Source organism: Spermophilus citellus (genome assembly GCF_964194105.1).
Source record: "Spermophilus citellus genome assembly, chromosome: 4".
In the NCBI taxonomy this organism is placed as follows: domain Eukaryota; kingdom Metazoa; phylum Chordata; class Mammalia; order Rodentia; family Sciuridae; genus Spermophilus; species Spermophilus citellus.
The window spans coordinates 164080145-164224323 of NC_138185.1; the positions used below are offsets into that span (position 1 = coordinate 164080145).

The 144179-nt window shown below is 39.7% G+C and overlaps 1 protein-coding gene across 3 annotated transcripts; it reads right to left on the reverse strand.

Moving 5' to 3' along the window:
• Positions 1-19148: 19148 nt before the first annotated feature.
• Positions 19149-119098, reverse strand: DCAF5 (DDB1 and CUL4 associated factor 5). 3 transcript variants are annotated; one of them, XM_081290711.1, is made up of 10 exons: positions 118886-119098; positions 118707-118818; positions 88180-88323; positions 85494-85530; positions 84471-84610; positions 82283-82412; positions 61839-62052; positions 43389-43455; positions 30868-30995; positions 19149-23803 (listed from the first exon to the last, which is right to left on the reverse strand). In XM_081290711.1, exons 3-10 carry the CDS (start codon positions 88289-88291, stop codon positions 22052-22054), a joined length of 2580 nt encoding a protein of 859 aa, XP_081146837.1. In that variant the 5' UTR covers positions 88292-88323; positions 118707-118818; positions 118886-119098; the 3' UTR covers positions 19149-22051. The 3 variants fall into 3 exon arrangements, with proteins under 3 accessions (XP_081146837.1, XP_081146838.1, XP_081146839.1); XM_081290712.1 differs by having other exon boundaries at positions 118707-119060; XM_081290713.1 differs by lacking the exon at positions 118707-118818 and having other exon boundaries at positions 118886-119024.
• Between the last annotated feature and the right edge of the window lie 25081 nt (positions 119099-144179).

The window sequence follows — 144179 nt, forward strand, 5'->3', positions numbered from 1 at the left end:
TACACATCCAATCAGTTGTTTTGTTTTTAAAGTGACAGAGCAATTAATAGAGAATGTTTTCCAGACATAGTGCTAGTTTTCATATGAAAATTAGGAATTGCAACCCTTACCTCCTACCTTACACCAAAATTAACTCAAGATGAATTTATATACCTAAAGGTAAGAGCGTAAATGCGAAACTTTTAGAATAAAATGTAGGAAAAATTTTTGTGATATTATGTTTTATAGATTTCTTAGATGGAACTCAAAACTGCAGAGCAACCCCGGGCGCAGTGGCACCCACCTATAATCCCAGCAGCTTGGGAGGTTGAGGCAGGAGGATTGTGAGTTCTAAGCTAGCCTCAGCAACTTAGTGAGGTACTGAGCAACTCACTGAGACCTGTCTCTAGAAAAAAAAATATTTAAAAGGGTTGGGAATATGGCTCAGTGGCTAAGCACCCCTGGGTTCAATCCCTGGTAACAAAAACAAACCAACACTCCCCTGCAGATCATAAATGAAAAAGTGATAGACCTCATCAGAATTTAAACATTTTATTCTTTGAAAAAGATTGTGAAGAAAATGAGAAGACAAATTACAGTCTGGGAGGAAATATCCAAAAGATAAAAAATATCCAAAAGATAAAAAGAATTCTTACACCTCAACACTAAGAAGGCAAATAACTTACTTTTTTAAATGGGTAAAGACAATTTATTATTTTTTTAAAGAGAGAGAGAGAATTTAAAATATATATATATTTTAGTTTTCAGTGGACACAACATCTTTGTTTGTATGTGGTGCTGAGGATCGAACCCGGGCCGCATGCATGCCAGGCGAGCGCACTACCGCTTGAACCACATCCCCAGCCCCAAGGGTAAAGACAATTTAAAAATAATTTTTAAAAAGGACTAAGGATGTATCCGTGGTAGAACATCCCTGGAATTAATCTCCAGTATAAATTAAAATTAAAATTAAAAAATGGTGCAACCACGTTGGTGGTAGAGTGAATATATCTGCCCTGAAAATTGACCCAACGCACATATGTGAAAGGAAACAACATTTAAGAACATGTACTATAATATATGCCAAATTTTCTCATATATTATTTCAATCATACTATAAGGTAGGTGTTATTTCTTTCATGATGAAAAATCTAAGGGTTAAGGTTAAGGGACTCTCAGAGAGGCCGCTCAAGAGTGAAGTTTCTAGGGCTGGGGTTGTGGCTCAACGGTAGAACGCTGGCCTAGCATGTGTAAAGTCCTGGGTTCGATAAATAAATAAAGGCATTGTGTCCATCTACAACTAAAAAAAAAAAAAATTTAAAAAAAAGGGTGAAGGTTCTAGCTGGGTGCAGGGGCGCATGCTTGTAATCCAGCAGTTTGGGAGCCTGAGGCAGGAGAATCATGAGTTCAAAGCCAGCCTTAGCAGAAGTGAGGCACTAAGCAACTCAGTGAGGTCCTGTCTCTAAATAAAATACAAAATAGGGCTGGGGATGTGGCTCAGTGGCCGAGTGCTTGTCTCGAATGTGTGGAGGTACTGGGTTCAATCCTCAGAACCACATAAAAATAAATAAACAAAATAAAGACATTGTGTCCATGTATAACTAAAATAAAATAAAATAAAAATTCAAAATAGGGCTGGGGATGTGGCTCAGTAGTCTAGTGCCCCTGAGTTCAATACCCAGTACCATCTCCCCACAAAATGTGTGAAGTTTCTCGAATCATAATTCTTGGTTCAAATTCCAGTTCTGTCACTTGCTTTATAACTTTGGCATTTTTTAAACTCTCAGTGCCTCAGTTTCTTCATCTGTACAACTGAACAATAACAGTATCTATGAGGAATTTCACTAAGTAAAGGAGAGCATGCTTGTATAATTCTCAGGACTTTACCAGGCACACGATGATCCCTTGATAAATGACAGCTGTAATTAGACTGGTGGAGAGGCTATATCAAAGCCTTCCAGGGGTTCCCATCAGACTCCAGTTTTCTGCCTTGAAAAATAAGCAGAAAGGCCATTATAGAAGGGCCATGGTAGCCTGCTTAGGTTGACTGTGCCTTTGGGCTCATACCTATTTGGAGTTTGGAAGTCTCCTATGGTAATAGCAGCGACTCCTTATTCTTTCATGGCACTTGATGGTTTGTAAAGCACTGTCCTATACTCTCTCTTGTGAGGGAGACATCATTAGCATGCCATTTTACAGATGAAGAAGATGAGGGATCAAGGGAGGTTATACAATTAGTGGAGAATGATCAAAATCCAGGGTGTTAGACTCCTGTTCCACATGACTTTGTACCTTCCTGGCAGAAGTGAGGGTTGTCTGCCTGTCACATCACTCTCCTCCTGAGCGTCTGTGGTCAGTGGTCAGTGAGTACAAGAGGGGGCTGGTAGGCCAGGCTCAAGGTCAGGGCATGGTGTCCATCTGATCAAGAACAGACAGTGGGGACAGCCCTGGTCTCAATGGGTTGTGTACTTGGCAAGCCAGCTGTCGGCACAGCTGGCTGGTCTTCCTGGGGTCACCCAGCATGGAGGTGTGGGAAAGTCAGAGCCAAATCTCCCAGGAGGCTTTACATTCACGTTATGAAGTTAGGGAACAGGCAAAATCAATCCATGGAGACAGGAAGCAGAAGAGTAGCTTCCTGGCAGAGTAGGAGTGGAGGTGGAGGAGGCTGGGGCAGGAAAGGACATAGGGGGGGCCCTGGGTGGCAGGAATACCCAGCATCTTGATCTGGGGTATAGCTATACAGGTGCGTGAAAATTATAGGACTTTTTTTTTTTTGGTACTGGGGACTGAACTCAGGGGCGCTCAACCACTGAACCATACCCCCAGTTCTATTTTGTATTTTATTTAGCGACAGGGTCTCACTGAGTGACTTAGTGCCTCCCTTTGCAGAGGTTGGCTTTGAATTCGTGATTCTCCTGCCTCAGCCTCTTAAGCTGCTGGGATTACAGGTGTGTGCCACATGTAAAGGGACTTTTGATTGGAATTTATTATTAAAGATGAGTATGCCTTGCTGTTTAAAAGTTATACCTCCAATTTAAAAAAAAAAAGCCTTCAAAATGCCAAAAGATTTGAAATTCCAAAAAAGTTTAAAATATATATATTTAAAAATAAAGGAAGAAGGAAAAGAGGAAGGTAGGCAGGTAGAGACCAGCCTTTCCAAAGAGCATGTCCCTTATCCTTACCTAAAGAAAAGAAGCTGATTGAGCTTGGGGGTCTGGCTCAGTTGTACGGCACCTATCTAGTGAGCATGAGGCCCTTGGTTGCATCTTCAATACCTCTGTCTCACACACACACACAAAATTAAGACTAATGTTGAGGAATTAAGTCTAAAGAGGGCAACTGAGCTGTGGTTCTAGAAGCCTGCCTTGTGTATGAGCCTCTAACCTCTCTCCTGTCCTGCAGACTTAGTGTCTCTAAGAATCACCTGTGTTGGGAGAGCTCTGTGGGTCCTGAAATCTTCATGGAGCCTTCCCAGGTGACCCTAGCTTCCTCTGACACAGTTTACCATCATTCATTGTGGAACCCAGATGCAGGGTTTTGGAATTCAACTCTTTCCAGCATAGGCTCAAATAACAGTTTCATTCTCCACCCTCATTTTCACGGGCTGGTAATTTTGAGACCATTACCATTCGGGCTGTGTTGTTCCCATCCCAGATGTAAATAGGAAGGGGACTTTCATAAGTAGCTCTGAGAACTGAATGGTTCTCTCTCTGGACCTATTTTTAACCAAAGTGCTCAATAAATGCTAGCCTGCAAGCAGCCATAAACCTGTGTGCACCAAATAGAAGTTAATTATAGACAGCAAAGACTGTTACAAACGCAAGCAGAAGTTTATAAAAAATGAAAGTGTTTTAGTTTTCCTCTTATAATTAACAGAACTACCATTAAAGAAAAGAATTATAATGGGTTTGAATGATGCAATTAATTTTTCATTGCATCCACTAAATAGAATATATTTTTCCCTGTGATCATGAGGCATTTTCCATAAGTCAGTACTTTGGAATTTACTTCAAAATAATGGGAGGGGTGTTAGAGAAACAAGGCTGACCATGAATGGATGATCGTGGAACCCCAATGATGGGGATGTGAAGCTTCATGGCAATATTTTCTCCTTTTGTGCATGGTAGAACTATTCTAATATAAAAGGTTTTAAAATGAAAAAAAAAAAGAAAATGAATAAAGAGAAAACCTTCATAAAAACTTAAAAGCTGAGATTTAATGGGCCATATTCTCTGATCATAATCCAATAAAATTAGACACAAATATGATTCCAATATCCCTTTTTTTCTCCTTCAGTGCTGGGGATTGAACCCAGAGGCATTCTATTATTGAACTACAACTAACGTTCTTTTTCTTTTTATTTACTCACTTATTTGATTTCGTGGTGCTGGAGATTTAACCCAGGGTACTCTTCCACTGAGATATACCTCCAGCCCTTTTTAAAATTATGATTTTTATTTTGAGACAAGGTCTCCTTAAGTTTCTGAAGCTGGTCTCAAACTTGCAATTTTCCTGCCTTGGCTTCCTGAATTGCTGGGATTACAAGCAGCCCACCTCATCCAGCCTGATTCTCAAAAAGTCTAGTTATAGTTGTCCCTCAGTATCCTCAGGGGACTAGTTCTACTACTTCTTCAGATACCAACATTCGCAGGTGCTCAAAAAAGTCCTTATATAAAGTGGTGTGGTATGTGCACATATCTGTGAACATTCTCCTATGTAGTTTATTTTTAAATCTTTATTTATTTATTTTTTCAGTACTGGGGATTGAACCCAGGGAATCTGCCATTGGGTTACATCCCCGGTCCTTTTTTCCATCTCCTCCTCCTCCTCCTCCTCCTCCTCCTCCTCCTCCTCCTCCCCCCACCCTCCTCCTCCTCCTCCTCCTCCTCTTCTTCTTCTTCTTCTTTTAATTTGAGACAAGTTTCCTTAAATTGCTGAGGCTGACCTTGAACTTGGGATCCTCTGCCTCAACGTGGGTTTAGAGGCATGCATCACCATTATATAGTATAAGTAATCTGTAGATTACTTACAATACCTAATACAATGTAAATGCTATATAAATAGTTGTTGTATTGTTTAGGGAATAATGATAAGAAAAAATGTTTGCTATGTGTTTTGTATGAAAGCAATTTTTTTTAAAAAATATTTTTTATCCGCCATTGGTTGACTCAGAGGATGCAGAACCCTTGGATACAGAAATTAAGACACATGCCTAATCATTAGATAGGAGAGGAAATCAAAACTAAAATTAACAATTATCTAGGAAAACAATGAAAAATAATCTTCATTCACTCATTGACACATCTATCCATCCATTCATTCATTCAACGTGCCTGTATCGAGTGCTCATGGTGTACTTGGGACCATAAGAGGTGCAAGGCCCTGTCCATGTGGATCTCACATTCTCATGACATGGGGAGACCAAAACAAAGAAATTGGGGAACCTATGAAATACCACGTAGTAGTATGTGCTCAACAGACCAAGCAGTCTAAGCTAAGGCCGTCAGGATGGGGTCAATGAGGTGTGGTCATGTGTGGGGCTGGCTAATTCAGTGAGATGGGCAGGGAAGTCCTCCTGGAGACATGACATTGGGACAGATTTGAATGAGGCAGGGCAGCAAGTATAGGAGAGCCAGGCTTGGAGCTCTTGGGGAGGGGGTGTCAATGTCCTTTCCACACTAGTGCCCAGGGCCACTGGTCTGAACCTGTGCTCAGAATGGGGCAGCAGGGGCTGGGCCCAGGCCTGTTCCTCAGAAGCAGCCTGAGAGAAGGGACTTCTCCAGGGAGGGGGATAATTCAGCTGTACCTTGGGGCACCCCAGTTGATTCCAGCAGTGGGCTGGCTGCCTGGGGAGGTGGGTGCCTACTGTCTGGTGGAGTGGCACCAGGGAATCACTGGTCACTTCTCTAGGGTGGCAGTCATACCAGCACCTTAGCTCAGTGTCCAGTAGCCTCTTTCATAGCTGGGACAGAGCATGTGTGGCTACATGTCACTTCACACATTCATTCATTCACTGTGTGCTGAGAACATGAGCTGCTTGGGGACAGGGATCCTCAAGGAGCAAGCAGGTGGTTCCAGTTTGCATGTGGTGAGCTAACTGGCAACCCGTACCCCACTGCCCTGTGCCACGATGAGCACCCTGGGATTCCCAGGAAGGAGGTCCAGGGGGAGCTGATGACAACCAGGCCCCGATGTGGTCCAGACTCTGGAAAAACACTGGAACCAGGGATGAGTCATGATTCGTACCTCAAACTGAGACTAGCCAGGTATGAGTGGCACTCACCTAGAATCCCAGTGACTTGGGAGGCTGAGTCAGGAGGAGCGCAAGTTTGAGGCCAGCCTTAGCAAGTTAGCAAGACTGTGTCAAAACAAAAAATAAAAAGCCTGGGGGTGTAGCACAGTGAGAGAGTGCCCTGAGTGCCATTTCTTGTATGTGTGGAGGTATGTGTGGGAGGGTAGAGTTTCAGTTAAGTATTCTTAACTTTTAAGTAATTTTTAAAAGTTGAAGTGTTTTTGTGTTTTTGTTTTTGTTGTTGTTGTTGTTGTTGTTTTGTTTTTTTGTTTTTAATCTTCTCCTTTTGTGATGCTAGGAATTGAACCCACAGCCTGGAGCATGCTAGGCAAGCTCTCTACCACTGAGCTATACCCCAGCCTTAAGTAATTCTTAATTGCCCTGTAAGGTAGATTATATTATCCCCACTTTCCAGATGGGGAAGCCTCAGCTCAGGGTTTAGGTAACATGACTAATAGAGGGCAGAGTTGCTTCTCTCCAGGAGCCTCTGACTCTCTTTCTGCCCTTCGCCCTTCCAGGAGGTGGGGCAGGATGAGCTTCAGGAGCCTTTGTAGCTACTGGTGGTCGTTGCTACAATGGGGCAGGATGGTGGAGAAGAGTGGCTATGGACACTGGGAGTCCTTGGGTAGGAGAGGACACTGGGGTAGTGTCTTGCCCTAGAACATGGCTACTCTTGAGCACCATTCAAAAGCTGGCTGCAGTCCTCCTGCCCAAAGGCACATCCATTCAAATACAGGGAGAATCCTGTAAAAGGGGACCATCAGCCAAGGGAAACAGTCCCAGGCCCAGAGCACCTGTGATAGCATACCTAGTGTATCCCTGGATATTAAGATACCTAGCATGGAGTGTGGCACATAGGAGGTGCTCAATCATTGGTTACCATTTTTATCATGAGGACTTAACTTGCTTATGCAGAAATTGAATTGGAAACTGAATTTCCTTCTAGGCTGAGAACAGGAAAGCTCTCTAGGGCCATGGTTGCGGGAACCAGATGAAATCTATTTCTAATGGGGGTTCTGTGGAAGCTCAGCCAGCAGTTCTATCAAATTAGCAGGTCCAACAGACACAAGGGAACAGATTTCTTCCTGAGCCTGGACCCTACCATCCTTTATCCCTTGGAAATCAGATTATGGGGAGGGCAGGGCCAGGGAGGAAACTGAACTAACACAATTACCAACTCCTGCTTGTCCATCTCAGCCTGGGAGCAGGGCAGGGAGGAGAGAGCAGAGGGGAAGCCAGAGTCTGTCTCAGGAAATGACGAATCCAAGAAAGTGGACAGGACAAGCCCACCCCTGCCTCAATTTGGGCCCATCCTGGGATTAGTGGGTTCATCTCCACTGTGACCCATGGAGTTCCACGTTAGGGGCCCCGGTCCTGGATACCAATGTGGGCCTTCCTTTTATGGCCATGATGCCATCGCCTGCCTCAGGCTCCCCAGGGATGGGGTGTTGGCTTCCATCAAGGCCTTCTATGTCATTATTGATTCAAAGGCAGCCAACTGACCTGCAGCCAAGACTGCTGATAGCTGGTCTTTGATTTGCCATAAACTAGATTTTGGACGTTGGGAGATCCTTAGGCCCCGTCTCCTTACCTGTAAATGAGGTTTATGATCCTATGGTGCCTGTTGAGCTCCTGTTCTCGGTGTCTATCCATCTTCCCCCATTGTGAGGCAGGTTGTGACCTCCCAGGTGGGCTCTGATGGATCCAAGCCACCAGCGCAGCACCACGCCTCCTGTCTCCGTGGCTACAGGAGCTGTAGGCCTTGTCTGGCTTCAGACTTTCCTTTAGGGACTGCAGGAAGTTTTTCTTGTCTTATACCCAAATGGGAACAAGGCAGCCTGTTGCCCTGAGTGATGGTGACAACCACAACACCTGGCAGGAAGCCAGACCTGAGATAAAGCAGACACACTTGGACAGCAGAGCCTAGAGAACTGCACAGAGAGAGACAGAGCCACCATAAATCTCGTGGCCACCTCATCAAGGCACTCTTCAGTTCTATTGGCAGCCAATCAGTCGCTGTGGCTGTTTCATGCAGTTTGAGTTGTATTTTCTATCTCCTTACGGACTGAGACTTTTTTCGGGCTTTGAAGTGCTGGGGCTCCTGATGGAAAATTGTCTTCTGTCATTTCCATGCGCTGACTGCATGTGTGGCTCACTGTGGACATTCTGATTCCACAGGAAGGAAGACAGGGGATTGGTTTGGACAGTCCTCTCATTTCCTGCTGATGTCAGTAAGCCAGGGACCATGGGAACTTTCCTAGGTTACACAGCAAAAGCCCATCCACAGAGAACAGTGTAAATGACGAGAAGAGCAAGTTCCCACTGAACTCAGCTAGTGAGCCGCTGCATCCCCTGTCGACTGCTACTAGTTTAAATTGGGATTCTGTTTAAATTCTCAACCCAAGAGAGCTGACTAATAAAATCACTTTATTCATGTTTCCCAGCACCCAACACTATCTGGCATGTAGCAGAATTTCAATCAGAATTATGACTTTACTTCTCACAATCTGAACCTTTTTACTAACCTCCCAAACTCATGACTGTATTAGCATTTTTTGGCTCACTGGAGAAACAGTATTTTGGGATTCAGCAAAACTCCACCAGGTACTACCTATTTAGGTATGGTGCTAGGAGTTTTCATATATATAGTTTTTCATTTATTATCCAAAACTGCCCAAGTTAATTTTTTTTTATGCACTTCCTAGAGAGAGAAACAAGCTTAGAGAGACTGGGTAGCATTTTAAAGTTGCATAGCTAACATGACAAAGTTAGGAAGGACACACGTCTTCTAGTCACATCATTGATAATAAACCTCTGGTCAGGTAACAGAACCCCAAAGAGCCTACACGTCTCTCCCAACTTCCACTGTGAGAAAAGTCTCAGTCACAATCTGGTGGTGACTATCCTTGGACAGTGGGGACAGCAATCTGGAGACTGGCAGCAGGAGCATCCTGTCGGTTCTCCTGTGGAATCAGCTCTGAGTCAGTTCCAGGGAACCCTTGGCCAGTGCTTGGTTTTCAAACCTGAAGGGCCAGAGGCCCGTATGTGCCATTTGAGGGCAATGGGCCACAGGCAGGGTCAAGGTAGGGGAATCTCACCTAGTTCCTGTTTGAAACCAGAAGCATAAAGAGGAAGCACCCAAGAGAACCCATGTGAACATTCCCTCCACTCCTTTTCTTTATTGAGATATAGTTTGTGTACCATAAAATCCGGGTGGATCATCTAACGGATACCATTCAATGGTCTTTGGTTTATTTCCTCAGTTGTATAACTATGGCTACAATCCAAGTTTAGAGCATTTTCATCATCCCCCAAACAGATCTCACATTCAGTAGTACTCACTCTCCATTCTTCCCCCCAAATTCCTTTTCCACCCTACCTTCTGTCTCATAGATTTGCCTATTCTGGACAGTTCATATAAATGGAATCATATACTAAATAGTCTTTTGTGACTGGCTTCTTTCAGTTAGTGTAATGTTTTCAAAGCCATCCGCTTTGGAGTAGGAATCAGTACTTCATTCCTTTTTATGGCTAAATAATATCCAGTTGTATGGATAGACCACATTGATTAACCATTCAGTAGTTGATGAACATTTGGGGCTATTTTCCGTTTTCTGGGTATTCTGAATAATTCTGCTAGGAACATTCATATGCAAGTTTTTGTGTGGCCCCCTCTTCTCTGATTTATGTGTTCACCCCGTCTTTCTCATATAGGTGATAGCTCTGGTTAAGTAGCAATACACACCTTTTGTGTTTACGAAAAATGTGTATTCTTCTTTTGTGTGTCTTCATTTTTCGAGTACATGCATAATACTCTGTTTGAGTTCTTCTTCTCTATTTCTGCCCTCTCTCAGCACTGTGTTTTTAGGATCCATCCATGGAATACCTCTGATCGTGACTTCCAATAGCTATGTGGCCCCAGGGATGGGTCACCGCCACATTTTGTATTATGTTTCCATGGGGATTTCCAGATCTTGGCTACCACTCACAGACCCACAGTGGACATCCTAGTACATGTCCACTGCAGGACCCTGGTGGCAAAGCCTAGAACGAGTGCCCAGGAGTGGCTTCTTGCTCGTTCATAGAATGTGCACACTTCCTCTGAGGAGTGTTGGCACCAGGACACTCTTTGCCCTGCTGGCAGGCGACAAGACTGCGGACACAGGGAGTAGAAATTGATGTTTTGATCTTTTCCCACACAGAAGTAATAGCTAAAACACACTCTTCATGCAGCTGCAGGACCTCAGTTCAGAGATGGCCACAGCCTGCTGAAAGTAAGACACAAATCTTTCTTTTCATTTCAGGTTTCATAGCATTTGCCAAGCGTCTAGAACGTTGATTTCCTTTAAACATTCTGATCTCATTAAATGAAGTTGTTGTTGTATTGGGAATTGAATTGGAAGGGGGGGCTTTACCACTGACCTACCTCCCTAGTCCTGTTTATTTATTTTGGTGCTGGGGATTGAACCCAGGGCCTCATGTATGCCAGGCAAGCCCTTTACCACTGAGCGACATCCCCAGCTCCTCTCCAGTCCTTTTAATTTTTTTTTTTTTTTTTTTTTGAGACAGGGTAAAGTTGCTGAGACTGGCTTTGAACGTGTGATCCTCCTGCCTCAGCCTCCCAAGCCACTGGGATTATAGGTGTGTGCCACTGCTCCCAGCATCATAATTGGTTTTTCTTAAAGTGAAAGCCATATTCCTACTCAATAGACCAAAGCCGAGAGTGAACTAGGCAGTGTCCGGACAGTGTTGGTACCGTCGCTGGGAGGGCTGGCTGGTGGTGGAGGGGAAGCAGTGACTATGACTGTCTAGTGCTCCCTCCAGCTGCTGCCCCTTTGTTCCTCTCCCCAGCTTCTAGTTTTTAGAGTCTAGCTCTGCAGAGAAGCGTCTGTGGCTAGCTCTACTTAGAAGTATTTAGGTCAAAAAGGGAACCCTGCATTTCACAACTAGCTGTATTTTTATGTATGTTCTCATAAATGCGGAAAGAGGATAGATTAGGAGAAGGAGATGACGTTTTTGGAGAAGTTACCAGGATCCCCTGTCTCTATTTGTCCCCTACATTTTGCTTAATAGCAGTATCATGAACAGTGAAGCCAAAGATCATTGGACCGGAAAGAAGACATGATTATGATGACAATAATAGCAGACTTTCCCTCAGTACTGGGGACTGAGTCCAGGAGTGCTCTACCACTGAGCTCCATACATCCCCAGCCCTTTTTATTTTCAGACAGGGTCTTGCTAAGTTGCTGAGGTTGGCATCACCTTAAACTTGTGATCCTCCTGCCTCAGCCTTCCTCCTCAGCTGGGATTACAGACAGCTGCCACCCCTAGCCTAATAGCTGCTCTTTTTTTTTTTCCTAGTGCCTTCTGCATATGAGTGTGCAAGGTGCTTTATCTGTTTAACTGTTTTCACAAATCTATAAAATAGTATTGAAAAGTAAGTTTCATCTCAACTTTGGTGTGAAGAAATTCAGGTTCAAAAGAGCTAAAGGACTTGACCCATGTCATAAAGCAAAGAGAGTTTACCTAAGACTCTCTGCCTTTATTTTTGCACATTGAATCCAAGGCCTTGCACCTGTTAAACATGTGTTCTATCACTGAACTACACCCCCAGTCCCTCTCTGGCTTTCTTCCTACTACTCCATTCTACTTGGGCCCCTTCTTTCCACCCCTCCAGGCCCTTGTCTCTCTCCCACTCTATTGCTCTTCTGAGGCAGACAGGCTCTGATTCCAAGCATGAGAGAAGGAGGTTTCTTGAAACCAGAAGGGGCTCAGGGATCAGAAAAACAGTTTACAGAGCTGCAATAATCCTATCCTTTTCTCCCTGTGCTGGGACTGAGGAGCAGGAGAAGGTGGAGGTCAATGCCCAGAAATGGGCAGAGAGGATCTGGGGCACAAGGTGCAGAAGCCGCTTCTTTATCTTTTTCTCTGATCTTGTTGCCCCCCAGTGTAGGGCTCACAGTGTTTGCTCAGGGCAGGAAGTTTTTTTTTTAATATTTATTTTTTAGTTGAAGTTGGACACAATACCTTTATTTATTTTTGCATGGTGCTGAGTATTGAACCCAGGGCCTCCTACGTGCTAGGCGAGCGCTCTACTGCCACAACCCCAACCCTCAGGGCAGGAAGTTTGTTGTTGTTGTTGTTGTTTTTAATATTTTTTTATTGTAGATGGACACAATACCTTTATTTTATTTATTTATATGTGGTGCTGAGAATAGAACCCAGTGCCTCACACACGCTAGGCGAGCACTCTACCGCTGAGCCACAACCCCAGCCCAAGGGCAGGAAGTTTTAACAGCAAAAGTGGCTTAAGAAATTGGGCAGCTGAGCTCCTCCTGAGCCCTAAAGTCACATTGAGGACTGAGCGAAAGAAAGTTCCTGAACTGTGGGCCCATCAAGTTTCCTCCCCACCCCAGTCTTACAATAACCTGGGCTCTTGAGCTGGCTGGTCATAGGGCTAGAAGAGAGGAAGCACGGAAGGCTGAGCGAGTGTGCACACTCTGGAAAGAACCTGGGGTGCACTCAGCATGGGCACTGGGGGAGGGGGACAATGGCAGAACCTTGTTCTACAGTGGTTCCCACTCATGCAGCTTGCAGGACTGGGGAAGCAGCAGGGGCAGGTTGCACCTCCCGAAGCTCTAGGAGGACCACAGTGCATAGCAGCCCCTGGGCTTAGGAACTACACAGACTGGAGAAGCACATGGCAGTCTTGCCCTCTGTGCCTGGAGATCATCCTAGAGGCTTCCTGTTATCCTAGATTTTGAAGGTTGGAACACTGGAGCTTGAAAGAAGTGAAGACCTGGCACCAGAAACTCCAAGAACTGAACAGGTTGTCTGTCTCCTGTTGTGAGGTCAGGCCCTCAAGGTAAAGACCAGGCCAGAGATCTCCACCCTGCCTGTCAAGGTGTTGTTTCTGGCCTCAAGACAACCAGGGTAGAGTTCTTGATCTTTCACTGAATTAATAATCACAACAGCCAATTCCAATTAGAATAGAAAGTCTAAATGATCTCATCTGACACATATGAGCTGATCATGTTTTTAAATTTTTTTTAGTTGTAGATGGACACAATACCTTTATTTTATTTATATATATTTTTTGCGATTCTGAGGATTGAACCCAGTGCCTCACACATGCTAGGCAATGAGCTCTACCACTGAGCTGCAGCCCCAGCCCTGAGCTGCTCATCTTAAATGCGGATATACTTGGCTTCTTATGCCTACTGCTCCTGCAATTCCAATTTGTCTCATAAGTTTGACTTCTTTTTGAAGGAGACCCTAGAGGGACACTTTCCACTGGTCCTCTATTTTCCAAGACTCCCATTCCTCCTCCCAGCTCACCCTTCCTCTGTTGTCCAGTGCACCAACATCAAGATCAGCCTCCCCATCTTTTCCTTCCTTCTAAGCGGAACTCAAGAACTCACCTTGTCTTAAATTCTTCATTTCATGTACGGTAGCCTGAATGGTGAAGAGGTGTAAATACAGTGTTCGGCAGGCAGGGGGGCCGAACACTCAGAACTCAGGGATAAAAAGTTATTTGCTGGTCTTAAAAGTGTTCACCTACTGCACCCCAAATCAGGGAGGACAGCAAGGAAGTTGAAAGTTGCTGCTGACTACACTCAAGAGGCCTCCCAAGGAATACAAAGAGTACCCTGATTCAGAGGAGGCCGAGGCCTGGGACATCACCAGGGGTCTCTCCATAGGAGAGCAATCTGGGGGAGTTGTGGGGATATGGATACTGGCCTTTGTGTTGCTCTTACCTCCACAGCCAGATCTGAATGGGTGTTAACCCACCTTCCCACTGAGGCTACACTCCACCAGCTCTTGCCCATGGAATCCCAACCCAGACAACTGCTCAAGGAACAAAGTTCTGTGGTTCCCTGTGAAGCAGGGATGTTTAACACTGGGATAAAGATAAAGGAATATGAACTGCAAACTGCTTATCACAGGAGTTTAGGAAAAAAGATCTTTCTTCTTGACTGCTGTCAAGAAGAAAATGTCGATGGGGTTGGGGTTATAGCTCAGCAGTAAAGCGCTTGTCTTGCACATGTGAGGCACTGGGTTCGATCCTCAGCACCACATAAAAATAAATAAAATAAAGATATTGTGTCCATCTTAAAAAAAAAGGAAGAAAATGTCGATTTGAGCCAGTTTTCTTGGGCCTGCAATTGGGAATATTTTATTTTAAACTTGTCCTTCCTCTTCTTTTTTTTTTTAAACAACTTGAAAGACAATGTTTTATTCTTATGCTCCTGCATACCTAAAACCTAAAGAATTCAGCTCCCATCCTCTGATCCCTTTTATCTTTCTTCCAGTCTCCCAGTGTGTTTATTACTCTTCTCTGAAAGCCATCCAAAGGATTTATTTACGTCTCCCAGATGCTGAAACACCAGGACAGCATTCAGCAACCCACAGTGGTCAGAGCCCACAGAGATACAGGACCTGACCATCGGACTTTGTGTGGTTTTTCTAGGGGAAAGGGTGGTACCAGCTTGGTTGACTCTCTTTTGTTTGCCAAAGGCTCTACTCAGTTGAATTTGCCTCTTCACAGGCCATTTTCAATCTCTTGCTATTGTTGTATGTTGTAATCAAAGCCCCAGCCAGAGTCACACTGGGTGTAGGTGGGAAAATCAGGTATGCACCTTCCTCCACCAGGAACCACATCCAAGAAGCAGCCAGCTGTGAGAAGAGCACTAGCTTTAGAGGCCAGGCCCACCACTAACTGGCCCTGGCCTCTCCATCTCCAAAATGAAGGAGTGGAACAAGATGATGCAGCTAACTGCTCCCCGCCACTCCCCACATATACACACACACCTCCTTCAGGGCAAACCCAAAAAGACTTCTTTAGGCCTTGACTCTATGCCTTCTCAGATTCCCCCGCCACGTGCTGGCTTCTTTTCTGGCAGATGTGTTTTAATTGAAAAGCTTGTTCCTCTAAGTGTAATTCCAGTGCTTCTTTTCCACTAACGAGGCAAAACCCTTCTCTCTCACATTTCTCTACCTGCCCTCTCTAAGTGCCATGCCTGTGTTCCTGGACCTCCAGCTCTGTCCTGAGGATTAGGGGCCAGCACTGAACTTTGGGGCCGGCTTTGGCCTAGTCAGACTTCCCTGTTGGCTTTTTTTGGCTTAGCTTCTTCTAGAATCAGATGTACAGAGTATTTTACACACACACACACACACACACACACCCTGCATGGAAAACTCCAGTCAACATTGTCCTTTGGCATACACAGAACTTTTCCATGGCTTACCCCTTTCCTGGTTCTCTTAGCACTGGATCTGGGCCAGGTCAGAGTGAAGGCCAAAGAAGTTTGCTGTCCAAGCTGCTGAGGTCTGGGTCATCTCCAGAACCACCATATTAAGACTAGAGTTTAGTAAAATCTGTTGCCCCTCACCCCAACCCCTGCAGATTTGCTGTCATAAGCAAGGATTGATGAGGCCTCTGTCAGTCAGGCTTGGCTTTTTTTTTTTTTTTTTAATCTCCCAGCTCTCAGATGGAGTTGGCTCCTCAAGTCAGAGATGGTGCCAAAGGCCCCAAACTCAGCTTTGTCAGGTCCGTTATAATGAAGATAATTTACTTTTTTTTTTTTTTTTTTTGGTACTGGGGATTGAACTTAGGGGCACTCGGCCACTAAGCAACATCCCCAACCCTATTTTGTATTTTATTTAGAGACAGGATCTGAGTTGCTCAGCACCTCACCTTTGCTAAGGCTGGCTTTGAACTTGAGATTCTCCTGCCTCAGCTTCCTGAGCTGCTGGAATCACAGGTGTGTGCCACTGCACTTGGCAATTTACTCTTTTTCAGAAGATTTGCTTAAATATTAAGTTATCTCTCTGAACAGCTTACTTTATTTCCCTTGACAGATCCCATCCAAAAAAGCCTTCTATGTGGGAGGTATATAAGTAGCAACAAGCAACGAGAGTAAAAAAGATGTGCTAATGATAGTAAACCTTTCAGTGCTTTTTATATATCAGGGATTTTTTAAAATTATTTTTTAGAGTACTGGGGATTGAACTCAGGGGCACTCGATCACATTCCCAGCTCTATTTTTTTTTAATATATTTTTTTAGGTTGTAGGTGGACACAATACCTTTGTTTTTATTTTTATGTGGTGCCAGGGATTGAACCCAGTTCCTCACACTTGCAGCACTCTACCACTGAGCCCCAACCCCCACCCTCATCAGGGATTATTTTAAGATATTAAATTATATATAATTTTAAATGTTACATTCAACCTTTTTATTTATTTATTTTTTGAGATGGGATCCCACTATGTTGTCAGGCTATATTCAAAACTCCTGGGCTCAAGTGATTCTCCCACTCTAGCTTCTCAGTAGCTGGGACAACAGGTGTGTGCCACTGCTGATTTGCTTTTATAGTTTATGTCCTCATTCAACCCTCTGAGAATGTGCTCCTGATGTAGGCACTCTCCCCATTTTACAGATAAGTTTGCAACTCTGAGCAGTTGTAATTTGCCAGAAGATCTTAGTTTGCCAACTGATTCTGGTGGGCAGTAAACAGATGTTTCGAAAATAAGCACTCACTGGGCACAGTGGCACACCTATAATCCCAGAGGCTTGGGAGGCTGGGCAGAAGGATGGCAAGTTCAAAGCCAACTTCTGCAATTTAGCAAGGACCTGAGCAACTTAATGAGACCCTATCTCAAAGGAAAAAAATAGAAATGGTTGGGGATGTGGCTCAGTGGTTAAGTGCCCCTGGGTTCAATCTCCTGGTATTCCCCTATCCCAAAAATGAAAATTCATCAGAGTAGGATCTAGAGAACCCTTTGATCACAGGGATTGTAATGGAAGAAGTCAGATTTTAGAATCTGAGGGATCTATTTCAGTTCCCAATAGATTAGGTGACCTGCCCAAGGCCCAGGCAGAGCAATTCATTGAAAAACAGGTCTAGAATTCTTGTTACTTCAGAGCCATTCCTACTCACAAGTCTCTTAGGAAAGAAATTAACCTTAACTACTTAAGGTGGGATCTTAGAAAATACCGTCTCTGAGACATGAAGAAAAAAAAAAGTGAAAAAAAGGAGATTGGGGCAAGCCTCAAATTTTTGCCACTATCAGTCTAGGGATAATCGAGTAGGGAGATGTATGTTACCCTATGAGAGCTTATGCCAATCACCAACCACCACACACGTTTCTGGTGCGTGTTTGTCATGTCTGGGTCATTATACACTCTCCCCCTTCTGCCATGGTATTTATGCACCCTAGGTAAAGAGATCTGTAGATAATTACTTCCAAACCAACACCGCATTTTTTGACCTCCTTTATAAATTAGGGATTATGCTTGGGGATTTTGGTTGGAGAATCTTGATGACCAAGTGTTTTAGACCATGCCAGTCCCAAGGCACACTAAATGATAGTTAATATGAATCCAGGAAGCTCTTGAACCCAGCCAGCTCTTCATTTCTTCCATTGCAGTCTTCTTGATCACCTTCCCCCTGAGTGTCTTCTTTAACTTCCCTACACCACAAGAACTTACTTCATGCCTGAGGACTCTGTGAGAGCACCCAAGGATCTTAGTGTTTTACTCTTTCCCTAGTTTTGGTGGAGTACTGACAGAGGCAGATAAAGGCAGATTTGAAGTTGGCATTCTGTACTTCAGCTAGAGAGTCCATGAGCTCAAGGCTTTGGGCCCATGAAAAAATTCATTTTCAAAATTCAGTAATTTTGAATATTTTCTTATAACATGATACTACCATAGCTCTGCATAAAACTTGTGTAGAGCCCAAGTAGACTCTGTTATGAACTGATCCTCCTGCTTGTCCCTAACCATATTAGTGCAGGGCCGGCTGAAGCTTACCTTGCCTGAACCTCCATCCTGAGAAATATCAAACTACCTTTGTATTAACAGTAAAAGCAATTAGGGTGCATATGGATCAGATTTTTCATTTACAATCTACATAAGAAACACTGATTCTTTTTACAAATTCAAAATTACTTTTATTTGAATTCATGTCTTTTCATTCCAGCATGGGGCTCAAGAACAAATGAGCACTCTGACTGGAATACCCCACCTGAGAACACCACTTGTCTAAAGCCATGATCCTGCTGCTGGGGGCAAGTCTGGGACTCACTGAGCCTCGGCATATCTTGGTGTTTCCACCCTATTGCAAGGCCTTGCTCAGGTCATAAGGGAAGGACAACTGTGCTTTGGAAGTATCTGTTTTCCTGACAAGAGTATTAGTTGGCAAGAACTTTTTTTTTTTTTTCCTTAGCCTCATCCCCAGCCCGGCAAGAACTTTTTGGCTAACCGCAGTAAACCACTTTACAGGCAGGGCATATGAATTTTGCCACTTTTTTTTTTTTAAAGGAAAAAAAGTCTGTGGGCTGGGGATGTAGCTTAGTGGTAAAGCACTTGCATAGCATGTGCAATACTTTGCGTTCAATTTTCAGTACTAAAAAAAGTTCACAATGCATGCCTGAGACAGATCAGGGAAAGCAATTTGATATTTGGAAACATAAGAAACCATAATTGGGGTGAGGTGTTTGTTACGTCACTCTACTGTAATACTCCCTAAGTAAAAAAGTGGAGATGTAGCTCAGAGCACCCCAGGATTCAATCCCCAGTACCAGGGGACAAAAAAAAGTCAGTTTCGGATTTCACCATCCTGAGTTCTGGTTAGCATGGTAAAGGAAATCAAATAGATACCCACCTTCCTATCCTACATTTTCTTATCAGATGTGACCTTGGTCCCAATACTTAGAATTGACAATGACCATTGTCATGGATGTAGAGTTTGTCTTTCAGTCTTTAGCAAGGCATTGGATCAAATTTCCAACTGGGCAAAAATTAAACCAAGAATTAAAGGAAGAGGGGTGTCTAGGCAACCAAGTCTTCCCAGGAAGAGAAGAGGAAGACAAGAGAAGTGAATAACAGGTTTATTTGCATGTACACAAGAGAAGAGTTAACGTTGCTGGGTGAAAAGAGGCAGGGCTGTGAGGAGGTAAGGCTTCAGCAGAGGAAGGCACCTGGACAGACAACAGGAGACTCTCAGCTCATTAAGTCAAGCACAGTTGCAAACTTCATTTGCCCCAAGCCAACAACTCATTTAACCATTTACCTACTGTCCTCAAGAATCATTTACAAAACCAGATGGGAAACAGTGGAGAGACACAGTTTTACATATTTAGACCTGCTACTTAAAACTTTATGTACAAGATGCAGGAAAAAACCCAAGAGGTACTTTCAAATAGTTCTTAATCTAATCAGTGCTATCTGCTCTGCTAGTAAAAATACCATTGTGGAAGAATTTGGGGATTAAATGCACCTCTAAATTTGGGGCCTCAATTCTACAACAGTTTAAGCAAAGAGAACTGAGAAGTAGTTCCTTCCTTGATTTCTAGGACCACAGCCACACATACAAGATCCCTGGAAGCGAGGATGGAGTGGCCACAGAAACATCCATTTCTCAGCCTGCTCCAGTGGCTATGTCATGGGGCCTGTATGTCTCAGCTGAATCTGTAATGCTGGGATGTCTTTCCCAAGGATGGAAGTCATCCTTCTAACAATGATTTTTCTTGGCTTCTAACATTAATCAAAATGAATTTTGACTTCTCTTCTGAGTAATCAAGTGAAATAAAGGCTTTTAATAAGAAAGACCAAGCTCTGCTTTTGGCAACTATAACTACCAATAGCAAGTTCCCAAGGGAATTTAACTTCTTTTTCTCCAGGAGGATATGTGGATTGTCTTTATAGAAGCCAGAAGAGGCTACCTGGTGAGTAGATTAAAATCAAACAAAACATAAGGGCTGGGTGTGCTAAGAAGGGGAAGAGAAACACACAGTGAGTGGTTATATCTTTTTTTGTATATAAAGGATTAAAAATTTTCAATTTAATACATTTTGGAAAAGCAAATGTAAAATGACTTGGGCTTATAAAACCAGAATTTACAATTATCTGTGAATAGTCAAAGACAAATCATAGAACCATTTTGATTACAAATCCAAAGTAATTCTAATGTTGGTTACAGAATCGCTGTCCTGCTCCCCCAGTAAGAGTCCAGTTGTTGAATTGGATGCATCCTCACTCTGCTCCTGCTCCACCTCCCTCGCCTAAAACAGTGCTAGTGTGGACCCCAGTCACATCACACATATATTAGGCACGTCCGACCTTCCGCGAAGTTTAGTGACATGTCATCTCCTCTTGGCTTGCCAACCACTTTCCTTTTCTGAAGAACCATCTCCCCAAGAGCCTGATTTCATCCAAGTCTTCAGGTGGCCTCCCCTTGGTCCTAGTTCCATCAGGACAGGTCCTCGTCTAAGAGGAATGCTGGGTCAGTGAGGCCACAGTAGTCTCCAGTTAGGTCCTTATGATAATCCCAGCTGGCTCCTAGGTGTCTAGCACCTTAGTGCTCAAGAAAGTTAAACTCTTCTCTCTCCCTCATTTCTTGCCAGCATTCTACCCTCCATGTGTGACACATATGCTAACAAGACATTTGGTCATTCCTAGGTCTTCCTGTCTCACACAGCCTACCTTGATAACTGAGTGACGGTAACACCACAAGGCTGAAAATCTCTTGGACTTTTCCTCTCTCAACCATTATCTGCCTCCATGGAACTCAGTCTCTTCCAGAAGCCAGTTGTCAAACCAGTGACTCCTCTGCCCATACCCTCTGCCTCCCGATGGTCCTGCTGAATCTGTCAGCTTGAGATGCCTGCTGCACTGTGACGTTCAGTCAGAACGTCATAGTCTTTGTCAAGGGCAAGCCTGGGGGAAAATGCCAGTCCCACCAATTCTGATGAATAGTTTTGGGTTGAATTAAAAGAACATAGTAGCACATTCTGCTCTTCACTACACTGCTTCATTTACACACCTCTAACATCCACCTTAGTAGTTTGAGCACAAAGCTCTTGAGAGCTGTCTCTTCTCCTTCCTTCAGTATGTCTAAACTCCATCACATGGAGCCAAGGAAGCACCTGCTGGCCTTTTGAGTGCCTTTTAGGAACTAGCACCTAACTGGTTAATGTATTATCCACAACTAGTCATATTTTATGGCCTCCATACAGTACATATTGCAGCATCACTCGATTTGCAAACAGAGAAATTTATCAGGGATCTATAGGCTCTTGAATCAGATTGTAAGTGCTAACCTCCATTAGCATTAAAAATGTTCCACTTTTAGTATGTCCACATTAAATGCTCAATGAAGAAGTGTTACTTAGAGAAAACATGGAATATTTCTTTTTAAGAAAGGAACCATGCTTTCCTTTCCAGCACAGCCCATGGGCTGCAGGCCTGTTTTACTCTCCTCTCCATGCTCTCAGCTCAAGTCTACAACTCACTGGCAGCACAATCTGATTGAACAGGTGCTCCTCGTTGAGACCAGAACACCTATGACACGTGAACAGGGTGAGATGGCAAAAACTATAGACCCCTAGGTCCTTGTTGATGGACAACTAAAAGAAAGGTCTCAGGAGACAATGAGCTCACACACGCCAGTGCACATACACACACAAAATCAAACATCCCAACAAGGATTCACTTTCACAGAACCTTGCACAGGTACACTATGCTCACATCTCACTAGAAAAGGAATAACTTGGATTTTCCCCCTTTTCTTTACACAGCACAAGCCTATGGCCAGTTAGACATTCAGACCCATTGTTGAATGTTGAATAGAAGGGAGCAGCAGCAGAAACGAAATTTCAGGCCCTGGTTTTATGTGCCTTTAATACTTTTTTCCCTTTCCTCTGTGTTCACTAAACAAGATTTTTTTTTTTTTTTTTGTAAGGCTACTTTTTGTAGCTTTTTTTCCCTTTGTATTTATCATGTTTTAAATTTCTTCTCTGAGGAGTAATTCTCTGAATCTGTGTCTTCCAATTCGACTCGGTGCCTTTTGAAGCCACTGTGGCCATGAACAGCCCTGCTGCTGTCTGTGGTGTCAGTGGGCTCCTCTCTTGTTCCAGCACTAGGAGTCTCACAGGTCATTTCAGACCCACAACAATCTTTGTGTAGGAGTGTCCCTGTCAGGGATGAGTTATCATGGTCAGTGTCTGAATGTCCTGGGGAAGAGTAGGCCACCACCTCTAGCTCCCCAAAGTTCTGCCCATTGTTGTGAGGGTGAGGGGGTCGGGGGTGCAAGCGTCCATTGTTGTGATTGGCACAGATGGTTTCAAGGCTCCTTTCCTCACTGTCATCAGACTGGGTCCTCGGACAGTTTCCAGACCCACTGTTGAGAATGGAGCCCGAGGTCTTGGGCATAGGAGGAGAGGGTGGTTCCTCAGCCCGGCTGCTCAGGGCCTTTCCATTGAGCTTCTTGGTTTCAAATGAGTGTTCTACAGAGCCACCATTGTTACTGTCCTGAGAGGTACCCTCTGGTGCCTCGGTCCAAGGTTGGCTGCTGTGCTCATGGCCTGGGCCACTGCTGGGATTTCTAGTGGAAGTCCCTTCTTTAAAAGCATCCTTACTGCAGCCTTCAGGTGGCAGGTCCTGGTTCCTCGGGACCATGGTTGTGTTTAGGCAGATTTCCTTACTGGAAGAAGGTGCTGGGCTGTCTTTGTGGCTGGTTCCCGCTCTCCCTTCATCTGCCTCTCCTGTCACCAGGGAAGTCTCTCCATCTTTGTTATTTGAGTAGGAGATATAGGAGTAGCGCAGCCATTTGTAAGCTTTATAAATTTTTCGCTCAACTGATTCTATGTCAGAAGTTGGTGATGCCCGGCTTGGCTGAATCTCCAGAGTGGAAGTACTCCGCTCAGGGGAGGAGGTAGGGGAAGAGGAAAGGTCATCCACTTTGATCTGGGGGTAATCATAGTTGTCTTCTCCAATGTAGGTGTTGGTGGGCTTGGCTGGGGCACTGGGCCTCTCTTCTCTGGGTATTTTCTGTCGCCTCCGCATGGCATTTCGCTGTCGGGTGGAGGCTCGGCGTTCATTCAGCTCCTCCTCATCCTCTGAGCTGCTGGAACTGCTGGAACTGCTGGATTCCTCTTCAGGGCTAGGTGACCGTGGTCGGGGGAAGAGGTCTGTGTCTAGTTCAACCTCACAGGCATTCTCTTCAGAATCGGACTCATTGGACAGGGCCAGGAGGCGCTTGTCCTGGTAGCGACGCAGAGCAGACAGGCGCTGTTGGCGAGAGGCTGCATCCTCACACGTGGGTGTTGGTGGGGTTGATGTCACTGCATTTGTAGTGGAGACTCGCAGGGGACCCAGATGGAAGGCATTGTCAGCAGACTCATCTATTGTGGGAGGTGGGGAGTGGGGCAGTGAGGCTGAAGACTCAGAGTCAGTATAGCCTGAGCGCTCGCTGACCCCTGCGTGTAGCTGAAGGATGGTACTTTCACTGAGGTCACTGTCTGAATCAGAGCTCCAGCCCTCAATCTCTCGGCGTACCAGAGAGTCAAAGAAAGCCATCATCCGGGGGTCTTCTTGGACCGACTGGTTGGCATAGTCATGCGACAGGCCACTTCCGCTGTTCAGCACAAGGCTAATGTACTCTTCGTGGGTGTAGAGGCAGCGGGAATCGTCCTCAATTCGGCCATCCAGGTCTCCGGTGCATCCTGGCTGCTTGTACGGGCTCCAGATCTACATAGATGAAAAACAAGATATCTTAAAGATTGGCCAAAGTGTTAAAAAACTTTCAGCAGGTTGAAGCCGAGTACAGAGAGACCACTTTTCTAAAGTGAAAATAAAACCAGTAGTCAGAAATTCTGTGACAGTTACTATTTCAGCCTACAATTCCTCTTCTCACCTGCAACATTTCCATTTTATTGAGATGGGGGTCTCATTATGTTGGCTCAGACTGGCCTCACACTCAAAATTCTCCCACATCAGCCTCCCTAGTAGCTGGGACTATAAGTGTGTGACACCATGCCCAGTCTTGAACATTTCTATTTTTTAGCTAATGGGAATTGCTTACTGGTGATTGATAAGAATAGCCAACTCCAACACTATAGCTCCTTCTCGGACATGCAGGCATCAGTTACCCAGGAAACTGGGTTCTCTTAACCAGGGAGCTACTGGCTTTCTCCCCAGTTATTCTGTTAACTGCAAGAATAGAGGTTACTGCAGCCCTATCCCTTAACACTTCCCACTCTGCTGTCAGGGACATGGGCTCATTGTTAAAAGATGGCAGAACTAGGATTCCAACTCAGGGCTGTCTGATTCAAAGGCCCAACTTTACATCCTGGATAAATTATGCAAAAATCAAGTTCAAGGTAATTAAGCTGTCACTGCAAAAGAGAAGGATTAGCTCCACCTGACTCCCAGACTAGTCCACAAAACAGCACAGAGAAGCTCAGTTACATCAGCATGTAGCCATGGCAACTCAATGAAATTCCAGGCAATTTTCTTGCCTGACAGGCTGGTGTCTATCTTCAGATGGCATCCAACCCAGAGAACAGTGGTCTCTCATTCCCCATCTGCTATCAAGACAAAAGTTTTCTTGCCCTAAAGCTATCAGAAGACAAATTCACCTTCTTGTGGGAACTTTATGGGACTAATTCCTGTTGTGCTTTACGGTGTTTCTTTGGAGTATTCTCATTTCAAAGGACACTGAAGAAAACTTCTAGAATAGCTTCTCCCCACCAATTTCCAAATCAGATTAGTTCTTCCTTCAGTTTTATTCACTGTCCACAATTCCTCTTCCCAGGTATCTTCCCCTCTCTGGATTCAATCTCACCAAGAGTTTTAAGGCACTTATTCTTAAACGTGAGTGCCCAAGAATCTCCTGAAGAATAACTACAAGATTGACTCTGAAAGACCCACTCTTGGGAAACATTTAGACATGACATCTAGCATAAGGCTCAAGCTATAGATGACTATCTCTGTAGAAAAGTACTTAAGGGACTAAAAGTTTAGTGGCTTAGAAAGGAAGCAGAGGGGTCCAAAAGGTCAACTTCTTTGGATGTTTTTTGGGTCTTATTTTTTTGTTTTTTGGTACCAGGGACTGAACTCAGGGACACTCAACCACTGAGCCACATCCCCAGTGCTATTTTGTATTTTATTCAAAGGCAGGGTCTCACTGAGTTGCTTAGTGCCTCGTTTTTGCTGAGGCTGGCTTTGAACTTGCCATCCTCCTTCCTCAGCCTCCCAAGGTGAATCTTATTATTAATTTTGAGCTAAGTCTCTCATCTCCACAATTTACAAATGGCAAAATGAGCCATAATAGTACATGCCTGATATCCCTGTGACTCGAAGGCTAAGGCAGGAAGATCGCAAGTTCAATGCCAGCCTCAGCAATTTATTGAAGCCTGAAGCAACTTAGTGAGACCCTGTCTCGAAATAAAAAAATCAAAAGGGTGCCAGGCAGGATGGTACACACCTGTAATCCCAACAGCTTGGGAGGCTGAAGCAGGAGGATCGTGAGTTCAAAGCAAGCCTCAGCAAAAAGAGAGGCCCTAAGCAACTCAGTGAGACCTTGCTTCTAAATAAAGTACAAAATAGGGCCGAGGATGTGGTTCAGTGGTTGAGTGCCCCCTGAAGTTCAATCCCCAGTACCAATAAATAAATAAATAATTTAAATAAATAAAAAAGGGTTGGGAATGTGGTTCAGTGGGTTAAGCACTCCTGGGTTCAAACCCCAATTAAAAAAAAGAAAAGGTAAAATGTTATCAACCATGTTCCCTAATATGAAGAGAAATCTATTTGTCTTTCAAAGAAACTCTGAATTTGTTACCAGTAGTGCAAAATAATAATGGTGAGATGTTGGCCTAACTACTTTGCAAACCTTTTTAAGGTTCCAATCTACCCAGTCTCCCATCCCAATGTTTTCACTTCAGGAATGAAAATCACAACACTGAAAACTGGCTTTTGTTTGGGCCCTGGAATGTATTCAACGGAGGCAGACAGTCCATTCCTGAAGACTGGGGTAATGGAACAAAACAAGATCAAGAGGTAAGAGCCAGCTGGTGATCCTGAGGAAGGCTCAGATCCCTCACCTAACCAGGGAATCAGATGGATTTTCATCTAATCCTGATCCAGAGTAAAACAAAACAGCCAGACTTCAACAAGGAAGTTACAGAGCTACAGGATGAGCAGGAACCTTAGCCCCACCACTTCTCATGACTCTGAGCAAATGACTTCAGTCTTGAAAGCCTCTATTTCTCATCTGTAGAAATAAGAATGATGAAATGCATAACCTATACTCAAGCACCAACAGACATGCTTCTTCTTTCATTTGGTGATTGAATACCACAACCACAAAGATTTAGACCCACCCCCAGAGAGAGTTTTGTACATCAAAAATATTGACTGTCCCTATGATCTTGGTCTTCATCCTTAAAACATCAATTTCAACCATTTGTGAAATTGTTCATTTCTTTATCCTGAAAGTCAATAACTTAGAAATAAGGCAATGAAAAAAACAACTTCCTGTTGTCTATTAAATGTGGCTAGGCGGCTAGGTATGCCTCTTTGTCGGGCAACACTCTGAGAAAAGGAAGAAGAATGACAACTTGTTCTCTAAGCCTTGTGAAGAGTTTATTTCAAGAGCTGCTGAGGAAAAGGATGAAGCTCAATTCTTATTCACATATCATCCAAATGATCAATTAAGTGGCAAGTGAGCTACTGAGTGACCACGACATGGAAGAAGCAACTTAAAGCCCTTTGTTCTCCTTGAGTGGTTACACTGAATTTAGAATTTGTCTACAACCAAGGAAATGTAAAGATAAGGTCCTAAATTGTTATTCAAGGGCTTATCACACTCAATGTGGCTTCCAACACTGTCTGGGCCTGTCCACAGTCTGCCTTCGTGGCCTTATCTCCTAGATCCACCTTCTTCTGGTCCTCTTTACTTTGGCCAAATGCAATAATTTATTCATAAGCACAATGCATAGTAGTTGATAAATAAATATTTGTTGGAAAATAAGTAAGTAAATAAATAAATATCCAAGCCCTTTCTTGGAATGTTCTTCCCATATTGCTTCTCTCTTTCCTTTTGAGGTCTTTAATTTATTCTTCAAAATTAGCTCAAATATTAACCTATACTGAGATTACCCCAGATGAGAAAAATCTCTTCTTTCTCTCACAAAACCTTGTTTATATTGTCCTGTGCACACACTGCATTTCCCATTGTCTTTTTTTGACTTTTCTACTGGGTCATCAATTCCTAGGGAGATCTGTGTTACCATTTTATGTTCCCCACAAGGCCTAGCACAAATGGCACACTGTAGGTACATCACAAATATGGGATGAAAAATGAATATTGAGCTTTGAGGGCGGTGGGAAGAAAGCCAGGATTTGCCTCATTCCTTCACATGTTTAACCATAAAATGAACCTCCTTATTAGGTTTATGTGGGCATTCAGTGGCAGAAGGCCTATTATGGGTGAGAACACACGGGCCCTGATGAGAGAGATTCTTCTCTAGGCTAAAAAGGTAGGAGCAGGGGCTGGAATTGAGGTTCAGTGGTACAGCGCTTGCCTAGCACATGTGAGGCCCTGGGTTCGATTCTCTGCACCACATAAAAATAAATGTATTAAAAAAAAAAGGTAGCAGCAAAGGATAAGGGAAAGGAAAAGGTAGAGTGGAAAGAGAAAACCAAGTCTCAGGCTGGACTAGAACACGGTACGTGAGACCTCTTTGAGCCTTTTGACTCTCTCAGAAGTGGGTCTATTTACGAAATTTCTATTTATTAAAATAGAAATTGTCATGCACAGGTCATTCCCAAGGCACTCCTGGGTGTCTCAAGTCCTCACTTTACAGAGGGAGACTGATCCAAGTGCTGAGACTCACTGGCACTTTTCAGGGTGATGTAGGCATCAGCAAAGGCAGTAGCTGCAGCGCTGTACTAGGTGTCTCATCCTCCTCCTTCTCACCTCCCCTCCTGCAATGCTTTTACCATCACACCATTCCCAACCAGATGGTGAATGGGGAAGATACTTGTGAGAGAGCAAAGCTGAGCACTCCAGAGCTTTCAGCTTTCAGTCTCACTGTGGTCATCTGTGCATACTTAAGGTTTCAAACGGCTAAACAACTCCTGGTTCCTATGGGAACCTGGAAGCAGTGAGCTCCATAGCTCAGTCTGGATAACCTCACAGAGAAAATATTTTCTTCTCTTTCTTGAGAACTTGGCTAGTCTCCAACCTATGACCTTTAGGGTAAGGACTTCAATTGACTAAACAATAACTGGGGAGACTTAGCATAGAAGCAACCCAGAGTACGCGGCCAAACAGGAATTCTCTTCTAAAGGAGATGCCCAAGCATAGAGCTCTCTGAAAGAAAGAATTGACTTCAACAGGCCTAGAGAGGACATTACAGAGCCAACCGATTAGTCATAGGCCAAAGGAGAGGAGAAAGCAATGTAAGGGGCAGGGCCATTTCAATGACAGCCCAAATGAAGGAATATTGAGATGATCAAATCAGGCTGTCTGCTGCCTTCTCCCAGCATGGAGAATGTGGTGGAACAAAGGACAGGGCTCTATCATAGCTTTATTACTAATTATCTGTGTGACCTCAGACAGTTAAATTCATAATTTAAATTTCATCACCTGTAAAAAGAAAAAATTGGGAGAAATGACCTAAAAGACTCACTCTATCTCTCTAGGGAAACAATTGCAGCCAATAAAGTCAGCCCTAATTCCCAGGACTAACAAAGCCTATGTAGAGAAGGTTGGACTAAGAGCTAATAAAAATATTGACCCACACACCAATATAATATTTCTGATAGCTGTCTCTTGCCATCAAGTATAACTTGATTTAATTCCAGATAGTTGGAAATTTACTAAATCACCACAAACCAGTTTTTACTTTTTCTCTGAAACCTTTCTCACATTTCAAAATCATTTTAAGAAAAAAATTAAAAAACTTTAAATTTTGGGAGGAGTATTATCTATCCTATTTTAACTCAAGTTACTTTATAGGGTTCTCAAAAATTTCTCATTTTCCCTGAACCCTCATTTCCTCAGATGTGGAAAAAGGGTCACTAGCAACTGGAATGTGAGTGATGGGCAGTGGGCTATTCTTTTGTGGACATAGGCCAGGCTGGGTTCCTCTGTTGTGGAGATTAAAAATATTCATTTAGCTGATGTGCAATTAATGTGTTTAGTATTTACAAACAAGTAGCCTCAATCACAACCACATATAATTGTGTTTTTTGCTGTATCCAGAGACAACTTATCTTGGTTCTGACAATCACTTAAGGGATAGTGGCTCTCCTAACCGCCCAGGTAAGGTTGGAGAAGCAGAATTCAAAATCAAAGGAAGGCTGAGGTAGGAAAAATCCCAAGTTTGAGACCAGCCTTGGCAACTTAGCCAGACCCTGTTTCAAAAAATAAAAAAGGGCTGGGGATAGAACTTGCTGGCAGAGCACTCCTAGGATCAATCCTCAGTCCCTGTCCTCCAAAAGAAAATATTCAAAGGCCACTGGAAATGCTAACAGCATACAAGGTAGTGTCTAAAAGATACCATTTGTTTCAAAGCCTAGTGACTAGTTTTAAAAATGGTTCTTGAGTCATCCAAGCCACAGGGAAGCTAGGGATCTTTGGATCAGCAGCTCTGGGAAGTCTAGAGATGTTTATGAGGTCATTAATGCCAGGCTGAGAACTATATGGCCTCCTCCAAAAACAGCCATGTTTGAAAAACAGTTAGCTTATATACATGCAAAGAGATATCTAGGGAACATATCTATATGCATATATCTACAATGTAAGTCCATATATATGTAAAATGTAGAAACTTATTCACATACATATGTAGTTCTTCTCACTAGTCTGTGGTCTTTCACCAAAATGAGATAGAAAAGCCATCTTACACTTTTTTTTTGGAATTATATACATGCATAGGCACAGATATTTCTAATAAAAAATAGATGCATATAAACTATATTGGTTTCTTTCTCTCTCTCTCATTTTTTTTTTTTTTTTTTTTTTTTGTACTGGGGATTGAACTCAGGGGCACTCAACCACTGAGCCACATCCCCAGCCCTATTTTATATTTTATTTAGAGACAGGGTCTCACTGACTGGTTTAGTGCCTTGTCATTGCTAAGGCTGGCTTTGAGTTCATGATTCTCTTGTCTTAGCCTCCCAAGCTGCTAGCATTACAGGTGTGTGCCACTGCGCCTGGCCCTATATTGATTTCTTAATACACATATTACAAATAGTTCTGAATGGAGGAGTTTTTTTAAAGGAGGAGTTGCATTTATTTAAAGCTAATCTCAAACTTCTAGCATTTTATTTTAGGTAGTTGTCATCTGAAAAATAACAAAACAAAAGTAAAACTATTTCATTTTCCTACAATAAAGCTGAATATTGAAAAGTTACATAACATTCTAAACAACTTTTTAAAGTCTGGCTTTGTAGATTTAAGTCGCCTGAATATTCAAAACACTCACACCCAAATTTCCATCAAAACACACACACACACACACACACACACACACACACACACACACACACACTCTCTCTCTCTCTCTCTCACAAGGATTTCACAAATAATCAGTCCTAGTGATCACATTCTTAGGATATTGTTGGTCTCTCTAATATCCAAAAGTTTTCATGCCAGGAATGAAACAGCCCAGGTTACTTGTGCATTGTTTAGTACTGAAAGGAGGATTTTTAATATAAACTTTCCAATATTTTATAATATGTCAAATTGAGAATTTTTATAGATCTTTAATTTCTTCAAAAGGACAGAAGGGGAAGGATCTCACCTTGATAATCTTTTCTACACCAGAAGAGCAGATCATGTAGGTGTGGGGATTAAATCGGACCTGGTTAACAATAGAACGATGCCCTTTCAGCACCATGAAGGCTCCATTGACCACCCTGCCAATGCCACCTGGAAAGACAGAAGAAAACAAAAACAAACAATGAAATGGATCAAAGTAAATATGTTCTGGTAATGCCTGACAAACAGCTCTGTACAGGAGCAGAGATTTTTATTGTTGTTGTTAACTATGCCACCAGGAAGATGCTTAAACTTACAGATAAAGTTGCTATGGAAAGAGGGCTAAAGCACCCTCAGCATATGTGCTCTTACCAAGAGCCTTTATTTAGCTTGTAAGCATTGCCTACGCCCACCCACTGCAATTCCATTGTCAATAAAACCAAAGCCAGTTAAAATGTTCCTCAAGTTTTTGATCCCCAAGTTGGAATAAAGTATTACCTTAAAAAAGGCCAACTGAACAAAATGAGAACTGAACTGCTTGTGAATATTTAGGCTGCTGAGGCAGGGACAGGCAGGACTTAATGTACAAATGGCATCTTAGATTAATTTGCCCTTAATATATGGTGAAGACAGGAAAAATGAAAATAAAAAAATAGCCCATGGGAAAATAATGGAGAGCATCCCTATCTCCCTAATAGCAGGGAGAGCTGAAGATAAAGGAGATTTAGATCACTTCCATAATATGCAAGGTCCAAGTATTAAGAAGTGAACTAGAGAGTGGGTCTTAAAAATACTGTGCATGAGCCAGGCATTGTGGTACAGTCCTTTAATTCTAGCTTCTCAGGAGGCTGAGGCAGGAGGATAACAAGTGTGAGACCAGCCTGGGAAATTTATTAAACCCTATCTCAAAATCAAAAAGGTTTGGGGATGTAGCTCAGTGGTAGAGCATTTGCCTAGCGTGAGTGAGGCCCTTGGTTCAATCCCTAGTACTGCAAAAAACAAACGAAAAACAAAAAGCAAAACAAAACAAAACTCCCATCATGTATGGATTAAATTAAATAGGCCACAGATAGAAAGCTGTATTTTAAGGACGATCTTAAAAGCTTTCCTCTTAAGTGAATTACAAAAATACCAGAGGCCAGGAACTTACAGTAGGTTAAAGATATCATCATTATGAAGTTGGGATAATTCAGAGTTCCAACTCCACTGGTAGTGCTATCACATTTATAGAACACAAACACCCAAATTCTGAAAAGTTGCTTCTGCACAATCATCAATAGCACAGCACACACAGGAGGCCAACTACATCCCTGGCCAAGGTATAAAATGTGATGCATCCAGACACATACAAATGAGAGTTCACTTAATCAATGACTACCTTATTAGCCCCTACCAGAGCATGGCACCACAAGGGTATTAGGCACAGTGTCTGCTCCATGTGGCTCCAGCCTACTCCCAGCTCTACTTTGTTCAAACATTAATTCCAGAGAGTTCTTGATGTTTCCATGTCTTAAGGAAAAATGAGTAAAACAATGTCTCTTTCCCTGACATAATGTGGTTGCAGAAGTGTCTTTTGCTTTAGGCTTGCCAATAAGACTTCTATTTTGCCTCAGGGAAGAGATCCCCTTTTATTGCAATAGATCTATCTTTTTTGTGGAACTGGGGAATGGACTCAGGGGCACTCAACCACTGAGCCAAATCCCCAGCCCTGGTTTGTATTTTATTTAGAGACAGGGCGCTTAGTGCCTCACTTTTGCTGAGGCTGGCTTTGAACTCATGATCCTCCTGCCTCAGCCTTCTGAGCTGCTGGGATTACAGGTATGTGCCACCATGTCTGGCGCAATAGACATATCTTTAAAAATAAATAAATAAATATTTGACAGCAAAATTCAGACTGTACTGATTTGCTTCTTGGTGGTGCCAACTTAGCCACTTCTAGGTGCTTACTCAATTTGATGAGTGACAAATTGTCCTTTGACTAAATGTTTTCCCATATTTGGCTACATTAATATTTGAATTATCCAGGATAGAAAATATATTTAAAGTTATTCATGTCTAAGCCCAACTTCATCAGGTTTGCTAATAAACTACAAAGAGGGAAAAAAAGACTGACTAGGACACAGAACTGGAGGGTTTGTTTTTTAAATTGTAGATGGACACAACATCTTTATTTTTATATGTTTATTTTTATGTGGTACTGAGGATCGAACTCAGGGACTCACATGTTCAAGGCAAGCACTCTACCACTGAGCTACCACCCCAGCCCAGAACTGGAGGGTTTTTAACAGAGAAAAAGGATCAAGAAAGGTTTGGCACTGAGAAAGGCTGCTATGGTGGGATCCCCTAATTTGAATGTTTCTAGAGTTTCTTGGATGTAGTTGGGAGGAAGGAAGGTGACTGGGGCCTATCAAAATAAAAATACACTTGAGATAATTAGAGAAGAGGGATCCATGGGAATTAAAAACATTTGTCTAGGGATCTCAGCATCCCAAGGAACTCCTTGGAATAAATTCTTTCAGTTACTTAAATTCCCTTACCTTTCCTAGGTAAGGCTGATCTGACAGGGATCATTCCTGCTTAGAATTCTCTGTATTCTGCATTTCTGATATCCTATTCCTGCCTCTACTGCAACACTGGATGGCAATAGCAAATAAACTTTAGGTTAAACCTAATACCAATCTCGTTTAATCCTACCGCCTTATTAAAAAAAAAAAAAAGGGAATTTAAGTAACTGAAAGAATTTATCCCAAGTCATACAACTAGCAGGATTTAAACCACACTCTGTTTGGCTATAATATCTAATACGTTTTCCTTTCCATAGCAACTGCCTTTAGGAAGTACAGGGTTTGAATAGAACTGGATTTAGAGGCTTATAATAATTTTTAAATCTTCTGGCAGTTATTAAATAGATTGGTTTTCATTTGAAATCCTAAATAAAGGCAGAGGGATTCAGATTCTATTCAATGGTATTCTGAGCTATAGAGTATCACCACAGGACATTTCATCAGGATGTCAATACTAAATACTCCATACAAGTATAGCTGGATCTGTCTTATTTACTCCTGCATATCTAGAACCTTGGGTACAAGCCCTAAAGTAGAACAGGGCCACAGTAAATACTTGTTGAATGCAGAGTGCAATTTTAGAATAAGTAACACCAAAGGAAGATGGATAGAAGGTCTCATGACTGACAAAAATGATCTTTCTGTCAGAGGTTACTTGGAATACAATCATACTAACTTCCAAATCTAAAGAATAATTAAAGGGTATCAATGCCTAAAAATTTAGATCATGGAAAAACTATTTTATGTACTGTGACCTCATCTCATTTTTCTTCTTGGCAGCAATTTTTTTTCCCTTGAAATGTCATCTCATGGTCTTGCCCAGGCTGATATTAAACTCATGGGCTCAAGTGCTTTTCCTGCCTCATCCTTCCACGTAGCTATGACTATAGCTGTACACCTCTGTGTCTGGCTTAAGGAGTAATTTTAATACTGTTTTTTTTTCCTCCTTCCCACATAAACTGGTACCACTGGTACTAAGAAATCTAAAAGAGGATGAAGTCAACAGAGCAAAGGAATTGATGGCTCTATAAAATAGGTACAAAAAGCATTATTGCTGCCATTTGTTTCAGGTAACCAAGGCTCTATACAAAGAATCATAGTAGTGGGCTGGGGATGTGGCTCAAGCGGTAGCGCGCTCGCCTGGCATGCGTGCGGCCTGGGTTCGATCCTCAGCACCACATACAAAGATGTTGTGTCCACCGAAAACTATAAAAAATAAATATTAAAAAAAAAAAGAATCATAGTAGTGAATGGGCTTGAGAGGTTCTCTATAGTATCTTTCTTGGTACTTGTGTTTCAAATGATTGAATTGAGCTTAGATACAATGATCACCAGAGTTTCTGTTTTAATTTGAAATGGCTAAAGTCAAGATGCCAATATCAGTAAGAACCTGAGGTTCTTACTGCTAGACCCTCTGATAAGCAGCAGGGTCAAATTGGAAGGTGTTAAGAATTTTTTTCCCCCATAAAAACTGTTACAATCTACGTAAATTTCTTTCAAGGTCATCTCTTTAACCTCAGTTCATGGTTGTTGAGCCATAACCTAATTACTAATAATGAGCACCTATGAATAAAATATCACATATCCAGGAAAAAAGGACCTCACTTATTCTTCAGTTGTCATTTGTTTATGTAGTTCTGTATAATAGTCATTTTTTAGGGCCATCTACTCTGGCTAGTTTAGTAAAACATGCTGGTACTTTAGGTTTTATTCAAAAGTCAAAGGTGGAGTTCTCATGTAGTCATCTTTCTATGATTTGGAAGGTATGATAGAGAGGCGGGGAAGGCTATAAGTCACCTTATCTATTCTATTTCAAGACCCCAGAGAAGAAAATGAGAGCAGGCCATCTCAGAATTCTAGCTTGAGGAATTCGCTTGCTACCTTAGGGGACCCCAGGATACAAACAACTCCTTGCTCAGAATCCAAACAAAAGGCCTTTCTAAAATGTTTTGGTTACTGGGCACAGTGGTACACACCTGTAACCCCAGTGACTCAGAAGGTTGAGGAAGAAGATTTAGGGCATCCTGGACAACTTAGTAAGACCCTGTTCTCAAAACATAAAAAAGGGCTGGGGATGTAGATCATTAGTAGAGTGCTCTGGGTTCAATCCCCCGTAAAACACACACACACACACACACACACACACACACACACACACAACCTATGCCCAAGCATCTCAGAGAAGACAATGGGGTAAGCATGAAGGTCCTGATTTCTCTCTTCTTCTCTATTTATTCTTTTTTCACCACATTCAGCCAGAGGTTTATCCTCTCAGAACAGCACTCCCATTTCTAGACAATGTCAGTAATCTCTTTCTTATCAATGCCATAGGTTTCATAAAGTCCTCCAAGAAAGATTATACTTTCAATTTAAAAGCTAAAAGCAATGTGGTCAAGATTTTTTTGAGGTCTTGGTTTAATAGCAACATATCAATCATATTGGGAAGTGATCCTCAATGGCACTTGAATTATAGAACAAGACACTTAAGTATTTTGTACTGAAATCAATTCCAAATGTGACCTAGATAAAATAGCACCATTGATTTTCTTATCAGAATCTTTGGATTTTTTTTCCCTTTCCTAGTAACCCATTATTTAATAGATGTCTAAGACAAACACCTTTGTGACAATGGGAAGGAAAAACCATTGAGAAAAAAAAAAAACTTCCCTGAGATCATGGAAGGGAAAGTATGAAGCAGTATTGAGGGAGAGAACCAGATGATTGGAAAGTGCTGATGGAAGACAAAAATCAAAACAGAAGATAAAATTTGTATTTCCAAGGAAGAGCACTGGCCATTGTGAAGAGGAAAATAAACTTTATTTTTTGGGGTACTGGGGATTGAACCCAGGGGTGCTTAACCACTGAGCACATCCCAACCCTTTGTAATATTTTATTTAGAGACAGAGTCTTGCTGAGTTGCTTAGGGCCTTGCTAAATTGCAGAGGCTGGCTTTGAACTCTCAATCTTCCTGCCTCAGCCTCCTGTGCCACTGGGAGGAAAATAACCTTGATCCTGGAAGATTTAGATGCTGACATATCAAGCTAGTAAGAAAAGAGTCAGGCATAAAATAAGATGGACTTGACATGATTGCTAAGTGGAAATTAATGAAGAACAACTGTTAGGAGTGGTATAGAAAAATATACTCAGATAAAAGAGACAGATTATGATGCAGGAAATATTTTCAGTATTTCATGGAAGAATCATATTTGGTAGCTTTACATTGGGGCATCAAGAAAATCCTGCAAAATATATTGATAAGGCAAAACTGTGAGCAAATAAATAAAAGATGGTACAATTTTATAGGAGGAGTTGAAAAATCAGTTAATAATAGTTATTCAAATGATACAATGGACATCAATTCAGTTTTCTAACTCATTTTACCTGACCTATACAAGATTCAACATAGTTGCTTTTTTCATGCATTTCCTAGTACCCTCATTGGTCACCCCTTCTTGATCTTCTTTTTTGCTCTTCTTCTGACTTCTAAATATTGGAACACTTTTAGGGCTCTGTCCTTGATCCCCTTCTCTTGACTACTTACATTCACTTGCTTGAACTCATCCAGTCTTTTTTTTTTTTTTTAATTCACATATTTTTGGGGGGGAGAGGGGAGAGAGAGTGCGGATTGAACTCAGGGGCACTCAACCACTGAGCCACATCCCCAGCCCTATTTTGTACTTTATTTTAGACAGGGTCTCACTGAGCTGCCAAGTACCTCACCATTGCTGAAGCTGACTTTGAACTCACAATTCTCCCATCTCAGCCTCCCAAACTGCTGGAATTACAGGTATGTGCCACCGTGCCTGGCTCATCCAGTCTTTTAATTAAATGACTACCTATAGGGTACCAAAACTTGTATTTTTATTTCCAGTCCAGAATTTTGTTTGTTTGGTACTAGGGATTGAACCCAGGGGTGCTATACCACTGAGCTGACCCTCACCCATTGCACACCTTTCAGGAAATCCTGATGGTTTTAACTCCAAAATATATCTAGACTCTAATCCCTGGTTTGTTGGTGCAAGACACCAACACTCTCCTATGAGACTTAGTGTTCTTCCCATTTCTGTCCTTGGCAGCCCTTCTCCGACCATCTATCCCCAAGAATTGCCAGAGTGATCCTCTTGAAATATGTCAGAACATATTACTTCTCTGGTCAATATTCTCTAATGGTTCCCCATTTAAGTTCCCCCATGTACTCAGTACAAGTAAATGGGGAACTATTAGTAGAGTAAATGGTTGGATACTTATTGCACCATACTTCCCTTGAAGTCCATCTCCTATTACTCACCCTAGCCAACACTCTACTCTGCCTCAACACACCGGTCTCTGTATAATTTATCAAACAGACCAGGTGCACTCTTAATTCAGGACTTTCATGCAGGCTGTCTCTGAAATGCTCTTCCTCTAGACTGCTGCATGGCTCACTATCTTCTCTTTCCCTCTGATGATTCTGCTCAAATGTGACATTCTCAATGAGGCCTATACTGAACATCCTAGCAAAAATTAAATTCCCTTGACCCCCTCCAATACCACTTACTATACTCCTTACTCTGCTTTACTTTTTTCCATCATTCGTCCAACTTTTAAACACATTATTTATTTTGTCTATTTTTAACTGTCTGTTTCCCTAGCTAGACAAGTAAACTCCATGATGGCAGGATTCCTTTGTTTTTACTGTATCCCAAATCTCTAGAACAGTGCCTGGCACATAATAGGTTTTCAATAAATACCCTATGAATTAATGAAAAGATGAAATTTGAGCGTGTAGGAAAAAAACCCCTCTTATTTGTGGTTTTATTACCTAGCATGTGGATTTCCAAATGTGTTTCTCTGTCTCTATCTTCCTGCTGCCAATTTCAGATGTTTCTTTTATGGCACTTTTACTGCAGTATGAGCAGAGAAATAAAGCAGCTGAAACCTTATCTATTATTCAGGGTCCTTTAAAATGTTGATTCTATGAAAACTTTATCAATCATCCCAAAATCTGGCCCCCTTTAATTTTATATTTTTTATGGACTTTGGAATTCACTTTTAAATTGTTTTAATGGAAATCCTTTGAAGGATTATCTATTGATGGCCCACATAACTTGGCATGATGTCTTGTCTAAAAACACTCAGTAAGTGAGCAAATTGAAGAAAATCCTTCACCATTTTCTCTGGAAGAAAGCTTGAGGGAGAATGCTAAAGCTACTACTTGCTAGGTTTTTAAGTAGTCATTGAAATAATCTATTTCATTCCTGATTCCATGGGTAGAATCAAAAGCTTACTGTCATGAGGAGCAAAAGACTATTCCTCTTCTTGGTACATAAGGTGCCCAAACAATCTCTTAGCATTTCCAAAAGGCCTGAGAACAGTTTCAGTGTCTTCAAGTTTCAAACCACAAAGAGAAATACAATCAAGAGTACTGACAACACAGAGCAGTGGCTGCTTCTTGGGACCATGTAACCACTTAAGAGATGAGAAAAGTCAGATGGGGGTAGCCAGTGCTGTCAGGAAAGCTCAAAGAGCTCCATATGAAGCAATGCTTGGCTGTACAAAAACAGCAATTCTACTGAGTTCTTTCATCATATGTACTTCACATGTGTTTGCAACCAACTACTTGTGACCAATCAAAAACACTTGTTATCTAATTACATGGGACAAAAAAAAAAAAAAAAACAGATGCCTAGGCCTAATTCATTTGAGAATGAATACATGTCTAGAAAAAGGAAGAGGGACAAAGCATACACACATATGCCAGCCCACGAATACACATTTACAGCTGTTTCCAGCCTACTTCCTCAGCCTACTGCCAGTGGGGGTGGCTACAGTGACTTGGCAATGAAAATGCATGTTTCTCTCTTCCATTCACGGAAAAATTTGTCAAATAAGGGAACCATTTAAACTAGTGATGAGTCAAACAGCAGTCTTCATGTAAGAACAACTCAACCAGCCATTCACGGGGGCACCAAAGGACAACGTTTTGTTCTCTAAGGAGTGTCAAAAAAGGGAAAAAGATTTCTTAATGAGGAATAGCAATCACTGAGTAGCTACTAAGTACTCTTATAGTAACCCTAAGAAGGTAGTAGTTATTTCTGTTGATGATGTTATTATCTTTATTTTACAGATGAAAAAGCAGAAGTTGGGCAAGATTAGGCAATTTTTTCAAAGTCCACAACTAGAAGATGAATGGATTAGGAATTGAAAATCAGGCCTACCAAATCTTATAACATTAGACTTCTTTCCATAAATAGTAAGGTCTTAGAGTAGTGGCATATCTCAGGGAAAGTCACTCTATCTGTGAAAACATTAAAATTCTTTCTAACAAGAATTAGGGAAAAGTAAAGGGAAATATAAATGTTTTCAAGAGACACCCACCTCCCCCACTCTGCCAACTCCATCATTTCTATACCTAAGTTACTAGGGAGAAAATGTTTTGGAAATCACGGAGATACACCAATCTTACCATTTCTAGCAATAATATGTCTTACATTTGAGTGCATGTCGTTTTTAGAAAGTTTCCAAGACACATAATGTAAGCAAGTGTGGGGGCAATTTACAGAAGAAACTGAGACTCAAGACAACCTACCTATTTCAAAGGTACAAAGCATTCTGATGGTTTTTGTTTTTTTTGCCACAGCAAAAGTTCCAGTTCTATTCCTTCCTCTGATTTTCAAAAGGGCTTTCAGATATGAGTTATTATTTGATATCAACTGAAAAATGGGACCCAAGGTAGCAAGTTTTACAATGGGTATGGGTCTTATATCTAGAAATTATCTCTTTGGCCCTCTAGGGAGTCCCTGTATGAAATACTTAGCCATCTAAGTCAGAACTGTTTATGTAATAAATGAATTCTATCTCTTTGGAGTCTGTGTAGTATTGGGAGAAAAGAAAGAAAAAAGAAAGAAGGACTGATGGACAGTTTTTCTGAACAAGAGAGTAGAGAAGAAAAAGATGTCCTTGCCTTTGGCTCATATTCAGGACTTTCTAAGCATCTGGCCAATGCCATGAAGCACACAGCAGGCATTCAATAAATGCTGACTGCTTGCCTTCTATATTCAAGTACTGATTATATTATTAAGGTATGTAACAACAAGCCAGATTCCCCTTACTGGCCTGCCTTAGTATCTTATATTCAATAAGGAGAGAGACAGCAAGCACATGTGAGCGTACACAGACATGCTTATCCTCATCCATAATTGTTTAAGTCACAGAGGGAGTAGCTTGAATTAAGAGCTTCCTGAAAGATCATCTTCCTCAAAGCATTCAAAACTAGAACTCAAGAGCTACATATAGCTCTCTGTTGTTTTGGTTGGCTTGCAGAACCTTGCTGAATATTTTTGTAAACTATAAAATGATTGCTAACACTTGAAAATAGAGATACCAACATAAAGAAAATGAAAGGTACCAAGTATCCCTGAAGATAGGATGAAGGGGGGGGGGGGCTGAAAACAAGATAAGTTGAAACATGTACAAAAAACAGTGACGCTATAATGTTCTTCCTTGGAGCCCACCTGGTCAGGAAATTATGCTTACCCTACACAAGCAGAGGCCCGGGGGGTTGCTAACTGACATTGACCTAAAAAGGTTTTAAAATTGGGACATGAGCCAGGCATGATGGTGCATGCCTAAAATCCCAGTGATTCAGTAGACTGAGACAGGAGGATCACAAGTTCGAGACCAGCCTTAGCAACTTAGGAAGACTAAACAATTTAGCAAGACCCTGTCTCAAAATCTTAAAAAAGGGCTGGGGATGTTGCTCAATGGTTAGCACCCTGGTTAAATCCCCGGTATCCCCCCCCCAAAAAAAAAAGCAGGGGGGGGGTAGGGGGGGAATACCCTTTAAGTAGGAGAAATTGAAGATTCTCTTTTGGAAAACTGAATGATTTCAATAGTAGAAAACCAAGAAAACATCCAAAATTAAAAATTCAAAAAAATTATGAGCATGTTATGTATGGAGAGAGATTGTTGTGGTGTTTTTAAAGCTTTATAGGCTGGGGATATAGCTCAGTTGGTAGAGTGCTTGCATTGCATGCATAAGGCCCTGGGTTTGATACCCAGCACCACACACAAAAAAACCTCTTTATTATAATATTGATTTTAAAACTACATATCTATACTACCTTGGAAAGAAGTACTTAATTACAATAATAGCAGAAGTGGAAGAAAAAAAGAACAAGAAAGTGTATAGTGCATAGAAAGTGTAAAGATTTGTGAATAAGAAAAGAATGTGGGTGGTTTCTGTTAGAATAGTAGCAGGAAGGCTGAATCCCCATATGAGCTGAGGTTTGCTAAAAATAACTTAAAATGATGCATCTGTTACATGCAGAGCAAGATGACGATAAAAGGAACAGACTTTCTGTGATTGATGATGTAATGTTGAAGAAAGACACAAGAGAAAACAAGCCTTTCAACTACCAGTTAGTGAATCCAACAAGAGGGATAATCATAAGGTTCTGTCCTTGTGTACAGAAAAACCCAAGCACCATGACCAGCCACAGCCTGTGTGGAAACAATGGGCTTCTAGCCAACTCTAAGTATAATTTAAGTAGATCCCAGCTTAAGTGATACTGGGTGTACTTTTTGAAATACCACGTAGCACACTTTAGAAGCAATGAACCAGAGATTTTTCTCTAGTCTAGTCAGATTATATCTACTGAATGTATTCAGTTGATCTTTAACTGAGGTAGGACAAATTCAAAGGAGAGAAATCAATACAGCAGAAGAATATAATTTCTTTGAGGAACTACCAAATAAACGTGAGGGTACTATCACTGAAAAATATCTAGAAGGGGACAAGATAGCTACCTTTTAAGAAAAGGAAGGGACACCAGGGATGCATGTGCCTATAGACAGATGAGGATACTGCAAGAAGGTGGCCATCTGCAAGTCAAGTAGAGGGGCCTCAGGAGAAACCAAACCCGTTGACTCCTTGATCATGAACTTGTAGCCCAGAATTGCAAGAAAATAAATTTCTTATTTCTGAAAATAAATACCTGTCTATGGTATTTTGTTATTATAGCTCTGGCTGACTAGGTGGCCCCCCCCCCAAAGAAGTACAGAAATGACCAGGGAGTGGAAAAAAACCTATTGCTAATTCTTTTTCAGTCTTTCATTATACGAATGTGAAAAAGTCTCCAGAGTGTGGTACCAAAGAAGAAGTGATTTGTCCAATTTCTATTTTAAAAGGCACACTGACTTAATTGAAAGCTTTTCAAGATCAGGTAAAAAATAAAATTAAGCCCAAAGATTACATTTGAGCTAATCAATTGAGGATTTATAAGGGTGGGAGACTTCATCCAGAATGATACTTAGTGCTACCCTTTGTTCAGGTAGATTGCTGCTGTCGCACCTGGAAAAATTCACTCATGTTTTTCATATTCTAGAAGAAGAAAAGCTCTTCTGTAACTTGTTTAGTAGTTAGGACAGAGCAACTCAATAGTTGGCCAAAAGTGGGCCCCAACAGGTTTTGAAAGACAGAGGTTTGGTAACAATATGGTTAATTCAGCAACAGGCAGTCAAAAACTTCCCTTAACTCTGAGCACTAGACATATTTTGTGTCATGAATTTGGCATAGTCCTCTTTTCTGTTTTTAATGGTGCTTTTCAGTCTGATACCATGCATTGCCCAGAGTACAGGGCTGTACTGAGACATCTCAGTGTGAAAAATAAGACATTTTCCTACCAGCAACACTCATTCAGCACATGAGGACACTTTTACCAAAAATGAAGAAAGATGATCCATCCTATTTGAAAACTCAGATGGTTTAGATCCAAATTCTCAGAATATATTAGAGTAAATGTAGAAGTATTTGTTTCATGTCTGGAGTTACCAAAACCCCAGGAAATACACCTGTCTGTCAACAAAGAAAGCCTCCCTTTAGTTAACTTCAATAGGGAGGCCAAAAGAGGGAAAGAGCCTTAACAAATGTTGACATATGTATGTCCTCTCAGGGCACTGTAATGACAAAAGATCAACAGAACCAACCATAGCAGTGGGTTCATACCAGGAACATACTCACCTGCTTCTGGGTCTGCAGGAATTCTCCACATGTACAGGTTGAAGTCATCAGAGCCTGAAAGGATATACTGTTGGGACAAAAAAATATATATTTTAATATATTATTTTATAATTGGATAGATAATATAAAATAATATACACATGTAGATTTATAATATGTAGCTATCTACATAGAAAGAAGCTTTTAAAAAATAAACAAGATAAGCTATCACATAGCAAACATCCTCATTAAAATACCTCAAATTCAAAGGTTTGTGGCTAAAACTTAGCAACAAAGAAACAACCCAATTCAAAAATGGGCAAAGGGCTTGTACAAGAAGTACAAGCTCAAAAGTAAAAGCAAAGATTTTCAATACCACTAACAATCAAATCAAACCCAAAATGAAATACTACTGCATATGTATTAGGATGGCTATTTTGAAAAGAAATAGAAAGTACTGGCTAGGATATGGAGAAAAATGGAACCCTTGTTACTAGTATTGATAGTAGTAATGTAAAAAAAAATTTTTTTTAATATTTATTTTTTTCGTTGTAGGTGGACACAATACCTTTATTTTGTTTTTATGTGGTGCTGAGGATTAAACCCAGTGCCTCATGCGTGCTAGGTGAGCCACAATATTACTGAGCCACAACCCCAGTATGGGAATGTAAAATTTTGAGCCACTGAAGAAAAATGATATGGCAATTCCTCAAAAAGTTATATAGAGCTACAATTTTATTCAGCAATTTCAAAGATATACATTCAAGAATTGAAGCAAGGATTCTAACAAATATCTGTACAAATATCTCCATATGTACAGGCTGAAGTCATCAGAACCTGAAAGGATATACTGTTGCATTCATAGAAGCATTATTTATAATAGCCAAAAGATGAAAGTAACCCAAATGTCCACTGATAATGAATAGAAAAACAAAATGTGATAATACTACATACAATGGGAGGAACTTCTGACATGCTACAATAGGATGAACCATGAGAACATTATAGTAAGTAAAATAAGAGACACGAAGAGATAAATATTAAGTGGTTCCATTTATATGAGGTACTGAAATTAATAAAATTAATAAAAACGGTAAGTAGAATGGTGGTTGACAAGGGTTGGGGAGTTGGTGTTTAACGGGTATAGGATTTCAATTTGGGGTAATAAAAAATTCTGGAGATGGACAGTAGTAATGAGTACACAACAATGTAAATATATTTAGTGCCACTGAGTAAACATTTTCATTATTATTCAATTAATTACCTAGTTTTTGGTGTTAGGGTTTGAGTCCAAGGCCTCATGCATGCTAAGCACACTCTATCACTGAGCTACACCTCCAGCCCCTTCCTTCCTTCCTTCCTTCCTTCCTTCCTTCCTTTCTTTCTTTTTCTTTCTTTCTTTCTTTCTTTCTTTATTTGTTGTAGATGGAATCAACACCTTAGTTTATTTACTTGTTTTAAAAATATTTTTTAGTTATAGATGGATGCAATCTCTTTACTTTATTTATTTTTATGTGATGCTGAGGATGGAACCCAGTGCCTCACATATGCGAGGCAGGCACTCTGCCACTGAGCCATAACCCCAGCCCCTGTTTATTTAGTTTTATGTGGTGCTAAGGATTAAACCCAGTGCATCACACATGCTAGGCAAGTGCTCTACCGCTGAGCCACAGCTCCAGTCCCTGACCTGCACTTTTTCTTTTTCTTTTTTTTTCGGCACCAGGGATTGAACTCAGGGGTACTTGACCACTGAGCTACATCCCCAGCCCTATATTTTATTTTATTAGAGACAGGGTCTCACTAAGTTATGCTAATTTTACCACAATTTGAAAATTTTTTTTTAATTCAGAAAATATGAGGAGTAAAAATTTGTTCCCAGGATGTAGGCTCCCTATTTACCTCTCTTATTGTTTCTCTTGCTGAGAAAAAACTTTTCAGTTTAAGAAAGTCCCATTTGTTGATTCTTGTTATTAACTCTTGTGCTATGGGTGTCCTATTAAGGAATTTTGAGCCCGTCCCCACAATCTGTAGATCGGAGCCGACTTTTTCTTCTATCAGACGGAGAGTCTCTGATTTGATATCTAGCTCCTTGATCAACTTTGAGTTGACTTTTGTGCATGGCGAGAGGAGGGGATTCAGTTTCATTTTGTTGCATATGGATTTCCAGTTTTCCCAACACCATTTGTTGAAGATGCTATCCTTTCTCCATTGCATGTTTTTAGCTCCTTTATCAAATATAAGATAGTTGTAGCTTTGTGGATTAGTCTCTGTGTCCTCTATTCTGTACCATTGGTCCACCCGCCTGTTCTGGTACCAGTACCATGCTGTTTTTATTACTATTGCTCTGTAATATAGCTTGAAATCTGGTATCGCTATACCACCTGATTCATACTTCCTGCTTAGAATTGTTTTTGCTATTCTGGGTCTTTTATTTTTCCATATGAATTTCACGATTGCTTTATCTATTTCTACAAGAAATGCCGTTGGGATTTTGATTGGCATTGCATTAAACCTATATAGAACTTTTGGTAATATCGCCATTTTGATGATGTTAGTTCTGCCTATCCATGAACAAGGTATATTTTTCCATCTTCTAAGATCCTCTTCTATTTCTTTCTTTAGGGTTCTGTAGTTTTCATTGTATAGGTCCTTCACCTCTTTTGTTAGGTTGATTCCCAAGTACTTTATTTTTTTTTGAGGATATTGTGAATGGAGTGTTTTTCCTCATTTCCATTTCAGAAGTTTTGTCGCTGATATACAGAAATGCCTTTGATTTATGTGTGTTGATTTTATATCCTGCCACTTTGCTGAATTCATTTATTAGTTCTAGTAGTTTTTTTGTAGACCCTTTTGGGTCTTCTAGGTATAGAATCATGTCATCCGCAAATAGTGATAATTTAAGTTCTTCTTTTCCTATTTTTATGCCTTTAATTTCTTTCGTCTAATTGCTCTGGCCAGTGTTTCGAGAACTATATTGAATAGAAGTGGTGATAGGGGGCATCCCTGTCTTGTTCCAGATTTTAGAGGGAATGCCTTCAATTTTTCTCCATTCAGAATGATGCTAGCCTGAGGCTTAGCATAGATAGCTTTTACAATGTCGAGGTAAGTTCCTGTTATCCCTAGTTTTTCTAATGTTCAGAAAATAAAGACGTAAGAGCTTCCCAGGGATCTTTCACATAAGGTCAAGCATTCTATACTTCCCTCTTGTCAGGATATCTTTGAGAGGAAGTCATTGTCAACACAGCCACAAATTAGTGCCACAGGCATAAACAGTCTCCTTTTACATGTCAGCTTCAAATTGCATATCTTAAAAATGACACTATTAACCAGGCACATGTCTGTAATCTCAGCAGCTTGGGAGGCTGAGTCAGGAGGATCTCAAGTTCAAAGCCAGCCTCAGCAATAGCGAAATAGCGAGGCACTAAACAACTAAGTGAGACTCTGTCTCTAAATAAAATATAAAACAAAATAGGGCTGAGGATATGGCTCAATGGTTGAGTGCCCCTGAGTTCAATCCCCAATACCAAAAAAAAAAAAAAAAAAAAAAAGACAATATAGGGCTGGGGTTGGGGTTGTGGCTCAGTGGTAGAGTCCTTGCCTAGCATGTGTAAGACACTGGGTTTAATTCTCAGCACCACATGTAAATAAATAAAGTAAAGGTCCATCAACAATTAGTAAAAATTAATAAAAACACTATACCAGGTTTATTATAATTTAGATTCATAAAAGTATTATCTCAACATTGTCTAATAGCAACAAGTGAACAACTCTGGGGAGCTCATTTATTTCCACGCATTAACACATGTTTTACTTTAAGTCGAGGTCAGCATTACTTCCTCTCTTTTGGCCCCAGCTTGCTTACTTCACTAGAAAAAGAAAGGCCTATAATTTTCTAAAAAACAAAATAAACAAACAAACAAAACACTTCTTACTCAATCAAGCTGTGCTTGATGGCACTAGCCTAAAATCTTAGTCATTCCGGAGGCTGAAGCAAAAGGATTGCAACTTTGAGGCCAGCCTCAGCAACTTCACAAGACCCTGTCTGAAAATAAAAAGGGGGCTGAAAATATAGTTCAGTGATAGAGTGCCACTAGGTTCAATCCTCAGCAATCCCCACTGTCAAAACAAAAAACCAAAAACAAAAAAATCTTTTACTCTGAAAAGGTTGTTGGAGACATATCCCCCAACAAATATAAATTTGAGATATATTTAAAACCTCGTGCCTAACATAAATACTTCATTAAGTACTTTGCAATCATTTAAAAATCAACTTGTTAGCCTTCAAAACATTTGTAGGAAAATGAGAAAAGAGGCAAAGGCAGGTAGGTTTAAGATGAAGCAAACACTATCCATCAGGGTTAGTGATTAGGCCAAGACACAGTGGGAAAAGCTCAGATTCCTTACCTGCAAAAGAGAGAACTGAGCTGGTTGTTCTAAGGCACTATGGTGCTTACAAAAGCATGTAAGATAATACCCTAAGGAGCTTAAACAAAGTATAAAATATAAAACATGTTAGGTATTCAACATGTTGAAGTTGCAGAAGTTCAAGCTGAAGGAGAAGTTGCCACTTGCCATTATGAGTAATAATAGAGTCCTGGTGATCCTTAGAAGAGACAAGATGGATTTGAGAACTGAGTCAACTTCAGATAAAGATGTAGTTTAAAAGTAGAAGGGATAGAAGGAGAAAAGATAAAGCAATGGCTCTCATGAAGTCTACAGTTTTAATATAAACAGAAAAAGTGCAGCTCCCTCTTTGACACCCTCTCATATCCCTCAGGACTTATGCTTTGTATACTTGCCCGAACTCTCTGCCTGAGGACATTCTCTACAGCCTGTGAGTCTGTTCTGGGGACTGAACACTCCTGAACACTCCTTTGGAGCAGGCTTCAACCAATGACTGACTGAGACAAGTTGATGTATCAACAGTCCACCTTTCCTGGCCCCAGAGAGAAAAACTCTGGTGTTTGTGTTCTATGCCCTCTCCTCCTCAGGGTCAAACTTTAATTGCACACAGTTGTAGCCACGAAATCTTCCTTCTTTTCCTTGTCTTACTTCTCTAGTTCTCTGCTCTAGGTTTACTGCACTAACAAATAAACCAGTTGCACCTGAAATTTGAACCCAAATAAAGACAAATGGGGTGGGGATTACAGAACACAAAAGAACTGTCCATTAATTATTTGTATATATGATATATAACTTATTTATGATTCAACATCTCATCATTTCATGCTCAGTTTAAGAGAAGCTACAAATTTTATATAGAATTCCTGTTATTTTGCCTCCCTACTCAGACCTTCACAAAACAAATGAACAAAAAATAAATATTAAAAAAGAGCGATTCAAGTCTGGGCTTATGGTATGTTTTACTACTTTTTTGCAAAGGGTCAGAGCTTTCCTATTTGTTCAGCTATTCAGAAGGCAGAGCCCTGAAAAGGTAAAAGGGGGATTTCCAGAGAGAATGCTGACTCAGAAGATTGCCTTAGAAGGAAGAAAACTCTCCCACAGAGTTCAAGTCTGTTGGATTTAATATGACAGATCTTAAAATATGTAGAAAATGCATAGAATGTCCAGGCTTCCTCTCAGGAATAAAGGCAACTCCTGATCTCTCTTCCTGTTAAAACTACTCTTCTACCTACCACAATGGAATGGCTTGGGATGATTTCCAAGGAGGGGGTCTTGACCCTCTGACGTCTAGTCAGACAGTTTAAGTATTCACACACACAAGAATCACAAAATGCCCTGAGGAATTCATTTATGGCATTTGGTGGTTGTCTGCTGGACCCCTGCCAGCATAAAAGTTGGCTGCCTAGGATAATGCTGACTGTGAGAGACTGAAATAAAAGTGAGTTCATTCCTTTATTTACTGAGCAAATATTTATTGAATGTCTACTATGTATTGTGTACTGTACCAGGGAAGGAAATATAGAATTGATTAAAAGAGACCCTGTCCCTGCCCTCATGAAGCTTACTTTCTATGAGTAGAAGATGAAAAAAATAGGTATACACATATAATATGGATAAAGGAAAAAAAGTTCAACAATTACAATAACATAGATAGATAGATAGATAGATAGATAGATAGATAGATAGATAGATGTATTAAAGAGAAAAACTAAACAGCAGGTTAATGCATATTAAGAATTAGGTTCCATTTTATATAGTCTGGTCAGAGAAGGCCTCTCTGATAAAATGGCATTTTTAGCAGAGTCCTGAGGGAAATGAGGGAGCAAATTATGTGCATATCTGGGGGACAAGTACTCCAGAACAGGCGGAGTTCTGGTATATTTAAAAATAATATAAAGTAGCCATTAAGAGCTCTTTGATCTTTTGTGTGTACGTATGTGTGTGTGTGTGTGTGTGTGTGAGAGAGAGAGAGAGAGAGAGAGAGAGAGAGAGAGAGAGAGAGAGGGAGAGAGAGAGAGAGGGGGGGAGAGAGAGAGAGAGAAGATAATTTCAAGTGGACTTGGTGGAGATTTGACATCAGAGTAGGCAGAAAGATTCCTCTCTTTTAGCTGGGCACAGTGGCACATGCCTGTAATACCAGTGATTCAGGAGGCTGAGGCAGGAGAATCCCAAGTTTGAGGCCAGACTTAGCAATTTAGCAAGCCCTAAACAACTTAGAGAGACCCTGCCTCAAAATTTAAAAATTAAAAAAAAGTGGTGGGGATGTGGTTCAGAGGTTAAGTGCCCCTGGGTTTAATCCCCAGTATCAAACAAAAAAGAGAGTCCTTTCTTGAAAAGCTGTGCTGGAACAGCCATTGCTTCCTAGACCTGGGTGGTTACAGCCTCAGACTGAGGCCTGCTAATGGCTAGTGCTCAAGAGGACCAACAGGGCACTGCATGTTTTGGTGGGCTATCTCACAAATATTTGCTATGGGATTCAAGGGAAAATAAGCAAGAAAACAAAATAGCTCCAATGCAAACCACTACCAAAAGAAATTCAAAGTATAAAATTATATTAAAACATAAAACAGGGCTGGGGATGTGGCTCAAGCGGTAGCGCGCTCGCCTGGCATGCGTGTGACCCGGGTTCGATCCTCAGCACCACATACCAACAAAGATATTGTGTCCGCCGAGAACTAAAAAATAAATATCAAAAATTCTCTCTCTCTCTCTCTCTCTCCTCTCTCACTCTCTCTTAAAAAAAAAAACAAACCATAAAACACACCAATTACTCTAATTAACCATGAAGTTAAACTTTACCCCAAGTGGTAAAAATGGAGATAAAGGTTTTTTATTCTCTCTTTTCCTTTTCTTTTCTCTTTCTTTTGTGTGTGTTTGAGGGAGGGGGACTGACAGAGGAGTTGTTATGTTGAACCCATGGCTCTGGTCCATGTAAGGCAAGTGCTCTACCACTGAGTCCCTCTTTTCATGCCTACCCCCTTTTTCCTTTTTATCTTTTTTTTTTTTTATTGTTGGTTGTTCAAAACATTACATAGTTCTTAATATACCATATTTCACAGATTGATTCAAGTGGGTTATGAACTCCCATTTTTACCCCGTATACAGATTGCTGTGTCACATCAGTTACATTTCCATTGATTTACAAATTGCCTTTCTAGTGACTGATGATTCCTTTTTATCTTTATACACACACACACACACACACACACACACACACGTATGTGTGTGTGTATATATATATATGTGTGTGTGTGTATATACATACATATACACACACATACATGTATATATGTAAAATTTCAAACAGTAGGGGCATATTCTTACCAAAGGGAGTCTGATGTTTGGGGCCTGAAGCTCACCCAAAGTAAAGGGCTTCCGGTCTAGATAAGAGAAAAGTTTGGCACAAGATAGCCCTTTATAAATAGACAAACTATAGAAAGATATGAGAAAAAAATGGTTGCCCCGATTTCCTGTTTAATATTTTCATGTCCTTTTGTGATTCAGGACTTCACAATCAATGTTTGCATTTAAAACATCAAAAAGCCTAATGATGGGGGGCTAGGGCTGTGGCTCAGTGGTACTGCACTTGCCCAGCATGTGTAAAGCACTGGGTTTGATTCTCAGCACCGCGTATAAATAAATAAAAATAAAGGTCTATCAACAACTAAAAAAATAAAAATAAAGTTTAAAAAGTCTAATGATGGCTGTTCAGTTTTAGAAAAGACAAAAACTAAATTAAGGTGGTATTAAATTTGTGGCTGAGTGGGACACAAGTATGAAGAATTTGGTTCACTTATCTAAGTTTTTGGTGTACCTCTAAATTCTAAACAGTGTGGGGTAAACTACAAATAAAAAACCCACTTTATGAGTCTTTACCTTGTATCCTGACTGAGAACAACAGTGAGGTCTCTAAAGAAGGAAAAGAAATGTTTTAAAAACTCTGCAATTGAGTCCCCATTTACCAAAAATGTTCTGAGTTGAGGGACGAGGTAGAATTCAGAAGATGATCAGGGAGAAGACATACTTAATTTTAATTTGGGTTTGTGGGCAAGATGGCTGATACCAATGTAAAAATGAGCCTGGGTTGTTATGCGGATCCCTATTAACCATAATCCTTTCCAGCTGGCCATAAAGATTAACGGTTGGCCATTCTTTGACCCACCTCACTCTTCATTCATTCTGTGATCCAAGAGGAAAACCTATTTACTGATCTGAAAGCAGTCTAGCCATTTTAAGTAAAGTTAACTTGAGGCCAAACAATGGAGGGCTTTTAGCTAATCCACTGTCAGTATGGAGATATAACTTGCTCAAGCATAGGGAAAGATAGACAGCAGCTCCTTCTTAATGGATTTCAAGAAACACACCACGACTATACCAACAATAACACTGAAAAAAAGATTACCGCATTAGCACTGTCATTGTCTCATTTGCCCAAATATCTTCTGTTAATCCATTAACCTTTACAGAAAACAGCTACTTGAATAATACTCCCTGCTCTCTGGTACTGTTGTAATGCCCACTGTTATGGTTTAGATATGAGGTGTTCCCCCAAAGCTCATGGGAGACAATGCAAGAATTTTCAGAGGTGAAATGATTAGATTCTGAGAGGCATAGCCTACTCCTTGTATCAATCCACTGATACGGATTAACTGGGTGGTAATTGTAGGCAGGTGGGGTGTCGCTACAGGAAGTAGGTCACTGGGAGGCATGTCTTTGGAGTTTATACTTTTCTGTGGTGAGTGGAGTGCTGGCACACATGCTTGCGCTCTCGCTCGCGCGCTCTCTCTCTCTCTCTCTCCTTCCGGGTTGCCTTATCCTGAGCTGCTTTCCTCCACCATGCCCTTCCACTATGATGTTCTGCCTCACCTAGGGCCCATAGCTATGGAGTCAGCTGAACATAGGCTGAACCTCTAAAACTGTAAGCCAAAATAAAATTTTCCTCTTCTACATTGTTCTCGTCGGGTCTGTTGGTCACAGAAATGAAATGATGACTAAAACACCTTTCTTCATCACTTAAATTATACATGTTCTCTAGAAAGAGCTCTTTCTATTTGCAGGGTGTTTTGCTAGCTAGAATACCCTAAGAAGCTCATAGTCACCCAAGACACAAAAAAAGGTTTAATGACGACACATAGGTTTAAAGAAGGTCAAATGTGGTCTGCCACATTAAATAGAAGCTTCCTCAGGATTAAAAAAAAAAATCAAATTAATTAGCACCCTCAAGCAATGCAACTATTTGGCTCTCCCTAACACCTTTGTTTAAACATTAATGGTTAAACAAACAAACAAACAACAAAAAAAAAAACCCCAAAATTTGGAATATAGATAACTTCCTACTGTTATAAGTTTTGTAGAAATAAGAATATAAACAAAAAATGCCCAGGGGCTGGGGATGTGGCTCAAGCGGTAGCGAGCTCGCCTCGCCTGGCATGCGTGCAGCCCGGGTTCGATCCTCAGCACCACACACCAACAAAGATGTTGTGTCCACCGATAACTAAAAAATAAATATTAAAGTTCTCTCTCTCTCTCACCCTCTCTCACTCTCTCTTTAAAAAAAAAATGCCCAACCCAATCTGAGATAAAAAGAAAATTTCAGAAGGGATAAGCCATCTATCTACCTTATACTACCTTATATGCTCTAAGAATATGACTCAGAACCTTTGGAAACAAAAATTTCTCACTGCTCTCTCAATAGAAAGATGGATAGATGGGTGGACAGACAGATACACACATAAAGGGGTATGTGTGTGGGGGGTCTGCATTTAATACTCTCAAACATCTGCTGAAAGATGTATTTTCCTTTAGTACTGGTCAGCTTACACAGTTCTCTCCAAAGGATCTTTCCATAGTAACTGATTAATTATTCTCCAATAAATGGCATGCCTGTCTGATTAACTATATTGACAAGGACAGAAAAACCAGATGGCTCTGTAACAGACGGATTAGTAACAGAAGAGAGATTGCTATTTAACATTTAAATCAAACACAGTTCTTATTTCCCTTGACCTTTTATCAGGAGGGGGAAAATTTGTTGGAAGAACTTTGTGATGTGTTCTCTAGAAGACCATTTCTGGAAAAAAGGTTAGACAATTGGTATAAAATACACCTTTGATCATATCATAGTATACTAAGAGCCTGCCATAAATATTATCCACAGCAATTTACATATATTTTCTTTGGAAAGGGACAAAGCCTCGGATTTATTTTATTTGTGGTAAGAGAAACAGAATTTCATTGGCTTCCAATAAAAGCACATAAATATGCATACTCATAATATTAATATTATTTTTACACGTGAAGTTACATTGTTCTTGCTTCTTTGGATCACTTGCCATTTCATCTCCATTAGGCTCCTGGAATCCTTTGGTTCATTAAAATAACCAACCTTTATGTATTCTGAGTAGGAAAAATTCTATTAATAAAGAAATATTCCATAGTGGCAGCCAATAATAGTCAAATACTCAGTAGGGAAGAAATTTAAAATGCTCTAAATTACCAACAGCTGCGGTAACAAAGTAGCTACTTAAAGATGAATCCTTATTTAGCAAAACTCATTTTGGAAACCTAGACATGGATTGAGAGGCCATCAATCAAATGGCGTTCAGCACCCTGTCTCCCCTCTGTGAGCCTCCATTTTGGGACTGGGAAGTAGGGAGATTACATAGCTTACTTCAGTCCATCTGTGAGTACTTACAGTCTTTATTCAAGCAAAAGGCTCCAAGTATTTTAAGGAAGGAATATTATTTTACCTTCTTTCTCCAAATATTAAAGACACCAGAAAAAGAAGTGGAGCTACTGAGAATTATGTCTCTAAGATGGCTGGGCAGGTAGAGTAGGAGAGGTTCTATCTGTCCGCTATCATTAATATCAACCAGGTTTACTAGTAGGGCTCATGCTCCTAGGCAGGAGCTAAACATTTAAAAAGAGAACTATTATGTCATGTCACTAGATCACATCAATTTCACTTGTTCCTAAGAAGAAATCAAGGCTGCCTAAATTTCCTTTTCAACCGAACAATTATAAACCACACACACCATCTCTAATAGACTTGTACACATTCCAAAATCTTTAAAATTTTTAAATTTTAATCTGTCAGTAAGTGAACTGAGATGATCTTATCCAAGGGAAAAATCTTAATCAAAACTTGATAATACCTGAGTCTCTTAGGTTCTAGGAGTCCCATAAATCCCTTAATTATTATGTGTAAAACTATGTGGAAATGTGCATTTTTCTGAGATGAATGTTTATAGCTTTTGTTCTTTCAAAAAGTTCCAGGGTAAGAAAGAGTTAAAATGGCTGCCTTAATAAACAAATAATTTTTGTTCTACCTTTTCTCTATAAAACAAAGTTTCTTAAAATATTCACTCCCTAAATAATACATCGAAGGAATTCCTCTTCCACAACCTTCTGTATTTGATTCTTCCCCATTGCCCCAAAGAAGACCACATCACCACCTGATCTCAACACAGGTGGCAGCATGTCTATGAGGAAGAGGGTGCACTCATAAGCAAAATTAATCCTAAACTTAGTTTGGTCCTGCTACTGATTATATCAGCCATTTCAAATTATTCTGGGCCTCAGTCTCACAGGGACATGAAACCTATCCAACTATTCCTAAAGGTCTGCAAGAGGCTTAAATATAATAGTGGAAAAGAAAGTCAAGGAGATGAAAATAAAAATAAGTCTAAAAACCCAATACAAATAAAAGAATGGAACCCAAGTTGAATTTTCCTTTATTAAAAGTATATTTTTAGCAGAAGGCTGGGGCAGGAGGATCACGAATTCAAGGCCAGCCTCAGCAAAAGTGAGGTACTAAGCAACTCAGTGAGACCCTGTCTCTAAATACAATACAAAATAGGGCTGGGGATGTGGCTCAGTGGTTGAGTGTTCCTGGGTTTAATCCCTGGTATCCCCACCCCCCAAAAAAGTGTATTTTTATTTCATATTTACATGGCATACCAGGCCCCCATGGAGGCATCATCAGGGCTGCATGGAGTTATTAAAAAAAAAAAAAAGCAAAGTTATAACTTTATAGGGAGCTTCTCTGGCTTGGAGAGCACTTACTGGTACATTCATGTACCTCTGATCTACCCAGGCACCACCAACAGAGTTTGAATGGTGAAATGTCTAAGGCCAGGCCACATATCAAGGCCATTTTGCTGGATTTACAGAGTACAAGTCGGCTCTTCAGGCAATGGGGCAGGATGGTTTCATTATCATGATTTGGGGCATCCCTGCCATCTGTCAAATTAAAAAGAAAGACCTATGTAGATCTCAATGCTCAGATGCTCTAGTGCTCAATCCTTTCAAGAAAACTTAGTTTTACTATTGTTTCCTTCCTGATCCTTCTTTCAGTAAGACATGGGGACTATCAAGCCTACCATTAGATGAGACTAATGCAAGAGAAATTTTTAAAATGATAAGCCTGTCCACTTTCAGACACACATGCCTCTTGCCTGAAAGACTGACTTCCCAGAAGCCTGAGCTGCTCTGCTGGACTCACAATCTAGGATGAGAGCCATTTAAGGAATTGTGAAAGAAAAGGAATAAAAGCTGAGTGCTGCCTAACAAGTATGTGCCAAAAAGCTAGCAGGTGGAAACACTCTTTTTAAACTCTATTAAGAAACTGACTCACTAAAGGCACAGAGAGGAATGAAACTAGGAAAAAAGAAAGAACATACCCATCTAGGCTTTAGGGAGAAAAAAAAAATCTAAGTATGATGTGAAAGCAAAGAGAACACCTGGGTTCAGGAAATCTCCAGAAGAAATGTTTTAGTATAAGATTCCTCACTATATTACAAGACTAGAAAGTTGCCTGGATTAAAAAAAAAAAAAAAAAGGCAAGGAACTAGGCATGATGTGTACTTGTAGTCACTGCTGCTTAGGAAACTAAGACAGGAAGACCTCTTGAGCCCAGAAGTTAGGGGCTAGCCTGAGCAACATAGTAAGATTAGGTCCCAAAAGTTCAAGTGTTTAACTGGGGTTGTTTCTGTTGATACCCAGCCAATCTGATGTTACTCCTGTCACCTAATTCAATGGTGTAAGTTATTAAACTTGAATAATTAAAATATTAAACTAGAAATAAACCATGTATTTATAGCCACAAGTAAGAAAGACAAATTATATGTAGAACCTTAATAAAGATCCCAAAGAGGGCCTGGAAGGTCATGTGACTGCCTACCCAGCATCTGGCATACAGTAAATGCCCAGTAAAGAACTGCTTTTGGTCTGGGGTTGTGGCTCAGCAGTAGAGTGCTTGCCTCTCATGTATGAGACCCTGGGTTTGATCCTCAAGCACCACATAAACATAAATAAACAAAATAAAGATATTGTGTCCATGTATAACTAAAAAAATATTTTTTTTAAAAAAAGAACTGCTTTCATCTTTAGCTGTGCTGTCAACTTTGGAAAAAGTATCCTAGTTTACCGTGTTGAGTTGGCATTGTACAGAAATTAACAGCCATATTGGTTTAGAAACATTAAACTTAATTTCTTTCCATTTGTACAGGGGTAATGCATTGTATTAAATATGTAAGGTCTTATCTACATGGGTGTGATTATAGAAACCAATAAAGTATTCTCTAAGAAAAAAAAAAGAACTGCTTTCATATTTTAAAAGATGGAGGGTAAGAAAGACACTAAGTTAGGAAACATTCAGCAGGAGTCAGGAAAAAAGAATTTGTCTTCACTCATCTATGAATTCATGACAAATCATAGAGCTAAACATGAGAAAAGGCATCCTATGAAAGAAGCACAGAGGTTTCAAATGGTGGCTCTAAAGCAATACACAGGTTTGTGTTATCCATACAATAAAGTTTGAATTTGTTGCAATAATTAAAAAATGAGACTTCACATAAAAATCTATCTTACCCTTTAAGAAAATCAGACCTCTAGCAACATGGAGGCTCACATGACAACAATGAGCTTAAACTGAGTAGAAGCTATCCCACTTTGATGAAATGTGGGCTGAACAGTTGGCCAGTTTGCACCACTCCTTACTGTGACTCCCAGCCTAATTTATTCATTTTTTTTTCTGTCTGCCTTGCTACTAGTGGCATTAAGTTATGGCCATTTATACAGGGAAAAATAGTCTCTACTGAGAGCTCAAAAATCTGGGTTCTAGTCCTGACTCAGCTACAAAATTGTATATGTGGTTACGTATGTTACCTAATCTTTATGAGTCTCAGTTTTCTCATGCTGAAAGGAAGAGTTTGTACAAAATGCTCTCTAGTGGTTCTATGATTTGAAATCATCTATAATGGGGGCAATGAAAATGAAGACAACACAAAGTAGTTTCAACATATTTCATACTTTATTCTGAGTCAAATTTTTTGAAATTTCAATTTAATTTTGAGGTTAATGAATCCCTAGCAAACCTAGAATAGTCTAAAAAGAAGCACAGGCCCTCTGGAATAATATCTGGATCCATTTGTGTGGCCTGACTAATCTCTTTGTAATTAAAAGCCAGAAGACTATCTCAGATAGATAGGATCATTTATCTACTTTGCTTTTCTCATCCATTTTCATTCCCATTATGGGAATTCTCAAGATTCCTCTCTGGAATGGTTACCTAGCCATTGACTAAATGAAGAGTTTCAGAGCACAGAATCTCAGGCTACAGGCATTCCTAATCTATACATGAATGAGGTGGCACTTTGTAATCCCAGCTACTTGGGAGGCTTAAGCAGCAAAATCATAGTTTCTAGACTAGCTGGAAGGAAATACAGCAAGACCCCATCTCCAAATACATACATACACATCAATATAAGGAAAAGGTAGACTTTGGAATCTAAAGGCAGCAAAAATGATACTGTCTAGACTAGTCAAACACACATTTCAATCTTGCAGATCATACCAAACTGTGGCAGCTGCTGTTTAGCCCAGAGTGCGAAAAGTCAAGAGTCTTTAAATCACCTGTGAGAGACATTTTCCAGGACTGGGACATATTTGGTCTCCTTTGCGGCACTTAAAAACTATAAACTCAATTGATAGCTTCACTGTAAACCTATTATTAATTCATCCTCCCTGAAAGTCCCTGAAAGTTGAACAGGAAATATGATACTTATCTGCATTTAGAATTAGAGGAGCCTTAGGCCCAGAAAGCCAAATACCACACGATGACCTATAGCTAAGTAATTAATAGAAAAGCCAAGTTTAAATCTCTATATTTCCTATTCTCTTAGATGCCTCTAATAATCTATATGGGGGATAAGAAGAGACTTAGTCTGATCCAAAGTCAGAGTCTATGACTGCATTCTCCATCATCCAAGAAAAACCACTACCCCAACCAAAGAGCAGTGCAGTCTATCAGAAAGAATATGATTCCCATAAGCTTTCCCCTTAGAACAAAAGTCATAAATAATGAACTAGTCAAATCTGAATAGAGAAAACTAAAAGTCCCTCAATGTTTTTTTTTTCATTAAATATAAATGCAAGGCAAAACTAACTATAATTTCAATGTACATACCCAGGACCATCACAAAATACCTTGCCTGGCTCTGCCTCTGCAACAGCCCTAATGCTTTCTGAGCAAAATCGGTAAATATAATCTAGATCAGAGGTTTTTAACCAGGGGCAACATTCCCTTCAAGGGACATTTGGTAATACCCAGAAACCTTTTTGGTTGTGTGGAGGACAACAAAGGATGATATTATTGACATCTAGCAAGGAGAGGCCAGGAATGCTATCACCCATCCTACAATGCACAGGACAACCCCACACCACAAAGATTTATTCAGCCGAAACATCAACAGTGCTAAGGTTGAGAAACAATGGTCTAGATGTTGTCTACATTTTGGCCAGAGGAATTTGATCTGGGTCTTTTAAGGACTCCACAAAGATAGGCTTTGGCTGCTAATATACAGTCTGAAGAAAAACACAATATCCATATTTTTTCAACTCTTGTCTTTCTTCTCAGCCAGTGTTCATGGCAATAAAGTCTTAAAAACTATTATTTTCTGCATGCTTTTTATTATTTAATGAAATAAGAATCACATGCATAAGTTGACAGAAGATAGAAGAATCAACAAAAGCAAAGAAGACTGAAGGAATAAACAAAGGTAGTGGTTGCAAGAGTAGGTTGCCATTTCCACAGCCATATTAAGCTAAATCAACTATTTTTCATAGCAGACAATTCTCTGTTCTATTGAGAATCTGATCACCTCTTCTCTAGAAACTGATTCTTCCTACCTAAGAAACAAATTGCCTACAGTACCACATAAGCAAATAAAAACTAAGTCATGTAGGTACTATGGCTTCCTCCAAAGATAACATTTATATAACTGAGGCCATCTAGTGGTTTCCAGTGTGGACTGAAGCTAAGTAGGCCATAGGACTGGAGTACAAATTCTGAATTTGGCTGGGTGTGGTAGCACATACCCTTAATCCCAGCTATTTGGGAGGTTGATTAAGGAGGAATGGAAATTCAAGGTCATTTTAGCAACTTAGTAAGACCCTGTTTCAAGCATGAAAAATTAAGCCAGGCACAGTGGTATACACCTGTAATCCTAGCAACACAGGAAGCTTGACACAGGAGGCTTGTAAATCTGAGGCCACCCTCAGCCACTCAGTGAGACTCTATCTCAAAATTAAAAATAAAAAGGGCTGGGGATATAGCTCAATGGAAAAATGCCCCTGGGTTCAATCCCCAGTACCTACAAAAAAATAAACATTTTTAAAAGGTGGGTGGTGTTAGGATTTAACTCAGTGGTAGAACACTCATGGGTTAATTCCCCAGTTCAGCAAAATAAATATATTATCTACAAAGGGGGAAGTATCTATCTTGGAAAACTTGAATATTCTTATCTACCTACATGCAACTCAATTCAACAAGTTTTTATTCTACTCCTACTACATATACAAATCATTAAACTACTTAGGGAGTCTCTAGCAACTTCAGCCTAGAGAGAAAAATCCTACCCTTTAAAAAGCAGGGTCTTGAAAGGTTCTCAAAGAATTGTTTCTTTTGCCAGGCACAGTGGCATATGCCTGTGATCCCAGCAACTCAGGAGGCTGAGGCAGGAAGATCACGTTTGAGGCCAGCCTGGGCAACTTAGTGAGATCCTGTCTCAAAACAGAAAATAAAACAGGTAGGAAAAAAAAAAAAAAAAAAACAGGTAGGGATATAACTCAGTGGTAGAGCACCCCTGGGTTCAACATATAACTGAAAAAAAATTTTTGTTTAGGCTTCTTATCCAAAAATAACAATAAGAGGTGGGGTATGTTATGTCAAAATGCGGCATTATTGATGAGCCCAAAGATGAAAATACTAAGCACCAGCAAGAAACAAAGGTTTTTTTCTTTTCTTTTTTTAAATCTGAATGTAAAGTAGCAATAAGATTGGTTTTCCTTGAGAAGAAAAAAAATTGTTTATTTGATTTGCCTTTACTGACATCAGTTATTCAGGTCAGTACAACTGGTCACTAACACCCATTTCAGAACTTCTATGGCTAAGACAGACAAGCACCAAGAATGCCATGTATGCTTTTAAACTGCCAGCTTTAAAGCAACATCAGTATCTCTATTCCCAGTGACACTGAGAAAAGGCAGGAAACTCACAGCTTGGGCTCTGCAGACCCAGTTGTGATATGGCAATAGCAACAAACAGAGTCAGCATCTGGCTGCCTCTTAAAACAAACTTGCTCAGCCCATTTCATCCTTCAAAAAGATGCCATCTCAACAAGTCATTCAAGATACATGTCTCCTGTCTGATACTTAAGATGTTTCATTCATCACTGTGTTTTTTGATATAAGAAAACTAAAACTGTCCCTTATCATTAGGTTGATTTTCCATGAACTCCTTCCTTCCTTTGGAAATGGCACATGCTTAGAATTTTAAAATCTGTTCAGAAATGTGGTAGAACTGGGTTACTAAGAACTATGTTGTAGCCAGTCTTAGTTTATGCTGTGTCTCATAATACCCACTGGTAGTGTGCATGAAGAAACTCACTAGGAAACCAGAATGTCTCTAGACTCTCACTGCCCTCAACTGTTTCCAGCTGACCAGGTGCTAAAGAAAAAAGAGACCAGTACACAAAGATGTGGATGTAGGAGATAGAGGGCACTTACCTGGTCACGATCTCCTGCAAAACAGCAGCTTTTCATGGTGCATGAGTTGAAGTAACCCTGATTGTCAAACTGGAACACTGGCAGGCGGGAGTGGATGTCATAAAGTACAGGAGGCAGGCGACGCCGCAGGGCCAGGAGCTGGGTCCCATTGCTATTGAATCGCACACTCATGGCACTTTGGAGAGACAGGTTGCCACCATAGCGCAGGAGAGAACTAGAAAGCAGAAAGCATAGGGATTCGGCATAAGTCAGGCTAGACAAGAGTCTGCAAAACACACTGAATTTATTTCTTCACATGTGCCCAAAACCTCCTTCAGGCTTACAAATCGAAATTTCAGCAAAAGGATATTTCTATAAATCAGTTAGAAAGTAATAATGAGGATAAGAATTGTTCCTTGGTTGCATTAAAACAAATTACTTAAAATGTCAGTTTCCTTCAATCTTCAAAAGGCAAATTTAAGAAAAGGATAAAACACTTTGAAAAAAGAGAAATAGTAAAATCATTAGATATTTTGTTTACCCAAGCTAAGTGCATACTCTAAGAGACACTCATCAAGACCCTGGAAAGGAGTCATGTCCACCTTAATGGCTAAATCATGGATGGTAAAATGACATATTTATCCTTTGTATTAGAGACACAAGAACCATCAGCAAGAACAATAGATACTTTATTCTATTCTGGATATTTTTTCAATAATAATCATAATTAAGCATAACAAGCATGTATTTTTAAATTTTCAGTCTTTTCTCACAATTTTTAATTCCATATGGCATAACCAGGGAGTAAATATTAAAGAAAAAATTTAATTTAGATGCAGAAAAAGTAGTATAACAATTGAAAAAGGAAGATGACTTGTTTCCCTTTATAATTCCCATATTTATATTTAGCTTTGAAAACTGCTTTGGTAAATGCACACAATTTCATTTATCTAGCTTCACTAGGGAGTAGTATGTTTTGGTTAACCTAAAATTCCTTCTATAGTTTCATGATGTTCATAACATTTTTTAAAAAGTTATAGTATGATTCTAAATAATTTCTTCTGCTGATTCATAAGATACTTTCAATATTACAGTGAACTAGGATAGCCATGAACTTTAAAAATTACACAGTACTCATTTTATACAGTATTCGTTTTGACATACACATGTCTGTGTATGTCACATGTCCTCCTAGCAGTGATATAGTAACATAGCGTCCAGATGTTATTACTGAGGGATGACAGCCTGCCAACATGCCATAACCAAGTTCTCTTTTGTATTTTATGTTCACTTCTTGGAGCACTGAATTACTGGGTAGGAAAGAGAGGCTAAGTATATATGTCAGATATACTGGAGAAAGGAGGGCCATGTCAGAGCTAATAACCTGCTCTGCCTCACGTAGACATTGTCATGAAAAGGAAGTAGTTTTAGAGAAAAAAAGGCTTATAAATTCTAGAAATTATTACAGCAATGGAAAGAACACCAAGAATCTAACTAGAGCCTAACAGATTTGAAATTTTTTTGTATGTGTGTGTGGTACTACAGATTGAAATAAAGAGTGCTCTACCACTGGGCTACATTCCCAATCCTTTATATTTTTTGAGACAGGGGTCTCACTAAGTTGCCAAGGTTGGCCTCAAACTTAAGATCACCCTACTTCACCCTCTTGAGTAGCTGGGATTATAGAAGTGCACCATCACACCTTGCAGATTTGAAACATTTTAAAGAAGTTTTAGAAGCATTTAACCAGAGAAAACTTAAACTGCTATTTGTTACTGGAAGAAATAACACATTTTCTTTTTGGCAAGAGAGTGATACCACAGATTAAGGGGACAAGAAAGGAGATATTTTATGGGAACTTTAAAACAAAGCAAGGGGCTGGGGATGTGGCTCAAGCAGTAGCGCGCTCGCCTGGCATGCGTGCGGCCCGGGTTCAATCCTCAGCACCACATACCAACAAAGATGTTGTGTCCACCGAGAACTAAAAAATAAATATTAAAAATTCTCTCTCTCTCTCTCTCTCTCTCTCTCTCTCCTCTCTCTTTAAAAATAAATAAATAAATAAATAAATAAAACAAAGCAAGGTCATAAAAACAGCCTGTACTACCACTACACTCAATCCTGTGTCCCCCATCCTCACAAATCAGTCTTCTCACCAAAGGAGGAATGCTCTGGTGCTATGGCTCTGTAGAAACAGGGTTGGGTAGAACAGCCTGAAATCCTCTTATGAGTGGAATAAAGGGAAGAAAAAAAGAAGAGACAGAAAAATATCCCTAGAACTCCAGACATCAAGGAACAGCCAGGTACCCCTGTAGTCCCCAAGTAATAATCCCTGCAGAGAAATGCTTTTATAATGATCCTAAACACAGACCACACTCACTCACATACACAGAGAACAAATGACAGGGCTGTTAGAATCCAGGCATTTCCTTTACTGGGTGCCTTGGCTGCCACAGGCATGTGGTGTTATCTAAACACTGAGCTCAAAAACAATAAGAGGCTTTCAATCCAAGATCAGCTTGGGGTGTGCAAATAAACCAGAATCCATAGGACTGGGGGAGGGGAGTAGAAACAAGACTCAACAGAAAGAAACTTGGCCTGCCCCACTAGCCATAGCAGCAGGATTTGCATCAGCCCAAGCACCCTGACAGGAAACTGGGGACTCTAGAATACGCTCTTCCTGTCTGTTAACAGGAACTTTCTCTGCCCATTCTAGTCAGGCCTGTATAGAGGAATCTGCCCCAAACAAGCATGTGGGCCCATCTCATCTTGGTCTAAGCTACTTGACCCACCATTTGCAACATGGCCACACTACAGGGGTATGTTTATGGACTTCAGGATAGTTACTAACTTCTCTCTTGCCTACACTTCTAGGCAGGGAACCTGACTCACACAATGAAGGTGCATAGGAATCTTGCTCCTAGAATGTTTAGGGGTGCAATCTACAGAACAGCATTTACCAACATTGAATCTTTCATGTTTGGGTACAAAATTTTGATTCCTTCCAAAGGAATGAATGACACCTGAAATACAGAAAGTGATTAACTATAACTTCTCAGAAGGGCCTCTGAGCTGGTTATTCCTGGTGAAAATAAGGATGCTTTAGTTCACTAGGGAGAAAAGGCTTAAAAGTAGTTTGTCCTCATAGTTAGGATATATAATGTCAAAGATTCCATAGCTCATGGTTTCAAGAGTAATAGGCATAAGAAATCATCTAGAATTTTTTAAAAATGTAGGTTCTTGGCATCCACCCCCAGATATTCTAATTCAGTCTGGGAAGTGGGCCCAGGTATTTCAATTTAACAAGGAACCCTGGTTCATTCTGATGCAGGTGACTCTCTAATGACACTTTGAGAAATGTGATCCCATTTTGGAATTGGAGTAAGGGGGCAAAATGAAAAGATAGAGAAATGATAGATTACCAGAATCTCAATGAAAAGTTAGCCACAATCACACAATATGGCGATTTTTACAGCCAAGTCTATTAGTAATGACTCCAATTCCTTTTAAGGTCAGAGTTACTCTCTACTAACAACCCCCCCACACACACACACACACACCGCCATTTTTTTCTGTCCTCAACATATTCCCTGTTGGAGAAGAAATTTCTCATTTCCTCTGGGAGAACCAAAGGTGCTTCTATGTAACAAGAATGCCTCAATCTTGATTTGCTTTCTGGATGCTGATCCTGATGAGAGAGATGCTTCTGTCTCCACTCCTCTAGAGAAATGGCTGCCATCATAAACCCTGATGATATGAGCAGTATCTTGAAAGAACTAGCCAAGCAAGTTAAAATGACTTCAAATAAAAACATTCCTATAGGAAAAATAAAAGAAATGCATTATTCCCAACCTATCTTCAACCAACTATTTGCTGTAAAATGCAACAGGAATGCAGTAGGAGGTGATCCAAAGGTCAGCATGCAAAAGACCTGGGGGAAAAAAGCAAGAGTACCTCTGAATATCAGGAAAAAGTCCTCACTGCATTTAGTTTATTGTTGCTTATTGAAGTTACAAAAACAACAACAAAAACTCAACTGGACTTCTTGAGAGAGAGAGAGAGAGAGAGAGAGAGAGAGAGAGAGAGAGACAGAAAATTTTTTTAATATTTATTTTTTAGTTTTTGGTGGACACAACATCTTTGTTTGTATGTGGTGCTGAGGATCGAAACCGGGCCGCACGCATGCCAGGCAAACGCGCTACAGCTTGAGCCACATCCCCAGCCCTTCAACTGGACTTCTTAATTGTTCTAGCAGTGTAAAAGTACTTAACCAAGGTTAAAGCCTTGGAATAGAAGAAAACAGGCTGAGGCTGTTTCCAGGAAAAGACAGTGTTATATCAGCACAATAAAGGGAACTGAAAAACCTTCCAAGCCTATAAACCTAGATTACCATAAGTCCATGGTTAAGTAGTTTATCTGATGCTGCCTGATAGTGTCTACAAGATTTTCCAAAGCCCACTGGCATGAATTTCCCCATATTTTCTATGTGAAAGTTCTATAAGACTTGTGCAACATACAGAATCAAGGCAGTACTCCAACTCAGACATCAGAACTGGTTCATACTACATGCAAAGATGCATAAGTGAGGTCTTCCAGGTTGGGGGTAGATAAAAACTTTCATCAGTTTCTACTTCAGGACAGGATGACCTATAAGGGACATGGGATATTCTGTACTTCCTATAACACAACTCTTAGAATACAACAAATCCTAGAAGATATTAGAACTAGGTAAAAGTGAGCAAATTCAGGGAGTCATAGTCCACCACTCATCCAATTCAAGTATGCTTAGGGTCCCAATAATCCTTTAGTCATTTCCTTTATATAAGCTGGAAGGGGGCTAAAGAACCTGGGTATGCATGTGGGTTCTCTCGGCTTTTTGTTTGTTTAGTTGTTGTTGTTTTTGTTTTTGAGATGGGGTCTCTCTATGTTGCTCAGGCTAGACTTGAATTTCTAGGCTCAAGCAATCCTCTTGTCTCAGCCTCCCAAGTAACTGAGAGTATAGGCTTATGCCACCATGCCTAACTTTTTGCTCTTTTTCTAAAACAGTACAATCCTCAGTCTCAAGACTGAAATTTCTTTAAAGGAATTTAAACTGTTGGGCAACTAGTCTAAGAAAAACTCATGGTATTCTGTGACTAAACAAATTTATTGTTCCCTGAATATGATTCACCACTAAGCTTCTCTGGCTTAAAATATATTTATGAGTTCGGTGTACTTGTTGAGTATCCAGAAATTTAAGTTTTACAGAGTTTGGCAGAAGGGTTTGACTCAATTCCTGTTTAGGAGGTCTTTGCATAATTAAATGGCATATATGGCCCATCCATTAAGCAAACATGAATGGCAGGCAATGTGGTATTTCTAATCTTCATCTTCCAGAACCAATCATGCTCAGAGCTAATGCATTCTAGAGGCCAGGTAATTGCTTCTGGCCCAGAGATCCCAAAAGTCACACAGTGTCAAAACAGGCATCTAAATAAATTAAGAGGCAGTACCATAACAGTTATCTTCTAGGATACTTACGACTTTCTCACAGGATTAAGAACTCAATATTTAGTCATTAGAGTTCATCAGATGGCCTGGCTAATTAAAAACAAAAACAAAACCCTTTACCACAAGCTTTGTAAAATAGAGAGGAGTTTGGTAAGCAGCCACTTAATCTTCATCTTACATAGCATCAGCCCTGACCTCACAGTGTATAAAACTGGGGAGGGAGAGTTCAATGAATAGTGGTTGTTAGGAAGAAGAAAAAAGCAAGTAGAAGGAGGTAGATTAGGATGGCAGTTGCTACAGCAACAGTAACAGTGCAGGAGTGGGTGGGAAGATATGCAGATAAATAGGCAGTTCCTAATGGCAGGAGAAGAAACTGGGATGGGTTCACTGAGTGCTAGGTGAGAAGAAACTGGGATGGGTTCACTGAGTGCTAGGTGACAAGGCCACAAAACTAGAGGAATGTTAAAGAGGAAAGAAGCAAAGTCCGGTGGGGGATGGGGGGCCGAGGGAGGAATCCTAAGCAGATGAGGGTCAGAAAACAAAAATTACAATTTAGTACTTTGTAAAATTAACTCTTATACAAAGAGTTGAAAACAAATGAAGAGAGGAAGGGAGCTGGGGTTGTGGCTCAGTGGTAGAGAGCTTGCCTTGCACATGCGAGGCCCTGGATTCAATCCTCAGCACCACGTAAAAACAATTAAAATAAAGGTATTATGTCCAACTACAACTAAAATAAATAAATAAAGAAGGAAGGAAGGAAGGAAGGAAGGAAGGAAGGAAGGAAGGTAGGTAGGTAGGTCAAGGCAAGAACTCTTTCTTCAAACTGCTGATTGGTGAGACAGGATAATACAGGAAAATGGCTTCTTTCCTACAGGAACAACTCACTGAGAATACATCTGAAAACCAAAGTTGGCAATAATATGAATGTTTCAGAACAACGGCTTTTAAATGTTTTCATAGTAATCCTTTGTACTAAATACATTTTACATAGCATCCCAGTACACCCACATTCTTTTAGTATAAATTTGTCAAATGATGCTTACCACCTACTATATGCAATGCACTATCCTTCCTTCCTTCCTTCCTTCCTTCCTTCCTTCCTTCCTTCCTTCCTTCCTTCCTTCCTTCCTCCCTCCCTCCCTTCCTTCCTTCCTTCCTACATATTTGTGGCCACTTAAATTGATTTCATGACCCACTAGCATGAAAGAGCATGCTATCTATTCCTCCTGCTTCCACTCTTCCTGAATCCCATCACATTATTGCTCTGCTGAAAAACCTCTAATGACTTCCCATTTCATCCAAAGTAAAACCCTGATTCTTTACAATTAAGGCCTTAGATAATACCACCTACCCTCATCCCTTATGTCTCTGACCCTAGAACTCTCTTTGTACATTACTCTAACCACATGGTGCCTCTTTTACTGTTCCTACAACATGCCAGACATGCTCCTGCTATAGAGCATTTGCACTCGTAGATTCTATAGCCTGAAATGTTCCTTCCCAAATGAGTTATCTTTTCCGGGTGCATCTGAACCTTGAATAATATTAGGTACGTAATAGGCATTTAATAATAGCTGTTGAGTAAATGACCTAATAGATCATGAACAGCAGCAGTATGAAAAACTCTTGACTTAGAACATTAAAATAAAAATGCTCAAGGTTTACACAGCTCCTGATATTTGTCTGACCACAAAACTCAATCCTAAGAGGCAAGCAGCAGAGCAGCATAAAGTTACAGAAATAGGGACCAGGGTTGTGGCTCAGTGGTAGAGTGCTCACCTAGCATGTACTAGGCACTGGGTTTGATCCTCAGCACCACATAAATGTAAAATAAAGACATTGTGTCCACTTAAAAAAAAAAAACCTAAAAAATAAATATTAAAAAAAGAAAAGTTTCAGAAATAGGAGTAGGTACACAACTGTGGCTCACAAAATTTGCGAATGACAATTCAGGTTTCCTTCTCTTCACATGATGCCACCTTCATCCTTCAAGAGAGGTAAATGAATCCATTGCTAATCACTTACGTGGCCAACAAAAAGTAAGAATTTAAATATGCTTAGCTTATAATCCCAGTAGTTTGAGAGGCTGAGGCAGGAGGATCATGAGTTCAAAGCCAGCCTCTGCAACTTAATGAGGCCTAAGTAATTCAGTGGGAACCTGTCTCAAAATAAAACATAAAAAGGGCTGGGGATGTTGCTCAGTGGTTAAGCACCCTGGGTTCAATCCCTGGTACAAAACAGAAAAAAAAAAAAAAAAGGAATTTAAGCAAGTTTATAACCTCAGGAGGCTGAGGCAGGAGAATCACAAAGTCGAGGCCAGATTCAGCAACTTGGCGAGGCCCCAAGCAACCTTAGTGAGACCATATATCAAGATTAAAAAGGGGGGCTGGGGTTGTAGAGCACTTGCCTTGCATGAGGCCCTAGGTTCAATCCTCAGCACACATAAAAAAACAAATAAAAAATAAAGATATTGTGTCCCTCTACAATTAAAAAAAATAAATTAAAAAAGGGGGGAGGTTAAGGATATACCTCAGTGGTAAGGCACCCCTGGTTTAATCCTTAGAACCAAAACAAAGAATTTAAACATTTTTGAATACCTGCTAACTATTCTAGGTACTGTGCCAGGCACATTGATTAAAAGATATGATAAGATGAATAAAACCCCATCAACGACTAATAAAGGATAGGAAATCCACCAGTTTCCTTCCATAACGTGAATGTGAATGGTGCTGTAATGAGGGGTGTGCTATGAGAGGACATAGGAACAATAAGTATTCTCCACTGGGGAGACAGAAGTGGGAATGGTCTTAAAGAATTTCTGGAAGAACAACCTCTCCTTTTTTTTTTTTTTTTTTGGTGGTGGGGTACTAGGGATTAAACCCAGGGGCACTCAACTACTGAGCCACATCCCCAGCCCTTTTTATTTTTTATTTAGGGACAGGATCTCACTGAGTTGCTTACACCTCACTAAGTTGCTGAGGCTGGCTTTGAACTCGTGATCCTCCTGCCTCAGCCTCACAAGCCTCTTCGATTACAGGCATGCACCACTGTGCCTGACCCCTCTGCTGATTCTTAACAGAGAAAGTAGGTGAGTTGACTCAAATTATTAATTACCAAAATAAACAAGATAAGTCTGGATATGTTAATATATCCATAAATTCCTAACGTACTGATGAGCAAAAAAGTTGTACAATGATTATAGAATAGTATATCATTTGTGTAAAAACCACATGTATACATAAACAATACCATATGTTTTCTAAGGGAATCTGTACAAGCATATAGAAGCCAAAAAAAAAACCTTCTGGATGTATATAATATAAACTCATAATACTCATTACCATGAAGGGAAGGGGAAACGGACCAGGGATAGAAGAGGTAATTAGAGGAAACTTTAACCCTATTGACAATTTCAAAAGGAGAATATTATTACGTTATTTGTATTCTTTTTTTAAATTTTAGCCAGGCAGTATTCTGGCACATGTCTATTATCCCAACTACCCTGGAGACTGAGAAAGGAGGATCACAAATTCGAGGAAAACCTGGGCAATTTAGCAAGACCCTGTCTCAGATTAAAATTTTTTAAAAAGGTCTGGGGGCTTAGCTCAGTTGTAGAGCACTAGCCTGGCATGTACAAGGCCCTGGGTTCAATACCCCGTACCACAAACAAAAGAAAAAGATGAAAACCAAAACAAAACAAAGCAGGAAATTTATAGTGGTACATCCTCAGAAGTTTGTTTTTTTTTTTTCACATTTTATCATTTATATGTGTACTCTCAATTGTGTGAGCACACATGTAGTTATGTCATACGTGTGACTTCACGGAACCACCATCACGATGAGGATACTTATCTGCACTATCACAAGATTTTCTTAATCCTCAACTTAACTCCTGGAAACCACTAATTTGTTCTCATCTTTATATTATTTCATAAATATCCCATAAAAGGAACCCAAGGAGTAAGCATTCTTTTTGAGATTAAATTCTTCCTTCAGCAAAATCTCTTTGAAGCTGGGCACAGCGTCACACACCTGTAATCTCAGTGGTTTAGCAAGGCCCTAAGCAACTCAATGAGACACTGTCTCTAAATAAAACACAAAAAAGGGGCTGGGATGTGGCTCAGTGGTTGAGTACCACTGGGTTCAATCCCTAGTACCAAAAAAAAAAAAAAAAAAAAAAATTCTTGAAATTCATTAAAGTTATTGCATCTGTCAATAGTTCCTCCTTCTTCTTTTAATCACTGAGTAATATTCTATGGTATGAATATACCCCAATTTGTTTAGCTATTTATTCATTGAAGGATATGTGCATATTTTCCTACTTTGACCCATTCTGATTAAATCTGCTATAAACAACCATGTATGAACTTCTGTATGAAAATAAGTGTTTATATCTTAGATAAATACCCAAGAGTATAATCGCTGGGTCATAAGTTCATCTTTAATTTATAAAAAAAACCACCAAACTCTTTTCCAGAGTAGCTATACCATTATACACTCCCATCAGCAATTTATGAAGCTGAGTGGTAGGTATAGGAGTTCATTTTACTATCCTACTTTTATATAAATTTGAAAATTATTTTGTAAAATGTTTTAAAAAGAAAATGTGAACATTTGATTTTTTTTTTTTGGGAGGTAGGGGGAAGCTACCAGGGATTGAACTCAGGGGCACGCAACAACTGAGCCACATCCCCACCCCTATTTTTTTGTATTTTTATTGAGAGACAGTACCTCGCTGTTGCTGAGTCTGGCTTTGAACTTGTGATCCTGATCCTCCTGTCTCAGCCTCCCAAGCTGCTGAGATTATAGATGAACACTACCACACCCAGCTAAACATTTGATTTTAAAAATAAGAAAGTCCACTTGATTTAGGGTTCTGATATCATCTCTTCCTGAATACCTAGACTTAGAGAGAGTTATTATAGGATGCATAAGAAATGGTACATGCTTCTAAATCTCCCATCCATGCACTAAATATTCCCCCGATGCTATGGTCTGAATCTAAGGTTTTCAATCTGTGTTTGGTGTGAAGGAATAGATACAGGGAAGCTCTGGCCTAAAGCCCAAAGACCCTGAGTCTGGCTGAACTTGGCAGCAAATTCATCACAGACTTCTGCTTCCATCATGCAAGACAAGTAAAGTTGTGAAATCACCTGGGTCATATTTTAAAAAATGGCAGATTCACAGGTCCCATTCCTGACAAACAATTTAATCTCTAGTTATGGACTTCAAAATGGAGCACAAGGTAATTCTGAAGTTTGAGGATACCAAGTTAGGATACCAGAGCTTGGAGTTCTCCAGTGAGCAAAATTGATTCTATAGCTCCATCTTGTGGCTTAAAAACTAGAAAACAATTTCACTAGAACACCTGGCTTTCTCCCACAAAAATGACAAGGTGTTCAAAGCCCAGCAAGAACCCCTTTTACATCCACTTCCTCAGAAACAACATTTTTATCCATGGCATTATACTCAGGGATTTCAGGTCCAGAAACATTACAAAAAATTAGCTTTGAAAATAGACTATTTTTAAATTTTTTTTGTTCTTTATAGTTATATATGATATAGAGTCTGTTATATTTATACAAATACAAATATGGAGTATATTTTATTCTAAGTAGGATCCCAGTCTTGTGGATGTACACAACGTTGAGATTCACTGTGGTGTATTCATATGTATACATAGGAAAGTTATGTCAGATTCAATCCACTACCTTTCCTATTCCTATCCCCCCCATCATTCTCTTCATTCTCTTTGTATAATCCACTGAATTTCTACTTTTCCCCACCCCACCCCACCCTGCCCCTTGTTGAGTGTTAGTGGCTACATATCAGAGAGAACATCTGACCTTTGGTTTTTTTGGGATTTGGGATAAGCACAATACTATGCATTCATTCAACATATACTAAGCTTCTATAACATTGCAAGAATTGTGCTTGGGACTAGAGATTAAAGATGAATGACACATGGCTCTGTCCTTTAAAATTCACAGAAAAGCACAAGTAATAATACTGATTAGCACAAGTACCTCCTTTCTGTGAAGCAATCACTGAGTACTGGGAAGGATCAGAGATATCCTTCCCAGTACTCAGCTGGAGGTAAAAACATAGTCATTTAACAATTAATAATGGTAAATGCAGTGGCTAACACATGCAACATGAATACCACAGACCATAACTACTTTTTAGAAGTAGTGAACAGAGAAATCCTTTCCCCTCCTAAGGCTAAGTTTTGTTCATTAGATACTTAACTGTTGGGTACTAGGGACACAGTGAGTAAAGGAAGAATATGTAATAGGGAGGTCTAGCAAGGAAGTTCTCCCTTATGGGTTTTCACTTGACTTCAGCAACTAGGAACTGAATAGTTAAAGAAAAAATGAAAAATTCTCCTCTGTTTATTTATATGTTTGGGAGTAATACAAGGGGAGAAGGGAGGCTGCATGGAGAAAGAACAGACTGCTTAAGGAGTTTTGATTTTATCCAGTAAAGTAGGTCATACATTCATTCCAAAACATTCCAAAACAAAATTATTTTTTTCTTAGAACATCTCATATTATAAGTTTTGGATATGGATGCAAATTAAACAAAGATCATAAGAAGTTGCTAAAGCTCCTGCATAGGGCAATAGTAACAATTATGTTTAAGGATACTGCTATTAGAAACAGGCAAGTCAGGCATGGTGGTGCACACCTGTAATCTGGGCAGCTTGGAAGGCTGAGGCAGGAGGATCTAGAGTTCAAGACTAGCCTCAACAACTTAGTAAGGCCCAAAACAACTTAGTGAGACCTTGTCATAAAATAAAAAATAAAAAGGGCTGAGGATGTGGCTTCAGTTAAGTGCCCCTGGATTTAATCCCCAGTACCCTCCTAAACAAACAAACAAACAAACAAACAGGCAAGTTAAAGAGAGGGTGCTGGGACTGGGGATGTGGCTCAAGCGGTAATGCTCTCGCCTGGCATGCACGGGGCGCTAGGTTAGATCCTTAGCACCACATAAAAATAAAATAAAAGATGGTGTGTCCACCAAAATCTGAAAAATAAATATTAAAAAATTCTCTCTCTCTCTCTAGAGAGAGAGAGAGAAAGAGAGAGAGAGAGAGCTGTTGCCTTATGCAAAGTCTGATATGGATGTAACATGCGGTGGCAGCTTTGTGAACGGCAAAGAATGACCAGGCACTAACAGAACAAGGCTGATTACAGCAGAGGGAGAGACAGAAGAATTACACAGGACTGAGACTTCAGCCAGAATGATTAAAAAGTGATGATAACATTAATAAAAACAAGTTAAAAAAGGAATACAGTATTAGGGAGAAAACAAGGCCTTTTTTTTTTTTTTGTGTGTGTGTGTGTGTGTGTGTGTGTGTGTGTGTTGCTAAGGATTGAACTCAGGTCCTTATGCATGCAAGGCAAGTACTCTACCAACTGAGCTATATCCCCAGTGCCAAAACAAGGCTTTTATTAAGGGTTTCAGTGGATAGGATGCTTGCATGAGTATTGTATGACTATGTATGGTAAAGATGAGTGAGTGGAAGAAGAAAGAAAGAAAAGAATAGCTAACTAGAAGGCATATCCTTTGACTAGAGCTCATCATTCTGAAAATCGAACTTCAATGAGCCCAGACTTGTCCACTGCAATTTTCTAACCATCTAAACTGCTGGCTCCGCTTGGGGATGTGGCTCATGTGGTAGTGCACTTGCCTGGCGTGCATGAGGCACTGGGTTCTATCCTCAGCACCACATAAAAATAAAATAAAAATATTGCATTCACCTAAAAAAACTAAAAAAAAAAAAAAAAATGCTGGCCTCTCCTCTCTTTCCTCCCCTTCTTTTGTCCCTTTAAGCTAGCTCCCTAAAGAAATGATTATATTGTTACAACCTCTAGAATCACAGGGAAGAATGTAAACACACACTTGAAGCAATAGTGGCCTTCGATTTTTTTTTTAACAATATGATAGGATCAATGCATTAATACTACATGTATATAGGTGAATACATTTGTATATACGTATACAACCATGAAAACACTAGCCAGACCAAGATATGACTACCTAGGTCAATACTCTAGGGATTGGGTAACCACTACTCTAACTTCTATAACTGTTTCTAAATGTTACACAAATTGAACTTACAATATAGATCTGTTTGATCAGTATCTGGCTTTTTTCATTCTACATTATGACTATGAGATTCATCCATGTCAATGTGTGTATCTATAATTCATTTTTATGTTTGTGTAGCATTTTATTGTATGGCTATTCCACAGTTTATTTACTCATTTTCTTTAAATGACATTTAAGTTGTTTCTAGCTTTTGGCTATTATGAAAAAAGCAGCTGAAATATTCTTGTGTATGACTTTGATGCAAATATGTGTACACTTCTCTTAGGTATTCCTAAGAGTGAGATTGCTGAGTGAAACGTTTAGCTTTTGTAGAGACTGACACTAGCTTTCCCTAATTTAGACTCACCTAAAATGTATGAGAGCTTCATTTGTTCCACACTCTTTTCAATACTATTCATCTTTTTAAAGTTTTATCTATCTGGGCATATAGTGATAACTCATTATGTTTTTAATTTTCAATTACCTCATAAATAACAAAGTTGAGTACCTTTCAAGCACTTATTAGCTATATGGATATCTTGTTTGGTGAAGCACCTGTTCAACATTTCTGCTCATTTAAAAAACTGAATTTAGGGGCTAGAGATGTAGCTTAGTGCAGAGCACTTGCTTAGTATGTGTGTGTAAGACCTGGTGTTCTATCCCCAGCACTGAAAAACAAAACAAAACAAAACCTGAGGTTTTTGTCTTTGGTTTATAGTTCTTTATATACTCTGGATAGCAAATTTGTTCAATATATGTATTACAAATATGTTATTATCCTTAGCTTATCTATTAACAAACGAAGTCTGACAAACAGAAGTTCTTAATTTGAATGTAATCCAATTTATCAATTTTTTTCTTTCATATATAGTGCTTTGGGGATCTTTTTAAAAAAATTTTAAGAAATCTGTCCACTCTGATGGTTCTACATTATGAAAAGAAGAAGGTCAAGATAAGGAAAAATCTTCATTCCTTAAAGTTTAAACAAATGTCAAAGCATGAGGCACCTTTTCCAGCCTTTGATGTTGAACCTTGAGCTCCATTTTCCCACAATAGCATGAGCAACCTTCAAATGCAATATGGCAGAGATTGTCCGGCTTGTATAGAAGGCAAAGATTTACATTTAATATGATCTCTACAGAAGCAGGATTGACATAGGCCCTAAAGAGAGAAAGAGATCTCTTTAACTTAGAGATCCCCAAAGGCAGACAAGGTCCTAAGAACAATTTCTTTTGAAAATGGGAATCTGTACCTGTCCATTTTCTGTTATATCATGTATACAAAACCTAAAAGCACCATCTTATAAAGTAAGTCTCTGTATGGATTCCTGGCTTGCCCTAGTTTTACTGAGTGGGAAAGAACCACTCTCTCTATTATCCTTGTCAAAGCAAGACACTGTTACCTGTCACAGAACTAACAGTTCCTGACAGATACTAAAAAGATCAGAAGGGTGGTGGGTGAGCAGACAGCTAAAACAGGCAATGAAAAGGGTGAAATAAGCAAAGTGACAGCAGGGGGAATTCTGCTTTTTCCTGATTCTTTACTCATTAGAAGATCTCAGTTCTGAAAATTGTTCAAGGGCCACTGCAATAGTCTAAGCAAGACATAAGTGGGATGCTGGCAGCAACAAGGGACGACAGTTGTAAAAAGATAACAGCAGATATAATCTAAATGAAGTAAATGAAACCTTGTTCAAATATTCAATATTTTCTTATATATGTGACATTTTCTCTTATTCAGTCAATTATACTCATCACCTTTGAAATCCCTAAAACTGACCCTTCCAACTCCAATATCTATAGGGCCAGGCAAATAATGAGGGGTTTTATCTATATCAAGACATAAAGAAGTGGTGGGACCTGGACACATCATCAAATTTAAAGGAGAGCCTGTGACTAAGTTTTGGCTGACTACTAACCATATGAGAACCAAGTCCGAGAATATGAGATCTTGTGACTTTTTCAAGAGATGTGAGAAACTGCCATTTTCTGTGTAATATGCCAATCTCTATTATATCATGTAGAACAAACAAAGACTCTGTGTGGGTTCAATCTAGCCTATAGGCAGCTAGTTTCCAACTTCTGTTCTAAGGTTTCACAGCAAAATAAATAGTACATGCAGGTTACCAGGATTAGAAAAGCAAGAATCTTGGAAAGCCAACATAAAGACAGAGGCTGGGCCAATGAGTCAGGGAAAAGGGGTTAATTTTTAGGGGCAGACAGTCTAAAGGAGTTGGAAAAGTCTATCAGAAAAATCTGACAGGAATTCTGGAAAAGTTCTACTGCAAGGAGGCATAGGTCAAGAAAAACTAGAATGTGTAGGGACGCTATCTGATTTAGGGGGGAAAAAGGGGAAAGTGGGGATATATCTGTATATAAACACAAGTTATTTCACCTCTTTATGCCTTAATTTCCTTGTCATTAAAATGATAACAGAGTGCTGGGTACAGTGGCACAAACCTATAATTACAGCAGCTCAGGAGGCTGAGGCAGGAGGATCGCAAATTCAAAGCCAGCTTAAGCAACCTGATGAGACCTTGTCTCAAAATAAAAAATGGGCTAGGGATGTGGCTCAGTGATTGACTGTCCCTGGTACAATCAATCAATCAATAAGAACTTATTTCATATGGCTGTCATAAGGATTAAATAAGGTGGCTATTCAGGTAACTGTCATTACCCCTGGCATGTGTAATGTTCAAAAAGTTAGCTATTATTTATGATTACAAGGCATTAAGAGGTAAAGTAGTTTATTAAGGATCATGTGGCTATTAAGACGTACTGCCTGGATCTATACCCATGTGTGGCTTTGGATCCCATACTCTATAAGCCATTAAGTTTTTCTGTGTTCCCATACCTTGCTAGGCTAGTTTCTTAACCTGTACAATGAGGAAATTGGTGATAACTAAATTCTTTTCTACAACTGACATTTTATTCTTCTTGCTAGCTCTCTAATCAGCTTATTTCAGGGCAGGAGTTGAACATAAATGTCTCTGCTCACTCATCTACAGGCTATCAAACTAAAGTAGAACATTATTGATTAGGCTTGAAATAGGCTGCAGAAATCATTTAAAAATTGAATAATCCATAGGTTCAGCCAGAAAGGACTCAACATAAGGCTTACCTCATGGCTTCAAGGAGATTATATTCGTTTCCAGAAGGCCAATAGCCCTTCCAAGTAGGCCCTGAATTCACCCACCTACATGTCCATGCTATTATAAGCTGGAAGTCACTAATAAGGCTGGTAAGGAAACAAAATAGGCTCTAAACCTAAAATGGTCAGAACATCAAGCAACTCTTATCCTTTTGAGGTCAAGGGTCTCTATGAGAACCTGGACAAAGCTTTTGTTCCAAGGGAAAAAAAATGCTACATATGATTGCTCAAATAGGCACCTATAATTTCACCTGTAATTTTAAGGGGTTCACAAATACCCTAAAATCTCTCCCTATACTTTATCTCTAAAGTGCACCTATCCTGTTCCAGGCTTGTCCTCCCACCCAAGGGACTCAGAACCTCCCCAAGATCTGGGATAGGGTTTCAAGGCAGCTGTGCTCAAGAGACAAATTATCTACTGCAACTCAGCATAATTAATCCTATATGGAAAAGACAAAGTGCCTTCTCTCCCTCCTCCATACCAACTTGCACTGAGGGAATCTGAACAGAAAAGATCTGTAATTTAATTCACAAAATCCACTTTGTGAAATTAAGAAGTATTCTAAGAATATGTCATGCTCTTTTCTACCTGATGCCCAGAGAGCATCACTGAATATTAGAAGGGTTAGAATAAACAGGCAAAAACATCCTAGTTCCCTTGGCACTGTGCTCCTCCTTTGATTAAAAAAAAAAAAAAATCAGTTAAGATTACCAAATAGCTTTATTAGGTGACTCTTTTCCCTCATGGGCTTTGAAAATTATATGTTACCAAAGTAACCACAAAACCTCAACCATAGCTAAAGAAGAAATCAAAACAAGAAGCTATAATTTTCCCTCTAAAATGTTAGAAACACTTTCAGTGTTGGTGAGGGTCTGGAGAAACACATAATCTCAAACACAGTTGGTAAGTTTGTAAGTCAATGCAGCTTTGGTGGCGGGAGTATAGTTGACAATTTTTATCAAAAATATAAAAACACACTATTCTTGGGCTGGGGATGTAGCTCAGTTGGTACAGTGCTTGCCTCGCATGCACAAGGCCTGGGATTCAGACCTCCACCAAAAAAACCCAAAAAACAAAAAATACTATTCTGAATTCCTAAAGATATTTTGCAAAAGTAGGCCAAAACAGGTGTGCAAACATGTTCAACATAGCCTTGTTTATAGAGGCCCCAAATTGGAAACAAGTACTGGTTTTTAGGTATGTCACATTAATGGGACATCACATAGCCATTAAAAGAATGAGCCAAATCTGTAATTGCTGATAAGAAAAGATCTCCAGGACATGTTAATTGAAGGTTCGGAGGAGTTGAGAATAGTGGATATTACAGGCTCTTTCAGTTTCTTTTTCTTCTTTTTTAGTGGTATTGGAAATCAAACCCAGGGGCACTTTACCACTGAGCCACATCCCCAACCTTCATTTTTATTTTGAGATAGGGTCTCATTTAATTGCCTAGGCAGGCTTCAAACTTGTGATCCTTCTTCCTCAAGTCTCCTGAGTTGCTGGGATTATGGGCATGTGCCACCATGGCCAGCAGTCTAATTTTTTTTAAGTATTCATATGCATGCTAATATTTGCATTAAATTATATCCTGGAAAGACACTTTTTTCACTGTTGTTACCTTTGGAGAGAATAAGTAATTAGAGACCTGGAAGTAGAAGAACCATCTTAATATACAAACATTCAAAAAGCATGTCAGGGTTCTTCTTTCTTTTTTGTTTACCTTTAAATTCTTAAATAATTGTATGTATAAAACTCTAAATGTCAGTGTAAAACTAAAATAATAATCATCACTTAGAAATTTTATTAAGAAAGAAGCCCTTTGTAAGTTTAACAAGGAAAGGGGAAAAGGGCCCATACGATGCACAGCAATAAACTAGTCGAGAAGACTGGAAGAGAATCAAGAGGAGAATTAAGACACTCCTTCCCCCTCTTCTCTCAAGACACTGCTGACATCATGAATTACTCAAGCTTTCCACTGGAGATGAAATAGCTCAGTGCCCCACTCCTATTGCCAGCTATTCATTGCAATTTTAAGTGAAGGAGATAGTACATTAGGAGAAAGTTGGCATAATCAGTCCAAACCCTGCCTTTTATAGTGTGGATAAGGCAGAACAGTTGTTCCTAGAAAGTGTGAGTGGTAGAATACTCTGCTGATGAATATTAGAGATTGTCTTCCTTGAAGACAGAAGATCTCCATAAGCACACAGTGCAAAGGCACATTAGGGGCCTGCCATTACATGCACTGGAAAAACAAGAGCCAAGTGTATATACAACAGAAAGGCCTAGCAAAAGCTTTGCTGTCCTGTGGTACCTCAGGGAGCCCTGCTCAACACTAGGGACACTCCCTGCCTACACAGATCTGCTGTAATAGTTTCAACTCCCTTTGACTGCCTCATAGAGAGAATTAGGCAAGAGAAAAAGTCAAGGAAGATAATTCTCTATACTTAACTGCCCTTTCATCTGAGGCCCATACTTACTTACTTTCCATTACATTCTTCTATATATTCTTTATTTTTATTTATTATTTTTTAAATATTTATTTATTTATTTTTTAGGTATAGATGGACAACACAATGCCTTTATTTTTATGTGGTGCTGAGAATCGAACCCGGGTCCCGCCTGTGCTAGGCGAGAGCTCTACTGATGAGCCACAATCCCAGCCCCTATATATTTTAAAAATATTTATTTTTTAGTTGCAGTTAGACACAATATGTTTATTTTATTTATATGTGGTGCTGAGGATCGAACCCAGGGCCTTACATGTGCTAGGCACGCGTCTACCACTGACCTACAGCCCCAGCCCCATCTTCTATAATATTGCTTTACAAAATGAAACTGCCTCCCCATACGATTTCCAGAAAAGCTAGCTGTCTTATAAAGCAAGGTCAGCTTTATGTACAGGTGCCATAAAGGTTATCCTTCCCTCATGGGATTTTCATGAAAGAACCTCCTACTCAACCCCATTTCCACATCTTTTAATGATGCTTGAAATTCACCCATTAGTGACTTATACCACTAGGTCAAGATTGTCCAAGGTGTGCTTATTTAATAATGAAATCAGAAGGCAAATATACTAGGTCCACAAAACTATAGTGCAGTAGCTCTTAAACTTTTGTGGTCACTGGTCCTTCTTGAGAAATTGATAAAGCAAACAAATTTCCTTCTCAGAAAAATATACTTACATTTATATAATTTGGGGGCTCACAATTTAGAGGAACTCCTTCCAGCCTGTGGTTAAGAACCCCTGGTTTAACAGCAGTGAGTTTGGCAAATCCTTCTCCCCGTGGAAGAGTTCCTGCACATGTAGGGAATGCCAGGCCTCAAGAAAAAAGGCAGGACTGAAGCTACTTGGGGTAGGAGGATCACAAGTTCAAGGCTAGCCTCAGCAACTTAGGGAGACCCTGCTTCTAAATAAAATAAGAATCCTGGTGTGGATGCATGCCTATAATCCCAGCAGCTCAAGAGGCTGGGGCAATTACTTCATGTAATTTGCCTAGAACTGACCCCATCCAGAATCCAGATTATAACTTATAACTCCTCATCAGCAATGTCTATGGATTTCTCATTTTGTTGGCTGCTTGGAAATAGGTTCTTTTGGCTTCAGAAACACCAGTGCATGTTAAGAGATGCCTAATTGAGACCAGCTGTCAAACAAGTTCACAACACTTGCTGGCTAATCACTTTACCTGAGAAATAAGGGAGGGGAAAGTGTGAATTAAGAGGGGCTCACCTCTGAGGTTTTCGGATATCCCAGAGTCCCACTCCTTCCTTTGAATTGGCTGTGGCCAATAACCTGGGCTCCACAGGGTTAAACATGACACTGTGAAAGGCTGATGGGTAGTTTGCCAGGCAGAAGGGCTCTGTGAAAAGAGAAATTATGATTGGTTCATTCTAGTCATCTTTGGGTCAATGGCAGTCAGATGCGTAAACGTATGAATCCAAGTAGGAGCATACTTTTGAATAATCCCCCCAAAGAACCAGAACCCCAACATAGTACAAATCACCACAGATACCTTTCCTCAAATTCCCTCCTGAGTCCTTCAAACACTTCTTCATGCAGAAAATACAACAACAGTAATTTAAACACATTTAACCAAATTTTAAGTCACAATACTTAGAAATCATATGGTACCTGAAAAGGGGAAGGTAAACTATTTTACAGTTAGTTAGTAAAACTGAATTCCACATTAGCTAAAAAAATTCATGATCAGTTTCTGGTACAATTATTACAACTTTAATCCAAATTTATTAGTTTAAAAAATAAAAGTTTTAAAACTGCAGTAGATTCAGTGAAGACAAAGCCAAACAGTGAAAAAAATTAAGATAGCGCAAAACAATAGTACAAGGTTGTTTTTTAAAATTTTAATTTTTTTTTTATGGTTTGCAATGCCTAAATGGCTTAGTGTTTATTTTTATGATTTGACTTCCAGTTTTAGAATGTGTGTCAAGAGGGTAGGTATTGGGGATTCAACCCAGGGCTTCATGACCACACACTCTCCATTGAGCTATAGCCCCAGTCCTTTTTTAATTTTATTTATTTATTCATTTATTTACCTTCCCCCCCAACCCAGTACTAAGGATTGAACACAGAAGCATTCTACCACTAAGCTACATCTGCAGTCCTTTTTATTCTTTATTTTGAGACAGGGTCTTGCTAAGTTGCCCAGGATATTCTCAGACTTGAGATCCTCCTGCCTCAGCCTCCTGATTTGCTGGGATTATAGGCATGCATCCACACCAGGATTATGGGTATGTGCCACCATGTCCCACTAAAAATATTTTTCTAAAAACCTAATACTTGAACTTCTTTTGCATTCAGTCAGGTCCCAGTCAACTTCACCTACAACCCCTGTGTCCATCTGTATTAATTATCAGGCCCCAAGTGAGGAAGGAATCACTTTTATAGAACCTGTTAGAGTGAAACACAGAAAGCACTTTTCAGTCTATGATTTCCAAATACATTACTACATAAGTCTCTAAGTAGGCAAAGTACTCGCAGTCATCAGGCAGTGCAAACAAAGGAAAATCTCATCTACTAATCACATAGAGATTGAGCTATAAGTGCTTCTTGCTGTAACCTGACCTGCCTGACCCTAAGGACAAGCTTCTATGATAGCCTGAACCTCAAATAACAAGCACAGCCCAGCATGTTACATGTTTGAAATATAGAAAAATAAAAAGACCTAGACCCAGCCAGACGAAGCAGGCAGGCTAGTAAACTCGGTGTACATGGGTGTTATCATTACACAGCCAAACTAAAGGGGAGAGGTGGGCATGACAGTGGCACTGGAGGAAAGGGCCTTTGAAGACAGAGAGAAATCCCTCTGTAGGAAATGAGCTAAGAAGATGCATTTCCTGAAGAACTTCAGAGAAAGTCATCAAAACAAGTTCTTCAGTCACACATCAGAGACTGAAAGAGCACACTTGGGGGCATTCACAAGACAATTTCCATACAGAACATATTTGCCATCATTTTACAATCCTACATGCAGGTAAGTAAGGCAAGGTTCTGTGAGTTTCTTCAACAAAAGAACAAGCCTGCAATTAAGGTTGCAAGAAAGTGTACAGCACCCCCGTTCTCTGTAAATAACTAAGGATCTATGCATGTCAGCACCACACATAGCTGGCCTTTGATGGTTACCCTCCACAATGAGGTGCCACATCTTCTGCTTCTTGGAGCCACTAACAGCCAAGTGCAAGGGTGCATGAAAATTCACAGGTGGGTGGAGATGAGCTGACAAAGATGCCCCACTTCTGACTACTTAGGGTAGTATGGGACCTCCAAAGACACTGTGCTGCCATGTGACTCACATTTTCTCTCCTTTGACAACATTCACACTCAAATACTCAGGTCACAGCAAAGAACTTGACATCAAACTGTACACACAATCCAGTAGTCTTTTGTCCAGTGACCCTACCTCCATGGGGAGACTCCCGGATGTCCCAAATGAGAACCCGACCATCATCTGAAGAGCTGGCAAAAATGTTGTCATTTACTGGGCTCACTGATAAGCCATATACTGCATCTTCATGAGCAAACACATCCAAGGTCTCGCTGCTGAGAAACAGAGAGCAAGAGAGAGGCACACAGGCACACACATACACACAAACATAGCAGAGTCCCAGCTCTCTGGCACCTAGGGTGCAGTCTCTCTTCTTAGGAGAAAGTCAGCCTAGCTAAACCTAAAGGATACTGTATTTCCTAAAAGGTAAATGTTCAACTTGCAAATGAAAAAAAAAAAGTACTATCAAAGCACTATTTTTATAGATTTCATAAGTATTTTAAAAGTGACTCAATGGTGAAGTTTTGTTTTTTTATTTATTACAGAATGCATCTGTTTATGTCCAGATTTGAGGGTGGTATTTGATTTCCAAAAAGCAAAGGAAAGCTTTAAAGCAGGCTGAAGTGATACAGCAGAAGTGGGAGAGAATCTTCTAGCAGTCTGGCATGCTGATTAATAGCACAGCTCTACCCAGACTGCCTAAGTTTAGATCCTAGCATCACTTGACTTTAAGTTACTTAACATCTCTGTGCCTCTGTTTCCACTTCTGTAATGCAGATCACACTATCCTTCACAAAATGATTGAGGGTTAAATGAATTAATACTTACAAAGCACTTAGAATGATGTCTGGCACATGACAGTAAGAAGTCAATAAATATTAGCTGTGATTATTATTAAATATTATTTTTCATCCTCTTTCAATCATTCCCTTAAAATTTTCACCTAAAAAAACTAATTTCATACCAACTCTGCAAATTTCTTTTTCTTTTTATAAATCAAAACTTTATTTCAAAATTATTATGGAATGTATTTAGAAAAGGACCAATGTTTCATGTTGTTTTCTTCAAAAGATAAAAACAATTTTGGTCTAAAGAGATATTTTCCTCTCTTCCTGTGAAAAATAGTCAATCACCTTCACACACCAACAACATATTTACCTTTCAACATCATGAAGGATAACTTGCTCATCATTTCCTGTAAAGGAAAAAAAGTAGAATCTGATAATTCCTGCTAGTTGGTCCCTATCCACATTACATAAAGAATTTAAGTTCTAAGGGTAAAAATATGAACAGTCGGTGTTAATACAAGTTAGGAGTGTTTACTAAGAAAAGGTTTATAATAATTTAAGGATAGGACATTCTTTATTTTTAAAAAATATTTATTTTTTAGTTGTAGTTGGACACAATACCTTTGTTTTATTTATTTATTTTTATGTGGTGCTAAGGATCTAACCCAGGGCCTCGCACACACTAGGTGAGTACTCTACTGCTGAGCCACAACCCCAGCCCCAGGATAGGACATTCTTATAGAGATTTTTAAAAACTTAAGCATAATAAGGATAACATAATAACTGTTCCCAAAATGTAGTATTTAGTGGATTAGGAAAAACCTTCAAGGAAATTGAAAATGATCTAAAAATTCATTCACCCAAATTAGCTTCCTGCCCATCACCAGCAAAACACTTCTTAACTATGAACCTGGAATGAAATCTCTAACATTTTTATGTCTCAGCTGTTTATCTGAAAATAGAGATAATAACTGCTTCTACTTCATAGGGCTATTGTGAGCATATGAGTCTGTAAAAGCATTCAAAATAGGGCAGAACACTTGATAAGTCCCCAGTAAATGTCTGCTACTATTCCTATCCTCTTTATATTTTATAGCATTAAAATTTGATGGTAATGTGATTTTAAATGATGGGAAAGTTTTTCTCTACAACATTTTTCTTTTGCAGTTCTCCTCATTCCATTAAAGGATCTAAAAACAGTACATTCATTATACATCTTCAAATGGTTCATATAGCTAAAATATAAAAATCTAAATATGAAAAGGCAGAGAGTAAAAAAAGTATCCTACTGTATGCTTAAATAGACAACCAACAGTCACTTAGATAGAAAGGCACAAAGAGCAGTGAAGATGTGGCTCAGGTCATCTTAAATTTCAAAGCCTTAGCTGTAAATTCTACCATGAAATCAATAAACCCATACTGGTACCTTCTTGGTGCCAGGCACATGGTAGGTATTGGGAGAATTATAAGATTAAGATTCTGCCCACTCCTTGAGGAACTGATAGTCCAATTGCACTATTAAGGTGGAAGAACAATATGAACAAAAGGCACAAGGGTAAAATACTATAGTGCATATGCACAGTAGTTTAGTGGACTAAGTACATTTCATGGACAAGGGAAATAGGCTAGGGATAGATTGCGGTTTAGACTGTAAATGGTGGGCACTGTAGGTCAAGAATTCATATGATCATATCTTTATTTTTAAATGAAAATTTATAAAAGAAATGCATGAGAAGGAGGGTTAGAGATTGGTGGCAAAAATCACACAAGGCCAATGCAATTGTTGAGGCCAAAGATGAGGACTTAAATCAGAGCAGTGGGAATAGAAAAGATGAGGACCTAAATCAGGGCAGTGGGAATAGAAAAGATGAGGATCTAAATCAGGGAAGTGGGTATAGAAAAAAACCAAAAAAAAAAAAAAAACCCAGAAACTAAAGGATGAGTAGAAAGAGCTTTTGAGATAGATCTGACAGGACTTTGTGACTGACTATATATGCAAATGAAAGAAAGGCAGGTTTGAGGATGAATTTCAAATGAACCATTTAAAATTGCCATTTGTATAAGGCCATTTTTATATGGCCAAAGTCAGCAGTTTTTTCTATCTTAGTATTCTGTTGCTTTTTTTTTTTTTTTTTTTTCCAGTGCTGGAGATTAAACTCAGGGCCTAACATGGTAAGCAAGTCTGAACTATATTTCCAGCCCAATATTTAAACTGCTTTTAGAAAATAGGTAGACATTCAATGGGAAAATATGTAACTCCAAATGAAGGTCAGGGCTAAAACTGTGGAACAGAGAGGGGTGGTCGATGAAGCCATCACCAAGAGGTTAACTTTAGCACCAGCCATTCCAATTGTTCCCTAACACAATGCTTTTCAAACAAGGGTCATGACATCAAATTAAGTCACAGCCAACATCTTTTTTTTTTTTTTAATGCCTTTATTTATTTATTTTTATGTGGTGCTGAGGATCAAACCCAGGCCTTTGCACGCGCTAGGCAAGCACTCTACTGCTGAGCCACAACCCTAGCCCAATAGCCAACATCTTTAAAAATAAAACAGAATAAAAAATAAGGCTGGGCGCAGTAGCACGTGCCTATAATCCCAGTGACTCGGCAGGCTGAGACAGGAGGATCGTGAGTTCAAAGCCAGCCTCAGCCACCCCAAGAGGCCAAGCAACTCAGTGAGACCCTGCCTTTAAATCAAATACACAATAGGGCTGGGGATGTGGCTCAGTGATTGAGTGCCCCTGAGTTCAATCCCCAGTACCAAAAATGAAATAAAATGTTTCAAAAGTATGTGTGTATGTGTGTGTGCGACAGAGAGAGAGATATGTGTTCCTGTGTACCAGAGCAGTGAGAAAGAGAGAGAAGAAAGGAAGGAGAGAGAAAGACAAACCCTAAATCACATATCTAAACTGCTAAAAAGACAAGCTAGAGTAAACTAGTAATACCACAGTTCAATTAAGATACAGGAAGAAAAATAGGAATTATTTAAATTCTTTTCTCTAAAATTCCAACCATAGTGAATTTCCCACAAAGGAATTTCCCTTCTTCTTACCTCCAGAGAACACTTTGGTGTTTCCACTGTTGAAAGCCAGACAAAAAATGTTGGAATGGTGTTCTCCTTTCAGTTGTATGGGCTTGACTCTGGAGTGGATCGCTTGTTCCATATGCCACAGCAGAACCCGACGGTCATCTCCTCCTTGAGAAGGAAGTTAAGAGTCTAGGGTTAAAAGAGCTGGCATTCGGCTTTGCCAGTCTCAAATATCATTCTTTCCAAAATTCCACCTCCCCAACTCCATAAGATTCTGATGGTACCTTACATCCAGCACTCTCCCCACTTAACCATGGGGTACATGACCTCTAGGCCACTCACTCTCTCCCATGAATCAAATATTAAATAATATAGAAATTGAAAGGGATAAGTTCTGATATTGAAACTCACCCTGAAAGCAATCCTGTTTCTGTCTTTCCGGAGACCCAGTTTTTTAAATTGTTACCTAGAATCTTTCTAATAAGGTCCTTTTTTTCCCCCTGGTCTAACAGAATCAAAGGTAATTTTTATTACTTGCAGCCAAAGAACTCTGAAGTAATATTTCTAACATAATAGCCTTCAAAGCAACTACTTTTGATATGCTTTCATTGACTAAAGGACAGTGTACAAATGACAACTAAAAAACTACCTGACTCTAGTAGGTGCCAGACAAAACCCAGTTCTCATGATCCTTAGATGGGCTCTTACCTTCACAAAATTCCCAACAGTCTGAACTAAATAAGCAATATTACAATGCATGAGCTACCTCCTAGAGAATGACAACACATATGGTCTATATATTCTCTCTCTCTCTCTTTTTATTTTGCAGGGGGTGGGGGTAGTACTGGGGAACAGTACCTCCCATATGCTAGGTAAGTACCACCAAGTTACATCCCACTATATTTATATTCGAAGACGTGTTAAAAATGTATGGAAGGATTAATATATTTAACAATGGTTACTTCTAAGGAATAGAATTAGAAAGTAGAAGAAAGCTTGATTTTTAAAAATTTGGCATTGTTTGACTTTGTAAAATAAGCCAACAAGATATTCTTTTTCCGATAAAAATGTAAATGACAACAGCAACAAATCAGCAAACTCTGTACCTCTGCCTCTCTACCTCTATTCAATTAAAAAAAAAATACCCACCAAGGCTAGGTATGTAGCTCTATAATGTGCTTATGTGCTTAGTATGCATAAGGCCCTGGGTTCCATCCCTGACACCATATTTTGTGTCTGTGTATGTGCAGTACTGGGGATTGAACCATGGGGCACTATACCACTGAGCTATACCCCAGCCACACCCCTCCCCACTTTTTCTGTTGGTGGGCAGTACTGAGGATTGAACTCCAGGGCACTCTACCACTGAGCCATACCCCCAACCCTATTTTGAATTTTTATTTAGAGACAGGGTCTCACTGAATTGCTTAGCGCCTTGCTTTTGCTGAGTCTGGCTTTGAATCACGATCCTCCTGCCTCAGCCTCCCGAGCCGCTGGGATTTACAGGCATGTGCCACTGCACCCAGCCCTGGAAGCACACTAAAAAAATAAATACAATAACCACAAATTATAGCACATCACACAAGGGTATACCATGAAGTATTAAGTCAGTAGATATGAGCTAATGTGGTGAGATAGCCAAAGGTCTTTGTTAAGAGGAAAAAATAAGTGTAAACAGTATATGTACCACAACTACTTTTGTAAAACAAATTTTTTAAAAAGCTCCAGGACAGCAAGAACCTTGTCAGTTTTGTTCACTGTGGAATCTCCAGTATCTAATCAAGGCACCAGAGAGTAGACATTGAATGAAGGGGCTTATACTTGCGTATCTATGCTTATATTTATATAGCTATATCAAGATGGTTATAAAGAAATTGTTTATAGTGAGCATTATAACTGCTAGGCCAGAATTGGGAGACTTTTTGGTAGTCAAATATATGTAATACGAAATTTAGCCATTTTACCATTTTTTTTTAGAGAGAGAGAGAGAGAAAGAGAATTTTAATATTTATTTTTTAGTTTTCGTCGGACACAACATCTTTGTTTGTATGTGGTGCGAGGATCAAACCCAGGCCGCATGCATGCCAGGCAAGCGCACTACCGCTTCAGCCACATCCCCAGCCCTTTTTTTTTTTTAATTTTTTTTTTAGAGAGAGAGAGAGAGAGAGAGAGATTTTTACCATTTTTAAGTGTACATTTGTGTTGTTGTGCAATCGTTAATACTATCCACCTCCAGAACTCTTTTATCATCACAAACTGAAATTCTAAGGAACATTAATTTCTCCCAGCCCCTAGTAACCACTATTCTACTTTCTGTCTCTATGAATTTGACTACTCTAGGCACATAATATGTATAAATCAGACTCAAAAGGATAAAACACTTATAACTTTTTAAATATTCATCTTCATTGTAGCATGCATCAGAAATTTTACACTTTTATTAGACTAAATAGTATTCTGAGTTTTATATGCTTTTACACACATATTTTGTTTAGTTATTCATCCACTGATGCACATTTGGGCTGTTTCTATATTTTGGCTACTGTGACTAGTGTTACTTAGAACATGAGTATACAAATATCTCCTTATGAACTTGCTTTCAATTATTTTGAATATATATACTATTAAGGAATTTGGGTTTTTTGTTTGTTTGTTTTCTTTTGTTTTATTTCATATTAACGATTGAACCCAAGCAATGCTAAGTAAGCTATCTATCACTGAGCTACATCCCTAGCCCTTTTTTAATTCCTATTTTAAGACAGGGTCTAAGTTGCTCAGGCTGGCCTTAAACTTCAATTCTTCTGCCTCAGTTTCCCAAGTAACTGGGATTACAGCATGGAAAACTTTTATGTTTTAATTTTTACATTATTTCATCCTATATTACAACTTGACCTTGTTCTTAGACATATTTTCTTTTACAATTAAAATTAATAGAAGGTGGGCTGGGTTGTGGCTCAGTGTTGGAGCACTTGCCTGGCAAGTGTGAGGCGCTGGGTTCAATCCTCAGCACCACATAAAAAATAAATAAATAAAATAAAAGTATGCTATCTATCTACAACTAAAAATATTTTTTTAAAAAATTAATAGAGCAGGGCTGGGGCTGTAGCTCAATGGTAGAGTGCTTGCCTCATACTATGAGGCACTGGGCTCTATCCTCAGCACCACATAAAAATAAATAAAGACACCGTGTCCATCTACAACTGAAAAATATTTTTTTTAAATTAATAGAGCATACTACACACACACCCAAGAAGATACATTGTTAGTAGGACTGCAAATTAGTGTGACCACTCTGGAAAGCTGTATGGAGATTTCTCAAAAAACTAGGAATGGAACTACCATTTGACCCAGTTATCCCACTCCTCTGTATATATTCAAAGGATTTAAAAGAAATATACTACACTGACCCAGCCATATCTATGTTTACAGCAGTTCAATTCACAATAGCTAAGCTATGGAACCAACTGAGGTGCCCTTCAACAGATGAATAGATAAACAAACCATGGTATGTATACACAATGAAATATTACTCAGCCATAAAGAAGAATGATTTTATGACATTTGCCAGTAAATGGATGGATCTGGAGACTATCGTGCTAAGTGAAATAAGTCAACCCCAAAAAGCCAAAGGTCTAATGTTTTCTCTGATATGTGAAAGCTAATCCATAATAAGATGTGTGGGGGAGGGATATCAGTGGAAAAGACAAAGGGGAATGAAAGAAAGGGAGGAGGGATGGGATAAGGAAAGACAGTGGGATGAATCTGACATAACATTCCTATGTACATATATGAATATACCACAGTGAATCTCACCATTGCATACATTCACAATAAAATTAATTTAAAAATAACTATAAGTGAATGGCAGAAAGAACAGTAGAGCAGAGGGAAGGGAGCAGAGTATGGAAAGAAGGGAAGGGAAGAGGAAGGGGTGGAATTAGAACAAGATATACTCCATGCTTTTATAATTAAGTTAAAATGGATTCAACTGTGCTGGGGCCATGGCTCAGTGGCAGAGGGCTTCCTCGAACATGTGAGGCACTAGATTCTATCCTCAGCACCACATTAAAAATAAAGATATTGTGTCCATCCGTAACTAAAAATAAAAAATAAAAAAGAAGCAACCTCCAAAAAGAAAAGTTGAGAATTGGTAAATAAAGTTTCTAACCACAAAAGGGGGGGGGGAATTCTACTGTCATGTATAACTAAAAAGAAACAATAAAATTTTAAAAAGAATTCCTTTGTTTCATGAGTTTTCTCTTCCTTTCACTGTCAGGCAAGATCAAGTTCTATATTCTCCTCTGAAGTATCATTTTCTACCAGATTCATGCCTCAAGTGTGGCCCACAGCATTCTGTGTTTACGACTTCTATACTTCAACTACAACTTCTCTGGCCTGGGAAAGAATCTAAATTCTTTACCTCATACAAATTTACCACAGTGTAAAACATCAAGTTAATTATGAAAATAATGGTTTGGAGTCTTTATTGTTTTATTTTATTTTAATGAAAATTACAGATCTACTAACAGATATATACATGCTGTGAACACTTCAGTTTTCCATAGTCCACATTCCTATTGCTTGCCCCCAACAATGTAGCCATGAGTCAGGGACTTATTACCACTTCTGCTATTGTGTTTTTTTATATTAGAGAAATACTTTATACCCATGTCTCTATCAAAAATGGAAAATTAAAGAGAGGCCATATGTTTTTTCTATTGGTTCATGTTTCTAATCTCCCTACACCTCAGTTTCATCAAATATAAAATGGTGACCATAACAGTTCTTGTACTCGTACAGATTTTAAAGATTGAAAGTCGAGTGCAAAGGAGTTAAGTAACCTACCAAGATCATCCAGTAAGGAAAGTGGTTGAGCAAGCAGTTCATTAAGACTCCAAGGCCCTCACTCTTCACCACTACTATTAACTATCTTACAGATCAAAAAATGAATCATAACTGACAAAGAAAATTCATCTGATGGACAACTGAAGGAATTCTCTGCTTGTAACACACTTCAAAAATGTCTAGGTATGATTAAAAGAGCAAAGAAGTAAAATGGGAAGCAGACTTAACTGGAGTAAAATAAGGGTCCTGGGTGGGACTGCCTGAAAGTATAAGGTGCTAGCAATGCACAAAACTGGCAATGGGTTATCTAAAATATATAAAGAATTCCTACAATATTTATTTATTTATTGGTACTAGAGATTGAACCACTTTACTCAGAGCTATATTCCCAGGCCTTTTTTTTTGTATTTTACTTAGAGATAGGGTCTTGCTGAGTCGCTTAGGGCCTTGCTAAATTGCTGAGGCTAGCTTTGAACCCACGATCCTCCTGCCTCATCCTCCCAAGCCACTGGGATTACAAGTGTGAGCCACCATGCCTGGCTCTCTAACTTGATTTTGGACCCAATACAATCCAAATGAAACTCCCAGAAAGCTATTTCATGAATATTGACAAACTGATTCTAAAACTTATATGGCAAAAGACTGAAATAGACAGCACAATATGGAAGAAAAACAACAAAGTTGGAGGGCTGACACTACCTAACTTCAACACTGAGAGGGCAAAAATAGCCAGCATAAATACCATCAAAAGAACAAAGGCAAAATATTGGAGCAAAGATTTCTCTCAACAAATGTGCTGGAACAAATGAACACCCACAAGTGAAAAATTAAATCTAAATACAGACCTTAAACCCTTCATAAAATTCAAAATGGATCATAGAACCAATTATAAAATGCAAAACTACAAAACTCCTAGATGATAACAGGAGAAAATCTAGATGACCTTGGGTATGATGATGACTTTTTTAGAAATAACTCCAGGGGCTGGAGATGTGACTCAAGCGGTAGCACGCTCCCCTGGCATGCATGCAGCCCGGGTTCGATCCTCAGCACCACATACAAACAAAGATGTTGTGTCCGCCGAATACTAAAAAACAAATATTAAAAAAAAAATTCTCTCTCTCTCTCTCAAAAAAAAGAAAGAAAGAAAGAACACCAAAGGCATTATTCACGTAAGAATGGATAAGCTAGACTATTTAAAATTAAAAACTTTTATTCTATAAAGACAATGCTGAAAGAATGAGAAGACAAGCCACAGAGCAGGGGAAAATATCTGCAGACATAACAGACAAAGGACTGATATCCAAAATATACAAAGAACTTATAAAACTAAACAATAAGAAACAAACAATGGGATTTAAAAAATGGTCCCAAGACCTAAACAAATACCTCACCAAAGAATACATACAGATGAGAAATAACCACATGAAAATATGTTCCACACATATTCCCTGTCATCAGGGAAATGTAAATTAAGATAAGATACTACTATATATTTCTTAGAATGGTCTAAACCTGGAATACGGATGACCCCAAATGTTAGCAGGAATGTGGAGCAATAGATAATATCACTGTATACAACATTCTGGAGAAGGCAAAATTATGGAGAGAGCAAAGAGATCAGCAAGTACTAGGTGGGGAACGGTGTGAATATGTATAACACAGTTTTGTTTTCTTTTTTCTTGGTGGTGCTGGGGAGTAGAACCCAGACCCTTGTGCATGCCAGGTAAGCTCTCTACCAACTGAGCTATATCCCCAGCCCAAACACAGGATTTTTAAGGACACTAAAATCCTCTATATTACAATAGTGGAAACATGTCATTATATATTTATCCAAACCCATAGAATACATAACAACAAAAATGAACCATGATGTAAATTATGGACACTGGGTGATTATGGTGTGCCAATGTAGGTTAAATCTTAAGAAATGTGCCACTATGTTAGAGAATGTTGATGAGGGAGATTATATATGTGTGGAGATAAGAGAGAAATAGAAGGGGGTTGTGGCTCAGTGGCAGAGCACTTGCCTAGTATGCTTGAGGCACTGGGTTAGATCCCTGGCATCACATACAATAAACAAATAAAGATATTGTGTCCATCTACAACAAAAAAAATAATTTTTAAAAAAGAGAGAAATGGAAAAATTGCAGTATCTTTTCATTTTGCTGTGAACCTAAACCCACTCTAAAAATCTATATAATCCTAAAATAAAAAAATAACAGACTAGAAGTAAATTTAAAAAATCAACATTTGGTCAAATTTGATTGATCTCTCTCTATATATACTTCTTTAATTTAAATCTTTCATATTAAGGAAATATCACTATATTTATAAGTTATAATAATGGCATTGTGGTTAAGAAAGAAAAAAAAGTCCTTATCAGTTAGTGAGGCATATAGAGATGGGTGATATTGTATATACTTAGAATTTCCTTTAAAAGGTTCCAAAAAGAAAGAAAGTAAAGAGGAATAGGTGATTAACACAAATGTATGCTTAAGGATTTCAATAATAAAATATTTTGGATATTTTTAATGTTCATAAGAGAAAAATAAAACAAGACTCGGCAAAATAGGCTTTGGATACCCATGGAAAAAAGTAACCAAGTACATCTCTATATTTATTCAGTAAAACTTTTTTAAAAATATTTTTTAGTTGTTGATGGACCTTTATTGTATTTATTTATATGTGGTGCTGAGAATCGAACGCAGTGTCTCACACATGCTTGGCAAATGCTCTACCGCTGAGCCACAACCTCAGCCCCATATTCAGTAAAACTTTTAACAGCACGATTCTTCTTGAATTGGAGGAGCTGAAGAAAAAATGCTCAGCAGGGTACAGTGGCACATGCCCATAATCCCAGCAGCTAGGGAGGCAGGAGGATCACAAGTTCAAAGGCAGCCTCAGAAACTTAGCAAGACCCTGTTTCGTAATCAAAAATAAAGGGCTGGGATTGTGGCTCAGCGGTAGAGTGCTTACCTAGCACATGTGAGACCCTGGTTTCAATCCTCAGCACCACATAAAAAAATAAAATAAAATAAAGGTATTGGGGCTGGGGTAGTAGCTCAGTGATAGAGCACTCACCTAGCACATGTGAGGCCCTGGGTTTGATCCTCAGCACCACATAAAAATAAATAAATAAAATAAAATAAAGGTATTGTGTACACTACAACTAAAAAATAATATTTAAAAAATAAACTAAAAAGGGATGTGGATATGGTTTAGTGGTTAAGTGTCTTGGGTTCAATACCTAGTACAAAAAAAAAGTTCAATTAAAAAGAGACTAGGCGGGCTGGGGATGTGGCTCATGCGCGCTCGCCTGGCATGCGTGAGGCCCGGGTTCGATCCTCAGCACCACATACAAACAAAGATGTTGTGTCCGCCGAGAACTAAAAAAAATAAATATTAAAAATTCTCTCTCTCTCTCTCTCTCCTCTCTCACTCTATCTTTAAAAAAAAAAAAAAGAGAGAGAGAGACTAGGCACAGAGGTACATACCTATAATTCCAGCTACTTGGGAGGCTTAGGCAAAGGGACTGTAAATTTGAGGCCAGCCTGGGTAATTTAGTGAAACCCTACCTCAAAATAAAAAAAAGTTTTAAAAAGGGCTGGGGATGTGGCTCGGTGGTACAGTGCTTGCCTAGCATGTGCAAGACCCTGGATTCAATCCTCAGTACCATGAGGGGGTGGGGGAATGGGAAACAGCATATATTTATTTGCACTCAAAAGTTGTAGCTTAAGATCTTCCTCCATCACCCAAACAGCACTATCTTTAATGTTCACTCCAGGCATTTATAGGATGATTTACTTTTACCAAGTAGTTAGTAATTCAAAATGTATGGCTATTTGTTGAATGCCCTGGATCACTTACAATGACATGATCTTGGTACTTAACATGATGATGACAGCCCAAGTCCATGGGAGATTAGAATCAATGAGGCAAAAATTATCACTGTGGCAGCAACCACCTCTTCACTTTGTCCTCCAAAGTATAAGAAGACAAAATGCATCTCCCCATACCCTTCCTGCATTTCCTTAGGCAAGATATTAAGAGCCCTGTGCAAAAGACAATCATTTTTAACCATTTGTTGGCAATAAAACTCTAGGTGCAAAGTGAGACCTAGACTGAAACTACTGGGCTGCTTTTAAGCAGCAGAGGGAGCAGGACAGCTGTGTCCAAACCTCTAACCCCACAAAGCACAGGAGGGCTGTTGAAGCAAAGATAAGCCATTACAGGATGCAAAAGAAGTTCTATAGTTCTGCCCCTCTGAATTACTAGTCAATTAGAAAATGAGAAAATTATTATAAAGGTCCACAAAGAAAGACTCACCTACAAATAGTACAAATGAAGAATACGACAAAATTAAGGCAGCTGTTGAGTTGGGCAGTTGGGTGCTTATGGGGCCATCCTCAGTAAAGACAGCCCAGTCCCAGACTCTCCAGGGTCCCTGAGACAGAGCATGTCGGAGACCTATCAGGAAAGCCAGGCCTTTCAACTCTGTGCTGGTGCTAGTGCTGGGACAGGGGCCAGTGCTAGGCAAAGGACAAGCAAAGGCTTGTCTTTCAGAGCTGATTTTCTCACAATTGTTTAGCTTCAATTTATCTGGGTAGGCCAAGAGAACATAGCTACTCTGATTCTGATTAATTTCATTTTGCACTGAAATCACTAATTCATCAAAAAACAGTACTATAATCACATGTGGAAGCAGTTTTGCAGTTACAAAAACCTTTATATAGCCAGGTATAGTGGTACACACCTGTAATCCCAGCTATTTGGGAGGCTAAGGCAGGAGAATCCCCAGTTCAAGACTGAACTCAGCAACTTAGTAAGACCCTATACCAAAATAAAAACATAAATGGAGGCATAATTCAGTGATAAAGCAGCCCTGGGTTCAATTCCCAATACCAGAAAAAAAAAACTAACAAAATACATATTTTAAATGTGCCCTTTCTGGGCTAGGGGTATAGCTCAGTTGGTAGAGTGCTTGCCTCACATGCACAAGGCCCTGGGTTCAATCCACAGCACCCCAAAAATTTAAAAAAAAAAAATTAAAACATGCCCTTTCCCAAAGGTCCTGAGCTCAAAGCAGAAACTATGAAAGTCCTTATACCATACTGTAACAAAAGTATTCTTATTTTATAGCTGGAAAAGCTGAGACAGAAGAATTTGAGTTTCCTCAGTCAGTCAAGCTGGGTACAGTGGCGCATACTTGTGATCCTAGCTATTTGGAAAACTGAGGCAGAAAGATTACAAGTTTGAGGCCATCGTGGGCAATTTATCAAGACCAGCTCAAAATAAAATAAAAAGGACTGGGGATGTAGCTCAGTAGTAGAGTGCCCTTAAATTCAATCCCCAGTACCACACATAAAAAAGGCAGCCAAGCCCATGATAGAACTGAGGGATTGTTTAATGAGGAGAGTTTCAGTTCTTCAAGATGAAAAAGTTCTGAAGATGATGATGGTTACAAAATAATGTATTAAATGCCACTGAATAGTAAGTACACTTAAAAATTGTTAAAAGGGTAAATTTTGTATTATATACATACATTATTTTTAAACACAATTTTTTGGTTTTTGTTTCTAGGGATTGAACCCAGGGGTGCCTTCTCACTGAGCTACATCCCTAGTACTTTTTATTTTTTTATTTTGAGACAGGGTCTCACTAAGTTGCTGAGACTAGCCTTGAACTTGCAATCCTCCTGCCTTAGCTTTTGGGATTACAGGCATGTACCACTGCACCCAGCTTTTTTTTTTTCTTCTTCTTTGGAACTAGGGATTGAATCCAGGGGTGCTTAACCACTGAGGCACATCCCTAACCCTTTTTAAGTTTTATTTTGAAAGAGAGTCTCTCTTAGTTGCTTAGGACCTTGCTAAACTGCTGAGGCTAGCTTTGAACTCATAATCCTCTTGCCTCAGCCTCCCAAACTGCTGGGATTATAGTCATGAACCACTGCACCTAGCTTGCCCCCAGTTTTTTTTTGCCACAATTTCATGCCTGTACTATGTAGCCAAAAATAAATAAAGCCTGATTCTGACATGGAATGATCTCTATGATCTAAAGTGTTAGTGACTGTATTAACTATTCGAAACATCATTTTCTTTTAGCAAGTGGCACCATGGGATTAGTTCCAGGGTTCTAATACATGTCATTGAAACCTAGCTTCTGGGGTAAGGATTATATAGGTCCTTTTTATAGATAAGGACCAGAGAAGCAAAATGACTTGCTAATAGTCCAAGTAGCTGGAACTGGAGCCTAAAACCAAGTTATATCCATTCATTGTATCATGCTGAGGCCAGAATACCACCTAGAATTCCAAATGAGGATGTTCTGCATCTTTATACAAAAAAAGAAAAGTATTTTCTGTTTTGTATACAATTTTTTTTTCTAGAAATGCCTCGCACTTCACTGGCTTTTTTTCAATTTTGATGACTTTTAAGTGTAGAGTTTGGTGGCATGAACTATATTCACATTAGCACATTGTTATCTAACCATCACAATTATTTGTCTCCAGAACTTTTTCATCTTCCCAAACTGAAATTCTGTAAACACTAAATAATCACTCCCCATGTCCTTGACAATCACCATTCTTCCTCTATAAATACCATTTCTGTCTCCTTACTTTACTTACTCTCAGTACATCCTATAAATACATGTCCTTTTTGTGACTGGTTTATTTAGCTTAGCACAATGTCTTCAGAATTCACTCATGTTGTAGCATTTGTCAGAGTTTTGTTCCTTTTAAGGGCTGAATAACATTCCATTGTATGTATAGTCTATATTTTGTTTACTCATTCATTCATTGATGGACACTTGAGTTGCTTTTACTTTTGGGCTACTGTGAATAGCGCTGCTATGAATATAGATCTGCAAATAACTTGAGCCAGGCACAATGGCGCACGCCTGTAAAATAAGGCTTGGTATGTGGCTCAGTGGTAGAGTACCTTGAGTTCAATCCCTGGTACCAAAAACCAAAACCAAAACAAATACCTGTTTTAAGTCCCTGATTTCCATTCCTTTGGGCATATATCCAGATGTGAAATTGTTGGATCATACAGTAATTATTCTGTGATGGGGTTTGTTTTGTTGCAGTACCAAGGAATCAAACACTCTACCAGTGAGCTACAGTCTCAATCTTTTTTAAATTTTTGAGACAGTCCCGCTAAATTGATGAGGCTGGCTTGAACTTGTGATTCTCCTCCTTCCCTAGTTCCTGGGATTACAAATGTGTGCCACCATGTCTGGCTGTGTTTATGTTTTTGAGAAACTGCTATAGGGTTTTCTACAGTGACTGCATCATTTTATATTCCCACTAGCAATGCGCAATGATTCAAATTTCTCCACATCCTCGGCAACACTTGGTTCTTTTCTGTCATCCTAATAGGTATAAAATGTTTACTGGCCTTTTTGACCTTCAAGTAAATAGCCTAGCAAGGAGTAATGCTGCTAGCTACTTGGGAGGCTGAGGCAAAAGTATTCATTCAAAGTCAGCCTTGGCAACTTAGCTAGACCCTGTCTCAAAATAAAAATAAAAAGGGCTAGAGATGTAATTTCAGTGGTAAAGTGGCCCTGGGTTCAATCCCCAACACTGTAAAAATAAATACATAAATAACCTAAGTAACTATTAAGTCCTTATTTTTTTTAAGAGAGAGAGAGAGAGAGAGAGAGAGAGAGAGAGAGAGAGAGAGAACTTTTTTAATATTTATTTTTTAGTTTTCGGTGGACACATCGTATTTTATTTTTATGTGGTGTTGAGGATCGAACCCAGTGCCCAGTGCATGCCAGGCGAGCACGTTACCGCTTGAGCCACATCCCCAGCCCATTAAGTCCTTGTTGACATCTTGGAGTACCTCATTCTACAAGGACTTTGAGTTATTTTTCTTTATTACTCTACATTTATCTACCAGGAATTCAGTTACTATTTTTATGCTCACTCCCCCCAAACAAAAAGTTACCTACAGTTTATCCACACTGGAAGCATTCACTACCTAAAGAAACTAACTTCATTGTAAATTTGCGAAATTTTATATATATTCTGTCCTCAAATCAATTACTAAAACAACAAGAGCACTAATCTCTATTTACCCAAACCTGACACTTCTATAATTCAACCTGTTTTATAGATAAGTATAACAAGGCAGCACAGCATTCAAAACCACAGGCTCAGAAGTATACAGATTGACTTCTCCAATATTGCTACCATTTACTAGCTGTGTACCTTTAGGCAGAGTACTTAACCTCTCTAAACTGCAGTCTTCCCACTTGTAAAATAGAGAAAACTACCTATTTCATGGTATTATTGTTAGGATTAGTGAAATAGATCTGTGTAAAAACTTGGCTGGAACCTGACAATATTAAGAGAAAGGATAAACCAGGTACTATGGCACATGCCTGTAATCCCAGCAACATGGGAGGCTAAGGAAGGAGGATCAAAAGTTTGAGGCCAGCTCTGGCAACTTAGCAAGACCCTGTCTCAAAAAATAAAAGGGTTGAGGATGTAGCTCGGTGGTAGAGCAAACCTGGGTTCAATTCCCAGTACAAGGAGAAAAAAAAAAGTAGGGCTCAAACTTCTGAAATTTGGAGACTAGATTATCAGATACCTTTATTACCTCCTTAAGAGAGGGCCTCTAATCTAAGGCTAAGATACGTACCCAAATGCAAATAAGGTAACTAGGAAATAAGCTCAGAAGGCATTAGGAGAATGTGATTATTTTAACAAAGAAAGTTACAAACTACTAAATTATGCTATAATCTGCCTAAAGGAAGACTATAAATGACCACAACTTAAGACAAAAATATTCAGCTTCATTGGTTATCAAGGCCAGTTATATAAGAATTTACATAATAATAAATATATTGTGACACTATTTTTCATATACTGGCTGATCTGGCAAATATGAAATAATATCTAGCAATAGATGATGTGGAGATAATAAACTGGTACAAGTGTAAATAAATTAGTTCAACAAGCTTGGAGGGCCATTTGGTAATATATGTAATATATATCAAATATATTTTTTATGTTTTTATTAGTGCATTATAGTTATACATAATAGTGGGGTTCATTTTGACATATTTATAAATGCATAAACATAATTTTCTCCATTTCAATCACTAGTACTTTCCCTTTCTCTCTTCCCCTGATCTCCTTCCTCTGCTCTACTGGTCTTCTATTTGTTTACTTTTTTTTTAGTTGGTGCATTATACATAAAAGTGAAATTCATTTTGACATTCAAGCATGCACATAAATAGCATAATTTGGTTAATTTCCTTCTGCAGTTCCACCTCTCCCACCCCCTCCTTCCATCTATCCCATTCTTCTCCTTTGTTGTACTCCTATTTTCATGATCATTCCTGCCTTTTTCAATTCCTTATTCCTCTCTAGCTTCCACACAAAACATTTGACCCTTGAATTTCTGAGTCTATTTCACTTAGCATGATATTCTCCAGTTGGCAAATGACAAAATTTCATACTTGTTTATAGCTGAGTAGAATTCCATTGTAGATATATATCACATTTTCTTTATCCATTCATTCATTGACAGAAGCCTAAACTGGTTTCATAACTTGATAATTATGAACTGCACTGTTAAAAATATTGGAATGCAGGTATCACTATAGTATGTTGAGTTCAGCTCTTTTGGATAAACACAAAGGAGTGGAATAGCTGGGTCATTCCTAGTCTTTTGAGGAACCTTCATACTGCTTTTCAAAATGGTTTATACTAATGTGCGGTCCTACCAATAATGTGTGTTCTTTTCTCCCCATTTTCTCTCTAGAATTTATTATTTATATTTTTTATACTTGCCATTTTAACCAAGGTGAAATGAAAAGTCAGTGTGATTTTGATTTGCATTTCCTTGATTGCTAAGGATATTGAACATTTTTTTTTCATACATTTGTTGGCTGTTTAGATTTCTTCAAGAAATGTCCTGTTTAGTTCATTTGCCCATTTACTGATTGGGCTATTTGGCTTTTCAGTGGTAAGTTTGTTGTTGTTTTTAGTTCTTGTTCTTTGTTTTTGACTTGGTACCAGGGATTGAACCCAGGGGCCCTTTACCACTGAGCTATATCCCCAGTCCTTTTTACTTTGAGACAGATTCTTGTTCAGTTGTTGAAGCTGGCCTCAAACTTTCCATCCTCCTGTCTCAGCTTCCCAAAGTCACTAGGATTATAGGTGTATGCCACTGCACCTGATTTAGTGGTAAGTTTGGACGAGTAGCTGATAAAAATTTTCTCTTATTCTGTAGGTTCTCTTTTCCTTTGTTGTGCAGAAGCCTTTTAATTTAATGCCATTCCACTTATTCTTTTTTCTCTTTTAATATTGTTGTAGATGGGACAATAACCTTATTTTATTTACTTATTATGTGATGCTGAGGACCAAACCCTACCCTCAGCTATCACTGAGCTACAACCCCAGCCCATTATTCTTAATGTTATTTTCTGAGCTTTAGGAATCCTACTGAAGAAATCATTGCTAGAATCTGTATGTTGACCCTATGTTTTCTTCTAGCATTTGCAAAGTTTCTGGTCTAATCAAGGACCTCTTGATCCATTTTAAGTTTACTTTTTGCAGAGTGAGAGACAGGGATCTAGATTTATTTTTCTACTATGGATATCCAGTTTTCACTGTACCATCTGTTTAAAAGGCTCTCTTTGAGCTGGGGTTGTGGCTCAGCAGTAAAGCACTCACCTAGCATGTGTAAGGCACTGAGTTCAATTCTCAGCACCACATTAAAAAATGAATAAATAAAATAAAAGTTATTGTGTCCAACTACAACTAAAAAAAAAAAAAAGGCTCTCTTTTCTCCAACACATATTTTTGGCACCTTTGTCAAGAGTCAGATGATTCTATTATGTGTGTTTGTCTCTGTATCTTCTATTCTGTTCCACTGGCCTATATGTCTATTTTTATGATGGTACCATGCAGTTTTTGTTACAACAACTCTGTAGTACAATTTGAAGTCAGATATTGTGACACTACCAGCATGGCTTTTTTCCTGTAATCCCAGCAGCTCAGGTGGCGGAGGCAGGAGGATCGCAAATTCAAAGCCAGCCTCAGCAACTTGGTGAGGCCCTAAGCAACTTAGAGAGAGCCTATCTTGAAATAAAAAGGACTGCGGATGTGGCTCGGTGGTTATGCATCCCTGAGTTCAATTCCCAGTACCAAAAAGAAAAAAAATTACTTTGGCTATTCTGGGTCTTGTATGCTTCCAAGTGAATTTTAGGACTTTTATTTGTTTGTTTTTGATAAGGGGAATTTATCTAAAATACTCTTTCCGGGGCTGGGGATGTGGCTCAAGCGGTAGCGCGCTCGCCTGGCATGCGTGTGGCCCGGGTTCAATCCTCAGCACCACATACCAACAAAGATGTTGCGTCCGCCGAGAACTAAAAAATAAATATTAAAAATTCTCCCCCCCCCTCCGTCTTTCACTCTCTCTTTAAAATAAAATAAAATAAAATACTCTTTCCTTTTCTAACTACATATCTGTTTAAGGCTAAATTTTCTTCATATATTCTGACTAAGTCTCTATGTCATAACAAATTAATATATGAATGTTATCTATTATGACAGACATAATAGAAAGAGATTTGGGAAATTTAACAATGGCATTCTTATCACTTATTTTGGAAAAAATATTTTTCCATTAAAATATTATCTTAAAGTTCATTATTATTAGCATTAAATAAGTGAATTTTTAAGCTTTCTCAGTTTTTTAGAAAAAAAAATTGTAGTTGTGGATGGACAGAATGCCTTTTTATTTTGTTTATTTTTATGTGGTGCTAAGGATAGAACCCAGTGCCTCACACATGCTAGGCAAGCACTCTGCCACTGAGCTAAATTAGCCCCAGCCCAATCTTTCTCAGTTTTAAATTCTAATACAATAAAAACTATAGATACAATTCCCATAAACTGAAGTTCTTTTGGGTCTTCAATGATTTTTAAGAGTATGAAGATGTCCGATTTCTGACTTCTTCAGTTTGGATACTGTTGCTTTAAAATAGTGATTTTCAACCAACATGATTTTACTGCCCAGGGAGCATCTGACATACCTAGAGACATCTGTGGCTGTCACAACTGGGGAGATACTACTGGTGAACTGAGTAAAAACCAGTGATGCTGCTAAACATCCTATAATGCACTAGACAGCCTACTTGAACAAAGATCTATCCAGCCCCAAATATCAATACTGTAGAAGTTAAAACACCCTGTTTTAGAAGAATATCTATGACATGAAAGAAATAATAAATTTAACAAGTTGTAAAAGTCAAGATGCCTAATTCCAATTTCATTTTTAAAATACGTATATATGCATATTAAAAAAGGCTAAAATATGTCCCAAATGTTAACAATGGTCATCCCAAGTAGGCAGAATTACTTCTTTTTTTTTTCTTTAAATCAAATTTCCTGTTATTATCACATTTTAAAAAATTATGAATGGATAGAAGAGCCTGTCTTCTAAGTGTCATATTCTGATGATTTGTAAGATTCAAAATAGTACATTTACAAAACTAAAGAATTAGTAACATGTCAAGGAACAAAAGCTCCTCTAATAGAACTACGAGGACACTAAAAACAGGTTCTTAAGGCCTCAACAACAGTAAGGGCACACAGGAAAATTATTAAGATAGGGATGGGGGGCTGGGATTATGGCTCAGTGGCAGAGTGCTTGCCTAGCATGTGTGAGGCACTGGGTTCAATTCTCAGCACCATATATAAATAAATAAAATAAAGGTCCATCAACAACTAAAAAAATTAGTATATATAGATATACATGTGTGTGTGTGTGTGTGTGTGTGTGCGTGTGTTAAAAAAGAATTTTAAAAAATACGGATGGGGCTGAGGGTGTAGCTCAATGATACAACACTTGCCTGGCGTGTGCAAGGCCCCCAGGTTTAAATCTTCAACACCGTACACACACATACACACACACACACAAAAAAAACACAGTAAGTTCATTGTAAAGTATTCTTGGATCACAGGTTTTCTTCATCTCTAGTCTTACTTTTTCTGACACAGGAAACTAACCTAGACAATCTGCTTTAATAATTATATTACAGGGCTGGGGATGTGGCTCAAGCGGTAGCGCGCTCGCCTGGCATGCGTGCGGCCCGGGTTCGATCCTCAGCACCACATACCAACAAAGATGTTGTGTCCGCCGAGAACTAAAAAATAAATATTAAAAAATTCTCTCTCTCTCTCTCTCTCTCTCTCTCTCACTCTCTCTTTAAAAAAAAATAATAATAATTATATTACAGATATTCATCATTCATTCTGTGAAGTTTCTAAATTTTTTGTTTTTATATATAAGAATATTTCCTGTGCTGGATGTGGTACTGTACACCTGTAATCCCAGCAACTTGGGAGGCTGAGGCAGGAGGATCACAAGTTTGTGGCCAGCCTAGGCATCTTAAGCAAGACCCTGTCTCAAAATAAAAATGAAGTGGAAATGGGTGCTGGGGTTGTGGCTCAGTAGTAGAGCACTCGCCTAGCACGTGCAAGGCGCTGGGTTCGATCCTCAGAACCATCTAATAATAAATAAATAAAATAAAGTTGTGTCCAACTACAACTAAAATATTTAAAAATTAAAAAAATGGAATGGAGGGCTGGGGCTGGGGCTCAGCGGTAGCACACTTGCCTGGCATGTGTGAGGCACTGGGTTCGATTCTCAGCACCACATATAAATAAATAAATAAAGGTCTATAAACAAGTTTAAAAACATTAAAAAAAAAAAAAAAAGGAATGGAGATGTAGCTCAGTGGTAGAGTGCCCTCAAAGGTTCAATCCTCAGTAACTGCCTGCCTAGACTTTTGCAAAATTCATTTTATAAACAAAATTAACAGGGCTAGGGATGTGGCTCAAGCGGTAGCGCGCTCGCCTGGCATGCGTGCGGCCCGGGTTCGATCCTCAGCACTACATACAAACAAAGATGTTGTGTCTGCCGAGAACTAAAAAATAAATATTAAAAATTCTCTCTCTCTCCCTCCCTCTCACTCTCTCTCACTCTCTCTTTAAAAAAATAAAAATAAAATAAAAAAGAAATATCACACTCCCCCCTCCTTTAAAAAAAAATTAACAATTATTATTATTAAATTAACAATAATTATTATTAACATAATAATAAAAAGGTTTTTTTCCCTCTTCTTGGGCAATTATAAAAAGATTGAATCAATACAGGCCCTAATGTTTTCACAGTCCCCTAGGAAAACACACTACACCAACACACCCACCAGCAGGTATAAACATAGATGTCAATGAGACTCAGTCAAGGGTTGCTTGAAGGTACCTGCCAAACATCAAAATTTCATTTGTTTCTTGCCAGTATGTCTAAAGCAAAGCACATGCTTCAGCCATCTATGGCAGCAAGTAATAAAGTATACGCACTAAGCCAAAAAATTTAGTCATCTATTAAAAAAAAAAAAAAACTTCAGAGGTTCTAATTAGTAGCAAGCACTAAATACTTAAGTAGTAAAGCCAAGTGATATGATTGGAATTTAGATACAAGACTTGAATGGGAATTCAGAATGAGAGAAGTTGTGTAACAAGATTTTGACAGGCATTTGGATTTGTAAAGAATCCCTCCTCCTAAGTAACTTTCTTGGAAGGAAAAAAAGATTTTGCAAAGTAAGAAACAGAGTTAAGCAGGCTAAGAATGAAAACTGGAGGCTTGGCCAGAGTGACAATCTGCCTCCACCCTAGAAAATATTTATTCATCTGTAAAATAATGGGACACCACAAATTTAATCAAAACAACTATGTTTAGGGACAACAAACTGACAGTAGAATGTACAAGCAAAGTAAACCATTTAAGGAGTTTAATACTTAACTTAAGCAAATTCTTTATTTGCAGAATCTCAAACCAGCCTATAATCCCAGCAGCTCTGGAGGCTGAGGCAGGAGGATCACAAGTTCCAGGACTGCCTCAGCAACTTAGCAAGGCCCTGTCTCAAAATAAAAAAAAATTTTAAAGAGGGCTATGTGGCTCAATGGTAAAGTGCCCCTGAGTTCAATTCCCAGCACTGCCAAAAATAAAAATATATATAAATAAATAAATAAATGCAGAACATCATGACTTTTTCTATTTAGGGAAGTCAAAAGACCTCAATTTTAATCCTGATAGTAATACATATTAGTTATAAACTATTGGGCAAATCATTTTATTTCTCTGCGCCTTTGTTTTATTATACAAATTAAAAAATCCTTACACGAAATGCTTGGGACCAGAAGTGCTCTGGATTTTAGATTTTTTTTTCCTGGATTCTAGAATATTTGCATACATTGAGATATCTTAGGGATGAAATCCAAGTCTAAACAAATCATTTATGTTTCATATACATAAGATATGTAGCCTAAGGTAATAGTAGACAATATTTTTAGTATACCTACAATCTTTTTTTCCTCCTCCCTGAACTGGGGATTAAATCTAGGGTACTTTTCCATTGAAATACATCCCCAGTAGTATACCTGCATTTTTTTTTCCTGGTACTGGGGCTTGAACCCAGGAGTGCTCTACCACTTAGCTACACCCCTAGTCCTTCATACTTTTTTATTTTGAGACAGGGTCTCACTAAACTATCATGATTGGCCTCAAACTGCATCAGCCTTCTGAGTTGCTGGGATTACAAGAGTTCACCACCACATCTAGCATGCATCTGCATTTTGACTGTGACTTGTCATATTAAGTCACGTGTCTAATTTCCTTCCTGAAGTTTGCTCTCAAAAAGTTTTGGATTTTGGAGCATTTCAGACTTCAGGTTTTTGGTTTAGGGATACTTAATTTGTATGCAAAAGTACGGACTTCAGTTACCTGATCATTCATCCTTTCCAGCAATGAAATTCTGTGATTATACAGAGATAGAATATCAGAAGCATAAGTTCACAGGTGAGAATGGTAAAATCAGAACTCTAACCATATCTCTTTAAATATATTTAATCATCACATTTCACAACATGAAAAACAGTCTATTATCAACTGGCCGTATACCTGAAAAGTACAATTCTTGAAAACCCTTTTCAGGGATAATCTATTTGTTTGAGGGCTTTTATTCCAAATGGTCCCTAATGTTGGACAGATACTCCATAAAATTAAGACTGTAGTATGATTTTAATATCTACTTTTGATTAAAAACTCCTCAGGGGGAAAAAAAACCAATTCAGTGGAGTCATTCCTCAAAATCAACACAGGTGAGAGCAGCAACTCACAGGAATATTGAAAAGAGAGAGAGAGAAGGAAAAGTATCACAAGTGAACAGTAGAACAAGAAATATAAGAGGAGGTATATAGAAAGGAACAGGAAACTTAATACCCTCTGAACCTAGTAATAATAAGGTAAAGAGAGGACAAATAGTTAAGCAATGACTCTGCCTGTCAAGCTCTGTGTGGCACCTTAAAAGTGGTAACTGAAAGACCTGCAGTGTGGAGAACGGCTTGGAGGATTATCCACCAGAAGCATTCAGTGGTGAATGCAGAGAGATAAAAAGACTAGGGCTTTGGTTTTACTTGAATACCAGACAACTCAGATAATTAATAAGTACGTGGCCATATAATTTGTCACCCAAACTTTTTAAAAATGAAAAGAGAGAAATCTCCTCCTTAAAAAATAAGAATTTTATTTATAACAATTATACCAGGGCAATGGAGAACTTAGGACAATCCCAAGTAATCAGGATATATGGTAAACTTAATTATAAAGGACCCCAGCACAAGGTAATCACCTTTATAATGTAATCTTACCTCCACCTTATCATTGGGCAGGAGCCCAAGCAGAAGCAGAAGGAAAGGTGGGAATCCACAAGTAAAAAACGACTATTCTCAAGTCATTCCCTAAAATCCCTGTATAAGAAAATTGATGTGAAGACCAGGGTGAGTCCAACACCAGAACATACAGAGCAATGTTTCTTACCCACCTAATCAGTGAATGACCCTACAAATGAAATGCTTTTTCACAGAAACAGAACAGTTGCTCTTGACAGAAGTAAATTTCACTGCAAGAACACTATGCTTCAAGTTCATTAAGGATTAAACAGGCTTATCATTTGGTTTAGGAGTAACACCCTTCATGATGCTTTACCTGTGGAAAAGTACTTCCAAATGACTTATCATTACTCTCTAAGCAAATAAGCCCACGTTACACATTTATACCTTTTTTTAAAAGGCACTTTATTCTGGGCTAGGGATATAGCTCCACTGGTAGAGAGCTTGCCTGCATGCACAAGGCCCTGGGTTCAATCCCCAGCACCACACAAAAAATAAATAAGGCACTTTATTCTAAAGCACATAATTCATCTAAGCCTTTGGCACAAGCTAGCTTCTTCTCATCCATATAATCATATTAAAAAAGACTGTTGGGGGCTGAGGATGTGGCTCAAGCGGTAGTGTGCTCGCCTGGCATGAGTGCGGCCCGGGTTCGATCCTCAGCACCACATACAAACAATGATGTTGTGTCCGCCGAAAACTAAAATAAATAAATAAATATCAAAAATGCTCTCAAAAAAAAAAAAAAAAAAAGAAGACTGTTGGCTAAAATTCAGCCAAATGTACTCAATCACATACTTTCTGCAGATGTCAATCTCCAATTATTGTGATTTTCGAGGCTGAAGCAGGAATATCCCAAGTTCAAGGCCAGTCTGGGCAACTTAGTGAGAATCTGTCTCAAAATAAAACTTTTTAAAAAGCTAGGTCATAGCATGGTAGTGCAGGCCTATAATCCCAGTGACCAGGAGGTTGAAATAGAAGGATCAAAATTTCAAGCCTGGGCAATATAGCAAGACCCTGTCTCAAAATAAAATAAAGCAGGGGATATAGCTCAGAGGTAGAGCATTTTGGTTCAATCTCCAGTTTAAAAAAAAAAAAATTTTTTAAGCTGGGAATATATATAGCTCAATGATAAAGTACTTGCCTACAATGCCTGGAACCTTGGGTTCCATTCTCAGTACCAAAGGGAAAAAAGAAAAATTGACATGTGCACCAGCAATGGAAGTGCTCTTATAAAGATGCTCTTAGCGGGGTGCTGTGGCAAACACCTGTAATCCCAGAGATGAGGCTAAGGCAGAGCAGGCTCAGCAATTTAGCAAGACTCTCAGCAACCTAGTAAGACTCTACCTCAAAATAAAATATAAAAAGGGTTGGGGATGTAGCCCAGTGGTAAAGTGCCCCTGGGTTCAACTCCCAGTACCAAAATTATTAATATACCAAGCATACATGCTCTTTGTCTTACTCAATGTGTGAGAAAATAAATATACTCACTTCTTAATTTGGAATTCAGAAAGCAGTATCCATATGTGCATCAAGTTTTACTGGTCAATAAAGTTTCCCTTATCTAAATGATTCCAACTGTATTTACAACCAAATCTATCAATAATCAGTGAATGAGGCAGGGGGTATAGATCAGTGACAGAGCAGATACTTAGCATAGGAGAGGCCCTGGGTTCAATCCCCAGCACCAAAAATATAATATTAACCATCATCATCATCACCATCAGTGAATGAGCACACATGAGTACCTGGGCTGATACCTCCATTCAATGTAGTATTCAGGATATATTACTGAGGGCAACTGTTCTCCTTAGGAAGTCTTAGCAATCAAAAATACACTAGTGAAAACCAAATGCATAACAATCCTTTGAACAATACTGAACACAAAGACAACTTTTTGATGTTAAGAATAATGTCTAGGGCTGGAGCTGTAGCTCAGATGTAGAGTGTATACCTAGCATGTGTGAGGCATTGGGTTTGATCCTCAGCACCACATAAAAATAAGAAAATAAAAGTACTGTGTCCATATACAACAAAAAATACTTTTAAAAAAAGGAATAATGTCTAACAAGACTGATGGTCATCTTACTAGGTTATTTTAAAATAGAAGTGACAGACCCTGATATAATTCTGAATTTAGCAATCTTTGTGAAGAACAAATGGAACAAATAATGTATATCCATGATTATTCATATTACTTTACCCTTACAACATGATTCCTTTGACTTATTATAGCAAAGAACCCCAAGGCCATCTCTTTGGACCCTCTTTCTTTCCCACCAAATTCCATAAAAAAGAGTATTTTTCCTTTTTTAAGTATTGCAAACCAGAGAAATCAAATACCGATTAAAGTACCATGAGGCAGAGGGGAGAAAAAATTAAAAAGAGCCAAGCATTATTACAATGAGAACTAAACACTCCTAAAAGAAAATCATCTTGAGAACAAAATTTCTATTATTATTGTTGTTATTTAGTATTAGGTATTGAACCCAGGGGTGCTCTACCATTGAACTACATACCCATACTTTCTTTTCTTTTTTTCTTTATTTTTGAGACAGAGTCTTGCTAAATTGTGGAAGCTGGCCTCAAACTTGCAGTCCTCCTGCCTCAGCCTCCAAAATTGCTGGGATTACAGGCATGTGTCATCATGTCTGCTTTGAGAGCATAATTTAATCTGATTCATCATCTTCATTCTTTCCAAAGCTCCAATCTCACAAACTCAAGTTATTTGCTGAACTAAGAGATCAAAGAATAAAATGTAACACCTTCACAGAAGGGGGTTATCAGTAAATAGAAAAGTCCAGAAAAAAACTCAAGAATCAATTGCCCTGGGGCTGGGGTTGTAGCTCAGTGGTAGAGCGCTTGCCTAGCATGTGTGAGGCCCTGGGTTCAATCTCCAGCATCACATAAAACTAAATAAACAAAATAAAGATATTGCGTCCATCTATAACTAAAAATCTTTAAAACAAAAAAAATTAATCAATTGCCCAATCACTTTGTCAAAATGTGTATGCTATGACAGATTTTCAAAAGCAGAAATCTGCCACATCATTGGCCATATTTTTCCTGATAACTCTGGACCAAATAATTCATTTTAATTAAACATATGAAACAGTTTTGATAGTTAGATTTTATTTAATTGATTAAACCCAAACATTTTACTTGTAGACAATGTGCTTTTTTTTTTTTCTTTCTGATATTGGGATTGAAACAAGGGGCACTTAACCACTGAGCTGCATCCATATTAGGGCCAATTTAGTGAGGTCCTAAGCAACTTAGTGAGATTATCTCAAAATAAAACACAAAAAGGGCTGGGGATGTGGCTCAGTGCTAAAGCACCTCTAGGTTAAATCCCCAGTACCAAAAATAAAAATAAGAAATAAATAAACTAATTCATCTACCCACCCTCCCAAAATAAAATAAACAGATTCCATAAAATATGACTGGGCAACAGGAAATGACTATTAATTAACAGATCAAATTAAGCATATAATTATAATCATTGCTATTACTTGATCCTTCAAAATACTCTTTGATGACTTTATGGTGAAACATATATACAACAGTTCTCCTCATGGAGATCTCAATTTGTCACATTGTACCATGTGCCATGTGCAATAAATTTTAGATACCGACATCAATTTCCTAAAAACTTTTTGTGAGGTTCCACTGAAACAACAATAACAGATGCAGTAGCACACAGAGTAATAGCACTGGCTAGGTCCTTGGGTTATTTCATTCTCTACTCACTACAACACTGTGAGGAATTGTCCTTATTACATGGATACAAAGAAGATAAGAGACTTGTTAAAGGTAACCCAGTAGTTAACCAAGTAGTTGAGCTGGTATTCATCCCTGCAGTCTGACTCCAAGTCTTATACTTTTAATCTCTACATAATTATGAATACCTATTATGATCAATAGAGTCAGAGGCCCATGTGAGACAGATAGAGGCTTAATAGTTATCTCCATTATAAACATTATGACCAAGCAACTAAATGTCTCTCCCCATTCACAATTCCTACTTAATTAACACTTTAAAACTGCATAGTTGCTAAAACAGCACAGTTGCTATTGAAAAGCTTCTGAAGGTACTTTTCCTACATTTAGTCATAGGCACAAAAAGAGATCATAATCTCTCACTGTAATTCAAAACTTCATACTTATGGGCTATTAATTTCCTAGCTTTACAGGTTCCAATGCCTTAATCTTCAATAAAGGGGAAATATTATTATAACAACTCTCATCACCAAAGAGCAGAATCTTTATTTTTGTTTGCTTCTAAGATGCACGTTTGCACAAACCCTTTTAAAAATGTAGGAAGGCAATTTATATTCCAAATCATATACACACAGAACTGCTTTCTGACTGGCCTTCCAATCAAATACCCCCAAAATGTTCATCTTCTCCTCAAAGAAAACAGCAAACATAAGCTGGGTGCAATGATGCATCCCAGCTTCTCAGAAGGCTGAGGCAGAGGCAGAAAGATCTAATGTTCAAGGCCAGCCCTGGCAATTTAGCAAGATCCTGTCTCAAAATAAAAAATAAAAAGGGAGCTAAGGATGTAACTCAGTGGTAGTGCACCCCTGGATTCAATTCTCAGTACTGCAAAAAAAGGAAAATATATAAAGGACCCCATTAGAGGGAAAAGGAAAAGCATAAGAGGAGGCAGCGAAGGCAATTTAAAGTACATACTAGGAGCTAAGGATGTGGTTCCATGATAGAGCATGTGCTTAGCATGCTCAAGGCCCTGGGTTCAATCTCCAGCACAATAATAATTAAAGTACATTCTAAATGCAACCAAAGACCTAAAAGGTAAAACAAGTTATCCCCAAAATATGTAAAGTATCCCAACCTCCTTAATGTTGTTAAGATCTCTTGTAAGAAGCACTTCAACAAACAATGTTGTTCTCTCATCCTTTAAAGGACTAATACTCATATATTCTAAGAAAAGACAATAATCATCAAGCATAAGCTGGACTTATAAAAAGTAACATTTATTTATTACAAGTAGCTTATTAAACACTTTCACATATAACATTCATTGACCATTTACTACCATCCTGTCAGGTAGTTAGGGCAATCTGTTACAACCATTTTATGGATGAGAAATGAAGTGGTTTGCCTAAATTCATATAATCTGTGACTAGAAGAGCCTCCAACTCAAATCAAATAACATCAAATCCCAGGTGCTTTCCACACCACATTGTACCTCTTTATTTCTCATCTAAAAGTCACAAAACTATCCTGGTTACTCAGTTTGCACAGGTCGTGTATTACCAATCCTCTAAGAACAAGTGCCAACTATGAATGACACCATATGTTATAAGCACAAAAGGGAAAGAAAATCTCAGCTTTTGCTCTGAAAGGCCTGGCACTTTGTGCTGAACCCAACCCATACTCTGCCTAACATAGCTCTAACAGCAGCCCTTCAGGTAGGCCTTGGTATTCCCACTGTATACCTCAGGAAATGGGCTCAGAGATGCTTAGTAACAACTAAAAAATGGCATTTAAAATGACAACAATGATTTTAATGACATGTCCACTATATTACACTGCTTTAACATGGTATCACAGTGACACCCTTTTCTGCCCAACAACAAAGAAAAACACTTTTTATATTGAAATATTTTAATGTTTTCAAGTGTCAAATAACCATTCTCCTACTTGTCACTGCCATAATCTTATTTCCTAATAAAGCACTTTTCTGGGTCCTGATTTTCTCTGGTTTACTCTTAAACACTGCAGGCCTGATAAAACCCTTAATTAATAGCACTTTATATGGTCACAAGAATCATACAAATATTATTTTTACCCTGGGTCTAAGTTAATTCTATCAAATACTATGTATCAGTTACAAAAAGAAAAAAGAAAAAAATGTGAGCTACCCAATTAGTAAATGAAAACACTGAACAAACTATGAACAATCTATCATTTTAATTGCCTCCCTCGATGGGCTTTAACTAATCCAGGCAAGACACAGAACAACAAAATGCACAAAAGAAATCTTAAAACCTCCCAGAATCTGGTATCCCACCAATCTACTGTGAATTAGTAAGTGACAATGATAGATAAGAAAAAATACATAAACATGGCTGGTGAAATAGTTTTAAACTTGGGAAGATTATTGAAGGACTTTCCAGGAAAAAAAAAATTAATTGGCTTTAACCAAGTTAAGGTGTATTACAACTCCCAAAGGGGGATTCCTTATCTGAAGCAAATAGGAGGAACTTTCTAACAAGCTGTACTCATAATGGAAGGCAAATGGCTTAAAAGGCTTTAAACAAAACTATGTTCTTTGGAGCCAAACTTGAGGTGTCAGTGGAAAAACCTGCTGGAAGGACTAAGAACTAGGGCAGAAGTAGATAAAAAGGAAACAGGAAGAACTGAGAGGAGAGTGGGGGAGGGAGGAGCAATGGGCAAAGGAGTCTGGAACCCAGGAAGCACTGATGAAAACCGGTAGTTCAGACCAAAAAAAGTAAGGAAATGAATTCCTAGAACAACAGCCTGCCCGGTGCAAAGGACCCCTCTCTTCTACAGGCTAAAATTAAGCTAAAGGAAGTTAACTAGCCAAGACTAGAAAAAAATTGGGGTTCACATAAGACAGAAAACGATCCTACATAAGGATAAGAGGAGTGAGGCTACAGATATAGCGTGCATGCGCCAGGTTCTCTCAGGGTTTAATGGCCAGCAATATGTCCTCTCCTCCCTCCCGTTCCCTCCCCGCCGCCCCCCCCTCCCTGCACACACAGAGAGAATGGGAGGTAATAACTGGTGGAATATGGAGAACTTCTTTCTGGGGAGGGGTGGGACTGGGGATTGAATCCAAGGGCGCTTAATCACCGAACCACATCCTCAGCCCTTCTTTTATAAATAGATAGGGTCTTGTAAATTGCTAAGGCTGGCTTTGAACTTGTGATCCTCCTGCCTCTGCCTCCTGTGTAGCTGGGATTACAGGCAGCCACAGTGCGAGAGTACTGAAGAGAACTTTTCAGTGCTCTTTAAAATGTATCAATTTTAAATAGGTAAATTCTGTTATGTAAATTATCTCTCAATAAACGTATTTTTAAAAATGTGTTAAACCGGGCAATGTATGAGTAGTTATGATTTAATTAACATGATTAGTTCAGTTGACTGTGAAAGAGTACCCTGATATTCCCCTCAGGTCAGCAGAAAAGTTGACTTGTGTCTGGGAACACCTCTGTTGGAATACATCGGTCTGAGAAGACATGAGTATTATGAATACAGAAGAAACAACTGGGGGAAAATTGGACGTTCCTTCTTTTAATAAAGAGATTTTCTCTCCATTTGTGTCTTGAAATTAGGTAAAAATTTATACGGGAGGTGTAGGGGAAGAAAGCTTTTGTTTGGGGGTGGGGGGTCTGTTTGAAGCATAATATCAGGTTTCTTCCGCTGATGTTCTAGGGCCAAAGTCTACATAGTCAAAGAGAAAACGATCTGGGGTGGAAAAGTCAGGTCAGTTCTGGAGAAATTCCAGGTTTACCGTGCAATGATCACATCACAGAAGTCTTATCTCTGTACCCCCAAACTGGACCCTACCCCCAAGTCACTTCCGACTGTAACTTACTAAGACAGATGCTAAGCCGTGATCCCAGAAGTTTCTGGCGAGCTGCCTACTGACGCAAATTAGAAAGCCATCGAGGATCGGCCTGGGTGCAGCTAAGCGCCACGTCCAGCGTTGGGCTCCCCCTTCATCCTTCCCAATGTAGGAAAAGGGACCGAAGAGGACAGGAGGCGAGCAGTAACGCCCGGCCGCCCTCCTCCTCTCAGCCGGGTTTCGGGGAGCCGCCCCCTCCCCGGCGTAAGCTCATCCCCACCCGCCTCGCCTCGGGCCACGACCCCCAGGAGGAAGGGGCGGTGGCGGCGAGCGCCCCCATCGGCGGCTGGCGCACCTCGCCCGGGGCAGCGGTCGCCGCCGCCAGCCCGGCCGGGGCCTCCCCGGGAGCAATAGGCTATCGATTCAGTTGCCTGTCGCTAGGAGCCCCGGGAGAGCGAGGCCTACACCGTCCGGCCGGAGCCCCGGTCTCGATTTCGCCACTTTCCCCACACCGGAGGGGGAACTTGGGGGCAATCAGGCCCAGCTGGGCAGGGGGGGAGGAGAAGCACAGACCACCTGCAAGGGCAACCTCGGGGGGAAAAGGGATGCGGGCGTCTGGCTCCCGCCAACTAGCCTCCCGGGGGTCGCTCAGCGACCCCCTGCCTAGTGAGTTGCGCATTCAAGTTCAGACTGGGGTCCCTCAGCCTCCAGAGCCCTCGTCACTCTCGAAACCATAATAAAAACAAGTCGCGGAAGAGGCAACCACGGCACCACAGGAGATGGAGCTGGGCCCTAAGAGCACCGGGGGGGCGGCTAACAGGAACCCGCCAGTCACCTCCCTTCGGCCGACCCCACCAAGCCCCAGGTCGAAGCCCCTGGACCCTGGGCGTAAGGCCCTGTAACCGCCTGGCCCTCGGTCCCTTCTCCATGACACCAGCGACGGGGGCTTGAACACCCCCTTGCCTCCGGCGCACCTCGGCCTCCTCCCCCTCCAAATTCCCCAAAATGCCCCCCGCACCATTTAAAGTACGCGGAGGAAGAGTTTGCCATCAAACTTTGTCAAGCGGTAACCTCGCACCCCTCCGCGACCCACACTCCCGCGGCAGTCGTCAGGGGAGATCACTTTGCACTTGGGATAAAGCGAATTAAGGACCTGTCAACCATTTTAGGTCTTTTATATATATATATAGAAGACATCCTCTCCTTCCCCTTCCTCCCTCCCTCCCTCCCTCCCCCTGCAATGGTTTTAATTTGACACCAAATCTTCCCACCGCGGGAGAGGGGCTGGAGGGGAGGGGGTGGGGACGGGGGGCAGGAGGAGGGTGGCAAGGGAGAGCGAAAGGGGAGGCTGGAAGGGGGCCGGGAGGCGCGGGGAGGGGAAGGGGGTTGATTTACCTGAGACCAGCCACTGGCCTCCATTGTTGGAGAATTCAATGGCATTGACACAGCCGAAGTGGCCGAGGAGGTCCTTCTTGTAGAGGTTTCTGCAGCCCCGCAGGCGTCTCCTCTGAAAGTCCTGAGTGAGCAGGGGGTCCCCATGCAAGCCCCGCTGGGACAAGAAGCCCACCACTGACCTCATGCTGCCCCCCAGGCCAGCTCTCCTCTTCATGCTGGAACCGCCGCCGCCGCCGCTCGCGCCGCCGCCCCTCCCTCGGCCTCACGCGCGGCCGCCGCTCCCCCCACCCGGCCCTTCCCCCGCGCTGCGATCCGGATGGTTCTTTAACCAGCCATGGCAGACAGAAAGAGGTGTGCAGACACTCGGTGGCGTTCGCGGCTTCCTGATGGTCCCCTCCCTCCCCTTCCCCCCTAGGCTCCTCCCTCCGCTTCTCCGCCTCCCTCAGCAGCTGATCTTCAGCTGCGGTCGCGCTTCCGCGACGCGCGGCCCTTCCGCCGGCCGCCGGGGCCGGGAGAACGCGGGCGCCGCTGCCCCTCCCCCACCGCGGGCGGCTGCCGGAAGAACGCGGGCTGCTGCCTGGAGACCGCGGGCGGCGGCTGCGCCTTGCTCGCCTCAGCTCCTTCGCGCGCCGGGACTCGGGCGGCGCTGGGCGGCGGCCTCCTGTACTCCGTGAAGTTGAATGAGCGTAACAATCAAAGTGGCCGCCGCCGCGGCTCCTCAGCAGCCCGGAGGCTCTGCGCCTAGACGAGTTCGGGGGAGAATGAGGCCCGAGGTGGGAGGAGAACGGCGGGCCGAGGATCGGGTCCTCCTCGCTCGATTCGCCTCCTCCTGGGATTGCGGTAGCCGGGTCCAAGGGAAGAGGACGGAGAGTTGAGACTGACCATTTGGAGGAAGGTTGTCCGGGGATCCTGTTAGTGCACCTGCCCCCTCTCCCCCGACCCCAAGACATTTTTAACACCACCTCATCCCTCAAGTTCGGCTCTCTCATTCTCCCTCCAGTAAAAAAGGCTAAACTGTTGGTTCTGATAGGAAATCGAGTGGTGTATGAGGAAAAGAGGGAGAAAGGAATTGGTGAGACGGGTCTGGGGATGCAGCTCGGGAGTAGAGCCCTTGCCCTGCAAGCGCGGAACCCCGGGATTCAATCTCCAGCATTGGGGCGGGGGCGGGGGTAATAAGTAGTGAGAAGAAAATTGCCAAAATCAGGTTGAGAAAGTCCTGTGAAGTAGAAAGTACTTCTGTCCATTAGTTCCAGATACATTTGTAAGAAGCCGTGTTGGAACATAGCGATATTCGTTCTTTAATTGGGAGCGGTGAGCTCATCATAAAAATGTTGAGCTCTGAGGTTGTACAGCTGTTAACCAGCAGCTGCAGACCAGGCAAAAGTGCCTGTCCTTCAACAGGATGGGAGTCAAGGGGTTGACCCCAGTGAGGAAGCTGGATAAGTGCTGTGGAACTCTTCCAGATAGTTAAAAGTCCCTTTTTCATTATAGTACTTTTCCTAGAAGTGAGCCTCCCATCATTAAATAGCGGTAAGCTACTGAAGTCAGTTTTGCCCTTCAACTTCTCAGGACCTCTGGACTAGAGATGGCACAGGAGCAGTTGAGTATAATCACCATGGAAAAATGGACTGAAGAAAAACTTAAGGAAAAAGAAAAAGATGGGCTGAACATGGAAGAAGTTCACCTGTCAAGCAAAATTATCAGCTTCTACTTTTTTGCACAATGATAAATAAGATTACCCATACTAATAACAAATACATAAATGTTGAATTTGAAAGTCCCTATTGTAACAAACACTGCTAAACTTAATATAAATTCACCAAATTCCAGAAATTAGAGTTTAAATGGGCTATTGTACCCCTAAATAGTGAAATTCATAGTGCTTTCTTTAAAAAGGTTTATTCTTAGGATATTGTAATAATAGTGTCTAATCATTATAGTTGTCAGGTAGAGACCAGTATTAGTATACCAGCTTGACCAAAGATTTATAGCCTCAAACCTCTTTCCTTCATAGTAATAATGTGTGATTAGTCTCTTTTGTGATTATATGGTTGTCTCCCCTGCTCTGCTGTAAGCTCTTTGAGAGCAGGGACCATGTCTGTTCTGCTCAAGGGCATATTTGAGACCCAGCACATAGCTGGACACAATCTCAGCAACTTGGGAGGCTGAGGCAGGAAGATTGCCAAGTTCTAGGCCAGTCTAGGCAACTTAGCATGATCCTGTCTCAAAATAAAAAATAAAAAGGTGCTACTGAGCACCCTTGGCTTCCACCCCCAGTTCTGAGAAAAAATATAAAGAGCCAGCACATACTGGCAATTAATGGCCACCTCAATATTTACTGAATACATGAATGAACTTAGGAAGTACGGAGGAATTTTGAGGCTAAGATAATGATTGGAGTTTTGGATGTGCTGTGTTTGAAGTATCTGTGCTTCATTCCAATGAACCTTTTCATTGCAAGGTCAGTTTCCCATCTCACCTTGACATACTCAGCTCACACATTCAAACACAGAGCCCTCTGGCTTCTCCCATCTAATAAGCAATCATATATTTCCCTGGGGTGGGAGAGATAAGTATAATAATGGTGTATTTGAAGTGGTCTTCCCTGAGGCAATATATATCACACCCTCTCCTCCCTCCTAAATAAACATGACTTTTTTTCCTAATCCTTTAAAAAAAAAAAAAAGATCCCATTTACCTTAGCCTAAAAATAGCCTAGGATCTGGTCACATGACAACCCAATTTTAGGAGTTTGTTGGAAACTTCCTACTATTCAGTGACCAACCAAGACACAAACATAGGACTACCCATTCTGTTTATATTCTATTGATACTCTGAGCAGCTTTTTGTAAGGAGAATTAATAAAATATATTTCTATAATTAAGATTGCCAGATAAAATATGTCAGTATGCATTTCAGATAAATAATTACATTCTTGTACAAGTATGTCTCATGCAATATTTGGGGTATACTTAAATACTGTTTATTGGAAATTCAAATCGTGTTGGGTATCCTATATTTTTATTTGCTAAATCTGGCAACGTATAATATAACCAACTTCAGATGATCAAGAAAATCACTATGGTATCTATTTGCCTTTATTAAGATTTTAATATGCTTCATTGTATTGTTTATTGCAAATTAATAATATATATGACTATGTAGGGCTGGGGATGTGGCTCAGAGGTAGCACGCTCACCTGGCATGCGTGCGGCCCGGGTTCGATCCTCAGCACCACATGCAAACAAAGATGTTGTGTCTGCCGAAAACTAAAAAATAAATATTAAAAAATTCTCTCTCTCTCTCTCTCTCTCTCAAAAAAATGACTATATAACAATTATTTAATCATCTTTAATAATCATATGAAATTTGCCTTTTTAAATTTTTTAGTACTGGATATCTAACATTTAACTTGGGAGCACTTAACCACTGAGCCACATCCCCAGCCCTTTTTTATTTTTTATTTTGAGACATAGTCTTGCTAAGTTGCTTAGGGCCTTGCTAAATTGCCAAGGCTGACCTTCAATTTTCAGTCCTCCTGTCTCAGCCTCCTGAGTCAATAGGATTATAGGTGTGTGTCACTGAGCACCTCAGGACTTTTTTTTGTGGGAATACTAGGGATTGAACTCAAGGGCACTCAACCACTGAGCCATATCCCTAGCCCAATTTGTATTTTTTAATTAGAGACAGAATCTCTCTGAGTTGCTTAGGACCTCTTCCTTGCTGAGACTGGCTTTGAACTCGAGATCCTCCTGCCTCAGCCTCCCAAGCCACTGGGGTTACAGGAGTGCGCCGTCACACCTGGCCAAGATTTTTTTTAATAACACCTTCTTTGAAATATAATTAATGTACCATAAAATTTACTCTTTTTAGGTGTGTAATTTAGTATACTTAGTAACTGGTGCAACCATCACCACTATCTAATTGCAGAACATTTTCATCATTGAAAAAGAAGACCCATCGACATTAACAATCTCTCTTTATTTTTTGTTGGGGGGCGGGGGCGTTGTCCTGGAGATTGAACCCAGGGACTCTCTACCACTGATCCCATCCCCAGCCCCTTTTATTTTTATTTTGAGACAAAATTGCCAAGACTGGGCTTGAACTTGAAATCTTGCCTCAGCCTCCCCAGTCACGGGTATTACAGACATGTAGCACCACACACAGTCCTTTTGATTTTTATATGTTAAGCCAACCTTACACCTGGATTACATTTGGTCATGGTATGTAATCCATTTTGTATGTTGCTAGACATACCTTGCTAATATTCTTTTGAGGGTTTTTATGACTCTATTCCTAAAGGGTTTTGGTCTCTAGATTTCTTTCTCTTGATAACTTTGGTTTTGTGATAGCTTTGTCTAGTTTTGGTATCATAGAATAAATTAGGAAATCCAGGCATCTCTGGTTCTTTGTTTGTTTGTTTGTTTGTTTTTGCAAGAGTTTGTGAAGGATTAGTATTAATTACTTTTTGGGCACTTAGTAGAATTCACTAGGAAAGCCATCTAGCCTGGGATTTTCTTAGTGAGAAAGTATTTGATTACTGATTCAATCTATTGAATAATTTCATTCAGATGTTCTATTTCTTATTGATTCAGTTTTGAGAGTTTGTGTGTTTCTAGGTGTTTGTCCATTTCATCCAGGTTACCTAACTTGTTGGTAGGTTTACATTTTTTCCTCCTCCTCCTCCTTCTTCCTTTTCCTTCCTTCTCCTTCCTTCTTCTTTCTTCTTCCTTCTTCTTCTTTTTTTTTTTTGGTGCTACTGGGAATTCAGTCAGGGGGCTGCTTTATCACCAAGCTCCATCCTCTGCCCTTTTTATTTTTTGAGACAGGGTCACTATAAATTGCTTAAGGACTCATTAAATTGCTGAGGCTGGCCTTAAACTTGCAATACTCCTGCCTCAGCCTCCCTAGACATTAAGATTATAGGTGTGGGCCACCACACCCACCTTTTATAATCCATTTTATTTCTATAAGGTTAATAGTGATGTCCTCTTTTACTCCCCTCTCTTTTGTGGTACTGGGGATTTAATCCAGGGGTACTTTACTACTGATTGTACCCCCAGCCCTTTTATATTTTTATTTTGAGACAGGGTCTCACTAAATTGGCCAGATTAACCTTGAATTTCTGATCCTCCTGCCTTCTAAATCACTGGGATTATTGGCTTGCACTACCATGCCAAGCTGTGGACATGTCTTTTCATTCCTGATTTTGGTAATTTGAGCATCCATATCTCTCTCTCTCTCTCTCTCTCTCTCTCTCTCTCTCTCTTTCTCTTTCTCTTTTCTACCCCCTTGGTTAGTTTATTGACTTTGTTGATATTTTGAAAGAATCAGCTTTTGGTTCTGTTGATTCTATTTTTCTTATCCCTAGGGGAAAAAAAAAAAATTTTTTTTCTGCTCTGGTCTTTTCATTTCCTTCCTTTTGCTTGCTTTGAATTTAATCATCTTTTCCAATGATCTGAGGTCTTTCTCCCCCCCCCCACACACACTCCTTTTCTTTTGTACCAGGGATTGACCTCAGTGGCACTCAACTACTGAGTCCTATCTCCAGCCCTGTTTTGTATTTTATTAAGAGATAGGGTCTCATTGAGTTGCTAAGCACTCACTATTGCTGAGGCTGGCTTTGAACTCGAAATTCTCCTGTCTCAGCCTCCTGAGTCCTTGGAATTAATTAGTCGTGGCACCACCACACCCAGCTTCTCCCTTTTTAAGGTAGATGTTTTCTGGGAAAGGGAAGGGACTGCTGAAATAAATTGACCAAACTATGCTATACACATGTATGACTATGTCACAATGCATTCCACTCTTATGTCTAATTATAATGTACCAATTAAAAAATAAATTATTAGGGCTGGGGTTGTGGCTCAGTGGTAGAGTTGTTTAGCATGTGTGAGGAACTAGGTTTGATCCTCAGCACCACATAAAAATAAATAAAAATAAAGGTGTGTCCATCTACAACTAAAAAAAAGTTTACTTTCTTATTATTAAACAAAATTATTAGAAGAAAGAGCAATAAAGGAGAGGAAGGGGATCAGGAAGAAGAAGAGGGGAAAGAAGGAATCAGTACAGGGAATTAAAAATGCAACAAATTATGTTATATGCATTTATTAATATGTCAAATCAACCTCACAATTTTATAAAACTATAAGTCACAACTAAAAACAAATTTAAAAGATATGTTTAATTTTTTATTTTTGTGTTCTTTTCAATCATTCTATGATTTCTCCATTCATTCATTCACTTAAATATGTATTAATTTCCCCATATTTGTGAATTTCCAAAATCTCTGCCTGTTGTTGATTTCTAATTTATTTTTTATTTTTATTTATTTATTTATTTTTTAAAGAGAGAGTGAGAGAGGAGAGAGAGAGAGAATTTTTGATATTTATTTTTTAGTTCTCGGCGGACACAACATCTTTGTTGGTATGTGGTGCTGAGGATCGAACCCGGGTCCCATGCATGCCAGGTGAGCGCGCTACCGCTTGAGCCACATCCCCAGCCCCTCTAATTTGTTTTTTAAAGGAGGCATTTTTCACAAGTCTGGAAGTGAGTTCTCAGGCTATGAAGTAGTTGGAATCAGTTATTATTTGCTACTAAAATTTTCTAATACATTTCAACTTTTCAGGCATTTGGTTCAAGTTTGTCATGCATATTTCTTCATGATGAATGAAGAAATCTACTTTAAAAATAATCTTCATGGAATGAAAGTGGGCAGAAATTCTCACTGGCCAGGATTATTCATTTGATATTTATTCAGTGATATTTACCTTTACTATTCAATGCCAACCATCTGGGTTTTGTATATTTGAAGTTTTCTTTACAAAATCATCATGAGCCAGCTGTTTTTATTTATTTTTAATTTTAGGATCCACATGAATAGCAAACTGTTTAAAAGAGTTAGTGTTTTTTGCACTTGGCATATAGTCACCTAGGCAAGATTTCTTTTCCATGCATACATAATGCATCTTCAGTGTCCTAAATACCATTTTAAAAATAAATTGAATAATGCCACTCCCCAAAGTAAAATAGACCATGGAGAAGCAAACAGATCTGTGTTACTGAGGTAAATGTATATTGTCTTTATGGGCTCCATGATCATTCAGGACAGGCTCCTGAAATATGAACTGAACAAAGTTTTTTGGGGGGTGAGTGTGGGAGTTTTCTGGGTTTTGTTTTTGTTTTTCCAGTGCTGGGGATCGAACCCAGGCCTTGCATATGTTAAGCAAGTGCTCTACGCCTGAGCTACATCACCAGCCCCACATTATATATGTATAAACTTGTTCCCCCTTCCTTCTGAATAAACTACATGAATTCACAATGTATGCCAAATCAGCACACTAGACTACAGATGTCCCTTAAATTGGGGCTGGTGTGTGGCTATCTATGGTGTAGCTGATGATCCATGAGTTTGCTAGAAGGTAATCATTATTTCAAATCACAAAATGTTATAACCCAGGAAGATCTTAGAAATCACCTGGTTGAATTCCTTCACTCTTCATGGTCTATTTCAATCACCACTACACCTCCGGCATCAAGCAGAATTCCTGGAACATACTATGTGACTCTCCATGTTGGGTGAATGAGTCTTCCTGAAATATGCCTGTTCAAGATTCTTCCTTTTGTTCTGTCATGTCAGGTCAGACTCCTTTACCTGCCTATCAAGTCCCTATATCCTTTGTCTTCACCATTTCTATACTTATATTTCCATTACTCTTCATCACACCCACCAAGAAGGCTGGTGGCCCATTCTTGCCTACATACCCCTATGCTCACACTACTCTCCTGGCTCAGAATGGATCTCCCTTACATCCATCCAAATCCTACACATCCATCCTTTGAAATCCACTCCTTCCATGAACCCCTTCTCTAACAAATCTAGACCACATTAGTTTTCCTTTCCAGATTTTTCTCCTGCTTACAGTTAGCATCATAGTTTATCACTTAAATGTTTAGCATTTCTATATCCCTTTGTGGTTTTAAAAGGCATATATTTGCATATGTATATTTGTTTACATATATAGACACACAAATACAGTCTTGTCAGGTTGGACATAGTAATGGAAAAAAACAAATTTTTTCTCTTCTCACACTCAACACAGAACACTTCTTGTGATCAGATGTGTGGATGTTTTTTCCCACACATATCAAGCAGTTCTCTAGAGAACACCAAGTAGGTGTCCTCTAATTCAATTCAGTTTTGTACTATGTACTTGGAGATGGCATTAGATCCTATAGGTTAAGGGCCAGTCCCACAAGACTGTGCTTCTGACCAACTGGCTATAAATTAAGTTTACTGTGACTCATCCCACCCCCTGAATTCAATTATGTGCTAGGATGGTTCCCAGAACTCTGATAAACACTTTACTTACATTTATTGGTTTATTATAGAGGACATCACAAAGGATACAGATGAACCGCTAGATGAGGAACTGCATGGGCAAGGTATGGGAGGTGGGATTCCCACTCTCTCTGCTCACACCACCCTCCAGCACCTTCATGTTTGTTCAGTAACCTGGGAGCTCATCAAATTTGTTGTTAACCCAGCCCTGGTGACCCATACCTGCAATCCCAGTGCTTTGGGAAGCTGAAACTGGAAGGTTGCAAGTTCAAGGCCAACTTCAGAAAATTAGCACCTCATGGTCTGTTTCAAACATTTTTTGAAAGTTTTATAAGGGCTGAAGATGTAGCTCAGTGATAGAGTACCCCTAAATTCAATCCCTAGTACCACCTTCCCCCCAAAAATCTGTTATTCAAGAGTTTTTTTTATTTTGTTTTGTTTTTTAGTTGCCAACGGATTTTTCACTTTGTTTACTTTTATGTGGTGCTGAGGACCAAACCCAGGGCCTTACACATGCCAAGCAAGTGATCTACCACTGAGCCACAGCCCCAGTCCTGTTCTAGAGTTTTTATAAAGCTTCTTTTCCAGCCTTGCTTCACCCTTCTTTCTTTGAAGGTGAATGGACTCAAAGTTCCAGTGCTCTAATCCTCTAATCATTTGGTCTCTGGGTGATTAGCCCCATCCCAAGGCTCTCCAGCATCCCCCACTATAATCACCTCAACAGTATAAACTCAGGTGGGATTAAGAGGGACTCATTATTGAGCTGAGGATGGTAGCTCAGTGGTAAGAGTACTTGCCCAGCATGTACAAGCCCCCTGGATTCAACCCCCAGAAACACACACACACACACACACACACACACACACACACACACACAAGATTCATTGGAAGTAACAAAAGGCACTCCTAGCACTCAAGAATTTGTAAGTTTTAGGAACTTTCTGACAGGTACCAGGAACAAAAAGACAAGTATATTTCCTATTACACCACAGACATGAATTGTATCTTATTAATTCAACAGAGCATGTACTATGTGTGGCTGCACTTGTTGAACACAGGGAAATAGATAGGGATTTATTTTTGTGTGTATGTGTGTATATATATATATATATATATATATATATATATATATATACATACATATACATAAAATAGAAATAAAATAAAGATATTGTGTCCATCTACACCTAAAAAGGTACTGGGATAGAAAACAGGGGCACTTTATCACTGAGCTACATCCTGATCCTCTCTCCTGCCTTTTTTGTTTTTGTGGTACTCGAGATTGAACCCAGGGCCTTGTGCATGTGAGGCAAGCACTCTACCAACTGAGCTATATCCCCAACCCCCCTCTCCTGCCTTTTTAAAAATCTTGAGTGAAGGTCTTGTTAAATTGTCAAAGCTGATCTCCCATTTGTAATCCTCCTGCCTCAGCCTCCCCAGATTACAGGCAAATGCCACCACACACAACATTTACTATTTTCTTTCTTTTTAATATTTTTAGGTGTATATGGGCACAATGTCTTTATTTTTTTTATTTTTATTTTTATGTGGGGCTGAGGATTGAACCCAGTGCCTCACACATGCTAGGCAAGTGCTCTACCACTGAGCTATACCCCAGCCCCTACTAATTCTTTTGAGGTACAGGGAATGGAACCTAGGACTCCATGAATGCTAGGCAAACACTCTACCACTTAACTATATCCCCAGCCCTTTTTTGTTAGATTTTGTGATTCTGGGAATTGAACCCAGTGTCTTGTGCAAGACAAATGCTCTACCACAGGGCTACATTCCCAGCTCCACACAAAAGAAATATAAAAGTGAGGGAAAAAAAAAAGAAAGGAGACCCTAAGCAGAGTTCATGGTGATTATTTTATTTTATTTTATTTGTAAAGATATTGAACCCAGGAGCACTTAACCACTGAGTCACATTCCCAGCCCTTTAAATTTTTTTTTTTTTTTAATTTTGAGAAAGGGTCTCACTAAGTTGCTGAGGCCAGCCTTGACCTGAGGATCCTCCTGTCTCAGCCTCCCAAGTTTCTGAGATTACTGGTATATGCCACCACTCCCAGCTTTGTGGTGTTTATAAGACAGTAACAGAGACACATTTTAATCAAAGATTCGCACAGTAAATATAAGATTACTATAATACAACTGCTATCATGTAATTAGTACTTGCTATGAGACTGGCATTGTTCTAAGTCCTTAATAGCTATTATTAATGAATTAATTATGAAGAAACCCCATGAAAAGATTATTATTATCCCATTTTGCAGATGAGAAAATGGCAGTTGTGGTACATAGAAATGTGTGATGTCTAGGTTTCCATTTACATTGAATAGAGTTGTTATGGTAAATTAATGAATTCTTACTGGTAGAGCCCTTGGATCAGGCCTGACTTGTAGATCAATATCAGCTTTTTTTCTTTTTTCTCTGTATGGGTTTGAATTCATGGGTGCTCTACCATTGAGAGCACCTAGGCCTTTTTATTTTGGTACAGGGTCTCTGAGTTGCCCAGGGTAGCCTTGCATTTGTGATCCTCCTACCTCAGCTTCCCAAATCACTGGGATTACGGGTGTACACCACTGTGCCCATACCTGGCTATCCATTTTAGTCTTTTTGAACGGAGGGCATACATGATCAGATATGCATCTTAAAAGATTGTTTTGGCTACTTCAAAGGGAACAGATTGGAGTGTACTGAGAGTGATTTGGGTAGATGATTAGGAAGTTCTGCAGTAGTACAATGAAGAGTAGCTTAGATGAGGTTAGTGACAGTGGAGTAATAGAGTCAGTGGAGGGGGGGGCTGAGGTTGTGGCTCAGTGCTAGAGCACTTGCCTCCCACATGTGAGGCACTGGGTTCAATCCTCAGCACCATATAAAAACAAAGGTATAAAAAAGAGTAGATGGATTTAAGACTTTAAAAAAGTAGAATTTGGTGATGTATTAAAGAGAGTGGCGGAGGAGAGACAAACCTGATGGAATCCAGGTTTCTGATTCGTATAGCTGTTCTCTGTAGTAGGACTCCTGGGAAGACCCAGCACTGAGAGGGTCAAACCTTGAATTCAATTAACATATATATTGAGTTTGAGGTTCCCCTGTGAGTCTCAAAAATAATTGACTGGTAGCCTGAGTTCAGATTCATGGTTGGGGCTGGAGTCATTGATACTAAAAATTTAGAAAAATTCTAAGATGTCCTCAATTTATTTGCAAGATCTGAGGATGAAGGGAAGGAAAGATACAAGAAAATGATCAGTTAACAGTTGTGGGCTGCACCAACAAAAGACTATTGCTGTTCCACATTCCTGAATGTATGCTGAAACCTCGACTTCTGACCCCAGGCAGTAGACAACCAGGTGCCACTGTATCTGGCTAAGGAATGAACTTTTTGAACTATTTTAATCAGAAACAAGAAGCACTTCTTCTTAAGGGTAGTACTATTCCCAAACTTTCCTCACCTCACCTATTCCATTCTTCTTATCTATAACCAATGTAGATTTCATGTAAATAATTTGTTCTTTCCTAAGTTTTCATTTTAAACATGTTTCTGGCTTTTAGGTCTGGAGGACATATTTCTGAGTCATGAAATTTGTCCTAGGACCTGATTAGCATCTGTAAGGGCTCAATAAGCCTTTTTATTTCAGACTTCCCTTGGTAAAGGAGTTTTGGTTTAATAATACAGAGATGGTTGGGGAAGAAGTCTCAGCATGATAAGAATATTCAGGGGAAGCATCTAGTGGGAAGAAAAAGGAGCAAGCCTGGGACTAAGCATTGAGGGATGTTTAGGGTTGATGCTGGGGTGGAGGAGGACATACTTACCAAGAAGTCAGGAGAAGAAAAATATACTGAATGAAAAAAAAAATGGAAAACAATCGTGTCATGGAAGCAGAAACATGAGTATTTCAAGAGGCAGAAGTAGTCAATTATATCAATTGTTGCTGAAAAGTTGGTAAAATGATTTAAAAGTGTTGGATTTGTTGACACCAAAATCAGTGAGGCACCCACCAGTGATCTCAATCATAGCTCCTTCAAGAGTGTGATAAGAGTTAGAGGGCTGGAGATGTGGCTCAAGTGGTATCGTGCTCACCTGGCATGCGTGTGGCCCGGGTTCGATCCTCAGCACCACATACAAACAAAGATATTGTGTCCACCAATAACTAAAAAATAAATAAATAAATATTAAAAAATTCTCTCTCTCTCTCTCTCTCTCACTCTCACTCTCTCTTTCAAATAAAATTAAAAAAAAAAAAAAAAGAGTTAGACACAGTGGCATACACCTGTAATCTTAGCAGCTTGGAAGGCTGAGGCAGAAGGACCACCTATTCAAGGTCAGCCTCAGCAAATTAATGAGACCCTAAAAATTTAGTGAGACCCTGTCTCAAAATAAATAATAATAATAATAATAAAAAGGTTAAAGATGTGACTCAGGGGTTAAGTGCCACTGGGTTCAATCTCTGATACAAAAAAAAAAAAGTTATAGGGAAGGACCCCAAAGAGCAAAGGGCTCAACAGGGAGTGGAAGGAAAAGGAAAGAGTAAAATGAATACCTGGAAGAGGGGATACCATTCAAGAAGGTTCTGGTTTGTTAACAGGAAAAAAAATGACAAGGCTTAAAAACCATTGAGAAGGACTCCACTCAGAAGGAAAAGTTGAAAACATACAGATGAAACTAGACTGAGGAAGGAAGATTGAAGTTCAAAGCCAGTCTCAGCAATTTAGCAAGGCCTAAGTAATTTAGCGAGGAGACCCTGTCTCAAAAAGATAACAAGGGCTGGAGATGTGGCTCAGAGGTTAAGTGCCCCTGGATTCAATCCCCAGTACAGAGAGAAAGAGAGAGAGAAACTCATCAGAATGGGATCTAAAGAGTCCTTTGATCCTGGGGATTGTAATGGGAGAAGTCAAATTTTAGAATAGAGAGAGATCTCAGCAAATTAGTGAGACCATATTTCAAGATAAAAAATAAAAAAGGATAGGAAAGGCCTGGGGATGTAGCTCAGTGGTAAAGTGCCCCTGGGCTCTATCCATAGTCCCAAAAATCAAACAAGAAAGGAGTCAGAGCACTAGGTGCAATAAAGTGTGTGTGTGTGTGTGTGTGTGTGTGTGTGTGAGAGAGAGAGAGAGATAGAGAGAGAGAGAGAGAGAGAGAGAGAGAGAGAGAAAGAGTGGGAGGGGGAGGGTTCTAGGTGAATAAAGTGAGAGGGAAAACTGGAAGGAGGATGGAATTTAGACTCTGGGCAAAAAACTGAAATCATAGGCCATTAAACCTAAGCTGGATCAGGAGGGAAAATAAGAGAGAAATGAAAGGAAACTGAAGAAGGTTAACAAATGAAGGTTCCAGTGAGGTAATGGTCAATAAAAGTTGTTGCGGGAGTAGTTAACAGGTGCAGAGGAGCGAAAAGATCTTTCCTTCCATCATCCTAGGCTGAGGCCCCCATAACCAGAGTCATATTAACAAGGCAAAAAGCACACATAATGAAGCGACCCGTAGAAACAGTTAAACCTGTGTGTTTTGTTCTATCTCTTCCTCCTTCAGTACTAGGGATTGAACCCAGGGCACTTTACCACTAAGCTAAATCCCAGCCCTTTTTATTTTTTATTTTGAGATAAGATCTTCCTAAATTTTCCAGGCTGGCCTGAAACTTGTTATCCTCCTGCTTCAGCCTCCCAAATCAATAAGATTGCAGGTATGTATCACCATACCCAGCCTTATGCTAAATTTAATGAAAAGTGAAGAGTAGTGGAGAAATATAATTAGAAAAAAGGTAGTATAATCTCATAGCTATAAACTGGGGGTAAATTTAGCATGGCCTGCTTATTCAGATTCTATGTCCCCTTGCCTTCAAAGATAAGAATGTTCCTTTTCTCTGGATAAAGGGATGGCATCTCTCAAATGATGACTTATGACCTGCTTGAGGGGAAGGTCAGCACATCTTTTCTAGATCGAATGACAGGGGAGGAGGAAAGTGGGGAAAATGGGAGTGACTTTCCTACATTTGCCATTTTCTCAAATTCCTTCAACTAAAATATCCAGAATGCTAAGGTGTTCTATTTTGGGGTAGGATGTCCTGAGGAGTTTGTAGTCAAAAGGCTTAAATTAGAGATTTTGAAAGTGGCACAATTAGAGATGATAACCAGTGCAAGGAGGGAGGGAAGGAGTGGCTAAAGAGAAGGATGTTGAGCGGTTCGAGGAATCACTAGTGCATGGTTTCACTCTTTTGATTGTTGAAGTCACCCAGGATAATGGCAGGGCTTGTGACAGAGTGATGGAGAGGAGTCTTTGCTGGACGGACTGGGAAGTTACAGGGAGAGCAGTAGATAGAAGCAAACGGGTAGGTGAGCAGCATGGGCCTCATAGAAGTTGGCCTTTTTTTTTTTTTTTTTTTTTTTTTTTGATACTGAGAATTGAACCCAGGGGCCCTCAACCACTAAGCCACATCCCCAGCCCTCTTAATTTTATTTATTTGTTTGTTTTTGAGACAGGGTCTCACAAAGTTGCTCAGGGCCTCACTAAGTTTCTGAGACTGGCTTTGAACTTGCAGTCCTCCTGCCTCAGCCTCCCAAGCCACTGGGCACAATCCTCCCCCAGAGGCCCACGCAGGCAACAGAAGCTGGGTTCCCCTGTGTGGAGTGGGCTGGCTGAGAAATAAGCCAAAAAATCACATGACACAGAAAATAGTTTTAAAGGAGGGGAGGGGCAGGATAGCTCTTTGAAAAGGAAAAACAGTGTCTTAAAGAGAGACAGATTTTAATAAAGAAAAGAAATTGGAGCTGGGCGCGGTTGCACTGCCTGTAATACCAGCAGGTTGGGAGGCTGAGGAAGGAGGACTGCAAGTTAAGAGCTATCAGTTAAGAGTCAAGTTTCCCTGGAAAGAGAGAGCAAGAGCCCGCATTTGCTTTATTTATAAACTTCAAAGACTTTCTACAGAATGTTTTTAGCCAATTAAGATAGGAGGTGGGCTGTCTAGTTCCCAATAGGTCACGCAACAGAGGTCACATACATTGTGCAATTCATTAAGTGGGAGGAGCCACAAAATAGCTTGCAATGCCAAACCATAATCTCCTTGGCTCCAAGGCCAAATAAAGACACTCAAATAGCTCAGAGTTGGCTCCACCCACACAATACCTTTATTTTATTTATTTATTTTTATGGAATGCTGAGGATAGACCCCCTGTGCTTCAGGAGTGCTAGACAAGAGCTCTGCCCCTGAGCCACAATCCCAGCCCCTATTCTTTTTCTTTTTAAATACATGTAAAAGAATAAAATTTGGAAGAAGCAGATGGAGGCCAAAGAATAGCAAGACATCTCTGATAAAAGAAAAAATTTTAAAGGTAAAATTATATCTGTCATTTAGATATAAGATGAAACATGATAAAGATATTAGTGAACTCATTATTAATGTAGAACCAGTAAGATGTCCAAAAGGGAATCCATATTAGGGACAAGAAATACTGAGTGGTGCATGCCTGTAATCCCAGGGACTCTAGAGGCTCAGACAAGAGGAATCACAAGTTCTGCCTCTTAGCAGCTTTAGGACTATAGAAAAGTTGCTGCCACACCAACTCCAGTTTCCTTTTCCTTTAACATAGATTGTTGAGCAGATTAGCTAAAATGACAACTGGCTCAGAGTGCTCCAAGATCTCTGAGCAGCTGCAGGATCTGATTCCCTCTTCTTCCCTCCCCTTGGGGCTCCTGGAAGTCCACATTGGCTTCATAGAGTTTTTGTTGTTGTTGTTGTTTGTTTGTTTGTTTGTTTTTTGGTACTGGGGATTGAACCCTGGAGCTATTTACCACACCCAGCTTGAAAGTACAGTTTAAAGATAGGGGTACTAAACCAGGCGTGTTGCCACACTCCAGTAATCCCAGAGACTGGGGAAACTGAAGCAGGAGGATCACAATTTTGAGGCCAGCCTCAGTAACTTAGCAAAGCTGGGCAGGCTAAAGCAGGAGGATCACAAGTTTGAGGCCAGCCTTAGCAAGACTTTTGGTCTCAAAATACAAAAAATAAAAAGGGATGGGGATGTAGCTCAGTGGTAAATGTCCCTGAGTTCAATCCCCAGTGCCAAAAACAGAAAAAAGAAAGAATGAAAAAGAAATATTGAAACGAATTTGAAATTGTTTCTTTCCACCATGGGGAAACAAGTCAATTGAACTTCTTTATTTATTTTTTTTTTTAGAGAGAGAGAGAGAATTTATTTATTTACTTTAGTTTTTTCGGCGGACACAACATCTTTGTTTGTATGTGGTGCTGAGGATCGAACCTGGGCCGCATGCATGCCAGGCGAGCGCGCTACCGCTTGAGCCACATCCCCAGCCCCAATTGAACTTCTTTTTTTTTATTTTTTTATTTTTTCAGAGAGAGACAGACAGAGAGGGGGGGGGATTTTAATATTTATTTTCTAGTTTTCGGCGGACACAATATCTTTGGACACAACATCTTTGGTTGTATGTGATGCTGAGGATCGAACCGGGCCGCACGCATGCCAGGCGAGCTTGAGCCACATCCCCTCAATTGAACTTCTAATGCATAGAATTTATTTGCATGTCTATAAACAAGAATAATTTCTCACTGCTCTCAGTTATCCGCAATTTACAGAGTTCTAAAACATCTCAAAAGCAATAAAAAGCTAGAATCGGAAAGGTCTGCTCTAAAGAATTTATGAATTTCTATTGGAAATACCAGTTATATTTTTCACTTATTCTGAATTTTCTTGTATTTCTCCTCTATTGAACCTGACAGCATAAACAGCCACCATTTGGATGTTGCTGTAACCAAAATACCTGAGCCAAAGGTGAAGCCCAACATTAATGGAGAAGGGTGTGGTATAGGAATGCTGCTGCCAGGAAACAGAGAGGGGAGAGGGCCACAAGAAAGATGCACCTTTCCAGGACACACAAGCAAGGACCCTACTCCTTCAGCCACGCCCACCTCCCAACAGTTACCACCCAGCCCATCCATTCAAACTAGGATGGACTGATTAGGTTACAGCTCTCACAATCCTGTCATTTTACCTCTGCACATTTCTGCAATATTACAGGAGCTTTCAAGGGACACCTCATATTCACACTATATAACATATGGGCAAAGGAAAAACAGTGTCTTAAAGAGAGACAGATTTTAATAAAGAAAAGAAATTGGAGCTGGGCGCGATTGCACTGCCTGTAATACCAGCAGGTTGGGAGGCTGAGGAAGGAGGACTGCAAATTCAAGGCCAGCCTTAGAAATTTAGTGAGGCCCTAAGCAACTCAGCAAGACCCTGTCTCTAAATAAAATATAATAAAAGGCTGGAGATGTGGCTCAGTGGTTGAGTGCCCCTGAGTTCAATGCAATCCCTGGTACCAAAAAAAAAAAAAAAAAAAAGGAAAAAAGAAAGAAAGAAAGAAAAGAAAAATGCTTGTGAAGGACAGAGACTTTTGCAGGTTTTGGATCACTCCGCCCTCCTCTCTTATTGTTGTTAGATAAAATATAGAACACCCAGTTACATTTGCATTTCAGATAATTTATTTTTGTAAGTTTGTCTTTTTATTTATTATTTTTGTTTTGTTTTGCTAAACCTGACATCCCCACCCTAAGGGACATTTGTCAATATCTGGAGACATTTTTTATTTTCACATTATGTGTATGGGAAATCTACTAGCATCTACTGTTGAGGCCTGGTATACAGCTAAACATCTTACAATGCACAGGACAGTTAACTCTTCACAACAATGAATTATCCAGCCCAAAGTGTGAGTACTGCCCAGGTTGAGAAATCCTGAATTAGAACAATGGTCTAAAGGATTTTATTACAAACCATTTTTTAAACATTTTTAACATGCACCTGTGTTACTTACACATTATAAACACAACCCCAATACATTATGTACTGTGTGTGTGTGTGTGTGTGTGTGTGTGTATGTGTACGGGGAATTGAACCCAGGGATACTTTACCACTGAGCTACATCCCTAGTCACTTTTATTCTTCATTTTGAGACAGGGTCTAACAAGTTGCCCAGTCTGCCTTTAAACTCATAAACCTCAGCTTCCCAGGTTGCTAGGATTGGGGTGTGTGCCTCTGCGTCTGTTTCAGGGTATTTTTAAAATCACAAAAATGTTTAAAAATTAAAATTAAAAAATGAGATAATGCTGAAATAAACACAATATATCAAAAGTTCTTATTTTATTATGTGTACATGAAAATCACATTTTTTACTCTCACTTTTTCTTTTTTCTTTTTTTTTTAAAAAGAGAGTGAGAGAGAGAGAGAGAATTTTTTAATATTTATTTTTTAGTTATTGGTGGACACAACATCTTTGTTTGTATGTGGTGCTGAGGGTCGAACCCGGGCCGCACGCATGTCAGGAGGGCGCGCTACCGCTTGAGCCACATCCCCAGCCCTCTCACTTTTTCTTAAAAGCAATTCAATTGATTATACTTTATCATATGCTATGATATTGTGATTTCAAAAGTTTGTTTCTATGATCTGTTGACTTCATAAATAAACCTGACAAAAATATAAAGGATCCAAACGTAAGAATAGTTGGCTGGCCTCTAGATACAAATAGGAGAAGAAGAACTCTGTTTGCCAACAACACGATCCTATATTTAGAAGACCCAAAAACTCCACCAGAAAACTTGTAGAACTCATAAATGAATTCAGCAAAGTAGCAGGATACAAAATTAATACCCATAAATCAATTGTATTAATATTCAGCAATGATGAATCAGCTGAAAGAGAAATTAGGAAAACTAAGCCAGTCATGATAGCCAAAAAAAGGAATAAAATAATACTTTGGAATCAATCCAATAAAAGAGGTGAAAGACTTCTACGATGAAAACTACAAAACACTGAAGAAAGAAACTGAAGAAGAGCTTAGAAGATGGAAACAACTCCCATGTTCTTAGATAGAAAGAATTAACATTGTCAAAATGACCACACTGCCAAAAGCACTGTATCGATTTAATGCAATTCCTATTAAAATACCAATGACATTCTTCATAGAAATTAGAAAAAGCATTCATGAATTTTTTTTTTTTTGGAAAAATAAAAGACCCAGAATAGGCAAAGCAATTCTTAGCAAGAAAAGCAAAGCAGGAGGCATCACAATACCAGACCTTAAATTATACTACAGAACTATAGTAACAAAAACAGCATGGCACTGGCACCAAAACAGACATGAAGACCAATGGAATAAAATAGAAGACACAGAGACAAAATACACGTAAATAGGTGAATGGATAAAGAAAATGTGTCATATATACATAATGGAATATTACTCAGCCATAAAGAAGAATGACTTTATTACATTTGCCAGTAAATGGATGGATCTAGGGACTATCATGCTAAGTGAAATAAGCCAATCCAAAAAGCCAAAGATTTTCTCTGATATGTAGATGCTAACCCACAATAAGCGGGGTAGGGAAAGAATAGAAGTTCAGTGGATTAGAAAAAGAGAAGTTAAGGCTGAGAATATAGCTCAGTTGGTAGAGTGCTTGCCTTGTGTGCACAAGGCCCTGGGTTCAATTCCCAGCAACACACACACACACACACACACACACACACACACACACATTTAAAAAAAAGGAATGAAGGGAAGGGAGGGGAGATAGGAATAGGAAAGATAGTGGAATGAATCTGACATAACTTTCTTATGTACATATATGAAGACACCACGTGAATCTCCACATGGTGTACATTCACAATGCTGGGATTTTATCAGAGTATTCCATGCTTGTGTAAATATGTCAGAATAGATTCTTCTGTCATGTATATATAAAAAGAACCAATTAAAAACAAAATAACAGTTGGCTGGGCTTACTCAATAATGAAATTAATTTTTGGGTCTCATTTACCAGTTTTATGAAGGCTTTCGTTGAATTTACCTCATTCGCATTTTGTTTTCCATATCAAACTACTGTATTTGCAATCAAAATATATTATATTTGTCTATTTATTTTTATTGTGGCACTGGGGACTGAACCAGGGCATCATGCATGCCAAGCAAATGCTCCATCTCTGAGCGACATCCCTAGCCCTTTATTATTTTGAGATAGAGTTTCTCTAAATTGTTGAGGCTGGCCTCAAACTTGCAATCCTCCTTCTCAACCTTCCAAGTGGCTGAGATTACATATACATATTACATGTACCACCAAGCCCAGCAATTTTTGCATTTTTAACAAATATATTTAAAATCCACTGACCCTCTCCCCCACCCCCACCTCCTTTTCATGACTATCACTGTAACAAATACTTGAAATAGTTAACTTATAAAAAGAAAGTTTACTTTGTCTCACAGTTTTTAGCCCATGGCCAAACATCCTGGTGGGAGCTTGTGGTGGATTTCATGACTGAGAAGCAAAAAAGAGACAAAGAGGAATTCAATGGTTTGAATATAAGGTAAAATCTCCATGCTAATGCTGGAATGTTTGGAGGTGAAATGATTGGACTGTGGGAGCTGTAACCTGATTAGCCCATCCTTGTTTGAAAGGACTGGCTGGGTGATAACTGTAGGCAGGTGGACATACCTGGCACAGGTGGGTCCCCATGGGCGCCCCTTAAGAATGCATCTTCCCCGCAATTCTCTCCCATGCTCCTCCTCCTGGGTGCTCCCCCAGCCCCATCGTTCTGCCTCACCTGGAGCTGTATCTCTAAAACTATGAGCCAAAATAAACTTTCTCACCTCTAAGTTGCCCTTGGCAGACATTTTGGGCCCAGCAAAACAAACCTAACTAACCCAGAAAGGGGCGGGGGTCTAGCTAGCTCTTTCAAGAGCTTGCCCCTAGTGACCAGAAAACATCCTCTGAGGCCCCATTTCTTTTCTGTATTGCTACCCTGAAGAACAAGCCCATTTCATGGGCCTTCGGGGGGATATTTAAGATGGGAATTATAGCACTCTTTGGCTCAGGGGAGAGGTGGGGGAGATTTTTAAACACAGTTGACAATCATTTGACAACATTTCCAGGGTTTTATATGTATAAATATTAGGTGGGGTGTGTGTGTGTGTGTGTGTGTGTGTGTGCACGAGTGCACGCATCCCACACATGCTGAGGATTGCATACTAAGCAGGTGCTCTACCACTGAGCCTCAGTCCCAAATATGAGCATTTTTATAAATGCCATTTATATCTTTCACCAAAAAAATCACACCATAATGGAAACACTCTGAATATCATTTTTCAAAATATTCTTTTGGAATAATTTTCAAGAAGCAGTTGTTTTCTTGCTTGTCAAAATACCAATTCTACCTTGAAAGAACAGAATTTTAAAATATTGTTAGCATCTATAAAGTAGCATTCTGCTGTCAGCTATCTTATTATCATTGAAAAAGTCAGCAAAGTTCAAATGTTTGTCTTTTTGTAAAAGAAAAGTGCGAGTTACTTATGAATTCTGACAACTATTGTAATACTCTGATAAAAAACTCCTAGTGAGCCTCTGAGTGCAGCCGAATATCTTCATCATCAATCACCATCTCATCACGGCTGGCTGTATCAGAAAGATTCTGTGCTGGACTGCATGGTCCATGTCTGTAATCCCAGTGACTCAGGAGGCCGAGGCAGGAGGATCACAAGTTCAAGGACAGCCTAAGCAATTTAGTGGGGATGTAGCTCAGTGTAAGCACTCCTGTGTTCAATCCCCAGTACCAGTACTTCCTCCCACAAAAAAAAAAAAAAAAAAAAAAAAGATTCTACTATGTAAAGCTCTTGTTTCTACAAAAATTAACATCTTGATATCATTTCTTAGGCAAAAAAAGTTTAACATGGGAAGCACTATCATCATTCCATCTGTGCCATGGAACTCTATCTCTCCCAAGACATCAAAATGACTCATAACCAGCTGGCATCCAGTCAAAATAAGAATGCTGGCATCTATCTGTACATTAAGTATTAGCAAAGCGGAATCACTTTCTTTTTTTAGATTTAAAAAATATAAATAGAAATCTAACCTTGTCTTCCAAAACACTGATGGATCATCAGGCACACCATGATGTGCCTTCCTATTCCACCTTAGGAGGATTGAGTATCTTGGGACCATTTCCACTTTGATGAAAAGGAATGTGAACTCTAGACAGAGTCAGTAAATTGACATCAAAGAGAACTGGGCTAGACATTCCAAAAATGGCTTTGTCATTCATCAGCTATACAGTTCTTGTGCAAATTAAGTGGCTACTATGCTCCTGTGTCCACATTTTAATGTGGAATACTACTGTAAAATGGAGATGATATGATAACATCTCATGGGAGTATACTAGGATTTTTTCCCCTTTTTATTTTGGTGGTACTTGGGGATTGAACTCAGGGGCATTCTAACACCAAGTTACATCCCCAGTCCTTTTTTTAAAGACAGGATCTCACTAAATTACTGAGGCTGGCCTTGAACTTATTTGTGATCCTCCTGCCTCAGCCTCCTTAGTTGCTGGGATTACAGGCACAAGCCATCACACCAGTTGAGCTAGGATGAAATAAGAGAATTTTGTTAACATGATCATAATGTCTTTTCTAAACCCTCATAAGTTGAGTAAAGTCCCCAGGCCCTTGCCCTCAACCTTGACTCCCCTATCAGCTTCACAAGGATCATTGGAAGCCTTCATTCAGAACTCCTTCAACTTCAGGTCTTCCCACTGCAAACCTCCTCTTATCCAAACACCATCATGTCCAGAAACCATCCTGTTTTATCTCCTCGCAGGCCGGGTTCCATCAATCATTCCTTCTTTCTCCTGTATATTATTCCACTCCACTGCTCTATTGGCCTTTTCCCCTAAGTTGATAAGTATGTTCAAATATCTCCCAATATTTAAAAAAATAAGGTAATAGGTTAAATTTTATATTTATCCCTTTACCCAATCCCACTTATAACCTTCAAAAGGATACCATGATTAACAGTTTGATTAGTATTTACAGAACCCCTTTTTTTGAGATCAAAGATGGCCAGTGTCTCATTGGGTAGTTCTTCCAAGCCACCCTAAATCTTAATATCACAAATAATTAACAAATAATAAGATACAAACACTTAGAAATATATTTAAAAACAGCAAAGCCCTTGATAGATCTAGTCCACATGGGTTCTTGAACTTCACCAAGAGAAAATGGTTCTGGTGGTTTATTTAAGGGGGTACATCAAAGCAGGGATAAAGTTTCAGAGGTAGAGTCTTGCTTTGTGATATCTTGCAATCAGCAAGTTGATTGACATCTCAGCAAATCATACCCATCTCAGGTGCTGTGTGGGATTTTAGGTAGAACTTGAGAGGGAAGTTCACCTGCATCAGGTGGTCAATCCCTGTGGGGGGTGCCCCAGGGAGTTCCCAGTGCCAGACTTAACCCCATAGGAGCTATTATGTGCAATATAGTCCACACACCGCCCACAGACAGCTTGTGACACCCTTCATTATTTTAAATGTCTTCATGGCATAAAGTTTCATAGTCCACAAATATTTTTTGAATGTTTACACCATTCTATGCACTGAGGATAGAGCTGTGAACAAGATGAATATTTTCTCCCATTAAAGAACTTACTATCCAAAGTGTGAGGTCACAGAAAGTAACCAAGGTAAACAAGTAAAATATACAATATATTGGATAATGATAAATACTAAGGAGTTTAAATAGAGTGGTCATGGAATGTATTACTGAAAAAGGTAGTATTTGAATAAAGATTTAAAGAAGGTGAGGGAAAAGCCCTTTTGGATATCTAGGGGAAGAACAGTCTTCAACAGAGGAAACAGCAAGTACAAATGTCCTGAGACAGAATATTTGTCACTAAGTTATAGTTGCAGTATTCATATATGAACAATGGTAATTACTTCTCAAATTTAGTTAAGGTCCTATTTGAGTATATTGAAATTTAAAGACAAATTGTAAATTCAATCATCACCAGCAATCCTCTCTTTAAAATCATAAGAGGATCTGGATGCAATGGTACATGCCTATAATCCCAGTGATTCAGGACACTGAGGCAGGAGAATTGCAAGTGAAGACCAACCTCAGCAATTTAGCAAGACACTTACCAACTGAGGGAGATCCTGTCTCAAAATAAAAACAATAAAAAGAGCTAGGGATATAGCTCAGTGGTAAAGCACCTTTGGGTTCAACCCCTAGTTCTCCCTCCAAAAAGTCCAACTCAATAAATGACAAATAAAATAAGAATAATCACCAGAGAAATTCTTTTTTGCTCTCCATATACACAAAATGTCAGAAGAAGCATGCTTAACTATTGACGTGCTCATTTCTGTAAGAAGTTGGAAGATCAAACTTGCATTTATAAATTTTTTCCCCACTATCCACACATTATTTCCTTTATTTTTTTGTACCAATGATTGAACCAGGGGCAATTAACCACTGAACCACATCCCCAGACCTTTTTAAAAAATATTGTGTTTTGACACAGGGTTTTGCTAAATTGCTTAGGGACTCACTAAGTTGCTGAGTACTGGTCTCAAACTTTTGATCCTCCTGCCTCAGCCTCCCTAAGTCAATGGGATTACAGGCATGTGCCACCTTGCCTGGCCACTCATTATTTCTTTTGTTCTCCACTATAATCTCTTTTACTGGCCTAGATTATATGAACCAAACACCTATTCCTGAAGGATCTAAATCCCTTTTAGCATATTGCCCTTTTCTGATTGCTTTAATTCCTCATTCATCTCTCCTATTAAACATGAAAGTACTCTGAGGTTTCCCAGAGAATGTCTTTCATTCTAAAGAAACTCTTGGGTCCAGTTCTCCTTGCACAACAAAAACTCAATTTCCCCATAGTAGTTGGAATCCATAATCTCAACCAGTTAAACGATTTCTTCTTGGGTATGGGTTCAGTGGTATCAGGAACCCAGAATAGCCAGGTAGCATCTTGACATCCTATTCAGTGGAACTATTGTTGTATTTCATGCTAGAAGCATTTCTCTGTTGAGAACTAAAACCTTTAAACCAGCAGACCTCTGAGTTACAGCAGTGAAAAATAAGAATCCTGGAAGTAGGTTGTTGAATGTAAGAATAAGAAATCCCACTTCCATTTACAACCTTTGATTCTGGATCCACGTAATCTGTGGGAGAAACAACAACTTATATGGAAATATATATATTGAATTTTGTAAGAAAGAATCTCAGTCTTTTAGGATGCTATCCTCCCACTGGCGCTGGTGCTGAAACCAAGCTACCAGTAGGCTATTTT

Bases quoted from the DNA above. Each gene is read 5' to 3' on its own strand.
- DCAF5 (XM_081290712.1), bottom strand. From the start codon at position 118,920: ATGAAGAGGAGAGCTGGCCTGGGGGGCAGCATGAGGTCAGTGGTGGGC. The intron at 84,611-85,493 runs GTAAATATGTTG...TCTGTTTCTCAG, and splicing joins ATCCTTCATGATGTTGAAAG to CAGCGAGACCTTGGATGTGT. The intron at 62,053-82,282 runs GTGAGCCCCTCT...TCTGCTTTCTAG, and splicing joins GATATCCGAAAACCTCAGAG to TTCTCTCCTGCGCTATGGTG.